The sequence below is a fragment of the Delphinus delphis genome, chromosome 6, assembly GCF_949987515.2.
Source record: "Delphinus delphis chromosome 6, mDelDel1.2, whole genome shotgun sequence".
Taxonomy (NCBI): domain Eukaryota; kingdom Metazoa; phylum Chordata; class Mammalia; order Artiodactyla; family Delphinidae; genus Delphinus; species Delphinus delphis.
The window spans coordinates 36,721,632-36,855,982 of NC_082688.1; the positions used below are offsets into that span (position 1 = coordinate 36,721,632).

The 134,351-nt window shown below is 51.0% G+C and overlaps 12 protein-coding genes across 26 annotated transcripts in view; 7 read left to right on the forward strand and 5 right to left on the reverse strand.

Moving 5' to 3' along the window:
- Nucleotides 1-14,864: 14,864 nt before the first annotated feature.
- Nucleotides 14,865-20,895, reverse strand: RGP1 (RGP1 homolog, RAB6A GEF complex partner 1). Of its 3 annotated transcripts, none has more exons than XM_060014543.1 (9): nt 20,601-20,895; nt 19,905-20,039; nt 19,391-19,527; nt 19,018-19,101; nt 18,767-18,916; nt 18,346-18,492; nt 18,007-18,134; nt 17,610-17,799; nt 14,865-17,103 (listed from the first exon to the last, which is right to left on the reverse strand). In XM_060014543.1, the coding sequence occupies exons 2-9, from the start codon at nt 20,018-20,020 to the stop codon at nt 16,880-16,882; spliced, it is 1,176 nt and encodes a 391-aa protein (XP_059870526.1). In that variant the 5' UTR covers nt 20,021-20,039; nt 20,601-20,895; the 3' UTR covers nt 14,865-16,879. The 3 variants fall into 3 exon arrangements, with proteins under 3 accessions (XP_059870526.1, XP_059870525.1, XP_059870524.1); XM_060014542.1 differs by lacking the exon at nt 20,601-20,895 and adding an exon at nt 20,387-20,499; XM_060014541.1 differs by lacking the exon at nt 20,601-20,895 and adding an exon at nt 20,285-20,389.
- MSMP (microseminoprotein, prostate associated) lies at nt 15,678-16,655 on the forward strand. The gene is made up of 3 exons (XM_060014548.2): nt 15,678-15,807; nt 15,993-16,101; nt 16,475-16,655. Exons 1-3 carry the CDS (start codon nt 15,678-15,680, stop codon nt 16,653-16,655), a joined length of 420 nt encoding a protein of 139 aa, XP_059870531.1.
- Nucleotides 20,875-31,404, forward strand: GBA2 (glucosylceramidase beta 2). 2 transcript variants are annotated; one of them, XM_060014540.1, is made up of 17 exons: nt 20,875-21,447; nt 24,540-24,631; nt 24,928-25,043; nt 26,891-27,109; nt 27,416-27,655; nt 27,881-27,983; nt 28,142-28,295; nt 28,386-28,511; nt 28,711-28,883; nt 29,121-29,225; nt 29,435-29,542; nt 29,643-29,794; nt 29,917-30,023; nt 30,170-30,312; nt 30,392-30,507; nt 30,607-30,798; nt 31,094-31,404. In XM_060014540.1, the coding sequence occupies exons 1-17, from the start codon at nt 21,113-21,115 to the stop codon at nt 31,379-31,381; spliced, it is 2,769 nt and encodes a 922-aa protein (XP_059870523.1). In that variant the 5' UTR covers nt 20,875-21,112; the 3' UTR covers nt 31,382-31,404. The 2 variants fall into 2 exon arrangements, with proteins under 2 accessions (XP_059870523.1, XP_059870521.1); XM_060014538.1 differs by lacking the exon at nt 27,416-27,655 and having other exon boundaries at nt 20,982-21,447.
- A 135-nt stretch (nt 31,405-31,539) lies between these two features.
- Nucleotides 31,540-35,892, reverse strand: CREB3 (cAMP responsive element binding protein 3). Of its 4 annotated transcripts, none has more exons than XM_060014546.1 (10): nt 35,568-35,892; nt 35,223-35,360; nt 34,970-35,117; nt 34,826-34,893; nt 34,619-34,717; nt 33,303-33,409; nt 33,124-33,192; nt 32,393-32,477; nt 32,211-32,295; nt 31,540-32,132 (listed from the first exon to the last, which is right to left on the reverse strand). In XM_060014546.1, exons 2-10 carry the CDS (start codon nt 35,358-35,360, stop codon nt 31,816-31,818), a joined length of 1,116 nt encoding a protein of 371 aa, XP_059870529.1. In that variant the 5' UTR covers nt 35,568-35,892; the 3' UTR covers nt 31,540-31,815. The 4 variants fall into 4 exon arrangements, with proteins under 4 accessions (XP_059870529.1, XP_059870527.1, XP_059870528.1 ...); XM_060014544.1 differs by having other exon boundaries at nt 35,572-35,890; XM_060014545.1 differs by lacking the exon at nt 35,568-35,892 and adding an exon at nt 35,456-35,549.
- Nucleotides 35,893-35,919: 27 nt separating this feature from the next.
- On the forward strand, nt 35,920-67,775 carry TLN1 (talin 1). Of its 3 annotated transcripts, none has more exons than XM_060014536.1 (58): nt 35,920-36,017; nt 42,044-42,211; nt 42,455-42,552; nt 42,817-42,946; nt 43,048-43,200; nt 43,465-43,607; nt 43,717-43,844; nt 44,570-44,630; nt 45,280-45,384; nt 45,712-45,867; nt 46,631-46,732; nt 46,902-46,978; nt 47,188-47,368; nt 47,543-47,656; nt 47,758-47,866; nt 48,042-48,250; nt 48,415-48,513; nt 48,918-48,968; nt 49,521-49,688; nt 49,877-50,171; nt 50,733-50,899; nt 51,741-51,869; nt 52,032-52,148; nt 52,251-52,364; nt 52,570-52,704; nt 52,869-52,997; nt 53,173-53,275; nt 53,413-53,621; nt 53,966-54,085; nt 54,291-54,488; nt 54,680-54,819; nt 54,997-55,090; nt 55,193-55,282; nt 55,397-55,519; nt 56,808-56,951; nt 57,440-57,601; nt 57,858-57,998; nt 58,092-58,273; nt 58,474-58,606; nt 58,824-58,925; nt 59,011-59,181; nt 59,267-59,416; nt 59,524-59,625; nt 59,705-59,824; nt 60,588-60,734; nt 60,905-61,071; nt 61,180-61,363; nt 61,454-61,579; nt 61,684-61,800; nt 64,713-64,898; nt 65,027-65,134; nt 65,660-65,765; nt 65,965-66,089; nt 66,191-66,316; nt 66,450-66,512; nt 66,623-66,805; nt 66,954-67,082; nt 67,212-67,775. In XM_060014536.1, exons 2-58 carry the CDS (start codon nt 42,082-42,084, stop codon nt 67,335-67,337), a joined length of 7,677 nt encoding a protein of 2,558 aa, XP_059870519.1. In that variant the 5' UTR covers nt 35,920-36,017; nt 42,044-42,081; the 3' UTR covers nt 67,338-67,775. The 3 variants fall into 3 exon arrangements, with proteins under 3 accessions (XP_059870519.1, XP_059870518.1, XP_059870520.1); XM_060014535.2 differs by having other exon boundaries at nt 35,929-36,059; XM_060014537.2 differs by lacking the exon at nt 48,918-48,968 and having other exon boundaries at nt 35,929-36,059.
- Nucleotides 67,776-73,155: 5,380 nt separating this feature from the next.
- TPM2 (tropomyosin 2) lies at nt 73,156-80,887 on the forward strand. 4 transcript variants are annotated; one of them, XM_060014552.1, is made up of 9 exons: nt 73,156-73,488; nt 73,926-74,051; nt 77,137-77,270; nt 77,369-77,486; nt 77,584-77,654; nt 78,114-78,189; nt 78,370-78,432; nt 78,591-78,660; nt 79,629-80,732. In XM_060014552.1, exons 1-9 carry the CDS (start codon nt 73,375-73,377, stop codon nt 79,709-79,711), a joined length of 855 nt encoding a protein of 284 aa, XP_059870535.1. In that variant the 5' UTR covers nt 73,156-73,374; the 3' UTR covers nt 79,712-80,732. The 4 variants fall into 4 exon arrangements, with proteins under 4 accessions (XP_059870535.1, XP_059870534.1, XP_059870533.1 ...); XM_060014551.1 differs by lacking the exon at nt 79,629-80,732 and adding an exon at nt 80,744-80,887 and having other exon boundaries at nt 73,163-73,488; XM_060014550.1 differs by lacking the exon at nt 78,114-78,189 and adding an exon at nt 77,794-77,869 and having other exon boundaries at nt 73,172-73,488; nt 79,629-80,731.
- Nucleotides 80,888-81,820: 933 nt separating this feature from the next.
- On the reverse strand, nt 81,821-87,761 carry CA9 (carbonic anhydrase 9). 3 transcript variants are annotated; one of them, XM_060013401.1, is made up of 11 exons: nt 87,097-87,482; nt 86,222-86,251; nt 85,798-85,968; nt 85,522-85,664; nt 85,348-85,440; nt 84,216-84,282; nt 83,215-83,372; nt 82,863-83,007; nt 82,706-82,732; nt 82,184-82,259; nt 81,838-82,046 (listed from the first exon to the last, which is right to left on the reverse strand). In XM_060013401.1, the coding sequence occupies exons 1-11, from the start codon at nt 87,461-87,463 to the stop codon at nt 81,980-81,982; spliced, it is 1,344 nt and encodes a 447-aa protein (XP_059869384.1). In that variant the 5' UTR covers nt 87,464-87,482; the 3' UTR covers nt 81,838-81,979. The 3 variants fall into 3 exon arrangements, with proteins under 3 accessions (XP_059869382.1, XP_059869384.1, XP_059869383.1); XM_060013400.1 differs by having other exon boundaries at nt 82,178-82,259; XM_060013399.1 differs by having other exon boundaries at nt 81,821-82,259; nt 87,097-87,761.
- An 8,490-nt stretch (nt 87,762-96,251) lies between these two features.
- On the forward strand, nt 96,252-99,695 carry ARHGEF39 (Rho guanine nucleotide exchange factor 39). Its single transcript, XM_060014556.1, has 9 exons — nt 96,252-96,411; nt 96,623-96,717; nt 96,984-97,104; nt 97,366-97,484; nt 98,084-98,154; nt 98,406-98,534; nt 98,697-98,926; nt 99,180-99,268; nt 99,452-99,695. The coding sequence occupies exons 1-9, from the start codon at nt 96,274-96,276 to the stop codon at nt 99,465-99,467; spliced, it is 1,008 nt and encodes a 335-aa protein (XP_059870539.1). The 5' UTR covers nt 96,252-96,273; the 3' UTR covers nt 99,468-99,695.
- A 177-nt stretch (nt 99,696-99,872) lies between these two features.
- CCDC107 (coiled-coil domain containing 107) lies at nt 99,873-103,521 on the reverse strand. 2 transcript variants are annotated; one of them, XM_060014555.1, is made up of 6 exons: nt 102,756-103,521; nt 102,507-102,667; nt 100,725-100,785; nt 100,546-100,636; nt 100,337-100,449; nt 99,873-100,253 (listed from the first exon to the last, which is right to left on the reverse strand). In XM_060014555.1, exons 1-6 carry the CDS (start codon nt 102,859-102,861, stop codon nt 100,006-100,008), a joined length of 780 nt encoding a protein of 259 aa, XP_059870538.1. In that variant the 5' UTR covers nt 102,862-103,521; the 3' UTR covers nt 99,873-100,005. The 2 variants fall into 2 exon arrangements, with proteins under 2 accessions (XP_059870538.1, XP_059870537.1); XM_060014554.1 differs by having other exon boundaries at nt 100,725-100,788.
- A 3,983-nt stretch (nt 103,522-107,504) lies between these two features.
- On the forward strand, nt 107,505-109,063 carry SIT1 (signaling threshold regulating transmembrane adaptor 1). Its single transcript, XM_060013402.2, has 5 exons — nt 107,505-107,629; nt 107,757-107,892; nt 107,979-108,037; nt 108,125-108,186; nt 108,278-109,063. Exons 1-5 carry the CDS (start codon nt 107,557-107,559, stop codon nt 108,509-108,511), a joined length of 564 nt encoding a protein of 187 aa, XP_059869385.1. The 5' UTR covers nt 107,505-107,556; the 3' UTR covers nt 108,512-109,063.
- A 15,473-nt stretch (nt 109,064-124,536) lies between these two features.
- Nucleotides 124,537-131,532, forward strand: CD72 (CD72 molecule). The gene is made up of 9 exons (XM_060014559.1): nt 124,537-124,645; nt 124,755-124,862; nt 125,456-125,527; nt 126,138-126,227; nt 126,565-126,900; nt 129,425-129,576; nt 130,234-130,349; nt 131,051-131,200; nt 131,462-131,532. Exons 1-8 carry the CDS (start codon nt 124,564-124,566, stop codon nt 131,193-131,195), a joined length of 1,101 nt encoding a protein of 366 aa, XP_059870542.1. The 5' UTR covers nt 124,537-124,563; the 3' UTR covers nt 131,196-131,200; nt 131,462-131,532.
- Nucleotides 131,533-131,735: 203 nt separating this feature from the next.
- TESK1 (testis associated actin remodelling kinase 1) overlaps nt 131,736-134,351 on the reverse strand; it is a 5,642-nt gene continuing 3,026 nt past the window's right edge. Inside the window, exons 5-10 of the mRNA XM_060014557.1 lie at nt 134,321-134,351; nt 134,064-134,154; nt 133,733-133,816; nt 133,492-133,581; nt 133,244-133,358; nt 131,736-132,908 (exon numbers count right to left, since the gene is read on the reverse strand). The exon at nt 134,321-134,351 is cut by the window's right edge and continues 52 nt beyond it. Of these exons, the coding sequence (XP_059870540.1) occupies nt 132,022-132,908; nt 133,244-133,358; nt 133,492-133,581; nt 133,733-133,816; nt 134,064-134,154; nt 134,321-134,351 (1,298 nt within the window). The 3' untranslated portion in view covers nt 131,736-132,021. The remainder of the gene's footprint in view (nt 132,909-133,243; nt 133,359-133,491; nt 133,582-133,732; nt 133,817-134,063; nt 134,155-134,320) is intronic.

Here is a 134,351-nt window from a genome sequence, read left to right on the forward strand (position 1 = left end):
TCCAGGTGTGCTCCTCTGGTCCTCTGTAGCCCACCCACCCCATCAAACATTATAGGTAACTTCAGCACCATCAGGAGTCCAGCCAAACGCTCTGACACATCTCTAGAGCAAACTGTAGTGGCACACCTTCTGTGACACCACACTGCCGGTTCCTTCCAACCAGTTCTCTCTGTCTCTGACCGACTCTTCCTTCTCTACCTGTCCCTTGGGTTGACTGGTGTTCCTTGAGGCTCTAGATTTTCTCCACCCAACTCTCTTGTCTACAATTATATCTATACGCATAACTCCAATGACCATTTCTATAGGCCAAGAATGAATCACCAGTCCATTTCTGTCAGCTCTAAACTAATATATCCAATTGCCTACTGGATCTCTTCACTTGATGGCCTTGCAAGCACTTCGAACTCCTGTGTCCAAAACCTGACACGTGATTTTCCCCCTAAATATCTTCCCACCCCATTGTTCTCTTACTCAGTAAATGACCCACCATCCACCCGCATGCTCAAGCCAAAAACCTGAGTCATCCTTGAACTCTCCATCTCCCTTACTCTCCACCTCCATGTCTTGCTGGATATACCTCCAAAATATGCCCTCAAGGCCATCCACTTCTCCATTGCCTCTACCCTATGGAGTCCAAACCACCATCATCTTTCACCTGGACCAAAGCAACAGCCCCTTAAGTGGTCTCCCAGCATCTAGTGTTGATCCTCTCCAGTCTTCTGTCTATAGAACAGCCATAATGCAGTGCTGGCAACGTCATTCCTCTGCATAGAAACACTTGAATGGCCTCCATAGTAGGATGAACTACCTTATTATGGATTTCATGGTGCTCAATGATTTGGTCGCTGCCTATCTCTTCAGCCTCATCTCACATCACATCCCTCCCCTCCCCCTCTAGGCTCCAGATACACTGAACTTCTTTCATTCCTTTCATATCTGTCACCTTTGCACATACTGTTCCCTCTGCCTGAAACATTCTTCCCACCTTTCACCTGATCACCTCAAAATCATTCTAAACGTCACAGCGTAAACATCACTACTTCCTTTGTAGACGAGGTCCCCCCAAAATGTGTATTCCAATAATGTTCTGTACTTTCTTAGTAATATTTTTCAAACTTAATATTGCTCAAACTTCATTATAGTTATTTGTGTTTATTTCCTTACCGCTACAAAATACTGTATCCTCAGTGCCTAGCACAGTGTGTGGCATAACAGACTCAACGAATATTAGAATAAATGAGAAAATGAGTAAATGACAAAATCCAAGAAATTTGGATGACTCCCCAAAACATGGTCTCCTCAGGATGAGTGAGGTCAGATAAAAGGTAGATGCCAATGGAAACAGCAGATCACAGGAATGTCCTCACAGGTTTGACCGGGCCAGGTGTAGTGGATGTGTTCCAGTCACATGGTTCTTCCTTGGCCATGGGTCCAGCCAGTGCTGGGACATTGGTGCTGCTGAGGCAGGTACACATGGGTAAGCAGTCCCCCTGAATCTGAGTGCTCTGAGCATCCATCCTAACCTACCTCAGATGGGCCCAATTAGCCCCTCTTGGAAACATGTGCACAGGCCTGCATCATTCCTCATTCACTCCTGCCTTACCTCGTCAAAGGTGGTAGATGAGCTGACTGACACCTTCTACTCACATAAAGGTTTTGTACATCTTCACAGTTGCTGACACCACATGCTTCAGAAGTCCCTGAACCAGTCTAATGTAGTCAGGTCTGCTCATTTCAACAGTCTTTAAGGTACTGCTCAGACTCTCTTGAATAAAACTTGCTCAGTCTCTCACATAGCCACCTTTCCCCTGCTTCTCTAGCTGGAGATGGATCTGGATGTACGAGGGGAAGGGGACTTTGTAGCAGCAGGAGAAAGTTGAACTCCTTGAGCTGGTGGTCCTCTGGCTTCCTAGATCTCCAGAGCAATGTTCCTTTGCCCCTGTTTGCTGCTTATTCTGCTGGCTGGTAAAACTCTAGGGTCTCTCCCAGCCTAGAAACAGCCTGAATGGCCCCCTCCAGCAAACTAAATTGCACTGTCTTCCCCGGCACCATCTTTCTTCTTCTTATTATTTATTTTTTTGGCTGTGTCAGGTCTTAGTTGCCGCACATGGGATCTTTCATTGCAGCGCGCAGGCTTCTCTACTTGCGCTCGGGCTCCAGAGCGCGCGGGCTCAGAAGTTGCAGCACGTGAGCTCTCTAGTTGTGGCACGCGAGCTCCAGAGTGCATGGGCTCAGTAGTTGTGGCGCACGGGCTTAGTTGCCCCACGGCATGTGGGAATCTTAGTTCCCCGACCAGGTATCGAACCCACGTACTCTGCATTGAAAGGCAGGTTCTTAACCACCAGAACACCAGGGAAGTCCCCTGGCACTATCTTTCTGAGGCTGGTTGTGATGCCTATCACACCCCTCAGATGCTTGTATTTTCAGCACAGATGCAACAGAAACCCTTCACAGTCTCTGTACCAAGGGCTTCCCGGTTGCACATGGGAGATGCCCCACATCTTAACCTCCAGGGTCAGACATTTTCACTGATACCTCTTTCAAAATATCTCTCCATTTAATGTCTACATTTTTTTTTCCTATTATCTAGTTCTAGTCTTACTGGGCTGTGTCCAGGCTCAGTAAGAATGAGTGCCACGATGGACTAATGACATTTGCTATGGCTAGATGCTAGGGGAGTTATACCATGAATGGTGTATGTGCTGGTCCTTAATCTCTTTTTCCTCAAATCCATTAATCCAAATTAATCCACCCTCCTTATTTAATCCACCCTCTTTATTATCAACCAAAATCCTACTTAACTTTCAGGACTAGTTCAAGCTTTATTTCTTCTTTAAAGGTCAAGTGGGCCACAGTGATCGCATTCTACTCTGAATTAACACCACTTATTATCTGGTTATCTAATATTAGTACTAGTTTATAAATGTTAATAGTAAATGGCACTTATACTTGAGGTGGCTTGAACAATGGTGGTATATTTAACACAAATAAATTATGACTGGTTTTAAAGAACATACGAATGGTTAGTTATAGAAGATATCTGGCATTCTGGCTATCAGGAAAGAGATCGAAGAGTTCTCTGAAGATACCATCAGTGAACTCTTTTTGGCAAAAAGACATCAAAAACAGGATTAGAGACAAAAACAAAATGCTTAGCTTAAACCAAGGAAGAGAGCATTAAGTCCAGTCACTATACCTCAGCAGTAACAGGAGCATGAGACCATTTACTACCATTTTCCATCCTGTACTGCTACACCACTTCCCTTACTGCATTATAGCGGGCTGTATGCAGTCCAAGATTCCCTTTTCTCTACAGAATAGTGACCCTTTGTGGAAGGAGGTTCCTGCTCTATCATACAATAAGATTAAGTAGATTGCAAGGATCTGAAATACTTCCTTCAATTGAGGAATCACAGATAGAGGCAATGACATCTTCTTGACTTTACCATGCATACAATGGATGCTCACTAAAACCCAACCTCTCCCATCAACATGTAAACTCCACAGAGCAAGGACAGTGTCTAGTGTGTTCATTGCTGTATCTCCAGTGCCTGACTCACAGTAGCTGATGATACATATTTTACTAATGAATAGTTAATGCATAGTATTAGATGAAGACAACAATATACAGAAGAAAAGTTTAATATTTTGTTCTACAATATATCTGCTTTTGAGAGAGGTAATCATCTTTATTTTAGATTCCCCCTTTCCTACTGCATCTGTTGTGCAGTGAGGACAAAGTTAAGGAAGTGACCAAAATGGATCATAAACATAAATAGACCTAAACGTGAAAGTCAAAACTATAAAACATCTGGATATAGAGGAAAACACAAGAGAAAATCTTTGTGACTTTGATTTCTTATGCAGGGCACAAAAAGGACTAACTAGACAAGAAAAAAATAAGAAATTACACTTCACCAAAATTTAATACTTCTGCTCTTCCAAAGACACCGTAGAGAAAAAAAAAGGCAAGCCACTGAATGTGAGGATATATTTTCAATTCATATACTCACAAAGGACTTGTATCCAGAATATTTTAAAACCTTTATAATAACAAGAATATATAAAGAACTCTTACAATGCAATAACAAGAAGCCAAACGTTCTAATTCTTTAAATGTGCAAAAGATTTAAAAAGACTTCACCAGATATAAGATACAGGTGGCAACTATGCACATGAAAAGATGTTCAGTATCATTAGTCTTTGAGAAAATGCAAACTAAAACCACAATGAGATATCACTACACAGCTACTAGAATGATTTTTTTTTTAAACTGATGATACCAAGTACTGATGGAGATGCAGAACACTGGAATTTTCATACAATGCTGGTAAATATAAAATTGAACAGCCACTTTGCAAAAGTTTGGCAGTTTTTTCTTTATCAAGTTAAAAACATTCAATTAACACAGGACCTAAGATTTCACTCCAAGGTATTTATCCAAGAAACATGTGTACATATCCTCAAAGACTTGTATGTGAACATTCACAGCTCGAAGTGGAAAATAACTTAAATGCCCATCACCAGGTGAATGGATAAACTAATTGTGGTATATCCAACAATGAAATACTACTCAGAAATAAAGGGATGAACTACTGGTATACACAAAACCATGGATGGATAGAAAAAACATAATGCTGAATTAAAGAAGCCATACACAGGATACATACCGTATGATTCCATTTACACGAAGCTCTACAGTAGGCAAAACATCTACGGTGAAATCTGATCAGTGGATGTCTGAGGTGGGCTGGGGAGAGACTGACTGCAATGGGCAACAGGAGAATTTGGGGAGGGTGAGAGAAATGTTCTACATATTGACTGCAGAGATGATTACATGGGTGTAAAAATCTGTCAAAACTCAGTGATTACACATTTAAAATGTGTGCATTGGACTTCCCTGGTGGCGCAGTGGTTGAGAATCCGCCTGCCAATGCAGGAGACACAGGTTCGAGCCCTGGTCCAGGAAGATCCCACATGCCTCAGAGCAACTAAGCCCGTGCGCCCCAACTACTGAGCCTGTACTCTAGAGCCCGTGAGCTACAACTATTGAGCCTATGTGTCACAACTACTGAAGCCCATGCACCTAGAGCCCGTGCTTCACAACAAAAGAAGCCACTGCAATGAGAAGCCCGCGCACCACAACAAAGAGTAGCCCCTGCTCGCCACAACTAGAGAAAGCCCACGTGCAGCAACGGAGACCCAACGCAGCCAAAAATAAAATAAAATTTTTAAAAAATTTTAAAAAATAAATAAAATGTGTGCATCATCTTGTCATTTCAATAAAGTTGAAAAAATAATTATTCTGCAACAGTTAAGGAGCTATTTAAGTCTTTTTTTGTTATTAATGGTAGCTGGCCAATAAGTCTTTACAGAGGTTAATCAGTCCATTGTGGTATAAGATTATCCCTGGTCCATCAGCCTTCTGAAACATACCAGAGGAATGGATTCTCTAACCAGCAGAAATAGAGTTAGGTCAGGGAATTTGCTTTCCAGTTCACAGAAGTTAGAGTGTACATTTGCACACCCTCTTGTGATTAACTCAAGTTAATTTTCAAAAAGTCAGGCCTAAGCTATGTTAAGAGGTGAAGAAAGGTATTTTTTATCAGAAGGTTAATGCTTCAAAAGTGAAGAATCCCCCCTGTGAGAAAACAAAATACTTTTGGCACATACTCTGATTGGGGTCTGGACCTTCCAAATACGGCAGACAGTCATCTGGTGTGTGTGCTGGCAGGGACACATACACGGGAGAGGGACAGAAATGCCACCCTGGCCACAGTCTACATGACACAGGGGAAGAATGGCTCCTCCATCAGAGGAGCAGGTTGTTAGAACAGCCAGAGGGATAAGGTTTTTATTTGTAACTGGACTCACAAATGTTTATTATGATCATTTTTTTAACTGTCAGTCACTGAAAAGGCTTTCTGTGCAAGCACAGGAAAGGGAGAAAGCAAAGAAAACCTGCTAACTGCCCTCTCTACCTGCCCTACCTTACCCTTCTCCTCTGCCCCATCCCCTTAACTCACTGCCCCTCATTCTCTAGTAAAGGTTAAAACCACACCAGAGGGACTTCCCTAGCGGTCCAGAAGTTAAGACTTCCACAGCGGGGGGGCATGGGTTCGATCACTGGTCGGGGAACTAAGATCCCACATGCTGTGCGGCGTGGCCAAAAAATCTTCAATACATAATTGAGAAGTAAACGCTTCCATCTTAAAAAAAAAACTAACAAAAAAACAAACCACACCAGAGGGCTTGGTTGAGCCAAAAGAAAAGGCAGGCCTAGGATCCAGATGCAGATAGGTCGGGGAGGGGTGATGAAGTCAGTGGACATTTGTCATTTCCAGCCCCCAGCATCCTAAGACTACTCTGATGTCCTTTCAGGCTACTGACTCTCCAGCTCTGTGTACAGCCTTGTTGGGAGAGTAAAATCAAATGTTTGCCCTCCCTCGACAGAAACCAAGGAGCTTCCCTAGGGGGTCCTTCCCCCAGATCCTTTCTCTCTATATCCTGATAGGGCCACAGATGGGCCATGACTTAAGCTTGACCAATCAAATAATCTCATGCGACTTTTATTTCTTTCAAAGAGTGACGCAAGAGGCAAAGAAATGGCTTGCAGTGGAGCCAGGCAAGACAACTAAGCAGTTCTTTCTCTTGTCAGTTCCAAGCCTGGTTCCTTAGGTTTCCCTTCCACTCTGTGAGGCTTTCCTCAGTGGAGAAATACATATTTTAAGTTCCCACCTTCCTCCCTTACTTCCCAACTTTTCTTAATCCCCCTCATCAGAGTTAATGTCTGTCACCAGTTTGGTGTGTTTTTTTCCAGTTTCTATATATCTCATTTTTGTTTTTAAAAAATGCATGTGTCATATAAATTGGATTATATTATACATATTGTTATACAACTTGCTTTTTATTAGCTGTGATCTTCTATTTCTTTTGTATCTTATCGTCATCCCTGATTAAAAATGTACATAAAAATTCTACCAAAGTTGGAGTCTAGCGGTAGGGTGGGACTTGGTTAATCCCACTATTACACAGCCCATAAGAGAATGCGCTCAAGTTCAGCTGGCTGAACAAGAATCCTAAGGAATGCTAGCTATGTGCCAGGATGTAAAGTTCTCACAGGCGACGTAAAGGTTCTTGAGCAGGGAAATCTCATGATGAAGACAATGTTTCATGAAGAGTAACTTGGCAACAGTGAAGATAATATAGACAAGAAGTAGAGATTGGACAGCAGGGAGACTAGTTCAGTGGCTAACAGAGAAGAGTAGATCTGAAGAAATAAAATTCTGGATTACTGCGGTGGTCAGAAAAATGGAGAGAAACTTTTCCTGAATTATAAGGTAGACTAGTAGAGTGGAAGAAACAAATGATTGGAATTAGAAGAGTTAGATTTGAATTGCAGCTCTGAAATTTATTAGCTGTGTGACATTTGGTAAGACACGTCCCTGCTCCATATCTTTTCCCCTGTCAATAAGATGAAGAAACTGGAATATCAGGGCCTTTAAGCGTTGGGGTTTTTTTCCAGCAGAACCCCCGCTCCCTGCACAGGTAAAGGGCTCAGAGCCCCAGCTCTCCTTCATTACACCTCTCAGCCACCTCTGAGGCATTCCTGAGGAATCAACAGAGGACTAGTGCACAGCATTAGAGAAGTCTCTAAACACTCTACTACCAAATCTAATATTCAGTGACTCAGGTGGGTAAACTTGGCAGAAGTGTCTAGAAAAATCGTACTGACCACAATAGGTGGCACAGAATCATATTAGAAAGGGTGAATTGACTTCTGATAAATCTGCCTGTTTCTCTTTACAGGTCAAATCCAATTAAATGTCCAAAATCTCATCCAATGCTTCTGCAAATGGTAATCTGACCTCTATATAAACAATACAGTCACAAATAATTCATTGCCTAACAATTCAGCTCATTCCAATTTGAGGTCCTCTAACTATTCAACTGTTCTTCCTTATTAAGTCAAAATTTGTCCGCCATCACTGCCATCTGAAATAAAGGTCCTTATTCCACCTTGTGAAGGTAAACCAAGTAAATCTAACCCCTCTTCCACAAGACAGTCCTGCAACTGTTTGAGAAGAGCTCTCAGGTCTACCTTATCCCCCCTTATTCTCTCTTGCTCTGGCCTACCAGGAATGTTCCACAGAAGTGGCCTGCTCCAGTTTTGGATCAATTCAACATTCTCTGAGCATCTAAGTACAAGTAGATCTGCACTTATTCACAGCTTTAAAGACTTAATCAAATCAGATGGTCTTCCTTGAAACAAATGACTAGCTTTATAATAAAGTGTAAATAGAACCTAAATTCATTATCTGGTAACCATTATTTTCTTACTAAACATTAACTGGTGCCAGTGTATCAGAAGTAGATTGCTAAATCTTTTAACCCAAAGCAAATTGTGAAAACATCTACTCAGGGATCCAAAAAGATCCAAGACTCAAGGTGCAAAGTAGCAAGTATAAATAACATAAATAAAGCTTATACTCTCATCAGCTCTCAGGGGAATGTAATTCTCACTGGTACAAAAGTTAATTATCACCAAGGTGACTTGGAATATCAGTGTTAGTAAGAAAGCTTCATTCACCATTCCTCATCCCACCCACTCCACATTCCACCACCAGGTCTGCAAAATCAGGGGTCTGTGGCTTAGGCCTGGGTATCCTCCAGTCTGGGTAATTTGGGGATGGGGATTAGGAGGTGTGACTGAGTCCCTAAGGAGAAAGCGAGCTGGCACAGCCAGTCTGTGATGCCTGTGGGAGTGCTGAGCCTCTACGGTTTCCTGTGCCCTGGTTGTCCTAGTAACCTGAGGCCTCCCTATTTGTGTTGGCATCGTGGGGTCAAGAGCGGAAGCAAAGCTGAAGCACCAGGAAGACTTGCAGGGAAAAAATGCGGGTAATGCAGCAGTTATGCCACAGGAAGGTCAAGCCTAGGGCATAAGAATTACCTCTCCCTAAGGGGAGCTGGAGGACGAGGAGCACACCCAAGAACCCTTCTCCAAGGAGCAGGGGTCAGAGGTGTGCTCAAAGAGCATGGACGAGGAAGGCTCAAGGAAGAGGGGAAAAGACGTTTCTGAGAAGGAAGGGAAGAGAAGGGAGAGGGACTTTAGGGACTCTCAGGGAGAGAGATTAAATGAGGGATTTTTTTTAAGTGTTGCTTTTGAGATATGGGAGATGAGATATAGCCTTCATCTTCTACCCCTTCTAAGAAACTTCCAACAAAAACTGACATTACTCAACAGGGCTTTGGGGGCTGGATTTGTGTTTTCTTCTAGTTGTGACAACATGTAAGACTGGCCTCCAGACAGATCAAGAGCCCAGTTACATATGTTTTTACCAGGTCTGAGGTGACCATAAGATTTCTGGAGCAGCCAAAAGACAGCCATGTGACAGTGTACTAACTCCTAGAGTTTACAGCTATGCTAACACAAGACTCACTCACCTCCTCCAACTATTTAAATTTAAATTAACTAAAATTTAAAATTCCATTCCTCAGTCACACTAGCCACATTTCAAGCGCTCAATAGTCACATGTGGCTAGTGGCTACTGTTTAGACAGGACAGGTAGAGAACACTTCCATCATCATAGTAGGTTCTATTAAACAGTGTTGGAGTAAAGAAAAAAGCTTAGATAAATAGCTAACAAAATACAAACCCTTTCAAATCTTTAAAGAGCTGCCACATTGAAAAACAAGTAGACTTTTCCCATATGTTTCAAGGAGCAGAACTACGGGGAAAAAAATGAGATGCTATAGCAAGGCAGATTTAGCTGAACAACCTCTAGTACCTAAAGCTAGATGACAATAGAATGGGCCACCTTCACCACAGGTGGCAGTAACCCATTGCATTCAGTAGAGACAGTTAAGCAAAGACCTCCTTGGTCATATTTCAGAGATAATAAAGAACTAGATGCCTTCTCAGTATCTAGTTTTGAGTCTGCAATTTTAAGAAAAGAGCAATTTACAAATGAGATAAAAGTGAGAGTCATAAACGGCATTTTAAAAGTCACTACTACCACAAGTAGACTGTGGGGCAGGCAGGCAAAATTAAAGCATATAAGTAGATAAGTAACTTAGTCAAAATTAATGATGGTTAGCCGGGGGTTAATTATTAGTGGTGGGGCTATCATTTATGTACCGATTTATAAGCAGAAAAAAATTAAAAAGAAAAAATTGGTAAGAATGGTTCTAATGGTGCAGAGACAAGGCCGGAAAACTTCAATACAGGTTATCAAGAGAAACTTGACTATAGTTGAAACCAGTACCACAACCCAAGAATCTTTTATATTCTCTAGCCAGCGAGAATATGAGCTGTTTGGGTACAGCAACTGTCTGTTCTTGGGATTCTGCCCCCTTCATCCCATCCTCCTGCCATTCACCACAGCCTTACAAGTCATCTCTCTCAACTCCTGAAACTCAGCCACCTTCAAACAGTCTCTTGATCTCCACAGGCAAGACTCTCTCCTCTCCTTCTCGTCTGAATACAGAATGCCAAAGGATACTGTCTCTTAACCTTCTATCCTAGCTATGAATTTACTCATCCTCATTTTCCACCCCAAAATGTATTTGGCTTGATTATAATGTAATATACTGAATATACATATTCATAGTCATTTACTGACTTATGGTTCTATTATCTGTGTACTTTGGTGTGTATACATATGTGAGAGCATTCATGCACACACATGTGATAACATCCATTATTGGTAAGCATTTAGGAATCTGGCACCAGGATTATGAAATGCACCATTACAGTGCCTAGCACGACACCAAGCTTAAGTGGTCACTCAATGGACTTTACAATAGCCACGTCATGACTCTGGATGCAAAATGTTGGAAGACGAGACTGAAGTAGATGTGAATTTGACGACTTTTTTTTCTTGTAGGAAACAGAATGGAAGCATAAGCATCTTGTGCTGTATATAGAGGAAGAATGTTTAATCACAAGGAGAAGGTTGAAGCCTTGCTGAAAGAAAGCATAATAGAGTGTACAAAGAGTCCAGAATAAGAAAAAAGTGATAGAAGAGGAAGGAAGACAGAAGTGGATCATGCAGAATAAATAAAGCCTAGTCTTTTAAAAATCCGAGGTCTTACCAAAGAGAAAGGAAGAAAAAGAGATTTCAACATAAGAGAGTTTAAGATGGAAAAGAGCCAGAAAGGGCTGTAGGCTTAAAAGAAACAAAATCAATGAAGAAGCAGTGGTGTATGTTGGCAAAGAGAAGTGTAGAGTTGAGGGGAGGGAGAGAATTTATGGTAGAGGAAATTGGTGTGAAGTTTTCCTCTAAAGATGCCCAGCAGAGCAAAGAAGGAATGAAGGCAAAGGCCACTAGGAATAAGGTAGGGCTGGGGCTGAAACAGCACAGGAGAAAACAACAGGGCCCAGAGTGGGAAACTATATTCTTTCTAAAAAATTAACTGACCCAGATTTTCTTGCTTGGGGCCAAAGGTAACTGAAATTTAAGGATCTTGAAAATAAATTATAACAATCCTAATCTTTGCAATTGCCTTTGGCCCAAGATAACATCAATTTAAAAGATCACGATAGAATTAGTGTCAGTTTCTGACACTGTAGAGTTGATTTTAGAAGATAAATAAGACTAATAAATTGCTCTGTTTATAGAAATACTATCCTGAATAACAACTTTAGCTGTATCTCTCTATCAGCCACAGGGTAAATATAGAAACTTTATAGTTACATACATGCCCACAGACGATAATAAGTAACCTAACATATATGGTAAAGCTGGGTTACTTATCTTTCTATACTATAGCCCAATGAAATGTTTTACTGGATTTAGGATACATAGTGCAAGTTAAAGGGCTGCACAGACAAAGGTTAACGTTAAAAGTAAAGACCGTAAGATGAGGGAGAGGAAAACTAGAACTGCTATGCTACTGACATAGAACTGAAGCATTAACAACACAAGAACTCCCACGCATCAGTGAGGGGAAAATGGCACAAAAGCAAGACAAAGGAAAAGACTCGATGCCATGTAACTAATCTTGGTAGCCTCACTTTTGGGTTTTAAATCAAATACTGAATCAGATTCTTCAACGTTTCTCTTTTTAAAAATTCAACGAAATTACTTAACTCGTTTGATAAATGTAGTCATGCAATTTTAAATGACTATAAAAATTAGAGGATCAATGCCTAATCCTTTGGCAAAGACTGAAGGCGGCAGTAGTGCTAGACACAGATAACCTTGCGTTTAAGCTCCTCACTACTGCTTAGAGACCATCGATTCTGCCTGCGAGGCCAATCCGAATTCCTCATCTCGGCATTCAAAGCCTTTAGTGACCTCGCCACAACTGTACCCAAAGAGCCCTAACTCCCACTACTCCCTAACCTACCTCTCACTCTCGGCGCGCACGGCCTCTGGACAGACCTGATCTCTGGGGGGGAGGGGGGGTGGCCATTTCCCCTTTCCCGCCTGGGTGGAAGTCTCCTTCCATCTCAGGCTCTGGCTGGCCCAGGCCTATCCAGCACTCCAGCCAACCGCGCTGTCGCTCCGCAGCCACGCACTTCTCCCGGCCCTTTCCGGGTCTCTCCTCCCCGACTCTCTCGGTGTTGCCCCGGGGCCCCTCTCCCTCAGCTCCAGTGTTCCCCCGGGGACTCGCCCGTCTCCCCGGTCAGTCACAAGCTCTGCGGGTCGATGGTTGTCTGTTAGGTGCTTCGAGCCTGGGCGAAACCCAGACCCGGACCCCTCGGGGCCCTCCCCCCAACTCTTTCGGGCGCTTCTACGATCCTCCCCCGGCTCCCCACGCCAGCCTAGCTGCCCCTCGGGGCTCCGGCCCCCAGACCTCCCCGCCGCCGCTGCCAGTCCTTCCTATCCTATCCGGCGGGGGTCGGCGGTGACTCACCGAAGGGCCAGCGGCTGGGGGGTCGGAATGCGCTCACTTCCTCCCCGCGCGCACCTGCCCGGAGCTGTTGGAGCGCCGCCCAGCCGAGCCTCCGGCGGATGTTTTTCTGTCCCCGCGTGGTCAGCGCTCGCCAGCCGCCCCCTCCCGGCCCGAGAGCCAGCCGTCGCGCCCCCCCCCCCGGCACCAACTGGCATCGCGGAGTTGAGCCCTGACCACAGAACCCCCAGCCGCCAACACACGCGGCAACCACAAGCGTGGCCTCTGGCCCCGAGAAGCTAGGCAGATGCACACGCGAGCGCGCACACCCGCAGGCGTGCAAGAAACGGGTTCAACCAACACCTCCCCGCCGCCCTCTCCCCCACCCAACTTCTGGGAAAGGGCTCCTGGCTCCGCCCCAGCCTTTCTTTCCAGAAGACCCCTACTCCTGCCCCTATATGCCTACCTCATCTTCATTACAGGCGGTTAACTCTCACCTCTCCTGTCCCATGACTTCACACACACCAATCCCCATTGGGCCCCCCCCTGCCTACAGCATGACCACCACCACCACCTTCAAGCTCCCTAGCTCCCCCCTAGTGTCCGCCCCCTACTGGTTTGGCTCCAGGATACAGGAGCAGAAGGTAGTCTATGGTCCAAACATCAAGGGTGTCAGCTGGTGCCCCACAAAAGCACCAGCAGAGCTACTGACCACTGACAAGACTTCTGGGCCCTTCTATTAGTCAGGCCTTCTAATCCACCTGCTCCAGCCCTGAGCAGTCCAAGGCCATGCCTCCCACATGCCAGCCTATATCCGGGCACCTTGCTCCTCTGTGAGTTTTCTTTTCTTCTCTTGGTGCTCCTCTGAAATGGAAAGGATATCAGACCTGACTAGGGGGAAGGTGCGGTGCAGTCCGCACCTCCAGCCACTTAAGCTGTCTTCTTGGAAGAAAACAGGGAGTTTGGGGCGGACTGGCGAAGTTGTTTCTGAATGGTGAGGAGGTGAGAGGAAGGGTAACCCTCTGGAAAAGTCAGCCAGAAGTAGTTGGATCTGAACCACTGGGTGGCAGGGAGTGGGAGTCTTGGGGTAAATGGAACTAGAGACTTACAAGGAAAAATAGAATAAATGCCAAAGTGATTGGCCCTGTGGGTAGGAGAATAGCTGGAACAGGGGTCTTTGAAGTGTGAAAAAGGGAAAGAAATCCAGCTTGATTGGGGCAATTAGTACCAATGAGATGGCCAGCATTAGACTGGTCAGAAAGGAGAACTTGAGAGTTCATTTGAGTGAGGATGGGAAGAAGTAGATCAGAATCCTTACCAGAAAAAGCAGGAGTCCTAAAGTTAGCTAGAAGGATGGAAAAAGGATACCTCTTCCCAGGGTAGAAGTTAGGGTACTGACCTAGGAAAAGTAGGCTCATTAGCAACACTGTTTCTCAAAGCAGACATTCAGAATTTCAAGCATACACCGACCAAAAGCAAAATGTTGCTGGAGGCAGGTTTTGAAGGCGGTAGGGATGACAAGAAGCTTAAGTGTGAAAGGGGCAGAATTCTGTGCCAGGAGATAGCAGCCCCAGCAGAAGCTCTCAGCTGTGCACACAGAGCTGCTCACCATCATTCAAAGAAAGGGACGTCTAGCACCAGCCACAGCAGTCACTCTTTTCGGAGGGCTACGTGCCAGGGACAGTACCAGGAGCATTACACGCATTATCTCATTTCATCCTCTTGACAACTCTGTGAGTTAAGGAAACAGGTTTAGAGAGGTGAACTAACCTGCCCAATGTCACACAGCTCTTAAGTAGAATCAGGATCTATATCCAGAGTCTGACTCTATAACCTATACTCTTAATCACCCATCTTTAGGTTCTCCAGAACCTGCAGGAAACCCAAAAAAGGATGTCAGAGGATAAGTTCCTAAATTCTCATTCCATAATGTACAGGAGATAAGGGCGGTATCTCTGTGAAATTGGAGCGATCCATACCATTAGGGCATTTAGAGATGTTCTTCTTTGAAAGAACCATCCCCAGACATGAGGAGAACCTTTATTTGCAGTATGTTTAGGGGTGATGAACAATGGATAATCTCTGGGATGCCTGTAAAAAAGAGACACCTGCCCCCCAGCCCTAATCTCTGAGGGGCAGCCATATCTCTAGGATACTGCAAGGAGACCCTGCCCTAGGGTCTGAGAGAAACATTCTCCACTCCAGGTGCCTGTTCGCTCTCCTGGAGCCTCTGGCTGTCGCACCCTACTGCATCTCCTCGGTTTGGCTGGGGCACAGGATTAGCCATCCCCAGGAAATGCCTCCCTCCGGTCCAGGCAGGGATCCCAGCGTACACACCCCTGAAGTGTGTGTGTGTGCGCGCGCGTGTGTGTGTGTGTGTGTGTGTGTGTGTGTTACAGGGCGGGGGGAGATGGTGGAATGCTTCCTCTCCAGGCCAGGGAGGAGTTCTGGGGACCACCTGGGGGCCCCCACCCGTCCCACCTCCTTGCTGGGGAAGTGCCCAGTCCAGTGCCCCTTCCATGGCCACCTCCCTCCCCCTAGCTGTGTGGGGCATGAATCAGCTCTCACAGCTTGTTAAAGCTAGACCTCTTGTTTTCATGCCCTCACCTCAGGAAACAGAGTTACAGCTTTTCCAGCTCTACTCAGCAGGGGGCCAGGGTCCTCACTTTATAAACATCCCCAAGCCTGTGAGAGGGCACGGAGATGGTGCGAGACAGGAGCCCAGGGGAGAAAGACAGAAACTAAGACTCGAGGAGAGAAACAAAGAAAAGCCAAGGAGACAAGACCAGAGTAGCCTGAACAGAAGCCAGGAACGGTCCGAAAGGGCCGTACTGCGGGAATGGCCTTATGGATGCTCTGGGCTGGACAGGCTAAGGGGACCCTGGGCGGCTGGGGGATCATCTGCTTGGTGATATCTCTGCTCCTCCAGCACCCAGGAGTCCACAGCAAGTGCTACTTCCAAGCTCAAGGTAAAGCTGGGTGAGGCGTTAGGGAAGGACAGGAGCAGAGGGCACTGGGAGGAAGGGGGCTCAGGGGTGATCCTGTGTCAGAAGACCCAGACCCCCCGAGCTGGGAAACAGGAGAGGGTAAACGCGGGGGCGGCAGCACTTACTCCCTGCGCTCCAGCACACTAACATTTCCTGCTCTTCCCTAGCGCCCTGCCACCATGAAGGGAAATATTTCACCCTGGGCGAGTCTTGGCTCCGCAAGGACTGTTTCCACTGCACCTGCCTGCATCCCGTCGGTGTGGGCTGCTGTGACACGTGAGTGACCACTGAGGGCCAGAGAGAATGGCTCTGATGTGAGTGACTGAGAGATGGCCAGGTCATGACTAGATTGCTGTGGTGTGAGAATGAACAAAGTAGCAGTATGAAGCTGGCCGAACCTGAAGGTACCAACAAAAATGTGAGAGAGAAAGCTTCAGGCTACAAAGTAAGGGGAGTTGGGGTGGATCTGGAGGGAAAATATTCCTGCTATGAAACGAAAAATATCCATATATGGCAGGCAAGAGCTCGGTTAGGGGGGACAGGGGCACTGGGGGAAGATATGGGAGGAATGCTGGGAGGGGGGATGCGAGGCAGGGATAAAGGTGGACCTTCACTGTCCTGACTCCTTCCCCGTCCTTTGGTTCCCCAGGTCCCAACATCCTATCGACTTCCCCGCTGGGTGTGAGGTACGTCAGGAGGCAGGAACGTGCCAGTTCTCCCTGGTGCAAAAATCTGATCCCCGGCTGCCCTGCAAAGAGGGAGGGCCCAACCCAGAGTGGGGCTCAGCTAACACCCCTATTCCTGCGGCTCCTGCTCCCCACTCCAGCTAAACTCAACCGACCGCCCTTTTGCTGACTGCCCACTGCTGCTGCCACTTCCAGGGAAACCACTAGAAGCTGCCGATTTATTCTGAATAAATAAATTAATGCTACAGCTGAAAGCCTGCCTCTCATTATCTGTGCCACTGGACCCCAGGTGGAAAAAATGGGCCCTACTAGAGTCCAGGTGCTGAGTTCTCAGGATCCTGAAGAAAGTAGTGCCACGTGGGCCAGTTTCAGATGGTTATGGTGCTGGTGCTGGGGCCTGGGGCCGCATATGAGGCCAGGGTAGGGCTTGTAGGCAGCACCTTGATGGGGAGGTCCCAGCTGAAGGTGTCCACGGGCACTTGCTCAGGCCCTGTCCAGGTGACAGGCTCGGGCTGTTCCATGGGAGGTAGGAGCACCAAACCTGGTTCTCGGGATGTTACAAATTCAAAATGCAAACGCCACTTCAGGGATACTGTGGGAAAAAAGATAAAGGTAGAAGCATTAGAAGCCAGGAGTAAAACCCAATGACAGGATGTGGTTAGCAAATGAGAAAAAAAAAACAAACTTGTATTCAGGAAGAGCGGGGAGGTGTGGGTCAGGGAGCTAGGATCGAGAGTTTGGCTGAAGAAATCTAGTGTGTAAACTGGAACCGTGACAGTAAGGATGATGGCATCAACTACCTAATAACCCAAGTGTGAGACAGTCAAGACTTCGTAGCTTGAAGTAAATGCAATGGCGAGTCAGAGATCAGTGCATCACAGGGTCCCAGTGGGTAGGGGGAGTGAAGATGTGCAAAGCTGTTAAGAATTTAGGGGTCAGTGCACCCAGGAAACAGGCTGAAGGTCTGAGAAAGTGTTAAGGGTCACAGACTGGATATGGGTATGTCTGGGAGCGTGTTAGGAATCAGAATTCATTATACGCTACCTAAACGCAGCATCTTACCGTGCCCCCCACCCCCGGTAATAGTCAGCGTCTCACCAACGGCTGTGCAGAAGCCTGGTGTGGAGCTGAGAGGGATGGGGAGGGAGAAGCTCGTTCTGGTTGTATGTAGGCAGGACTCCTGGTGCCGGGCATGAGTGACATGAGACACAGAGGGGGCACCCCCTGCCCCGCGGCGCCGCTGGTACTCAGGCTGCACACGCTCCTCCGTCTGTAAGCTCACTGAAAACTGGGAGCAAGAAGAGAAGTGCGTGCTGGCAGGCGCTGGGATGCGCTGACTCCGGGTGGGAGGGCAGCCCAACCTCACGCTGTTTTACCAGAGGGATCCTGGGTGACCTCACTGCCCATTTCTACCTGCCACCCCTCTTTATGCAGACCCTCTCTTTCCACCCAGACCTTCAAACCCAGTTCCCCCAAAGTCCCTCTCCTTTCTCACCTGCAAACAAGCTACAGTTCCTTCCCCTAAGTTTAAGGTCCCCACCACGTCCTCGCCAAGTCTGTATACAGATTTGAAGATGCCAAATGTCCCAACTTTTCCTCGGCCATCACTGATGTTGTACAGATCTGGGGAGAATGGAACACAGTAAGCCTGGGGTCCGCACTGGGGAATGTCTAGGGCTGGAAGCCAGAGGCCAAAAGGTGGGGCTTTTCCTTTAGAATCTGGGGTGAGGTATCACTGGATCCTCAGGAGAATGTGGCAGCTAGGAGACTCAATCTCTGAGACAGGAATACTATGAGGGGAGGATGGGGTGGGACAATGTGAAGGGCTTCTCACGGAGGCTGCGGCAGGATGTGGCAGCCATGAGGCGCTCCCCAGCCAGCTCAGCGAGCCATGAGTCCTTCTTGCCACATTCATCCTCTTCCAAGAATGGACTGGATGGGGCAACTGCCTCCTCCTGGGGAAAGCGGACATCTTGAAGGCCTGGAGAGAAAATGAGTGGAGAGGTGGTGGGAGAGAACAGAGAGAAGAGTAGTGGGTAGGGTTTTAGACTCCAACCTGAGAGGGCTGTAGGTAAGGGGCGCCACGGCTGAGATACACATCTCACCTATGCTCCAGAACCTTCTCTCCCCAACCCCCTCACACCTTCACTAAGACCAGGAAGCTTCCCTCCAGCCCCTCTCACAAACCCTCTAAGGATCATTTCTGCTTTGGTGAGGCTCTTCTCCAGCCCTTCCCTCCAGGAACCCTTACTTACCAGTCAGCACAAGAACCCTCAGAGGGACCCTGAGTAAAGTGATGGGTGAGTTGACACGCTGGCAGCCAATGGTCAGTTTGTAGACATACTTGACTGACTGACCCCGAAAGGAGGGTGGTCCCTCTATAGGCAGCACTTCACTGTAGGAGTCTGGTTGGGAGGTAGTAGTCAGGGCAGCCAGAAGCAGCCAGAGAGGTCCTCCCTCCAGGAGCCTTAGAAGGCAATCGAGGGGTCAGGGGGCAGTCACTCACATGACTTCGACTCTCCAGGGTCTAGCCGCAGGTCACAGAATAGGATTTTTGGTGGAGTGGAAAGGATACACTGACCCCTCTCACCTAGAAAAGATAAGACTGCAACTTAATAATCCCATTGTCTAGTACTGGAGAAGGCTAGCACAGCAAGTGGGGGCAGTAAGCACTGCCAACAAAGGGCAACCCAAACCAAGCCACTCCTCTTTTCTCGTTGTGAAATAGGAACAGTTTTACGCCGCCAAAGCAATAACTACACTCTTCCACATCTCCAGTGCAACAGAGACTATAATGACCCACCAGAACAATCTGACAATTTCACCCTTGGGTAACAATGATTCCATCCCCCTCCAAAGGCAAATGCCCCATCTCTAACCTCGGTGTGGTAGAAAGACAGTCTGGCTCTCAGGCTGGACATCTGGCTGACTGGAGTCAGGGGGAGGCAGTGCTACTCGACTCTCACTGGCATGGAACTGGCAGTGGATTTGGGCACTGGCCCATGCCAGAGCCTCACTATGGGAGGAGGAAAAGAGGACATCAGAGGGCAGTTCCTGACCTCACAAATGCTCCCCCAAACTCCCTACCACACTGAGAAGACCAACACAGTGAGGCGGCTGTCCTCTGGATCAGAGAATCCAGAACCCCAAAGAGAAACCATTAAACAAAGAGAAGTATACTGGGTAAAAGGGGGAGTGGGGGAGGAGAGAGGAGAGGAGAGTGGTGGGCTATGTCACCCACATCTTAAATGTTAAATAGCCTTTCCTACAATGAGAGCACAATGAGCAAGAAGGTGGTGCTGTAGTCACAGAACAACCTGAGCTCTGGCTCAGCACTATAGATACCAGGCTTCCTCCCAGAAGGACCAGCTTCTTCAGTACCGGCACCCCCACCTGGATGCAGAAGTGGCCGTGGGGGGCAGGGGGTTGGTGACGGTCACCACACACTCCAGCGTCTCCCCTGCCAGAAACACAGGACCTCTGCTGAGCTCTGCTACCACTTCAATCATGGCAGCTCCGGAATCGGATCTAGAAGGAAACAAGGGGTATCAGAGGTCAGTACCACGGCCCGGAGGGGTGTCTCAGGTGAGCCTGGGGGTGAGGACCCGGGGAATGGACGTTCAGCACCAGGGTGTCAGAGGGAAGCGCCCAGATTTGGGATGCGGGAAGGCGGAAGGGAGGTATGGCGGCAGCTGACTCGGCACTGCGGAGAGAGAGGGAGTCGCTCTGGATCCCAGCCCCCAGCCCCGCTCAGCGCCGAATATTCCCCCTACGCCGCCGGGACCCCCAGGCCGCCTCCGCCCCCTTCCCTCGAGGTTCCACGTCCCATCCCAGGGCCACGGCCGCCCGGCAGCTCGCGCCCCTAGCCCGGACACCTCGCACGGTCGAAACTGGGGGCTCGGTGCACCGAGGCCCTCGGTCGCCCGCCCCACCGGGCCGGGACCTAGTGCGTGGCTGCGGCCGCGGCAGAGGCGGGACTTCCCTCGGCCCCCGCCCCCCCACCTCTTCCCCCTCGGAGCCCCTTCCGGCCGGAAGCGCCCGGCCGGCAGGGCCGGAAGGGGCTCGAGTGGTCCCGCTACCCTGGGTCACCTTCCCACGGGCTGGCACCCGGGTGCGATCGCCGTCCCGGATACCGGCCGGCGGGACCCGGCGCCCACCCCTCGGGGGGGTCTGGTGCCACGGCCCAGTGACTGAGCCGGTGCTGCCGCGAGCTCCCAGGCCGGCCCCGGGGGCGGTGCCTGGCGGGCTGGTCCCGAGGGCTCCTCCCCTCTCCGCGGGCCCAGTCGCCCTTTGGCAGGGCCAGCTAATCACCGCGGCCCAATGACGTCGAGGCCCTATCCTTCCCGCCCAGGACCCAGAGAGAGGACCGAGGGGGAGACCGTGGCGGCTTTATTGCTGTCGCCGCCACCGCAGCAGCGGCAACAGCTCCCCGGCTCCACGGAGACACCAGCTCACCTCAGCTTTCCCCAGAGGCCGGCCCTCCGAGAGAACACCTAACAACAATCCGCGCCCACATCTGGGCTTGGCTGGCCAGATACTTTGTACCAGAAAGCTCGGGAACCGAGACCACCGAGGTCGTGGGGACCCAGAATCCAGGGAATATGAGAACCGGAGTCCCAGCTTCGGAAGAGACCAGCTGTGCCAAAGGGGATCCACAGGCTTATTGCCCTGAAAATACTGGAGGCACTGAGGCTGTGCAGGTTACAGACTGCCAGAACCCTGAAGACAGTCAACCCCAGAATGAGCAGGGCTACAGCAATCCGCAGGACTTTGGGCCGCTGATGGCTTCCTATGAGGGTAAAGCCAAGGGCTACCAGGTGCCTCCCTTTGGCTGGCGCATCTGCCTGGCTCACGAGTTTGCAGAGAAGAGGAAACCCTTTAATGCCAACAATGTCTCGCTAAGCAACCTAATGAAGCATTTGGGCATGGGCTTGAGGTGAGTAGATCCCATTGCCTAGACTACCTTATTATACCTCACTTTGTTCCAGCAGCGGCAGGAAAGGGTGAGAAATAGGTGGATACCTTGTCCTAGTCAGGTGGCCCCCATTCCCAACGTAATTCTTAAGCCCATGGTTTTGGAGGGTGAGACCAGGTCACATCTCTTTGCAACCCCCTTCCTTCCAGTAACTTGTCTTTTTAGCAAGAAGGAGCAGGAGCATTTGGGCCTTATAGTCATTTAGGCTCCCTCTCACATACATGCTCTTTTCCAGAGATTGCTCTTTGGGATTAGCTGTACTTTGTGACAAGGTAGGAAGGGATACTCTGGCAGCTGTGGTACTGATACAATGTTGTTTTCTGGGGAGGGGGTGGGATTCTCAGCCCCAGATTCTCCTGAGCAGCTGGAGTATTCATTGAACCTTTTTTAGGCACAGCATTTAATAGTCCCAACACCCATCAGCTTCTTTCCTCAAGCTTTGGCTCCAGGGAAAGGGTGAGAGCCTTCCTGCTCTCAACTATAAGGAGAGAGCGATAAGAGGTGCTATTCACTCTATTCCGGAATAGATGGCCCGTTATATAAAAAGCAAAGACCTTTGACCAGAGAGGCACTGCCTTAGGTGTCCCCAGAGCTTAGTAATAATCTTCCAGAGCATTTCCTGGTCTCCCCCTACACAAGGGTGGCAGACACTCCAAGAGCTTATCCTGGGCTGTAGAACTCCTCCAGATTCCTCTAGATCCCCACTGAGTTCAAAGACTAGTGATGGGGCCAAGACCTATTAACAGGAGCAGGTGGATGTGAGAACAGAAAGCATCACCCAGAGGTCATCCTGAGTCAGTCCACACAGTAAACACAGAGCTGGGGAGGGAGGCTTAAAGTTCAGGAAACCCAGGCCTGGCAACCTCTTAAATAGGGGCTCCTTCTCTTCCACAGTCAGTGCTCTGGGGCTGGGGTGGGGAGCCCGTGTACCTAGCCCAAGCCCTAGGCAGTGGGAAGGGCCTGTGGCTGCCTGGGTATCTGACTTCTTTGCCAGCTCCCCTGGGTGGCCTGTACCAGACAAAAATAATCCCTCCAGGCTGCTTCTGAAATTGACCCGGCCTAGTTTTGACCCCAAAAGGCTTTGGGTCAAAATAGGATCTAGGGCTGGGGTACTGAGAGCAGCACATTGGGGTGCATGTGGTGGGGACGTGGAGGTCAAGAACCCATCTGTAGGCATCCTACCCCCCAGTCCCTAAGTATGAGCCGAATCACAGAGGCCTGAAGCTGTGTTCAGCCCCCTGGACTTGGCTCTGCATCCCAGGACAGGGTGGGGATCACTGACACAGGGGTTTTGGAATGAGATGAGGTCCTGCAATGAGGAGAAAGCAGGGGTGAGACAAGCAAGAATTCTGAATGATTATTCTTAAGTGGGGGCTGAAATTATGGAAAAGGCCAAATAGGTCAGGAATGGCCAGCAGCTAAGTGGAGTGAGAGAAAGGTGGGCTCTGAGAGGGAGCTGAACTGGGGGTAGGTACTGTGATTAGGAGCTCCAGCAAGACAGAGTTCTCTTGGCCTTGGAGCGGTAAGAACTCAATTTTGGTTGCTCTCCCTTTCAGCCAGAATCCATTCATTCAGTAAATATGTATTGAGTGCTTGTTCTGCGCCTGATACTCCTTTGTTCTGCCTATCTTCATATCTTGCATTTCTCCCTCACTGCCCTAATCCGCGCTGTGCCCTCCCTCCCTTCACCAATCCTTTGTGGCCTCCAGTTTCAAAGTCCAGTTTCCTCTAAGCTGGCAAAGAAGATCTGCCTTCCAATCATCCCATCCTTCATCTTCCCTCCCTCTCCTCTCACCCCCAGAATGTACCCTCCCTGTTCTTTAGTCAGATTTTCCCTCCCCTTGCTCCTGTCCCTGTTCATTTCTCTTATGCTCCATTGTCTGTACATACGTTCTTTGTAAATTCAGCAAATAGTTACTGACTGCAGACCATGTGCCCTGCCCTGTGCTTGAAGCTGTGGGTAATAATCAACTAGTCTTTGTCACTGTCCCTTTCCCCAAGAAACTTAAAAGTATGTCAGACTCACATGAGGAACACTAAAATAACAGGACAGTGTCTTACTGGGAGTTGAGACAGTGTATGCACAGATATTCCACTTTGTGGCTTTCCTATCTACTGTGCCATTTGCCCTTCCAACCATTCCTTGAGGTAGGAAGGGCAATAGGTATCCCCATTTTGTAGATGAGGAAACTAAGCCTCAGCGGGGTTACCCAATTACATGGTTACAAGTGGTGTGCTTGAACAATGTGTATAAACTAGCTGGTGAGGGGGAAGAGTGGAATTGGAAGAGAGTTTGGCAGGGCAGGGGTTGCTTAATGAGGACCCACTCTGAATGGGAATTTGTAGGAAGGAAGATTAGAAAATAGACTTGAGAGAGATGTCAAAGCCTTGAATCCCAAACAGAATCTTTTGCCTATTGGATACAGAGCTGTGATAAGACCAGGAAAATGTTGGGGTTTTTAGAACGCTTTACTGGGATATTATGAGAGAGCAAAATTAGAAAGCTTATAGTTTAAATGCTGAACTTAAAAGAAAAAGAAAAAAAAAAAGAAAAAGACTTAAAAGGAAATGCCCCCAAATGTAAACACTGGTTGTATATAGGTGGGATTTTTTTCACCTTCCACCTAGTGCATTCTCCAAATTTTCACCTTTCATAATCAGGAAGAAAAATCATCATTTTAAAAAGAAGAAAGTTATCGCAGCAGCCTATGCCTGTATGTGGGGTGGGAGTGATTATAAATCAGGAAACCATAACTGGAAAGTTCCTGGAGTAAATTAAAGCAGTGGTGGTGGAGTTAGTGGTGTGAAAAGATCAGAAAGTTCCTTCTAAGGAGAGTAGAGAGGAGAAACAAAGACAGTCACATACTGTGACCTGGGGTGACTGGGAAGATGAGAGGACCTTGAATTGTAGAGATGTTGAGAGTAGGAGAGGTTTGGAAGTGAAGGCGATGGGTCCTCGGGACATTTAATGGGAAGTCACAGCTGGGTGTCCAAAGAGAGGCCGGTGACTGCCGCCCGCCGCCCCTCCACTCACACTGCCCCTTGCTCCTTAGGTACTTGCAGTGGTGGTACCGGAAGACCCAGGTGGAGAAGAAGACACCTTTCATCGACCTCATCAACTCTGTGCCCCTGAGACAGATCTATGGTGAGCCTCACTCCAGCTCTCCCCAGTCACAGAGGGCCCAGCGTCCAGGCCTACTGCAGAGCTAGGCAAAGAGGCTTTCAGCTTATTTAAGTTGCTCTGACCCATCCCCTAGGGTTTTTTCCCCAGCTTTATTGAGATATAACTGACATATAACATTGTGTAAGTTTAAAATGTACAATGTGTCGATTTGATATCCCCATGGTGTTTAGAGGAATCCATCTTTGTAGTCTAGAAAGTGAGAAATGGGCTCGTTTTCCTCTCCCATGCCCCACTAACCATCCTGATTCTTTCTCTAGGTTGTCCCTTGGGTGGCATTGGGGGAGGCACTATCACCCGAGGCTGGAGAGGCCAGTTCTGTCGTTGGCAGCTTAATCCTGGAATGTACCAGCACCAAACAGTCATTGCTGATCAAGTAAGAGCCAGGAGGTGGAGGAGAGGTCCAGGCAGTACTTCCCAGGCCAGGAAGGGTCTCTTTGCTAGTGTAGGATGTGGCAATTAGAGATGTACATGATTCAGTCCAGTAAGTACTTTCAGGGTGCTTTCTGTGTGCCCAGCCCTGTGCTAGGATGTACTATAGGAACGAGACACTCAGAGCACACATTTCCTGAAAGAAAAAAGGTACCCCTGTGCCCTTCATTTTTCTAGTAAATGCCTCCTACCTACTTTGCTGTCCCAGTTCCACTAGCTGAGCCAGTACCCAGCCACAGAGAGTCAGAGAATTCCAGGATCACTTAACCTGGTTGAAAGATCAGAAGGGAAAACAAACCAACAGTCTACAAATGCACAGGAGGACAGGATGCAGAGCGCCCACTGCTCGCCCTGATTTGCCAGGCTTCAGCCAGAGGCCAGCTTCTCTGCTGGTGGTCACTCCTCTGGAGGTCTCTCTGGCTGGGGGCCTGGGAAGCCCCTCTCCCAGGCATAGATCTCCAGACTTCTTCCCTTTTCTGAAGCTTCACTTCTTTTCGCTGTGTTCCTTCATCAAGGAGTGATGAAGGCCTTTGATTGCCAGAGGCATGTGGTCCACCTTTCATCATATCTCTCTAGTGCCCTCCCATGTTGAGTTGTCCACCAAGTTCCTATTTCCTGTCTGAGGGAGGCCTCCAGCTTTCAGCTTATCTTCAAAGGAGAAATGACTAGCAGACCTTGAGTCCTGTTAATGATAATGCCCTTCCTAGTTCAGGTTTACCAGCCTTGCCCAATGGCCCAGGCTTCCTCTGTGGCTCATCCCTGAGGTATCCCGGGGGAATGTCTTCCAGCCTTGTGACTCTTTTGTATAATATTTAATATTTAAAGACAGTCCTACAAGGGAAGTACCATTATTAGGCCCATTTTACACATGAGGAAACTAAGATTCAAAGAGATTTAGTAACGTGCCCAAGGTCACATGGTTAGTAAATGGAAGCACAGGGATTCAGAACCAGTTTTCTCTGCGGTTAAAAGCCTGTGGTCTTAACCATTACCTACTATTCCAACAACATAAAAAAATTATTTGATATATACATTAAATATAACAGGCATATATACATTAAAGATATCAGGCATACTTTGAACCAAGGAAGAGATATTAATCCCTCATAGCCCTCCTTCCAGAGGAGTCAGGGAGTCAGAATGTGAGCACATTATAACATGCTAGACTAGAGGGGTAGGGGGACACACAGCAGAATGACTCACTGCTTGAGGAGAGGAGATGGCATTTGACCTAGGCCTTGAAGGATGAGGGGTTTTACCAAATGGAGCATGAACATGAGCAAAAGCGTGGAGGAGGAAATGTAGTGCTCTCAGGGAACAGTATTTGATATGAGCAGAATATAAGGGCTCGAACAGGTAATGAGTCTGATGGGCGGGGAGAGGCCACATCAAGAAGGACCCTGAAAGCCAGGTAGATGAGTTTAGACTTTAGCCTGAGGGCCACGGGGAGTCACTGAAACATTATAAACACAGACTAACATATCTTGATTTCTCTGTAAGAAAGGTCAGTCTGAAATCCAAATTTCAGAAGAGGCAGAAGAGTAAAAGCAGAGATGGTGAGGGCCTGGCTTAGGGCACTAAGACCACATTAGTGAAGGGAGATAGATGGGGGAGGCACGACTCGGTGGTCACTCCGAGCCTGGGGGGGAAGGCCTGGGGGATGAGTGAGGCTGTGGTGCGTTGGTCGCCACTGCGGGCTCTGGCAGGGCAGGAGCTACTCTGAGGAGAGGGAGACTTGTTTGAGGTACCTGTGGGTTACCCCGTTCCAGCCCATGTACCTTCTTGGTTTAGTTCACAGTGTGTTTGCGCCGGAAAGGGCAGACTGTGTACCAGCAAGTCCTGTCTGTGGAGCGCCCGAGTGTCCTGCAGAGCTGGAACTGGGGCCTGTGTGGGTACTTTGCATTCTACCACGCCCTGTATCCCCGAGCCTGGACTGTCTATCAGCTTCCTGGCCAAAATGTCACCCTCACCTGCCGCCAGATCACACCCATCTTGCCCCATGACTACCAGGTGAGGCTCCCCTTCTGTGTTTCCTCCATTGCTCTCCCTTCCCCAGGATCTGTCTCTCCTGGAAGTTCCATGACCTATGCAAGAGGGGGTGGAGAGTGAACATCATGCTGGTTTCCCAGGACCACCGCCCAATTGGTCTTCTGTCTCCTGGCAGACAGCCTGCCAGGCAATATGGGGAGATGCAAGTGGAAGATAGAGTATATTGCCGGGTATTTGAGTCAGATCATCGGTGCCAAGGACTGATCCTGGGGAGTGGGGCCAGAAGGGATACGCTGGGACCATCTGAGTCTGATCTTCTGCTCCCAGGACAGCAGCCTGCCTGTAGGAGTCTTTGTGTGGGATGTGGAAAATGAAGGGGATGAAGCCCTGGACGTGTCCATCATGTTCTCCATGCGGAATGGACTGGGGGGTGAAGACGATGCCCCGGGGGGGTTGTGGAATGAGCCCTTCTGTCTGGAGCGTGATGGGGAGACTGTACAGGGGCTGCTTCTGCATCATCCAACCCCTCCAAATCCCTACACGATGGCTGTGGCTGCACGACTCACGGTATGGAGGAGGCTGCCCCATACCATAGCCTCTGAACCCCTACTCTCAGCCTGGCCCTAGCCCAGCCCCCATGCCACCATGGTCTCTTCACTTCCTCACCTCCTGAGTCCCACCCTCACCACCCTAGCCTCTGGAACTTGGAGGCGGGAATATATTCAGGGGAGTTAGTCAGGAGCCAGCGTACCTGTGGAGTTTCTCCTCACAGAGTCTTTGGCCCCTTAACAGGCAGATACCATGGTAACCCACCTCACAGCCTTTGACCCTGACAGCACTGGGCAGCAGGTGTGGCAGGATCTACTTCAGGATGGACAGCTGGACTCCCTCGCTGGTAATGGGGGGTCTGACAGGGAGGTGGTGGGAAGAGAGGTTGTCCCTGTCTTGGGAGCAGGGGTGGGAGGCCTGGTAATAAGCAGGCTTTAGTCCCATGTTAGGGACCCCTGCGGCTGAAGGGGGTGCCTGTGCTGATTCATCTTGCGCTTCTCTCAGGCCAAAGCCTCCCCTCGCAGAAAGGAGTAGGCATCGCTGGGGCAGTGTGTGTTATGGGCAAGCTGCCACCTCGAGGCCAGTGCCGCTTGGAGTTCTCACTGGCTTGGGACATGCCCAGAATCATGTTTGGAGCAAAGGGCCAGGTCTACTACAGGTGATGGGAATGAGAGCGCACAGGGTCCGTGGTGCTGGGGCTCTGAGCTGGAGCCCACATTCTCATCCCTCCCCTTTCTCTCCACCCCAGGCGGTACACAAGGTTCTTTGGCCCAGATGGTGATGCAGCACCCACCCTTAGCCACTATGCACTGTGCAGATATGCAGACTGGGAAGAGAGGATCTCGGCTTGGCAGAGCCCGGTATTGGATGACAGGTGCCAACGGGGCCCATCTCTTGCCTTTCTCCCAGGCACTCACACCTCAACTGGGACTCCTTGATTCAGTCTCCACCCACCAAAGTCAGCAGAGTTGGGCTGGGATTCACTTGGGACCCCTACTCTGCTGAACCCCAGAATCCGTCCTTTCCTGGGAGGTCCACACTCACTGGACTGTTCCCTCCTCCTGACTCCCCAGATCCTTGCCTGCCTGGTACAAATCTGCGCTGTTCAATGAACTATACTTCCTGGCTGATGGGGGCACAGTATGGCTGGAAGTTCCTGAGGACTGCCTACGAGAGGAGCCGGTGGGGAGCATGTGTCAGCTCCGCCCCCTCCTACGAGAGTATGGTCGATTCGGCTACCTTGAAGGTATGGGCCGCTGGTGTACGCAGTATGGCAGGCCATATCCATGAGGCCAGTTGGTGCCCTGCCCCCAGGCGGGATGATGGGTTTTGCCTATCCCAGGGTACTGGTTGGGATGAGGGGTAAGTGTCAGGTATGGAGTGTGACAGTGCCCCACCCCCAATGCTAGAGGAGCAGCTAGGCAGGGCAGTATGAAGGATCAGCAGGAATCCTGGCAACAGTGTGTCTCCTTCATTTCTCCAGGCCAGGAATATCGCATGTACAACACATATGATGTCCACTTTTACGCTTCCTTTGCCCTCGTCATGCTCTGGCCCAAACTCGAGCTCAGCCTGCAGTATGACATGGGTGAGGGTCCCTTTTGTGCCTCTTCTGCCCTCTTAGCTCCCCACGCCCCTGAACCTTTGTGGTCCCTCACACTGCCTCTTCCACCCAAACATAATGTGGATCCTGCGTATTGGTTCCCCTCTGGAGTCATACACACACAGTTCTGTGCCCTACCCCAAGCCTACCCATTCCCTGCCCCGCGCCCCCCGCTTGTGTATCTGCTCCCCCAGCTCTGGCCACTCTCAGGGAGGATCTGGCACAGCAACAGTACCTGATGAGTGGGATAATAGCACCTGTGAAAAGGAGGAACGTCGTGCCTCATGATGTTGGGGATCCAGGTAAAAGTCCCTCCACCACAAGTGAGCTTCTCTTCCTCGATTTTTGCACCCTCTACCCTACCCTGCAGTGCAGATGAAACAGGTTTTCTCCCCTCCCCAGATGATGAGCCATGGCTCCGGGTCAATGCATATGTGGTCCATGATACTGCGGACTGGAAGGACCTGAACCTGAAGTTTGTGCTGCAGGTTTATCGGGACTATTACCTGACGGGTGACCACTGCTTCCTGAGGGACATGTGGCCTGTGTGTCTGGTAAGGGATGCATGTGCAGTGGTCATGCCAGGGGCATGCTGCCTGGTGTTTGGGGAGATCCCGGCTGGCTACTGTTGTCTTTTCTTAGCATCTAGGTCTTCAGTATCTTGGTCCCTCTCTAGGCCGTGATGGAGTCTGAAATGAAGTTTGACAAGGACCAAGATGGACTCATTGAGAATGGAGGCTATGCAGACCAAACCTATGATGGATGGGTCACCACAGGCCCCAGGTTGGGGGGTAGGGATTTCCAGGGGCCTGAGGTGGGGAACTGAGCATCAAGGGATTGTGGGCTTAAGGACGAGTGACTGCCTATTATTTCTACATGGGAGTGGCTAGAGCTGCCAGGCTAATCCCTGAACCTGTGTCTCTGATCAGTGCTTACTGTGGAGGCCTGTGGCTGGCAGCTGTGGCTGTGATGGTCAAGATGGCTGCTCTGTGTGGGGCACAGGAGGTCCAGGATAAATTTTCTTCCATCCTTAGCCGGGGCCAAGAAGCCTATGAGAGACTGCTGTGGAATGGTGAGTTGGGGGATCCTAAAGAATCTTAAGGCAGCTCTGGGGAGGCAAGGAGCCCTACTTTGTCCTTCCCCTTCTCCAGGCCGCTATTACAACTATGACTGCAGCTCTCAGCCTCAGTCCTATAGCATCATGTCTGACCAGTGTGCTGGCCAGTGGTTCCTGAGGGCCAGTGGCCTAGGAGAAGGAGACAGTGAGGTGAGAGACTAGGAGGAGGAACCGGAGAGAAAGGTAAGGGTTTTTCCTGGAGGTGGGAACCAAGTTTAAGAGACTGTGTTTCTTCCCTTGCCCCATTAGGTATTTCCTACCCCACATGTGGTCCGTGCTCTCCAAACTATCTTTGAATTCAATGTCCAGGGCTTTGCAGGAGGGGCCATGGGGGCTGTGAATGGAATGCAGCCCCATGGTGTTCCTGATAGATCCAGTGTCCAGTCTGATGAAGTCTGGGTGGGTGTGGTCTACGGGCTGGCAGCCACCATGATCCAAGAGGTAATTCACTCCCTTCCCCAACTCTCTGCAATCTGTACCTTGGCCTAGCAAACTTCCTCAGCCATCAAACTTATGTACAGCCTGATTCAATGTCATCTTATCCATCCAGAGAGCCTCCCCCTTTTCCCTGGCATGCATTCTATCTCCTGCCTTCAGGCTTCTGCCTGTGAGTCAAGCTTATCTCCCCCACTGGCTGGGAACTCCCTGAGGGCACAGACCCTATTCTCTCCATCTGTCCAGCTGAAATAGCTACTCAGAGGTTGCCAAGTAATATGACTGCCATCTCTCCCGACAGGGCCTGACTTGGGAGGGCTTCCGGACAGCTGAAGGCTGCTACCGTACTGTGTGGGAACGCCTGGGCCTGGCCTTCCAGACGCCTGAGGCGTACTGCCAGCAGCAGGTGTTCCGCTCGCTGGCCTACATGCGGCCGCTGAGCATCTGGGCCATGCAGCTGGCCCTGCAGCAGCAGCAGCATAAAAAGGCCCCTGGGCCAATCGCCAAACAGGACACGGGACTGAGCACCAGGCCCAAACTTGGACCAAAGGAAGCCGTGGCAAACCCAAGCCCAGAGTGCGCCTCGTGAACTGTGGAAGGAGGCGCTAACAGCCCAGCCTTCAGCCTGGCCCTTCCTCCTCCTCCACACCCACCCCCACTCTCCTGCAGCCCTGAGCCACCAGGACAATCATGCCCTCCCTTCTCCCCACCCAACCGCGCCAGTAAAGAGGGGTTGAGGGTGACCCATGCGTCAGAATCACTTATTTATTTCTTTCTTCACCCCATCCCCTCACTGCATGAAGTGTTCAAGGAGGTCAGTTGATTCCCCCAGGCCCATTCATGGGGTGACAGACATACATGGGTACAAATAAAAGACCCAGAAAGCCAGTAAGTGTGGTGTGTTTGAGTCCTCAGGCTTCCTGACAGGGCACCAGGACCTGAGGCGAGCCCCCTCCCGTCCCTTTTCCTCTGAACACAGACTGGGGGCTGCAGACCATGACTGAGGCCCCCACATCCTCACACCTAGCCTGAATATCTGCCCGGCAAGATAACAGACGTGGAGCTGTGGGTAGAGAGCCATCCTCCCTCACTTGTGAGATTTGCATGCAGGGGAGAGATGGGACCTGGGCAGGAGGACGCTGAGAAACTGTCAGGCAGTGTTAACTTCAGGGGAGGCTCTGTGCTAGGAGCTTGAGGCATGTGATAGAAGAGGCAGCAAGAATTGCTAGGAGCCTGGAGCTCATGGTCCAAGCTGTCTTTTGGTACCTCTGACTGCAGGGCAGGCAGCTCCAGCTGGGGAGGGTCCTCGCCGGGGAGGGCACGAAGCTGGCGGGACAACACTGAGGAGACAAATGCCCTTCAGGGCAGGCTGGGCTTCTCCCCTACCCCTTCCTTAATGGTATCCTCAAGGATCTCACCTCCACGCTCAGCTGGCAGACTCCCCCTTGTGTCCGACGAGTACATCACAGGTACGAAAAGGAGACAGAAAGAGAACAGCAGGACCTAGAGCGCAGGAGAAACGAGATGAAGAAGGGCTTTGCATTGCACCCCTATCCGTGCCACCTGAGAAGAGAATCTCTCCTTCCATCACCATCCTCACCAAGACACAGGTGCTGCCGCTGCTGGCTTTGTTTGCTGTCTGAATCATCATGGCCTGGAGTCTCCTCAACTGATCCAAAAGGGACCTAGAGGAAGAGAGGGGACAGACAGCAGGCCCTGGCCTGGCACCCTGACATACAACAAAACCCTCCTGTTAAGTTCATCCCCTCCACCTGTGCACTGGATCCTCTCTTACTTTTGGACCTATTTTTGCAAGTGATCTCTTCCTCTCTGTGAACAAAATGCCTGACCTCACTAAAACAAACACACACGTCTCTGCCCTGATTTAAACTCCTTCTGCAAACCCCTTCAGTGGTTCTACACTGCCTGATCGGCTCTGCACACAATCCTCACTAGGGATTATACGTTCTCTACCTTCCAGCCCAACTCACCCGTGTTAGGGTTCCAGCCAGACTGGACTATGCTGTGTTCTCTCTGCCTAGAATGCTCCCCACACCTCCACCCCAGAATCCTATCTACTATCAAATGCCATCCGCCACATGAGGTCTTTCTTATTCCCTCCTTTCTCCTTCTTGATACTTATCCACAGTTACTTGCAAATTTATTCCCTGCTACTATGAGCTTCTTAGAATCAGAGACCCACTAAAGGCCAAGCACCAGACCTTACACGTGGGAGCTGCCTAATTAGAAATCAAGTGTGGAGCAAGAGAAAGACTGAGACAGTATTAAATGGGAGGGATGAGAAAGGACTGATGTCGAAGAGTTGCTTACAGATTCTCCTCCTCCAGGAGCTGTACTTTGTTCTGTAGCTCCAGATTCTGGGCTGTGTATTTCAGAACCCTGGAGGAATAACAGGGATGTGGGGGCATGGCCTGTATCCACCCTTAAAAAACCTAACACTTCCAATTACCTCTGTTCTCTCCACCCCCGAGTTCCGCTCCCTTTTATACCTGCTCTCTAAACGCCCCACATACACCTTCTTCTTTCTGCGGCTCTCTTGAGCAGACTTTTTGTTTCGAATCTTCCTCCGCACTCGTTTCAGAACTTGTTCCTCCATCTGAGAGAAGACAGGAAAAGGGGTATCATCCGAGGAACATTAGACCAAAGAGTTTGAAGGCAACTGAGTTCGATCTTCCCAATGTGGAAATTCCTTCTACAGCTTCCCTGACCAACAGGCACTCTGCTTCTGTCTGAGTGCCTCTGAGGACCAGTTGTTAATGCCCTCACAAGCCAAGCCACTGTAACAATTTTATTAACTAAAAAAAAACTTCCTTATTGTGAGCCAACATCTGCCTCTATTATTTCTACCTATTAGACTTACCTAGCACCTGATCTCTGGGGCTGTAATAGAACAAAGGTCTTTAGCTATTTAAAAGCACTTGACATTTATTCAGAGTTTAAAAAAAACTCGGCAAAAAACAACTCATCATCTTATCTACTCTTCGCAGGATGGACTGCATCCTCTTAATATCTGTAAAAGATCGGGGCTCAAAACTGGACACTAAGATGCTTTCTGGCCAGTAAAAAGGAGAGCAAGATGGTTACTGCCCTTCTAGCAGCAACACTGTTAGTTTACTGGTATCCAACGATACAGCTTCCAAACTCCATTCACTTTGTTAGTAGCCATATCACACTGTTGACTCAACCTGTACTTTTCTTTTTTCACAGCTTGTGGAATCTTAGTTCCCTGACCAGGGATTGAACCCTGGCCCTCAGCAGTGAAAGCACAGAGTCCTAACCACTGGACTGCCAAGGAATTCCCTCAACTTGTACTTTTAAGAACTTAAAATTCTTTTAACCTTTCTGTTAATGAACATTGATTTCATCACAGTATCACAATGCTGTGCATGTGAAGCCACCACTCACTGCTTGAAAATCGGGATTTTACACTTATTCTTGTTATACTACTCAATCCAGCCTTGATGAACCTTAATACTTAATTCTACTATTCAGCTATAGGTAGATTAGTGCTAAACCAGTGAAATATAAGTGTCAGGGACCCATGCTTGCACAGTACTTTCCAAATCCCTTTACTAATATTACCCTGATAATTCTGAATTTTTACTTAAAAAGCACACCAAACTTTGTACAAGCCCTGCAAAACCACCATCTGCCCTTGCACCCAGCACACTAACTACATGCTCCAGCTTCCTAGTAACAACAAATGTGCTAATCTCTCACCTCAGTTCTTTTTCAAGTTACTGATATAAAATTAACAGAACTGGCCTACTTGGGACTCACAACCCTCCTCCAATGGGAGTCTTACCTTAGTAAGAGGAAGCGTCCCAGGCAGGGTAAGCCCCTCCTTCTCCAAGAGCCTCTTCTCCTCCTCAGTCAGTATTAGCCTAGCAATCTCCTGGGGTTCCTGAGAGGTGGGCAGCAGAGTTGCAAAGGGATGTCAGAAACGAATGGGGAATCCTGCCCCAACCCGTGCAATGCGGGGAATAATCCTCCTGTAATTCAAGTCAAGTACCTGCTCTGCCGGCTCCTCCACATGCAATGGAGTCATCTGAGCCCCCTCTTCTCCATATCTCTCAGTATCTGAAAAAGGGAAAGTATGAATAGCCAGGCCCGTGAGTCCTCTCCTCCCCCAAAACTTCACTTATTACAGACTTACCTAGATCTATGGAGACATGCTCCCGTGAGAGAGAATAGGTGTGATCATGGTGGACAAGACAGGGGTTAGAATTGCTGAAAACGGTCAACGATGCTGGGGGACTCGGCAGGCAGCTCAGGAAATCCTCTACGTCCCAATTGCTCAGAGCCTGCATAGGGTTCAGATTAACAGGCTTTAACCTATCACCTCCCACTGCCTCAGGGACACACCCCACAACCGGCCCCGGGCCTCCCCGACTCAGACCCCTACCCACCTCAAAAAGTGGCAGCTCCCAACCCAGCGGAGCCTCCAAGGCCTCATCGGGCGCCGCCACCAAACCTCCGCTTTCCTCTAGCAAAAAGCCCAGCAGGTCATGGTCACCCGGGTCCAACGCCAGCTCCATATGAGACATCTACGGAAAGGATGTGCAGAAACGCAGGAGTTCACCCCTCCACCCGGCCCCAATCCCCAACCCTACGCGCGACCCGGACCGTCAGTCGACCCCACCTATAGGCTCCTCAGCGGGGTTTTCCTCTTAGCTGCTAGCAGGGTCTCTGAAAACGGACCCGCCTCCCAGACTCGATTCCCCGCAACTTCCAACACAACACAAGTGACGCACCTACCCGAGAGGCATTCCGGGACTTGGAGTTCCCCCCGACGCGGAAGCGGCGTCGGTGCGCGCCACGTCCCGGGCGCTATGCAAATAGAGGGTACGTGCCTGCCGCCCCCTCACTCCCTGGGGGCGGGCATTCTGGGGAACCGACCCCGCCTTCTCCCCGGGCTAGAAGAAGGAAGGATTAGAGCCTAAAAGGGAACTCCGGCGCAGTTCGGGCGCCTTCTCTGGCTGCGCCGCACCCTCGCTTCCTGCCGGGGAGGGGCTGCCGGTAGTCGGCGGGCTCCCGAGCATCGAGAGCTGGAGCCAGAGCAGCTTCCTGCAGCCCCCGCGACCATAGAGCGCGGGCCCAGGGCGCCGCCCGCGGGTGGGGGACGTTCCCGGGACGGAAGTGGCCGAGAGAGTGTCGAAGAGAGGGCGAGGCCGGAGCCTGAGAGCCACCCGGAGAACGAGAGGGTTAGCGGACCAGCGGGCGGGGCACAGAGCCGGGCAGCGCAGGTAGGGAGGACCGGGCGAGCTGGGGCTTCAGGGTGGGGCTGCGAGGCCAGGTCCGGGAGGCGGGTGGGCGGGCGGGGCCGCTGACTCTTCTGCGTCTGTTTCGGGTCCTGTTGGAGAGATCAGCGTCCAGTGTATCTCCGTGCTCGGAGTTAAATAGGCCGTTTTTCAGGAGCCAGGCCCTTCCTGGGAGCAGATGAGTTTGGGGGAGGGCGAGGAGTGGATGGCAGTGTGGCGCAGGGCGGGGATCGGCTTTGAGGTTAGTTGATAGCGGGTGAGTAGGAACACATTGGGTGAGTTGCGGATTAGGTGGAGTTGGGTTTAGGAGTTAAGGTTAGCTTTTGGAGTTATAAAACCGGGGTTAAAATTTAGATTTATTAGTGTGAGTCAGGTGTGTTTTGTGTAGGTGAAGTTTGGATTAAGAGCATTATTTTGTTTTCTAGGATGGCCAACATAAGTCAAAGTTAGAGTTCAGGGTCAGGTTAGGGGTCACCAACAGGAACTAGGTTAGAAGTCCAGTTTTAGGGATTAGAGAAGGTTGGCATAGTCAGTATTAGGGATAAACGGAAGGGGTGAATCAGGAATCAAGTGACAAATGAGCTTTAGGTTTAGGGGTCAAGATTTAGGGTTAAGGTCGGGATTTGGTGCTAAAGGTAAAAATTAGATCAAAATTAGGGATCAGGGATTGGATTCAGGTGTGTGCTAAGAAAGAGATGAGTGTCAAAGCCAGTACTGGGAATCAGGAGACAAATTAGGGTCAGGGTTAATGTTAGGAATCTCGGGCAGTTCTCGGTGTTGTAGTTGAGGTCAGGGTGGTTGACCTCGGGCAGGTAAATTTAAGAGATTGGCGGTAAGTAGATGCCCTTGTTTTGCGGGGAGGGCTCTTATGCCTCTGTAGTCACAGGGGCTTCTTTGGCCCAGAGAAATGACAAACTAATTTCAGGCAAGGGTTCTGGGCTTCAGCTAGAATTGCAAGCATCTGGGATTCCAGCTTCATTCTACTGTCTAAGCCTAGGGCTCTTGCTGTGACCACCACAGTTGAGGGGCAGGGGTTCCTGGACCATGCTGTTTAAAAGATAGGAGGTGGGAAAGGGTTAGAGACTCAGGAGGTGTACAAGGCTTAGTAACAAGTGGGGGACTGCCTAGGGGAGACGGGATGGTGATTAAGGAGGAAGCAGACCAAGGAAACTGCTCCCATGGGAGAAGGGGATGGCTTAATCCTCTGAAAGTTCAGCCCTACTGCCTCCGTCTTCCCTCATTCCCTGGATATTAAACCTTCCCCTCCAACTCTCCTCCCTGGCCCTGCATTTCACACCCTTCAGGCCTACCCACTTACAGAATACTTCCCTTGCCTTTAATGCTCCCGTGTTGTTCACCTTACCATCCGTTCTCAGTGTCAATTCTGCCTCCCTTCCCACCCCTGAATCCGCACATCCTTCTCTCGTGCAAATCTGAGCTTTCCCATCATTTTAAAGCACTCTCCCACCATTTTCACCCACTCATTCAAGTGCATACCTCCAGGTCATCTGCTGAATACCCCACCACCAGTCCAACACTACTGCCAGGTCTTTACGGTCCCTGCTATGTGCCATTCCCTGATTCTAAGCCTCCTTAATTTCTTGGTCTAGTTATAGATCCCCTTCCCCCACTGCCCCAAGAGAAAAGAGGAAATGAGACCCAAAGAGGAAACTGGATCTTGCTGATCCCACGCCCAGCCAGGCCACTGACCACACCCCCATTTCACTCCCAGCCTGACCCTGCCACTGACCACACTATCCCCTACCCAGCCTGACCCGGCCACTGGCTGCATCCCATTCCCCTCAACTCCATCTTTACTTAGACACTGCCAACGTCCCTTCACTCTCCCCCCCATCCCACTAATGTAGCCTAATTTAGCCACTTACCACATCTCTTCTCAACCTCTTGCAGCCTGACTTGGCCTCTGACCTCACTCCATCATTCCCTGTCTTAGCCACCATCCACATATTCTTCCTCTTCCCCCAGCCTGATCCAGTGACTAACTATAGACTATTTTTCCTACTGTTATCTTCCCAGTCTTTCTTTACACTTTGTCTTCCCCATTTCCAGCCTGATAGAGTCACTAACCCCATCCCTTCTGCCCCTACCTGGCTGCTAACCACATCCCCTAACTGCAGCCTCATCTTCACATTCTCAGCTCCATCTGCTCCTTTCATTCCCCCTTTCCCAGTTCCTTGCCTAAACTCAAGCTCTCCCAGCCACTCTGAGTGCCTACTGATGACACGAAGCAATGGGACCCCAGCCTGACTTTGGGCCTTGGTTCCTGAGGACAGATTGTCATCAGCTCCTGTCAGTTCTACCTCTTAAAATTTGTAATGAGTGATGTCCTCCTCTCCACCATTCTAACTCTGGCTTCATTACCTCCCACTTGTGCTAATGCAGTGTCTTTACAACCAATCTCCAAGGTAGATGCCAGAGTTATTTTCGTAAAGTTTAGTTCTGATTATGCCCCTTCTCTGATCAAAGCCTCCCTTTGCCTCCTGTTGCCCTCCGGTAGGTGAAATTCCACATACTCCTGCCGAGTTCTCCCCTGCCTTTCCACCCTAACCTTGACTTCCCCATCACTGCTCACTTGCAGGTACGCTGTGCTTCAACCAGCCTGCCTCCTCACTTCCCTGAATGCCCCTCCGTGATTTTCTGCTTCTCCACCTTTGCTTATGCTATTCTCTCTGCCTGGAATGCCACCCCTGACTCATCTCCGGCTGGCTGGAATAGTGGAGAGAGCTTGGGCTTCGGAGTCAGAGACCTGGGTTTGGATCCTGGCTTCACAACTTATTCGTTTGTGTGACTTATTAGCTGTGTGACTTGTTCAAGTTAAACACTTGAACAAGTGCTTAACTTCTTTGAGCCTCAGTTTCCTAATCTGTAACAATGGAAATACCGACACCTACCTTGCAGGGTTGCTGTAAGGATTAAATGAAATTATGTACACAAAGAAATTGACATATAGTCAATAAAAGATAGATCATTGTTATTTTTTATTATCTTTATTTTTTTAAATCCTAACTTCAAATGACACTTTTCGTGAAGACATTTTAGTCCCCCTTCCCTGACCTAAAGGGATCTCTCCCGTGAGCACATACCACCTGGTTCTTACCACATCCTGCCTTCTGTAACTTTGTATGTAGCTCATCCACTCTGCTGACCAGGAGCCCATTGAGGGCAGAGGCTAGGGCTTACCCGCCACTGAGAGTTTGGCCCAAGGCCTTCCCATAACACGCCCTCGAAAATGCTCACTGGATGGATGGAAGGAGAATGTCTGTATAATGAGAGGAGAGGTGTTGGGGCCGAGTGCTGTGTGCTTGCCGATAGAGGTGTATTTGTACGTCCCAGCTGTGTGCGTGGGGTAGAGTCCATGGGAAGATGACGTGGTTGTGATGGATCTGTGTAGGGCTGTGTGTTTGAGATAATGTGTAGGTAGAGACTGTGTAAGTAGCTTTGTGGGAAAGAGCTCTCTGCATAGGCTGGGGTACATCTAGGGAGAATGAATATGCATGGATCTGGATGTAGGTGGGGAAGGGTCGTGCTGGGGGAAGTCAGGTCCAGCCCTTCAGCTGCCCAGTCCAGCCCTAAATGAGCCTCCAGCAGCCTGAGGCCGGATATGTCAGTCTCACCCACAACCCTCCCCTCCCTCTCAGTGGTTACAGACTCAGAGGCCAAATTTGGTAACAGACTGAGTGTTACTCCCCCAGCCCTCTTACATTCTGACTCTGTCTTCAGCTTTCTCTCTCCCTTTGTCCCTCTCTGTAACTCCCTGTCTTTCTGCAGCTCCCTTTGTGGGTACCTGCTCTGACTGTATTCTCTATGTACCCCAAATTCCTTACCCCCAGTACATTTACATTCCATTCCTTGCTGGGATTTGACCTCCTGTCCTCTATTCCCCCCCACACACAATTGCCCAACTCCTCTGGAATGTATCTCAGGAATGTCTTGAGGGAGGAGGAGTTCTCTGGGAGGGGGACACGGGGGGGGGGGCATTGTTGCTGTTCCATAAAACATGATAGAAAGGGGAGCAAAGTTCTCAGGCCGGAACAAGAATTGGATAGCTTCTCCCCATACTTCCAGGGGCCTGGTTCTGTGTTATCATCGCCCCCAACTCGCTCAGTTCCCTTTCTTCCCTCACCCTCTTGTAGCCATGTGGATGTCCACTGAGGACCAGCCTGAAAGTGAGGGTAGCCATGACTCAACTCCCTTATCGGGGTCTCACCAGAGGTTTCCGTGCTTGAGGAAGAAGGGGGTGTCCATATGTCCGGAGGAAATGGGGGGAGACATGCAATTTCAGCTTAGGGTCTAAGGTCTTTTCAGTGTGCCCTCAGCTTCGCAGACCTTCCAGCGACCCAACAGCCAGGTCTGTCCAGCTATGGGGAGAGGTGCTCCAGGAATGGGGAGGGGAGTAGAAACCTAGTAGTGGGGAGACTGGGAGAGTCCGCTCTTGGGAGTAACGATAGAGGACGAGCTGTGGCTGTTGCTTTTTTGAGACTCTGTACTATTTATAAGGCTAGAAATTGTCTATCATATCCCTGGTCCAGACCTTTCCCACATCTGCCTCCTGCCTCCTGTTTCTACCTAGATTTTCAATCCCTCCTAATCTCTTCACCCTCCAAAAACATACCCCTTGCCAAGTTCCCTGATCCTCAGCTGCTGTTTCCTAACACCCCCACCTCTGCTTCCAGCCTTCTGTCTAGTTTGCTTTCTCCCCTTTGGGGCTAGCAGTTTGTAGAGAGGGCAATGGGCAGCCTAGATTTGCTCACTCTCTTAGGTAAGAGGCACCAATCTCTGTGCGGAGCTGGGTCACATCATCAGCTGCTAGGCAGACGTGTGGTCTGGTACACTCTGCACTGCCTGCCGCCTCCACTGAGAGGTGGTGCCGGGAGGGCTCGGTGAGACTGGTGTCCCCGGCCGCAATGAAAATACTGTCAGGAGAGGCAGCTGAGATGGAGGGCAGAGTTTCAGAAGGACTAACTGAAGATGAGAGAGCATAGGAGGAGTTACCGTGAGAACTGAGTAGTAACTTGGTGACTTAGAAGGAGCAAGGACTGAGTTAGAAGGACTGGGCTCTTTCTCTGACCTGCTTTGAAACACACACACACAGACAGACACACACACACACACACAGACAGACACACACACACACACACACACACACACACACACACACACACACACACACACACACACACGGTCTGATTCCCCTTCAGCAAAATTAAAGAGTTGATTAGATCACTTCTGAGATCCCTTTGGGTTAGAAAATCATGATTCTAGCTTGACTGCTGGGAAACCAAACATGGGCCAAGCTCCTCTGGGAGGCCCCCAGCATGTCAGGTTAGAGGAAAGCTGAGACAAGTGGGCCTGGATGGATTGAACAGCAAGTGTTTGGCCTCCCTGCCGAACTAGCTAGAGACAGTGTTTGCAGGTCTCAAGAGCCCTTGGGGATTATCTAATATAACGTCTTCATTCTGCAGAGGAGGAGGCTAAAGCTGTGAGAGGGAAGATCATATGATGAGTCAGGGCAGAGCTCTGAAAATTCCAGACAGGAAGAAGCCAGCAGGGTATAGTAAGAGACAAAGAGGGAAGAAGACTGAACCAGGAAGGATGAAAACAGGGCAGAGGCGGGGCTGGGAAAGGAGGTGAGCAGGGACAAGGGTGAGAGACAAACACTTGGAAGAAAAAAGGGAGGCACAGATTCCAGTGCTGGGGGCGGGGCAGTGTCCTCGGGTAACACTGCGTTTCAGACCTGCTTTTGTACCTTGCAGATCAGCCTCTCCTTCAGATGTCTTAGACACCTTAGGCACCCATCTGATGCAACTCATCTTTCATTCTTTAAAATTATTAAATAAAACAAAACCAACTTCACCGCTATCTGCTTTGGTGACTCCCTTTCCTGGGCCTCCATCTGGGGGGCCTCCTCTCCTCCAACAAGGGTGTATTCTAATGCCCTGATGCCACAGGTCAGGTATAGCCAGGCTGGAGAGGAGAAGCCGCCACCATGGTTGCACTTTCGCTGAAGATCAGCATTGGGAATGTGGTAAAGACGATGCAGTTCGAGCCGTCTACCATGGTGTATGACGCCTGTCGCATCATCCGTGAGCGGATCCCAGAGGCCCTGTCTGGCCCTCGTGAGTCTGACGACCCAGATGGCTGGGGCGGGAGTCCTCGGTCCCTTCTCATTCCCAGGCTCTTGGCCTTGGGGGATGACTTTCTTGTCCCCCAAGGCTTTTCATCTCTCAGGTCTGTGCTCCTTGGTTCCCTCCCTCCCCTTTAGGCCCCAGATCACTGAGAAAATAATAAGGGGCAGTGGTGCAGCCATTCAGCCACATTGGGGTCCTTATAAGTCTGAGGTGATCCATCCTCTCTTTTAGCCAGCGACTTTGGGCTATTTCTGTCAGACGATGACCCCAAAAAGGGTATATGGCTGGAGGCCGGGAAAGCTTTGGATTACTACATGCTCCGAAATGGGGTGAGTATGACTTCATCAAGGACCACCAATATCCTCTTCCATCACTTCCCTCCTTCCACTTCCTATTTTCAGCACCCGCATCTGTTGTCTCTGACCTCCCCCATGCCTTCTTTCTATTACAGGCAGTCATAATACCCTGCTTTCGAGCGAGCCACCATAGTCTTCCTTTTAGTAATCTACTTTCCTTCCGCCTCTGGCTGCCTGAAAAGGAAGTAATACCTTTAGCTTAAAGTGGGCCCCTGCCTCCTATTCCTGCCCCAATAGGACACCATGGAGTACAGGAAGAAACAGAGGCCCTTGAAGATCCGTATGCTGGATGGCACTGTGAAGACTGTCATGGTGGACGACTCTAAGACCGTCACTGACATGCTCATGACCATCTGTGCCCGCATTGGTAAGGGGCTAGTGGGGCCGGAGGTGCAGGGGGAGGCCCCAGCTCTGCCGGAAGACCTGGCTGCAGTGCCTGGGATGCTGCCAACCCACCCCCTCCCCCAGGCATCACCAACCATGATGAATATTCACTGGTTCGAGAGCTCATGGAAGAGAAGAAGGAGGAGGTGACAGGGACCTTACGAAAGGACAAGACGCTGCTGCGAGATGAAAAGAAGATGGAGAAACTAAAGCAGAAATTGCACACAGATGACGAGCGTAAGCAGAAAGGGACAGAAGAGGGCATTCGAAACAAGCAGGGTGGCAGGGGCAGCCGTTTCTGTGTTATTTACTGAATACTTGCTTTTGCAAGGCACTGTTTAAACACTGGGGATGCATCTGTAGTAAAACAAAGTCCTACACTCACGGAACTTAACATATTAGTGAGAGAGGGTAGGAAATGAAGAAACAAACAAAAAGCCAGAGATTAGATGGCATAGGGGCTCTAGGGGCTAGACATTGAGGGGACCCTCTGTGTCCCAGTGAACTGGCTGGACCATGGCCGGACGCTGAGGGAACAGGGAGTGGAGGAGCACGAGACGCTTCTGCTCCGGAGGAAGTTCTTCTACTCAGACCAGAATGTGGACTCCCGGGACCCTGTCCAGCTGAACCTTCTCTATGTGCAGGTAGGGAAAGGACTTGCCTGGCATGGGGTGGTAGGGAGAGAGGCAGAAGCGCAGTGGGGGTATCTCTGTACCCCAGACAACATTCGCCTCCTTTCGCTGTGCTCTGCAGGCACGAGATGACATCCTGAATGGCTCCCACCCTGTCTCCTTCGACAAGGCCTGTGAGTTCGCTGGCTTCCAATGCCAGATCCAGTTTGGGCCCCACAATGAGCAGAAGCACAAGGCTGGTTTCCTCGAGTGAGTGACCCTCATCCCATACCCTGGCAGGGCCCAGGACTCCCTGCCACTGTGGCCCCAGCACAACGGGCCTGTCTCCATCCCAGTCCTTCTCCCCTGTTTCCTCTTCTCAGGTCCCAGGGTCTGACCCATGTGGGTACCTTTTCAGCGTCCATCGTCCATTTGTCTCCTCCCTGGCCTCATGTGGAATATAAATGTAGTCCAGAATCCCTGCCCCTGCCCCCTACCTCTGAAGTGAGCATGTAACTTTCCTGAGATGCTCTGAAGAATTGTACTGCAATAGCCAGAGGGAAAGTACATTTTCGTCACAGGGAACATCAGATTTCCAAAGTCTCACAGGTCTCATCCACTGGTGTTTCTCAGAATATCTACAGTTTGGTGTGGCTTTCTCAGCTTCCTACAAGCATGGTGATCCTTCTCGTGAGCTCCTTCTGCCCTTGGTCCCCTAAAATTGTGCTCTCGACCCTCTTTTCCTGAAGGAATGAGCCTCCGACTCAAGTTCCCTTAGTCTCTTTCCCTGTAAGGAGGGACACAGGCTGTATTCAAGAGTTAGTACGAAGTCATCTCGATTTCAGGGACAATCCAGACTCTAGTCCCTTGAGTCTTCTTTCTCCCCAAAGATAATACTCTCCTAGACATCTCCTTACAACCCTAGGCCCACAGTCCATGGCCCACATAGCCCTGATGCTGTCCACTACATGCTGACCCTCCCTTTTCTGGTGTAGCCTGAAGGACTTCCTGCCCAAGGAGTATGTGAAGCAGAAGGGAGAGCGTAAGATCTTCCAGGTGAATGGGGATGGGGAAAGTGTTTGGGATGACCCGGGAGCTTTGCTGCTTAATCCTACTGACTAAATGGACCCCCGCCCCCTCCTTATCACCCCTACCTTGCTTCCACCCTCCAAGCTGTTCTCCCACCCCTCCTGCACCGAGAAAGCAGAAGACCTGGGCTTCTGGTCTCCACCTGCACACTGCATCTGCTGTGGAACTCAGTTCAGTAATCTTGTTTTCTTTTCCTCTAACATGGGATAACTATCTTCCCTGAGTAGGATTGATAGGGGAATCAAACGAGGTAGTATGCCTAAATTACTGTGAAGAGTATATATCTTCGTACAGACGGAAGGTGTTATCCCCACTCTTTGAATCCTCAGCCCAAAAGGCCTTGTATTTGACCTTCTACTTCCTAACCATCCATTCACGTCTACAGAATGTCTGCAAGTTCCTTAACTGTATCCCTCGCTTCTTGAATAATTGCTTCTGCATATCCTTTATCAGCCCCATCCCCTCACCTTCTCATTTTTTATAGTCTGCATCCCCCTAACTTTTCCTCTGTTCCCATCATGCTCTCCCATCATAGTTCACATCCCAACTTAACTCCTCATCTGCGATATCATCCTCCCCACATTTTGCTAAATGTTTCCCCATTTCATACTCGAAGGCACACAAGAACTGTGGACAGATGAGTGAGATCGAGGCCAAGGTACGCTATGTGAAGCTAGCCCGTTCCCTCAAGACGTACGGCGTCTCCTTCTTCCTGGTCAAGGTGGGTTACAGATACTTCTCTCTGCCCGCCCTTACTTCCACTCTTACCCTTTCCTCTCTGAGCCTCTAACCCTGCCCCCAGTCACATTTCCCGTTGTTCCCCAAGAATCTCATTCTCTTCCGTGTGAAAACTTGCCCCTTTGTCAGTTCTCCACCATCACTTCCCTCCTTACCCTGCATTTTCCTTCCCTTTCCCTTTATCCTAACATAGCCTTGTCCCAGGTCCATCCATAGACACCCTGGTTCACCCCTGCCCACCTCGGCACCCCACTGTGGTCTGGATCTCATCCCCTGACCAATAACACCAATGACAACCTCTGCCCTACAGGAAAAGATGAAAGGAAAAAACAAGTTGGTGCCCAGGCTTCTGGGCATCACTAAGGAGTGTGTGATGCGAGTGGACGAGAAGACCAAAGAGGTGATCCAGGAGTGGAACCTCACCAACATCAAACGCTGGGCTGCCTCTCCCAAGAGCTTCACCCTGGTGAGCTGGGGTCTCGGGGGAGAAAGGGCTTTGGAGTTTTCAGAGAAGGGGCAGCCACAGAGGTCTCCCCCGCACCCCTGCTCAGGGGTAGGTGCACTGAATGCAACTCCAGAAAAGAGGAAAACTTTGGAACTATTGCAGGAACGTGGAGATTAGAATAGAGGGGAAACTCTCCTGGAGAATGAGGAAAGCTTAAATGAAACATTTTTTTTTAAATCAACGGAACAAAACTGTAACCAGCAAGCTGAGATCACAGGAAACTTGGGAAGAGGGAAGAAAAAGGTGACAGAAAGAAAAATAAGCCTCCCCTCTTTCAGCAACAGCTATTTACAGTAGTTTCCTCCTCTAGCTTTATGTTTTGGCATTATGAATTGAAAACTGATCCCACCTTGAGGAAGTGCCCCACTGAGAAGGGAAATTAGTAAAGGTGGTTTTTCCATTTTGGGTACTAGTACTAATCCTTAACTATGGTCATTTAATGATAAATGATAAATGTGTCCTCCCAATTCAGGGTGAGAGAAGAGGGATTTCCTAAATGCCACGCATTTGAAACTGTAGCATAAAGAGCACTCCTCGGAAATAAAATATTTCCCTCCAAGGAGAATAAAGAAATAGGAGATTAAAGAAAGGCTGTTGTCCTAGAGGCTCTTGGCACGGGGCGGGGAAGCGCCCCTCATCAGCTCAACCTTGGGCTCCCGCCCCACCCTTTCCCATCCTGGGTGGATTCAGGCTTTCCCACTGAGTCCCCACCTTGTCCCCCTAGGATTTCGGGGACTACCAAGATGGCTACTACTCGGTGCAGACAACCGAGGGGGAGCAGATCGCACAGCTCATTGCTGGCTACATCGATATCATCCTTAAGAAGGTGAGCACTGCCTGACCCCGACCTTCTCCTTCTCCTCCCTTACCTTGTCCCCAAGCCGGTCCTTTAGAAAGGGGAACCCAAGTTCCGGAAGATGGCTGACTGCGGAATGAAAAGGCTGCCTTTCCCACTTCCCTCTTCTTTAACTCTTGTTCTTTTTTTCTCCCTACAGAAAAAAAGCAAGGATCACTTTGGACTGGAAGGAGACGAGGAGTCTACTATGCTGGAGGACTCAGTGTCCCCCAAGAAGTACGAGGGGAACTGGGCAGGGAAGGCAAGGCAGGACCCCCAAGGACTGTGGGAGGTGGGGAGTCCTTAAGATGCCTCTAACCAGCCGCAGGCTGTGGTGAGACCTCACGCACCGCCCAGACCACAGGACGTGCGGAGGCTGTAGAGCGGGGTGGGAAGGGATGAGAGGAGGAGGTCCTCGGAGTGCTCCCCGTACGTCCCCTCTCTAGGTCAACAGTCCTTCAGCAGCAGTGTAACCGGGTGGGGAAGGTGGAGCATGGCTCCGTGGCCCTGCCAGCCATCATGCGCTCCGGAGCCTCTGGTCCTGAAAATTTCCAGGTGGGCAGCATGCCACCTGCCCAGCAGCAGATTACCAGTGGCCAGATGCACCGAGGACACATGCCTCCTTTGGTAAGAGTGCCCCCACTGCCGCCATGATTCCGGGCCTAGCCTCCCTTGGCTGGGCCTAGCCAGGAGTTCGGCAGTCTTTCCCGTGTCCTTATTTGTCTCCTTCTCGGCCTCAGGCTCTCTTTTGCCTTCTCTCTCCTCTAAATGTTCCCTGTTACTTCTCTCTTTGACTCATAGACGTCAGCCCAGCAGGCACTCACTGGAACCATCAACTCCAGCATGCAAGCTGTGCAGGCTGCCCAGGCCACTCTGGATGACTTTGACACTCTGCCCCCTCTGGGCCAGGATGCTGTGAGTATGGGACGGAGGTGCTGAAGCTGGGACTCCAAGGAGCAGGGTTGGGGTTAACTGCAGCAGAGCAGGTCCTGAGGTTTGTTCCTCTTACCTCTCAGGCCTCGAAGGCCTGGCGTAAGAACAAGATGGATGAATCAAAGCATGAAATCCACTCCCAGGTAGACGCCATCACAGCCGGTACTGCCTCCGTGGTGAACCTGACAGCAGGTAGGCCGGATGCCCAGCCCTCTGTGTGCGGTGGCGGAGGGGAGGGCGAGCATGTGCAAGCGTGAGTGTGACTGCACCTTGACTCACGGAAGGGACTTCGTGTGTACGTCTCTCTCAGGACGTGTGTGTGACTAACTGCCTGTGACTGGCCTCCTCTTCTTCCTTCTCCCCCCAGGGGACCCTGCCGAGACAGACTACACCGCAGTGGGCTGTGCAGTCACCACAATCTCCTCCAACCTGACGGAGATGTCCCGCGGCGTGAAGCTGCTGGCTGCCCTGCTGGAGGACGAAGGTGGCAGCGGCCGGCCCCTGCTGCAGGCAGCGAAGGGCCTGGCGGGGGCGGTGTCAGAACTGCTGCGCAGTGCCCAGCCGGCCAGTGCCGAGGTCAGGGGCCAGGGGTTGGCACTAGGGAGAGGGGAGGGTTTGAGCCCAAGGAGAAGGGGGCGGTCCATGTTGCGGGATGGAAGGGTGAGACCCATGGGCGTGTAGGACCCGTGGACATGTGGGCAGGGATTAGGCAGCTTCTGACCGGTGTTCACTCTCCACAGCCCCGTCAGAACCTGCTGCAAGCAGCTGGGAACGTGGGCCAGGCCAGTGGGGAGCTGTTGCAGCAAATTGGGGAAAGTGATACTGACCCCCACTTCCAGGTTGGTGACTTACCCAACCCCCAGACCCCAGCTTCTAGGAGGTAACCTCTGATCCTGAATCCAGCTGCTGTCCTGCTACTGTAAATTGACCCCTCAGAGCCAACCTGAACCTCTGTTTCCAGGGATGACACTGGGAACCCCCAGTCCCTTTTTTGGGGATAAGAATTCAGAACCCCTGAATCCAAACTTAACCTGTTAGTTCACCCTTGGCCCTTATTGGTGATACGTTTTTGGCTGCCTGTCATCTTTCCCGTATGTAGCCCTCACCCCAACTTGAGGGCGTCTTGAACCCCCGCTTCCAGTCCTGTGGACCACACACCCAGAGGACGCTGTTCCTCTCGCTCCCCCTTCCCGCCCCATGCCCGTCTCCTCAGCTGACTTGTCATCCTGGATTTCCCATGCAGATCTGTGCGCCCAGAGGGGCTGGGGTGCCATCTCCCCCCGATCCCCCCACGGTAACGGCCTCTGGCCTGGGCCTTCCCAGCTTTGTCCTCTCTGAGCCGCATACACTCGCTCTGCCCCCTCCCCTGGCCTCCTGGGGGAGCAGAACATGACGGGAGCTGGGGAGGCACGGCCCAGGCAGGACTTGAGAAAATGGGGTCCGAAGGGTAGTACAGGGACTTGTTCCCAAGACTCCAGGGTGACTGCTTCCAACCAAGATTGAGAAGAAATGGAGAAAAGACGCTGGGGGTGGGAGGGACCCCTCCCTCCATCCCATTGTAACAGCGCTGCCCACCCTCCCTCCCCATTGCCGTCCGAGTGTATCCGCCTCATGCGTTTCTCCCTTTGGTGTAGACACTGTTTCTCTCGGTGTGGGTTTGTTCCTTGGTGGGGGTTCTGTCCCACTTGGTGCTCGAGGCAGGGGCTTGGGGTAGGTTCTGGTTGCTTCTGCGCACACTGTTCTGTGATTGGAGTCGGTGGGACTAATGAAACAGCTTATGCCTCTGAGAAGGGTCCGTGGATCCCAAGCTGGATCTCAGGCCATGCTGACTGCTGTTTTCTCACAGGAGGTGCTCATGCAGCTAGCCAAGGCCGTGGCAAGTGCTGCAGCTGCCTTGGTCCTCAAGGCCAAGAGTGTGGCCCAGCGAACAGAGGACTCAGGGCTTCAGACCCAGGTTATTGCTGCAGCAACACAGTGTGCCCTGTCCACCTCCCAGCTGGTGGCCTGTACCAAGGTGAGCCCCAAAGGTTGCTGCAGCCTGTGCCTAGGAGTGATGCTACCACACACACAAGAGCCTCTCATTTTATCTTTGGCCCCCAAGGCCTCACTACCCAACCTAATAACTATTGTGAACACCACAGACACCCCTACCTCACGACTCCTTTCCCTCGCCTACATCTCTGACACTCACTTTGCCCACAGGTGGTGGCTCCTACTATCAGCTCCCCTGTCTGCCAAGAGCAGCTGGTGGAGGCCGGACGACTAGTGGCCAAAGCCGTGGAGGGCTGTGTGTCCGCCTCCCAGGCTGCCACAGAGGATGGGCAGCTATTGCGGGGAGTAGGAGCAGCGGCTACAGCTGTCACCCAGGCCCTGAATGAGCTGCTGCAGCACGTGAGGGCCCACGCCACAGGGGCTGGGCCTGCTGGCCGCTATGACCAGGCCACTGACACCATCCTCACTGTCACCGAGAACATCTTCAGCTCCATGGGTGATGCTGGTAAGGACAGCCCCCCTGGGAAGACAGAGAATCCCAGTGAGGTTCCCCGAGTCCACTGGAAATTCCCTTGCAGACCCATCACCCCCCCACCAAGCACTCAGCACAGTGGGCTGGGTGTTTAATCTCTGAAATCTCCAGTTCCCCATCTGTAAAGCAGGAATGTGATATCCACTCTGCCTTCCTTGGTGTATTTAAAGAACATACCAAAGTGTACACAAAAATAGATGGAAAATGATATTATTAAGAGATAGCCATCCCCATTCTACTCCCTAACCCCCAAAATCCTTCACAAAGAGTCTCATCCTCTCAAGACTACTTACGGAGAATACCCCTTGGAGACTGCCCCCGGCCCCTCCTCCCATCAGAACGCACCAGGAAATCTGTTCCTTTCCAAGATCCTAAACCCAGGAAACAGTAACTCCAGGGAAATCACTTCAAGAACTTCTGTGTCTCCTTACTGTCCCTAAAAGCCCTACCCACCTTGCCTGCACCACTTTCCTCCACCCCCAACACCCTCTCAGTGTCTCTGGCTCCCCTCGCTGACTGTGCCTACGCTCTCAGGTGAGATGGTGCGACAGGCCCGCATCCTAGCCCAAGCCACCTCTGACTTGGTCAATGCCATCAAGGCTGATGCCGAGGGGGAGAGTGATCTGGAGAATTCCCGCAAGCTCTTAAGCGCCGCTAAGATCCTGGCCGATGCCACAGCCAAGATGGTGGAGGCTGCCAAGGTAGAGAGCCTTCTGTGCACACCCCCAGACTGGGCCCTGTAGGGAGGTAGAAGGGTCCAGATAGTCACCCTCACTTATGGGAGGTGAAAAGCAGAAGATACAAGAGAACAAATACAGGAGCACTGAGGAAATAAATGCACCCCTAGGCGGTGAGTGGATGGCGCCAGGCTTCCAGCCAGTGTGACTCCCAGAGTCCTTGCTGACTGATAGGAAACTGTACCCTTTTTCTTCCTCTAAGACCAAGGCCTGCGGTTCCAACTTTGCCCTACTTTGCTGCCACCACCTGTCTGCTTCCTGGTCTCCTGTGAATGCACGCGGGCATTCAGTCCCAGGGGATCCGCTGCTAGCAGCACAGAGAAAGACAAGGCGGTGGGACACAGGGACACAAGGGTGCAGCGGACTGTCAGGAAGAAGCCAGTAGATTCCCAGGCTCCCTGGGCTCTGGGGCTCTTCAGGCTGCAGGAGTAACCAGGGCCCCTGCTTTGGTATCCCTGAGATCCCTGCTCTAAACCGCATCCTTGTCCCAGAGAGCCCTGCTCACCCCCATTTGCTAGTGGTGTTTTGTGGGGAGGGGGGAAGAAATACGGCTGCTTCCCCAGAGAGGGGAAGCAGAAACAGTTCTACCCAAGAAAGGGATTTCAGCATCCCAGACGGAAGCCAGAGCCCTGTAGGCTCCCCTTTTGCCTGCCTGAGGTAGCTCGTCTCAACTATGATTACCTTTCAGTGGGGGTAGTTAGAAATAACTTCCGGAAAATACCTCTGAGTTTGGAGGGGTCAGGGAAGAGCTTATTTAGGGTCCACAGGGACGCAGGGTGGTAACTGTCCCCTCACCACCTCTCAGGGAGCAGCCGCCCACCCTGACAGTGAGGAGCAGCAGCAGCGACTGCGGGAGGCAGCTGAGGGTCTCCGCATGGCGACCAACGCAGCTGCACAGAATGCCATCAAGAAGAAGCTGGTGCAGCGCCTGGAGGTGAGGCCGGGAACCAAGCCAGTGTAGGTGCTCTAGGAGGAATGAAACTGGGAGGGATGTGCGGGGACGCTGATGTTTCCTTGGGGGATAGCACGGGCAGGGTAAGCCAGGGACAGGGTATAGGAATGTCTGGGCCTCGTCCTCACTATTCTGTCCTTAAAGCACGCAGCCAAGCAGGCTGCAGCCTCAGCTACACAGACCATCGCTGCGGCCCAACATGCAGCCTCCACCCCCAAGGCCTCTGCCGGCCCCCAGCCACAGCTGATGCAGAGCTGCAAGGTGAGACGCCAGGAAGCGCGTGGGGGCGGGAGGAGGCATGGAAGATGGGGGACTTTCCCCCAGCCTGCGGAGAGGTGGCCCTGATGACATTTTCACCTACAGGCTGTGGCAGAGCAGATTCCACTGCTGGTGCAGGGCGTCCGAGGGAGCCAAGCCCAGCCTGACAGTCCCAGTGCGCAGCTAGCCCTCATTGCTGCCAGCCAGAGCTTCCTGCAGGCAAGGCATCTTCCGCTCACCACTCAGACCAGACCCCTCCCACTCTTCTATGAGACCTTTAGATTTAATCAGTTTAAATCTCTGCCAATAGCCTCTCTCCCAGTACTGAGCCCCAGTGCTCACCACATCCTGACCGTCATCAGTCCCTGTACCCAAGCCCAGAGGGCGTATGGTACACTTCATCTGCCTACCTGTTCCCCAACAGCCAGGTGGGAAGATGGTGGCAGCCGCGAAGGCCTCAGTGCCAACAGTTCAGGACCAGGCATCGGCCATGCAGCTGAGTCAGTGTGCTAAAAACCTTGGCACCGCGCTGGCTGAACTCCGCACCGCTGCCCAGAAGGTATAGGAGCTGGCTACCTTTTTGGAAGATGAGGGGGGAGTCCTAGGATGATGGAGAATCTGTTCAGAATATCCTAAAATGGGTAATTGTGTAACCTGAGGCGTGAATGAGACACAGTGTACCTCCTACACCTCAACCTCCCCCCGCCCCCCATATCTTTGTAGGCTCAGGAAGCATGTGGGCCTTTGGAGATGGATTCTGCTCTGAGTGTGGTTCAGAATCTAGAGAGAGATCTGCAGGAAGTGAAGGCAGCGGCTCGAGATGGCAAGCTTAAGCCCTTACCTGGGGAGACGGTAGGTATTCGAAAGACCTCATTCTTTCTCAAACCCTGAGGTCTTCCTTCTCACCCGTGCCCCAGAGCTGCCCAGAACCTTCACTCAAACTGCCAGCTGTCCCTGAATAGCTGCTCAGGTTCCCTCTTCCCAGTTCCTCCTGCACCTGATCCCGAGTCTCCTCCTTCATCCCTAGATGGAGAAGTGTGCCCAGGACCTGGGCAACAGCACCAAAGCAGTGAGCTCCGCCATCGCCCAGCTGCTGGGGGAGGTTGCCCAGGGCAATGAGAATTACGCAGGTACGTGGACAGGGCTGGGAATGGGGCATGTAGTGAGGAGGATGGGGGAATGGGAGCTGTACGGAGGAAGCCACCGGCATCAGGGCCTGGCAGTGACGGTGCCTTTTCCCCTCCTTCCTCTCTCCTTGTTTCCCCAGGTATCGCAGCTCGGGATGTGGCAGGTGGGCTGCGGTCACTGGCCCAAGCCGCCAGGGGCGTAGCTGCCCTGACATCAGATCCTGCGGTGCAAGCCATTGTGCTTGACACAGCCAGTGATGTACTGGATAAGGCCAGCAGCCTCATCGAGGAGGCGAAGAAGGCAGCTGGCCATCCAGGGGACCCTGAGAGCCAGCAGCGGCTTGCGCAGGTCAGGTATTGGGACAGGGCCGCTCCCTGCCTCTCCCCCAGATCCCATCAGAAGGCCCACCCTGACGGGGGAAGAGTCTCATCGACACCGCAGCTCCTCTCTGGATTCCGCCCTTCCTTCTCAGTCTTAGTAGAAGTGTCTTAGCTAGACTGAGGCAGGGGCCTAGCTGAAAGCCACATTTGGGGAAGTTTGGTCACCATCGCTTGATACCCTAACGTGATACCCTGGCCTATTCAGCTAAAACACCCCTTTTCTGCTTTCACTTTCAGAGTCTCCCATGGGTGGAGGAGGGGATCTCCCAGTTGTTTCCATTTTGGCAACCCCTGTCTCCTTTCCCACCTCAGGTGGCCAAAGCAGTGACCCAGGCCCTGAACCGCTGTGTCAGCTGCCTGCCTGGTCAGCGAGATGTGGACAATGCCCTGAGAGCAGTGGGAGATGCCAGCAAGCGACTCCTGAGTGACTCGGTAGGAGGACAGGGGTGTGGGGGGAACACAGGGAGGATGAAGGACTCCAAGCTTCTACCTCTGGACCTCTCCTTGACCCTGACTCCCCAGATGTATCCCCTTTCATTGCCCCCAGGCTCTGTGCCCACCTCTCAGCGCTCCTCTACCAGACTCTCCCTCACGTCATTTCCCATTCTTGCACCTGACTTTGTCTCTGACCCTGCAGCTTCCCCCCAGCACCGGGACTTTTCAAGAAGCTCAGAGCCGCCTGAATGAAGCCGCTGCTGGGCTAAATCAGGCAGCCACAGAACTGGTGCAGGCCTCTCGGGGAACCCCTCAGGACCTGGCTCGAGCCTCAGGTCGATTCGGACAGGACTTCAGCACCTTCCTGGAAGCTGGTGTGGAGATGGCAGGCCAGGCTCCGGTACGAAGAGGCACTGGGTCCTGTTCGAGGGTTAGATCAGAGGCATCTCTGCGACCACAGAGTCCTCACCTGCTCCTGGCTCACTCCCCTCCCCAGTCTCTAGCAGTACTTGAGTGTCTGGGACAGAAGATTCCTTTTAGAGACAGATAAGAAAGGACTGGACAATGTGTTGACCTTGTTTCCTTCAACAGAGCCAGGAGGACCGCGCCCAGGTTGTGTCCAACTTGAAGGGCATCTCCATGTCTTCAAGCAAACTTCTCCTGGCCGCCAAAGCCCTGTCCACAGACCCTGCAGCCCCCAACCTCAAGAGTCAGCTGGCTGCAGCTGCCCGGTACGTGGGAGCTGGGAAGCCCAGCCCTAGAATGTTGAAGAGACTGGGGAGGGGACATCTCATGAGAAGTCCCTGGCTTAGGAGTTGTTCCAGGCAAAAGAGAAATGGCTAGACTTCCTACACGTACAGGATGCAGAAATGATGACCTTTGCGCTCATTCACTTGACTTCCTCCCAGGGCAGTGACTGACAGCATCAACCAGCTCATCACCATGTGCACCCAGCAGGCGCCCGGGCAGAAAGAGTGTGACAATGCCCTGCGGGAGTTGGAGGTGGGCCCTGTCAGGCTAAATGGGGTTGAGGTTGAGGAAAGGGTTCTTGGTTGGAGGGTGAGGGGGGTGTCTTGGATCTCACTTCACCCTCCCCCTCTACAGACGGTCCGGGAACTCCTAGAGAACCCAGTCCAGCCCATCAATGACATGTCCTACTTTGGCTGCCTGGACAGTGTCATGGAAAACTCAAAGGTAAGTGCACCCAGGAACCCAGGAGGGCAGAGGACAGGAAGATGGAACTAACCGGGGGCTGCTCTGTCCCTCTGAGGACAGGCTCTGACTCTCTTGACACACTGTGTTCCTCAGGTACTGGGTGAGGCCATGACTGGCATCTCCCAAAATGCCAAGAACGGAAACCTGCCAGAGTTTGGGGAGGCCATTGCCACAGCCTCCAAGGCCCTCTGCGGCTTCACCGAGGCAGCTGCACAGGTTATGCTCCTGAGATGGTCCCTGGAATGCCCCTGCTTCCCCTCCCCCACCTCCTCGCAGCCTGACACATGCAGAAAACTCAAAAAGTTATGCTTGCAAAGCCAACTGTATGGAAACCGGGGGTCTTTCCCCCTCCTAAAGTAGAGATATTTGTCAGCAATCATAGAACACCAGCAGTTCTGATCACTGTCACCCCTGAGCCCTGGTGCTTTGAGGTATGGTTACACTGTCCAATCATTGGGCTGTTTCCAGACCCAGTTTTCTTGGTATATGCTGATTAGCATATGCAAATTATTTTCACATAATTATTACTTGGGGGGGCGGGGCAGGGGGGTGTGCTGCAAGGCATGTGGGATCTTAGTTCCCTGACCAGGGATCGAACCTGGGCTCCCTGCAGTGGAAGTCTTAACCACTGGACCACCTGGGAAGTCCCCACATAATTGTTACTTTATTAGAATAGTACCAGGGACTAAATTTCCAGTTACTTGCGTCACCACTTAACTTTGCCTTTTTCTACATTATGAAGTGTAAAACGACCTATTAGCTCAGAGTATTCCGCTTTCGTATATGAATCCTTAAAACAAACTGGCTTGAGAGCTCATCATCTCAGACTGTGTCCCTGAAGGCCTATCATCCTGCTCCTTCAGTCGCCCTACCTCCCCGTGTCCTGTTCTGTTGGGTGGCCTGCGGTATATGGTTTAACTTATATCTGGAATAGCATGAAGAGGAAAAAGCAAAGCTACCATGTGTTGGGTGAAGTAAGAATCAAACCTTATGATGGTCTTCCAAGCAAAAACAGATTTTGGCAACCATTATACCCATCCCTTCCCCCTTTCCAAATCTCTGAAGCTTGGAGGTATCGTAAGTGTTAATTAGCCTAACACCCTCTATAGTTTTACAACTATCTCTAAAAGGGGTTTTGTGTGTGTGTGTATGGGGCTTTCAAACTTTTTTTTACTGCCACTTACAGTAAGCAGTACTTTTCACCTTAAGACTCAGCATATAAACACATACATATAGAATTTTAATAAAAACCTTATTTTGTGTCTTTCCTTTTTTTTTTTTTTTTTTACTTTTTTAATCTTCTGAAATGTTTGAACAAATTTAACAAAACAGGAGAGGTTTTTTTCCCTCTTATAGTGTAACTATAGCTAGCTAATATACCTCCACTCACATAGAACCCTGGCCACTAAACTTAGCCCTGCTCCCCTTTGTCCCCACTATCGCTATTCGAGTCCCACCTAAGGAATATTCCTTATTCCTCACCCCACCTCTTCTCTCTCCCCAGGCTGCATATCTGGTTGGCGTCTCTGACCCCAATAGCCAAGCTGGACAGCAAGGGCTGGTGGAGCCCACGCAGTTTGCCCGAGCAAACCAGGCAATTCAGATGGCCTGTCAGAGTTTGGGAGAGCCTGGCTGCACCCAGGCCCAGGTAACTCAAAGGGACAGGCACCATGGACAAGCCTGGGAAAGGCTGCTGAGCCAGGACAGACCAGCCCTGTGAGGGGGAGAGGGAGATGCAGGACATGTGGGGAAGGAGAGGTTGGGGCCCCAGCTCTGACCCCCCTACCCACAGCATCTCTGGGTCATTGTCTTCTCCTGCCGTGCTTCTCATTGTTCCTTCACTTACTGCCAAGTTCACCACCTCTTTATGGATGTTTGAGCTCACTCTCCTACAGAGCCTGTTATTATTTCTCCATCAGTGTGTCGGCTTTTCATCTTTCTTTCCCCCGCACCCTGCTCATGCTCATCTTTGGGTATCTCTCTCTCCCAGATCTTGACTTTTCAGGTGACTTTGTCTTTCCTAATTAGACTTCCAAGGGTATTGCTATACATCCCCCAAGCGAAAGGGGCTGCTCCCTGGAGTGGACACTTCCCTCCTGCCCTCACTGTGGCTCTTCCACGTTTCTGTCTCCTCAGGTGCTCTCTGCAGCCACCATTGTGGCCAAACACACGTCTGCACTGTGTAACAGTTGCCGCCTGGCTTCCGCCCGGACTGCCAATCCTACAGCCAAGCGCCAGTTCGTACAATCGGCCAAGGAGGTGGCCAACAGCACGGCCAATCTTGTCAAGACCATCAAGGTTCCCGGTGTTTGAATTCTCAGCCTCTCCCTGACCTATCCAGTTTTCTCTCCCCTGACCCCCTGTCATTCCCTGACCCCCTGTCATTCCCTGAGGCTTTCTACCAGATCCCACCTGCCTGAGCCCAAGGCCTTTCCTATCCAGGCTGGTCATCACCAGCCTCTCCCCACACCCTTTAAGCTCAGGAGGGAGACCTGGGCTGCACCGCCTTTGTCTCCAGTCCGTCCTGAGGGCCTCCCCATCACTCCCTTTTCAGGCGCTGGACGGGGCCTTCACAGAGGAGAACCGTGCGCAGTGCCGAGCAGCAACAGCCCCGCTGCTGGAGGCTGTGGAAAATCTGAGTGCCTTTGCGTCTAACCCTGAGTTCTCCAGCGTTCCCGCCCAGATCAGCCCCGAGGTGAGGCCGGGTGAAGGCAGAATGGATGGGCCGTCTGCCGCTTCATCTTCCCAGGAGTCTTGAGATTCACCTCCCTGCTTCCCCTCTCCCCAGGGCCGGGCTGCCATGGAGCCCATTGTGATCTCTGCCAAGACAATGTTGGAGAGTGCGGGGGGCCTAATCCAGACAGCCCGGGCCCTGGCAGTCAATCCCCGGGACCCCCCACGCTGGTCGGTGCTGGCTGGCCACTCCCGTACTGTCTCAGACTCCATCAAGAAGCTCATTACAAGCATGAGGTACAGGGGGTGGGCTGGAGAACCGGTGTGACTGGGGGATATACGTTGTGACAGAATGGAGGGGTGGGCACTTAGGTGCAATGAGATGGGATGGTGTTGGAGAACACCTGTTGTCCAAGATTCGGGGGATACAGGGAAAGGCAGGCTAGCCTTATGTTAAAGAGACGTTCTTGGTGTTGGAGCCTGTGATGTGTCTGCAGGGACAAGGCTCCAGGGCAGCTGGAGTGTGAGGCGGCCATTGCAGCTCTGAACAGCTGTCTGCGGGACCTAGACCAGGCTTCCCTTGCCGCAATCAGCCAGCAGCTTGCTCCCCGTGAGGGAATCTCTCAAGAGGTAAGGGGGAAGGGGGTTCTGTGAAAGGTGTCTGGGAGGAGCGATGGCAGGCTTGAGGAAGGTGGGGGATCTGGGAATGGGCTTCATAGAAACATCGAGGGTATGGAACATGCCAAGGGGGTTAGTTAGTTGGATGTGGAAGGAAGAGTGGGGACCTGTGCAACTAGAGGGTCCCTTTGCAGGTCACAGTCAGAGCTAAAGTTCGCTTCCTCCCCAGGCCTTGCATACCCAGATGCTCACTGCAGTGCAGGAGATCTCCCATCTTATTGAGCCACTGGCCAGTGCTGCCCGGGCGGAAGCCTCCCAGCTGGGACACAAGGTACCTGGGGAGACATGTGGGGAGACCGGGATAGGGTAAGCCAGGGTACCTGGCCCGGCTGACCCATTCCAAACCCTTGCCTCAGGTGTCCCAGATGGCCCAGTACTTTGAGCCACTCACCTTGGCTGCGGTGGGTGCTGCCTCCAAGACCCTGAGTCATCCTCAGCAGATGGCACTCCTGGACCAGACCAAAACCTTGGCCGAGTCTGCCCTGCAGTTGCTGTACACGGCCAAGGAGGCTGGCGGTAACCCCAAGGTACTGAGGGCCGGGTTGAGAGGCTGCTGCTACAGTAAGAGAAGCAGGAACAGCTGGGCCCCAGCTCACTCAGTCTGCCCCACAGCAAGCAGCTCACACCCAGGAAGCCCTGGAGGAGGCTGTACAGATGATGACAGAGGCCGTGGAGGACCTGACAGCCACCCTCAACGAGGCAGCCAGTGCTGCCGGGGTTGTCGGCGGCATGGTGGACTCCATCACCCAGGCCATCAACCAGGTTGGAGTCTTGGGGTGCCCATGGACAGAGCCTACTGTGGACCAGGGTCCCTGAGCCCAGTGGCAGAGACCAACAATCTTTCTTCTTCCCCCATTCTCTCCCCTTAGCTAGATGAAGGACCAATGGGTGAACCAGAAGGTTCCTTCGTAGATTACCAGACGACTATGGTGCGGACAGCCAAGGCCATTGCTGTCACCGTTCAGGAGATGGTGAGTTTGGGAGAGAAGAAGAGGACTGCTCTTGGAAAGTCGAGTTTGGACATAACTTCACTTCTTCCACTGTCTCCAGGTAACCAAGTCAAACACCAGCCCTGAGGAGCTGGGCCCTCTCGCTAACCAGCTGACCAGTGACTATGGCCGTTTGGCCTCACAGGCCAAGCCTGCAGCTGTGGCTGCTGAAAATGAAGAGGTAACTCGGAGGCAGTTGTGACCTTCCCCAGCGCCTCACAGGAAACCCCAGAGGCATGCCCCTTGTTCCATCATGTCAGGCTCTGGGGCTGTCCCACCCTCGCCCCCTCTGATCTTTCATAGAAAGGGGAACTCCTCCTCAGGGCCACTCCATGAAAGAGTGATCAGGGCTCCGCATAGGGACAGCATCAAAGCCTTCGGTCACAGGCATAAAGGAGACAGCCCAGGATCTAGGGCTTTCCTGGTCTGCTGCTGTTTCTCTGCTGACCCTCTTCTGGGCCTGTGGCTGCTTTTCTGCTGTGCTGCAAGCCTGTATTCCCTTCCTGGTTCTTCTGTTGTAAAGCCCTGAAGCGCTTCCTTCCCTAAGCTCCTGGCTTTCCAAGAAAGCAAGTAAAAATGGATCTTAGCGTGACACACCTAATCCCCAGCCCCAAACCCCTCCACAACCGCACTGCACACAGGCCAACTTGTAAGCCGTGGCCTCTGACTCAGATACCCCAGCATGAAGTGCTTCTCCCCTCCTCCTCACCGTGCTTAACAAGGTCCTCACAGCTGGTGCCCACAGGCCAGTATTTTCCATGTGTGGGAGGTGGCCTCCTGACTAAAGGCTGTGAAACAGGACAAGTCTGTGCTGGGCGCTTTTTCTCACTACCTCCTCAGTCTGCAGTGCATGGTTTTTTAGGTCCTTAGTGACTCCTCCGAGCGCACTGGACGTACCCGAGCGCCTCTCGTAAAATCCATCTCCCTCTTTCACCTGCTCACAGATAGGTGCCCACATCAAGCACCGGGTTCAGGAACTGGGACACGGCTGTGCTGCTCTGGCCACCAAGGCAGGCGCCCTGCAGTGCAGCCCCAGTGACGCCTACACCAAGAAGGAGCTCATAGAGTGCGCCCGGCGAGTCTCTGAGAAGGTGACCGAGCTCATCCCCACGGACTGAGGGCCAGGCTCCCCAACCCTGCAGCCTTTCCCATCCTCCTCCAGCCTTCCCAGCCCTCTCCTCCGTCCCTTCTCTCAGACACCGGTGACCTTTCCCTTTCACGGGACACCGGCCACAGTCGCCACATGACTCTCCTCCCCCAGGTCTCCCACGTGCTGGCTGCGCTCCAGGCCGGGAATCGTGGCACCCAGGCCTGCATCACGGCAGCCAGTGCTGTGTCCGGCATCATTGCCGACCTCGACACCACCATCATGTTCGCTACCGCTGGCACACTCAATCGAGAGGGCGCTGAAACTTTCGCTGACCACCGGTGAGGAGGGCACTGGGCCTCATGGAGGCAGGGCGGGGTTTGGGCCACAGAGGCTGGAGGGGCCGGGGGAGGCCTGAGAAGAGCTGACTGGGCCGGACCCTCCCCCAGAGAGGGCATTCTGAAGACTGCAAAGGTGCTGGTGGAGGACACCAAGGTCCTGGTGCAGAACGCAGCTGGGAGCCAGGAGAAGTTGGCACAGGCTGCCCAGTCCTCTGTGGCCACCATCACCCGCCTCGCCGACGTGGTCAAGCTGGGTGCAGCCAGCCTGGGAGCCGAGGACCCAGAGACCCAGGTATCCAACTCACACCCCTAATTCTGGCCAGAACCACTTCCTGTTCCCCCTTTTCTTCCCACAGACCAGAGCCTCTGCTCCCCCACACAGGTGGTGCTGATCAATGCAGTGAAAGATGTGGCCAAGGCCCTGGGAGACCTCATCAGTGCAACAAAGGCTGCAGCTGGCAAAGTTGGGGATGACCCTGCCGTGTGGCAGCTCAAGAACTCTGCCAAGGTGGGAGGAAATGAGAGCTGCTTCTGGGGAGGGAGCGGATCATTGTGCTTCCTCCTGTTCCTTAAAATGATCCCTCCTTCCCTCCCTCCTCTGATGCTCCCCAGGTGATGGTGACCAATGTGACATCACTGCTTAAGACTGTGAAAGCTGTGGAGGATGAGGCCACCAAAGGCACACGGGCCTTGGAGGCAACCACTGAGCACATACGGCAGGAACTGGCGGTGAGTGCAAGTCTGGGGCATCGGGGACTTGGGTCGGAGAGCAGGGTCGTGATAGATGGTGAACTTGCGCCACACACACACACACACACACACACACACACACACTCTCTCTCTCTCTCTCTCTCTCTCTCTCTCTCTCTCTCTCTCTCTCTCTCTCTCTCTCTCTCCTGCTCGTTGCCAGACTTCTTACACGAGCTGCACTCTTGTCTTCCCCTTCCTCACCTATTTCCTCCCTAGTGTTTGACACCTCCCTTTCATCCCCCCACTTTCTCTGGTCACCAATGGCCTCTTAGTTGCCACATGCAGTGGCCGCTTCTTGGCCTTCATCTTCTTCAGACATTTCCAAAGCAGTTGACTCCCTTAGCAAGCCTCTCTTTGAAAGCCTTTCTTCCTTTGGCCTTCTTGACACTGGCTTTTCTCTTGCCTCCCACGTCTCTTCTGTAGTCGTCATTGAATCACCTTCAACCTAGTAGACGTAGAGGCCTTCCCAGAACTGCACATATCGCCTTCTTACTCTATCCTCTTCTTTGGCAAGTTTAACCACTCTCTTTATTGTTCTCTAACAAGTTGAATTCCAATTCTGAGTTTAGTTATTTCCAACTGCCTGTTTGACGTCAGCACCGAGATGCAGTGCCTCCCAACCAGCTGTTCTTCCTGACGTGCTGCTTCCCACTAACGATGGTAACAGCCTCCCGGTCCTGAAGGTTCCCTCAGTCATCTTTGACTTCACTGCCTTACTCACCATATTCAGGCCATCGCCAGGTCCTGCCAGCCACTCTCCTCTGTTCTCTTTTCCTTTCATCCCTCCTCTCCGGGCCCACTGGCAGCACTCTCCCTCACTTTGACTGCTGTGCCAGTTTTCTACCTGGTGTCCCTGCCTTCAGTCTCTGTCACTTTCATCTTTCCTACTCATCTTTCTAAGTTTTTTTTTTTTTTATCTATCTATTTGGCTGCGTTGGGTCTTAGTTGAGGCATGCGGGATCTTTCGCTGTGGGCTCCAGAGCGCATGGGCTCTGTAAGTTGTGGCGCGTGGGCTTAGTTGCCCCACAGCATGTGGGATCTTAGTTCCCTGACCAGGGATCGAACCCACGTCCCCTGCATTGGAAGGCGGATTCTTAACCACTGGACCACCATGGAAGTCCCTCATCTTTCTAACTTCTAAATTCGTCTTTCTCATCTTCTGTTTTCGCCTCTCCTTAGAGATGTCTAAATTGAAATTCCTAACTTTCTGCTTCCCAAACCTGATCATTTCTTCATCTTCCCATATCAGTAAGTGGCACCTCTTAGTAACTCAGTTCCTAAAGATAGAAACCCAGCTCTAACATCTTTCTCTCGTTTCCTACATCTGAGCCCATCAGCAGTTCTTTTAGTGCTCCCTCCACATAGATCTCATTTGCCCTTTGCCCCATCTCTGCTACCACCCCCTTGTCCAAACCGTCATCGGTCCTTAGCTGTGTTTATGTGATAGTGTCTGTCTAATCTCCCTGCTTCCCCACTCCACTCACCCCCTCCAGTCCATCCTCTCTACACGGTAGCCAGAATAATTTTTTTTTTTAGGCCGTGCCTTGCAGCTCGTGGAATCTTAGTTCCCCGACCAGGGATTGAACCTAGGGCCATGGCAGTGAAAGCGCCAAGTCCTAACCACTGGACCGCCAGGGAATTCCCAGAATTATCTTTTAAAAATATACATCAGGCTATGTCACTTCAGTGCTTACAACCCTTTAGTGACTGCCCTGGCATCTGTGGTAAAATCCACTCTCCTTACCATCGCCTCCCAGGCCCCAGGGCCCCTGCTCTCCTCCCCTTCCAGGCCCCAGGCCCACTGCATTCTCAGCTCTGCCCACTGCAGGCCCTTGCTCTTGCTCTCTTCCAGCTTTTTGAACATCTGGTTCCTTCTACTCCTTTAGGCTTCAGCTTAAACATCCCCTCCTCCTGAGGCCTTCCCTGACCACCTTTATGAAAAAGGACTTCCTTTTTCTTTCTCATCACAGCACCCTCTTTTTTTCCTTCACAGTCTAGTTTCTTTGCTCGTTTACCTATGTATAATCTGTATCCAAAACCAGATTGTAAGCTCCACGAGAACAAGGGCCTTGTCTACCTTATCCCCCATTGCATTCCTAGCACCTCACACAGAATCTGCCACGTAGCTGATCTTTAGTAATTTGTTGGATGAACACATACATCAAAATATTTTTATGACTTTTACATATTATATGAAATTCTAACTTCCTTATTTTGATATTCAAGACCCCAACAATCTTTTCTCCTTCATCCGTGTATTCTGGAACATTCCTTGATACTCTCCCACTTGATGTCCTGGTTATTCATGCTCTACCACTTACCTAAAATGCCCTCCCAGAGCTTCCCTGGTGGCGCAGTGGTTGAGAGTCCGCCTGCCAATGCAGGGGACACGGGTTTGTGCCCCAGTCCGGGAAGATCCCACATGCCGCGGAGCGGCTGGGCCTGTGAGCCATGGCCGCTGAGCCTGTGTGTCCGGAGCCTGTGCTCCGCAACGGGAGAGGCCACAACAGTGAGAGGCCCGCGTACCGCAAAAAAAAAAAAAAAGCCCTCCTGTTATCTATATTTCTTAAGACCTGGCTCCTTGCCCACCTTCACCACTCACCCTGTCAAGGCTTCTCTTTACTTTACGAATGAAAACCCAGCTCAGAGGTACTTCTTTAATTTCAAACAGATAAATTCTCCCTGATCACTTCAGTCAGAAATGACGACCAGCTGCCTTCTATTATCTTAGCTGTGAACGTGTGAAAGTCTCCAAGCACTTGACCTATGATAAATATTCAGTGAATGCTTGTTGAGTGAACACATGGATGAATAAACCAATCACATGACTGCTGTGCTATCTTACAGCCTCACTTACTGTGGAATTTTTCTTCTTGTTCTACCCCCAACAGGTCTTCTGTTCCCCAGAGCCACCTGCCAAGACCTCTACCCCGGAAGATTTCATCCGCATGACCAAGGGTATCACCATGGCAACAGCCAAGGCTGTGGCTGCTGGGAACTCCTGTCGCCAGGAGGATGTCATTGCCACAGCCAATCTAAGTCGCCGTGCAATCGCAGATATGCTTCGGGCTTGCAAGGTAGACATCCTTGTGGTGAGGCAGTGAGGCAGCTTTAGGGCAGAACATGGTAGGGAGAAACTGTAGGGACTTGGGGGACTGGGAGCTCCCAAAGGATCCTAAAGCTAACCTATTACCCGGTGGTATAGGAAGCAGCCTACCACCCAGAAGTGGCCCCTGATGTGCGGCTTCGAGCCCTGCACTATGGCCAGGAATGTGCCAATGGCTACCTGGAACTGCTGGACCACGTGCTGCTGGTAAGGCGGGAGTTGTCTGCTCCTCACACCAGCCTCCCTAAACACACAGTGCTCTTCCCACAGGCCTCAGACCCCGCTCTCTAATTTTTTGTTCAAATCTCCCCCCCAACGCCACCATCTGTTCCCCAAATCTGTTCTTATTTCCAAGTCTCCTTTCCACTGGGGCCCCATCAGTCTTAGCATCTTTGGTTCTCCCACTCATCTCTTCCTCTTTTTGTTTTCTCCTCTCTTCCCACCTGACCTTCTCCTTCTCTACCTCGTCATCTCTTCTTTCTTCTCATTTCATCATTCTCCTTGTTCCTTGTCAGCCGGTGAGTGACACACAGCCCAGCCCCACTGTCTTCACCATGTGTGCCGTGTGATGCCTGGAGTCCACCTGCATAGGCTGTGTGGTGTTTGAGGCTGTGGTGTGGAGCGGTCTAGGAATGGGGGCGGGGTGGGGAGGGTTTTGATCTGCCCTTTTTCAAAGGTCAAGGTAGACGCTAAGATCTGATGTTCCCTGCTCCCTGCCCCCGTCTTCCCCAGACCCTGCAGAAGCCCAGCCCAGAACTGAAGCAGCAGTTGACGGGGCACTCAAAGCGTGTGGCTGGTTCAGTCACTGAGCTCATCCAGGCTGCTGAGGCCATGAAGGGTGAGGGGCGACCAGGGGCAGGGAGGGAAGGGAGACTCTTGTCCCGGGGAGACCTCTACTTCCGGTAGTCTGCTCGGAGCTGGCCTCTTCCCATAGTCCTCACAGATGCCAAGGCCCCGGTGCTAGTAACCGTGCTGCCCAGTGCCCCTGACCTCCCTGCTCTGCCTTAGCCTCTTCCTTTCCCACTTTGTCCCACTAGGAACAGAATGGGTGGACCCAGAGGACCCCACAGTCATTGCTGAGAACGAGCTCCTGGGAGCTGCGGCTGCCATTGAGGCTGCAGCCAAAAAGCTGGAGCAGCTGAAGCCCCGGGCCAAACCCAAGGTCAGTCCTGCTCCCTCCCTCTCCCCTACCCTCAGAACATCTGCACCTTCAGCCCCTCTTACTTTCCATCTCTCTCTGCAACCTTCGTCTGTTCTTTGCAGGAGGCGGACGAGTCCTTGAACTTCGAGGAACAGATACTAGAAGCTGCCAAGTCCATCGCAGCAGCCACCAGTGCCCTGGTGAAGGCTGCGTCAGCCGCCCAGAGGGAACTGGTGGCCCAAGGGAAGGTAAGGACTCCGACAGCCAGCAGAAAGGGGACGGCAGCAGCTCTGCCGTCCACACCTGCCTGCACTGTAGCTGGGAGGCCCTTAGGACCTGCGGAGAGCACAGGTCTAAGCAGGCTCCCGCCTTCCTCCACAGGTGGGCGCCATTCCAGCCAATGCACTGGATGATGGGCAGTGGTCCCAGGGCCTCATTTCTGCCGTGAGTGTATAACTCCCCCTACATCCCTCTGAGCTTCAGAAACTTGAGAAGGCTGGAGAGGGCATGGACCAGAGCAAGAGGCATATTGTAATCTAATCTCCCTGTTTCAGGCCCGGATGGTGGCTGCAGCCACCAACAATCTGTGTGAGGCAGCCAATGCAGCTGTCCAAGGCCACGCCAGCCAGGAGAAGCTCATCTCATCAGCCAAGCAGGTCGCCGCCTCCACAGCCCAGCTCCTCGTGGCCTGCAAGGTCAAGGCAGACCAGGACTCTGAGGCAATGAAACGGCTTCAGGTGAGGAACCCTGACCCATCCCATTGTACCTTGAGCTGTGCTGCTTTAAACTCACCCCCGAGGCATGCTTTCTGTGAGGGAGTTGAGGGACTCTCTCAGCTGGGACCCTACCTGAGTTCTCAACTCATGCTGCCTTCTCTCTACCCAGGCTGCCGGCAACGCAGTGAAACGAGCCTCGGATAACCTGGTGAAGGCGGCACAGAAGGCTGCAGCCTTTGAAGAGCAGGAGAACGAGACAGTGGTGGTGAAGGAGAAGATGGTTGGGGGCATTGCCCAGGTAAGCTCTGTGCCAGACACTCTGAGGGACACTGTCAGCAGGGCGGTCCCAGTGCCCGTGCCGGTCTCAACAACCCTAAACCCTAAGGCACATACGCACTGACCTGAGTCCCTGATCTCCATCCCTCAGATCATTGCCGCCCAGGAAGAGATGCTTCGGAAGGAACGAGAGCTGGAAGAGGCGCGGAAGAAGCTGGCACAGATCCGGCAACAGCAGTACAAGTTCCTGCCTTCAGAGCTTCGAGATGAGCACTAGGGCAGCTGCTTCTGTTCGACGCAGACCCAGCCCAGAGACTGTGCCTGCCACCACCAAAGCCTTCTGGGCTGTCGGGCCCAGCCTGCCGCCCCAGCACTGCCCGAAGGGCCTGCCAGACCCCGGGCCTGGCCCTGCCCAGTCCCACTGCACATCCCCTGTCCCCTCCCGGATCCAAGTGCCTTCATGCCCTAGGGCCCCCTAAGTGCCTGCCCCTCCCCAGAGTATTAACGCTCCAAGAGTATTATTAACGCTGCTGTACCTCAGTCTGAACCTGCCAGGGCCCCAGCCCGCTGCACCCCGCCAGCAGCTTCCAGCCAGTCCCCACAGCCTCTGCTCTTCTCCTCCTTTTTGATACTGGCGAGCCCCACCCCCCAGCTAGCGGTGGGGGCCGTGAGGGTACAAGCCCCCGACAGGTCATGCTCCAATAAAGGTGATTCTGCCTGCAGCCTCTGCCTGGCTTCATGAGGAGGTTCCCCCAGGGCAGGGCAGAGAGAGTGGGATTCAGTTCTGTACCCACTTGATCTGGCTCAGAAATGGAGCGGGGGCAGACCGGCAGTCTGCCCCGAGGCCCCTTCCTCCTACTTGCACCCAGATCCCTGAAGTCATCCTCGTCGGGAAGCTGTCCCCGAGGAGTCGCACTCCTGTTGTCCCCAGCTCACTGGCCAGCGCCTACGCCTCACCAAGTGTCATTCTTCTGTTGCTGGGACAGCAGCTGCCGCTGCTCTTTGTGGCTGCAAGGGACACTCTGTGCTTCATCACTGCTCAGAGTACGTGAACAAATCCAGTCCCTCGCCAAATCCGAATTTTCAAAAAGCAGCTTTGCTGAAAACAGTAAGCCTATGGATACAAGTGTCTGGGCCTAAGAGAATTGTGGCCACAGATTTGGTTGAGGCAGTTAGCAAGCAAAAATCCAACCTGAGGCTGCCTCAGGTAGGCTCAACTGTTGACTGGGTTGGGCACTTCCAGGCCCTCCCAGGCCTTGCTGCTGCACCGGCCTAGAATAGCGCTAGAACAAAAGTAACTGAAAAAGCCGGACCCAAGTGTGAGGCCGCATAATCAGAGACCACAGCTCCCCTAGTGGCCAGGCGGGTGCTCGCAGCCCTGTTCCAGCTGCCCTGCTAACCTGTAGGTTGAGTGGGGGGAAGCGGTCAGGGAGGTGGGTGCTGTGTGCTTCCACTTCCTTCTACACCCGCCCACGCTGCCCACACTGCCCACACTGCATGGACCACCTGGCAGTCCTCTCAGATCTGCCGCTACTTTCATGCATGATTCTTTAACCAGCCCTGGGGCCCAGTTATTTCCTTGCTTCTCCCTCCAAGTAGAACACAATTACCGCCCATCTGCTGCTACTCTTGTCACCTCCTGTTACCTCCTTGAAGCCATGACATCCTCTACTCCTATACCATTAGAGTAAGTTTAAAGTAGACAGAATGAGTTTGTCCTCTCCAGGGCTGCCCATTAGGGGAGGTGCCAACTTCCTACCATCACTCCTGTCGCCTGTGAGTAATTCATTCAATATTTACTAAGCCATGCCCATGCTAAGCACTGGAAAACAGAGACGTATTATCACCTCTCTGACGCAGACTGGCAACTGCAATACGTACTGCTGTGGCCCCCTAACCCCGGATACAATGTCCTAGCATCGTTGAGGACCTTAGAGATCAAACCCCTTTTAAAACTTCCCCAACAAGTGGTAGTCCAGACTATTTGAACTCCTCCAGCTATGAGCCCAGGACAGCTGCTGACTCCTGCTACCACTTCCCTGCCATATCCTCAGGAATTGTGACCAATCACGTACCTCTCACTAGTGATGCCTCAGGGAGCCTTCTGGGGAGAGACTTGAATACCCATTAGATCAGCAGTTCTTAAACTGTGGTTGGCCCTCCGGCCCCTAGAGGTTCCCAAGACCCTTTCAGGGGTCCATAAGGTCAAGATTATTTTCATAATAATACTAAGACATTATTTTCCTTTTTCACAGTGTCAACATTTGCACTGACGGTGCAAGAACATTGGTGGATAAACTGCCTTAGTACAAATCAAGGCAGTAGCCCAAACTGTACTACAAATAGTCATTGTAGTCTGCACCACCATGCACTAGCAATTTAAGAAATAAGTGCTGGCTTCTTACTTAAGAATGTCCTTGATGAGGCAGTAAAAAAATATTAATTTTATTAACTCTTAGTCCTTTAGCAACAAGTCTTTCCAATATTCTGTGTGATGAACTGGGAAGTATGCATAGAGCACTTCTGCTGCACACCGAAGTATGGTGGTGTCTAAAGGAAAGCACCTAGACAATTCTTTGAGTTGTGAGCTGGACTAGCTGCTTTTTTCATGGAGCGCCACATTTACCTGCAGGAATGACTGACAGACAAACCATGGTTATCAGACTTGGGTATCTGGCAGGTCTTTTCTCGAAAAACAATACAAAAAACCAGAGTGTGTCACTTCAGGGAAAAACCTGACGGTACTTGTTGCCAATGATCCAATTCAAGCTTTCAAGTGAAAACTAGAATTTTAGAAAACTTGTTTCTGCCATGAGCTTTACAGCTTCCCCACACTTAAACTTTTCTGTTGAAACCATCATGATTTTTTTAATAATATATAATGAAATGTATTGACATTTGAAACATCTGCATAGCTCAGTGAATCATTTTCCAAATGACCAGTGCTTGATGTTACACAATTATCCCTGGGTAAAAGATCCAACCAAAGTGCAATACAGACTAATTGGTTACAATGAAACGTTGTACAAAAAGGTTATTGATATAGTTTCATTGCAACTAACCCTTAAGAGCATACCATCTGTCAAGTGTTGATGTAGCATCAAAGAAGAATATCCAGGATCACACAAAAAGGCTACAAATACCAATGACCCTCGAACAACATGGGTTTGAACGGCACTAGTCCACTTATATGTGGACTAGTTTATTACAGTACTACGTGATCTGCGGTTGGTTGAATCCAGGGTTGCAGAATCATGAAGACGAAGGAACCGAGCATACAGAGGGTTAAGTTATGGGTTTACAACTTCAGAGACCCCTGTCTTGTTCAAGGGTCAGCTATATACTATTCTCTTTTCTAACTACGTATCTGTGTGAAACTAGATTCTCTTCCTATACGGTACTTTAAACAACCAATACATAGCAACCGATAGAAAGCTCAAGTAGATTTTGAGAATCCAGTTGTCCTCTATTAAGTCAGATATTAAAGAGATTTGCAAAAATGTAAAATAACTGCCATGCTCTCACTGATTTGGGGAGGTGAATATAGTTATTTTTCATTAAAAGTATCTTAACGTGGTAATGTGTAATGGGTTTGTTTCTGTTACTTTTAATGAATTAATCAATATTGAAATTTTTTCTTAGTTTCCATTTTAATATGGTAAGTATTGACAGATTGATAGATATGATAGATATGACTCCAACAAAAGCTTTTTGGATCTTCAAACGCCACTCTCAATTTTTAAGAGTGTATGGGGGTTCTAAGATGAAGACGTTTGAGAATTGGCCCACTAGACCATGAGTTCCCCTAGATCCACATAGTATCTTTGTGAATTCTGAACCTGGTGCACAAAAAATTGACCCGGCAAATGTTTACCAAGTGCCAACTCTATGCCTGATGCTATGCTACACTGGGGATTCAGAATTGAAAAAGACAGTCCCTGTTCTGGAGATCAGTGAAGGAGGCAAACAGGTACAAGGACAGTTATAACAGGGACTATGAGAATGTCAGTTAGGAGCCTTCACCAAAAACATGCACCTATTAGGTGGAAAGGGTGGTTGGGACAAGTGGCTAGGGAAGGCTTCCCAGAAAAGCTGCCACTTGGTCTTTACAGCCACCAGGAATCAGCCAAGGGAAGAGCATTTTAGCGAGAGAACAGAAAGGTGGAAGCTTCAAGAGAAGTATGGTGATTTCCAGTTCCTGCACTTAGCTCAGTATGAATGCTGCACAGAAGTACAAGTCTGTGTACTGGGGGTGAGGTTGGAAATGAAAGGAGGTAGAGCTAGAGAAGTGGGCAGGAGCCAAAACAAAGGGCCTTATATACCATATTAAGAGATGTGGATTTTTCCCATCAAAAGAGGGAGGGCGAAGGGAGGGGTTTGGGAGGATTTTAGGGTCCTATTTGCACCAACTTTAAAAAAAGACTTTTGTGTAACAATGTGGAGGAGAGCTGGGGAACCAGGAGTAAGACCACAACAGACCCAGGCAGGAGGTAATATAAGGAGCTGCCCAAGGCAACCCCAGAGACTTCAGAGGAGGAACCTCATTTGTAGGAAGTAGAACCTACAGGATTAAGTGGATGTGGGAAGTGAGGGACGGGAGCTCTTGATTACCAGCCAGGGGTCTGGCACTGGCTACAGGGTGGATGGAAGCGACTCTCACGAGTTTGCGGAAACAAGGAGACGGAGTGAACACCGCGAGATCAGTTTTGTTCCGTGTGTAGCAGCAGTCGCCTAAGCAGATCTAAATACATTTCAGAGCCCCCTCCCTCCCCGCCCCCATCTCACCCGGGGCCCGGGACCCATGGTTCCCACAGTTCCCGACCCGCCAGCAAAAGCCAGGCCTCCCGCCCCTCTGCCCCTGGGGAGCAAGGCTTCCTCCGCCTGGTCTCCCCTTTCCCCCCTTCCAAGGCAGCTCTCCACTTCCTCTCCCCCCACCCCACCCCGAGAAAAACGAAAACAGCCTGGCGCCCGTGCCTCTGATTTCCCGACCCTAGGCCCCAGCTCCCGGAGCTCTTTCTGGTGGCCTCGGTCCTAGAGGACACCGCACCCCCAGCTCCTGACGCCCAGCAGCTCAGTAACTCTTACCCTCGCCCCTGCCTTCCTCGCCCCAGCCCGGCTCCGCCTCCCCACGGGAAATATCCCAAAAAAGGGCAGAAAAGAAATTTCAGCGTAAAGCTGGCTCACAAGGGAAGAGAGGAGAGTCCGCCGGGAGAAGGGGAGGAGAAGGGAGGGCGCACGGGGAGGTTAGGCGAGAGCGGGGGTGGGTGGGGGTGAGTGGAGGGGCGGTGGGGCCGGTGGAGCCCGGAGCGGGGCAAGGAAGGGACGCAGAGGGACGCGTCCCGGGAGGGGATGGAGACGGGGGAGGGGAGCGCGCCGCGTCCTGCCCGGCAGAAGCCGCGTGGAAAATATGCGGGGCACGTGGGGGTGGGGCAGGCGGGGCACGGAGCTGGGTTCTGAGTCCCGGCGACCATGGAGGAGGGGCCCTGGCTCCAGAGGCAGGGGCTGGAAGGGGCTGGAAGGGGGAAGAGAGGTCAGGCCCGCCCTCGGGGGCAGCCAGCCGGGCCTCGCCCCGCACTGCGACTGGGTCTCTGGGCTCCCCTCCTGACTCAGTTTCCCCAAGTCCCTGGAGAGACTCTCCGCTATCACTGCCACGTCGGTAACGCAAACCCAGAGTCTGGGACTCAGGGTAAACTGAGGCACTCGAAAGGCGGAGGAGCCCCGCCTTCCAAGAGACATTTAATCCGAGGGGATTTACAGGAAACTTCTAAATTAAGTGCAGCGGCTGCTGCAGCTGATGGGGGGGACACTCCGGTCCTTGCGCCCGGGCAGCTGCCGTGAGCTCAAACCCCGAAATAGCCCCAGGGCCCCCAGCCGCAGCTGCCACTGGGCTGGGCTGTCACTCAGAAGAAGCGCGGAGCCCCCAGCCCCAGGGTCCCCTCCCCTCTGCAACGCTACGGTGTTTTCTTTCGACAGACTCTCCATCTACTTTCCCTTCAGACGGCCGTGGGAGGGGGTTGTTGGTGGGGAAAGGGAGGGGGGAGAGGCGGAGCCCCGAGGGGGTGGGCGCCCGGGGTGGCCGCGCCCCCCGACCCTGCAGCGCTTCTGCCCCTACAAGGTTTGGGCTGTGGTGGGGGACGGTCCTGGCCCCCGGCTCCGCCCGGTCCCTCCCCGCCTTTTAGGCGCCCGCGCGGCTGGGACATCCCAGTCCCGGTTGGTCCTCCTCGCCTGCCACCCGTGCAACCACTTCGCGCAGCCAGCCCAGTCAGCCCGGTCCACCCCACAGCCCGCCGGCCGGCCGGTCTCCCACCGCAACCATGGACGCCATCAAGAAGAAGATGCAGATGCTAAAGCTGGACAAGGAGAATGCCATCGACCGCGCTGAGCAGGCTGAGGCCGACAAGAAGCAAGCTGAGGACCGCTGCAAGCAGGTGGGGGCCCCAGGCCCGGTGCATCCCCTGCCGCCACCCCACAATGCGGGTGGGGTAGGCCCTGCCCGGTGCCCCCCAGCCTCTGACGGGCTGTCCAAGGCTCTCTACTGTCCAGTGTGAGGGCTGCTGGGCCTTCACGGTACCCCTCAGGGCCCTAGCCAGAGCCACGCTTCATCTCACCCGCCATAGCCTGGGGAGCCCCGGTCCCCCCCTTTCCACTCCTGCCCTTGCAGAGCCATGATGGCCCTTGCTCCTTGGGGTCGGAAGCTCTCTCTCCCCTCCCGCCAGGTCCCTACAACACCCCTGGCTGCACTGTCCCTCCTCTGCTATCCCTCTTCCTCCCTGACAGCCGCTACATATCTCTTAGTACCCCCTCGCACGCACCACTGCCTCCTGCCTGGGCCTGGGCCTGGCTGACTGAGGCTTTTCTCTCCCAGCTGGAGGAGGAGCAGCAGGCCCTCCAGAAGAAGCTGAAAGGGACGGAAGACGAGGTGGAAAAGTATTCCGAATCAGTGAAGGATGCCCAGGAGAAACTGGAGCAGGCTGAGAAGAAAGCCACCGATGTGAGTGTGGACCTGGGGGATGGTGGGAGAGTTAGTGCACTGGGAGGGGTCCCAGACATGGGGATGGAGGGGACCTTCAGCACCAGGACAGAAACCGTTTCCTCTCAGGAACCCAGGCTAGGGCAAAAGCTGGCACAAATAATCCAAGACAGTGGGTAAATCAAAACCACTTCCCACTTCCCCCAGAGGACACAGTGTTGTAATTTCGTTTGGTTCCAGCTCTTAGCGTGTACAGTGACCAAGCAATGAGTCACCGCGGGGGTGGGTGGTACAAGAATTTACCATCCATCTCAACTAATCCCCCAGCTGAACATGGAAAGGAGCCTGCAGCTACCTTTTCGGGGTGCGGGGCAGGGGAAGGGGAGAGGAGTTCAAAGAGGGGCCCTGACTTGAGCTACACCCCCGGGGGGGCCATTAGAAATTCCCTGGCCTTGACTTCTGGCTCCAGCGGCCCTGCTGTGCACTGGGACGCCAGCTCAGGTTCTGTCGGTCCCTCATTTACCCTCATTAAGCTCTTGGCCTTGAGACCATGCCAGGCCACGGGGCAGAGGGACAGAGCCACAAACACCACGGCAGCCACCTTGGCAAGTTCTGCTCACTCGGAGATTCCTCTGCCCACCCCCCACCCGCTAACCAGACTTCTCCATCTCCTGCCATTCCCACCCCTCCCCCCACGAGGTAGGAGAACGGCCATCAGACTTTGGACATGGTACTTTCTCTGCCTCATGCTCCCCGTTTGCCTTCCACCCAGGCTTAAGTTTAAGATGAGCCTGCGGTTGGGTGGATGGGGGGATTCGCATACGCACGGTCTGAACATCCGAGATCAGAGATGACATTACTGTTCGTATTGACCATTATCCTTGTTCCCCATCCCCCCCTAGCCCCAAGGTTGGTTTCTCTGACCTCCAGCCTTCGGTTTTGGTTCTTCACCAGCCCTGGCACTTGGGAGGGAACTGACCTGCAGCTGCTAGTGAAGACGACCCTGGGCATCTGACACTCTATAAATAACTGAGGCCCAGTGCAGCTGGAGTAAGGACTGGAAACCCAAGGAGCTAGGTGGGGGCTGGAGGGAGGAGGGGAAGACAGGGACAGAGCTGGGGAAGCAGGGCAGCAGCACCAGTAGAAGATAGGAAACGGTGCCCAAACTTATTGTGTGACCTTGAACACAGCACTTAACTTACACGGTGCCTCAGTTTCTCCTTTCTCTCTTGCTTCTCATTTGTGCAGAGGGGACAGCACTGCCTGTCCTGCAGTTAGAGGGCAGCATCCGTAACTGGGAAGAACTTGAGAAGCAGAAAATGGCAAAAGTCATTCCTGTGATGCGGGCCCCAGGACTTCCCAGATTCTCCAGAGTCATGTCACCCCACTACCATGAAGAATTTCCCTTTTGCAGAGTCTCATCTCGCTCTAGAATAGACCTCCAGTGTCCCCCAGAGTCATTCTTACCAACCCCAGTGCTGTCCCAGAATCCTTCCACATTGAGTCATATGGCCCTGTGCCCAGGATGGGCTCTTGTCACTCTAGGTGGCCTTCAGCACCTGGAGGATAAGCTGCAACTACTTTCTATATATGGTGTTGTTTCCCCTGTCCTACACTATCACTCAGGACCTGCTTTCTACTCCCTCTACCCCCAGTGCTGCCACCCATCTCTTCCCTGTCACTCTCTTCTTCCCCTACACTGGTCCTTTCTCCTTTCCAATCCTAAATCTCGCGGTTTCTGTGTTTTGTCCTTGAGGGAGAGACAAGGGATAACCTAACGTTTATGGGGTGTGGACTCTGCAGGCACATATTCAAGTGCTTTCTGCATATTATTTTACTATTTCCCAAGATTGCTTATCATCAGAATCCCTTGGAAGCTTTAAAAAAAAAAAAAAAAAAAGGGCTTCCCTGGCGGCGCAGTGGTTGAGAGTCCGCCTGCCTGCCGATGCAGGGGGCACAGGTTCGTGCCCTGGTCCCGGAAGATCTCACATGCCGTGGAGCGGCTGGGCCCGTGAGCCATGGCCGCTGAGCCTGTGCGTTCGGAGCCTGTGCTCCGCAACGGGAGAGGCCACAGCAGTGAGAGGCCCACATGCCACAAAAAAAAAAAGATGGAAAGATTTCCAAGCCCCTGCCCTGGAGATCTCAGTTCAGTGGCTCCAGCATGGAGCTAGAGAACCTGGTATTTTTTATGCACCTCCCAGATGATCCTGTTATTAATCCAGTATTAGAAGCACTGCATTATCTCAGAACAGCCTACAAAGTAGGAACTGCTATTGTCAACTCCAATTTAAAAAGGAGGAAACTGAGGCTTAGAGAGACTAAATAAGTTACCCAAGGCCACACAAGTAGCTCAAAGACAACAGTGTCACTCAGAGCTGACGCTCTTAACACCAAGTTGCACTACTTCTCTCATTTTCCTTTATTGGGGCCCTTCTTGCTCTGTCCTCTCTTTCTCAAGGTATCGTCTGTTTCTGTGCACGTTCTCCAAAACCACCATGATTTTGCCTCTGTACTGCAGGATCAGTGGCTGATCTGCCACTCACACTGCCCTCGCACCGACCTCACTTGCCTCGGGCATTGGCAGGGAGTACCCTTGGTACAGCCTAGGGTGTCCTAAATAGGCCTGGCTTGCTTCCGGAGCCTCCCGCTAGGGGTCTGCCTGGCAGCGAGTGACATCACAGAGTTTGATTCTGTGATTGGCGGTTTTTAGCAGCACTGCAGTCTGGTTGGCCTGATTCTTCCCCACCCCTTGCCTGGGCCAGGCTCTGCTGAGGAGTCGTCAGGGCTGCCTCAGACCTGGTCCCAGCAGTTGGAGGGCTCTCAGGAGGGATGGAGGGATCTGTGTGCAGATAACCATTGGAGATTATGCACCGTGCTAGAAGAGGCCCTGTAGCAGGGGAGTGGAGCTTGTCCAGGAGGGCATGTTTTGGGCTGGAGCACAGAGTCTGCACAGAAGATGGTTGGTTTGGGGGAAAAAAAAATAGTTTGAAATTCTGGAGGTCAGGAAACCTAGGTTCGTTCTGACAAGAATCTTAACCATCCTCTGAAGCCTCTCTGATCCTCAAGGCAGACAAAGCCTCTCTGACCTCTGACCTTTGACTCACAGGCCGAGGCAGATGTGGCCTCCCTGAACCGCCGCATTCAGCTGGTAGAGGAGGAGTTGGACCGGGCGCAGGAGCGCCTGGCTACAGCCCTGCAAAAGCTGGAGGAGGCTGAGAAGGCAGCTGATGAGAGTGAGAGGTGGGCAGGGGGGTCCTCAGAGGGTGGGCCGGGGAGGGGGCTGGAAGCCTGTCTCTGCTGGTCCTAACCCGACCCCTACTCCTCTCCCTGACTCTCAGAGGAATGAAGGTCATCGAAAACCGAGCTATGAAGGATGAGGAAAAGATGGAGCTGCAGGAGATGCAGCTGAAGGAGGCCAAGCACATCGCTGAGGATTCAGACCGCAAATATGAGGAGGTGAGAGCCCTGCCCCACTTTCTTCTCACTCCCGAGTCCCAGACACCCCCAGTCATTCACCATGGATCTCCTCCTCCTCTCTTCCCCATCCCCACAGGTGGCCAGGAAGCTAGTGATCCTGGAAGGAGAGCTGGAGCGCTCAGAAGAGAGAGCTGAGGTGGCTGAGAGGTGAGGACACCACAGGGCGGCAAGTGAAACTCGGCTTGAGCCCATGGCTCTGGGGCACTCTGCACAGTGGGGAGGCAGTTTCCCAGGCGTGGGATCACAGGGACGGGTCCTGCCTCTGACCCCTACGTGCTGCCCCCAGCCGAGCCAGGCAGCTGGAGGAGGAACTGCGAACCATGGACCAGGCCCTCAAGTCCCTGACGGCCTCAGAGGAGGAGGTAGTCACCTCTCTGGACCTTTCTGGGCAATGGCACCTTCTCTAGGCTCACCTTCCTCTCCATCTCAGGCTGCTCTCCCTCACCTGCTGGGGGCCGGGAAGGGCCTGGGGCTCCTAAACTCTGCCTGCTGTCACTCTCACAACTTTGCTCTTCTCTTCTCTCCTCCACCCCTCCCCCACTGTGCCATCTCCGCTGTCTCCCCCACTGTGCCCTCACACCCCACCCTGCCACACACCCCCTGCAGTAAATGTGGGGACCTAGAGGAGGAGCTGAAAATTGTTACCAACAACTTGAAATCCCTGGAAGCCCAAGCGGACAAGGTAGAGGGGGGTAGAGGGGCAGTGAGGATGGGGTCCTTCAGGGGAGGGAGGCGATGGGCCCAGGCAGGGCAGGGCCGGATGTTTGATGGAGACAAAATCAGGAGTAGCCTGTGGGGCTCCGTGGAGAAATGAAGGACTTGTGGAGGCGATGAACTGATGGCATGTGTCTGTCCCTAAAAGTATTCCACCAAAGAAGATAAATATGAAGAGGAGATCAAACTGCTGGAGGAGAAGCTAAAGGAGGTGAGAGTCCTTCCAGTCCAAATCCCCCTCAAGCCCCCCAGTACCCGCCAGAGACCTCCTGTGGCAGGGAATCTGGGGACAGGGACGGAAGAGAAAGTTGATAGCGTCTGGGAGGGCCTAAGCTCCTGTCATTTTCCCCATCTTGCCTTTATGCCCAGGCTGAGACCCGAGCAGAGTTTGCCGAAAGGTCGGTGGCAAAGTTGGAGAAAACCATTGATGACCTGGAAGGTAAAAGGGATATTCCTCTGTACCCCTGAACCTTTTAAAATAGGTCCATATTCCCCATGACTTATCTTCCCAGCCCATGATACTTGCCAGTGGTAAATTAGGGTTGGACCACCTAGGACTCCACAGACTCTGGCGGTCTGTGCCTCCCATCCAGGTAGATGTAGCCCCGTCCACTCCAGTGCTTCTCGAGCTTGAGTGAGCATGGAAATCCCCTCAGAGTTTTTAAAACACAGATTCCTGGGTGCTGCTCTGAAGCGACTGCTGACTTTGGGCTGAATCTGTGTCTAACGAGCTCCCGGGTAGTGCAGATGCTGCTGGTCCTCACACCGCACTCTGCGTGGCACTGATCTAGACAATTCTGTGTCCAAGTGCAGCACCTTCTTCATTAAATAGAGAGCTATTTGGTTTACTATCTAGGTTTTCATGATAACATTAATGGAAGATACTTTTTGAAGCTAGATTTGGTGAAAACAAGCATCCAGGCATTTGCTAGTCTGTAGCTGCTTCTCACTGTTACCGACAACGTTGTGCCTAAAGCTGTCTTTCCTTTTCACTTCACTTTCATAACGCCCTCTTCTCTGCTTCCAGCCTTCTCAGGCAAGCCTCAGTTTTCTCTCCAACTTTAGGACTTTAGAACTTTGTGGCTTGAGCGCCCTCCCCTTGAAGCAAGCACTCCTGCTTATGCAAAGCACTGTGCCCCCAGGCCCCTGGGGGAGGCAGGAGCTCCTGGGGGGAAGCACCAGTTTGGGGTACAGAAAAGAGCAAAAGACATAGGGGTAAAGAGAGGGGAGGAGGGGGCCCTGACAGCTGTCCAGCCTGTTCTCTGGCCTGTCTCTCTCACTCCATCTTCGTCCACCTCTCTCTGATTCTTGTTCTCTCTTTCCATTACCCTCTCTCCTTCTGTTCCTCTTTCCCTCTATTCCCTCTCCCCATACTCCCACCTGGCCCCACTCCCCTGGACCCCCCAGACGAAGTCTATGCACAGAAGATGAAGTACAAGGCCATCAGCGAGGAGCTGGACAACGCACTCAACGACATCACCTCCCTCTGAGCCTCTCACCAGTGTAGCCCGCGGCCCCTTCTCTCTTCTCCTTTCCATTCTCTGTAATGGGGAGGGGGGCAAGCAGGAGGAGCAGAAATTGCCAACATTGCACAGCCAGGCTGGACGCAGCCTAGGAGAGCTCCCGTCACAGCTGCCGCCCACCCTGACATTTGCTTCATCCTTCTATATCCATCCACTCCTCCCTCTACCCGCCAGCCTCTCCCGCTCTCTGCTGCTTAATAAACTCAACTTGGTCTCCATGCTGTTTTCCTGCCCTCCAGAGAGCACTTCCATCACCCCCACAGAGCACTGGTTCACTGCTGAGACCCTGGCTCCTACGGGCACCCCCGATCTTGTGACCCACCCCTCCCCTACTGATCTCACCCACAAACCACTGTGGCCCACACCGGAACCCTATCTGCATGACTCTCACTGCTGCATGTGGGCACATATGACCACGTCAGTCAACCACGGGCCCTCTGGTGCCTCTGAGACACACGCCCTTCTACAGACCCAGGCATGTCACTGCCCTTGGAGCATTCAAGCTGTGATTCCAGGATCTAAAAGAATGACTGGAAGGGAAGTGGAATGGTGAGGTGCAGGGGAGGGGTGAGAAGGTTGTGAATGGTCTGGGATGAAGTTTGGAGAGACACTGGATGGCAGCACCATGGGGCTTTCCCTGCAGGTCTGTTTTCTGCCTCAAGTCTGTCTGTCTGTCTGTCTGTCTGACACTCCCTTTCCTGGCTCAGTCTTTGTCTTTCCTCCTGCTTCCAACTCTCTTCAACCTTTTAAAGAAGGAGGGTAAATTAGTTTATGACTCAGGCCTTCCCATCCCACCTCCACGGCCCCAGAGCCTTGAGTGAGGCATCCCTGTCTGACTTGTTCAGTCCATCCATTTGTCCCACCCACAGGGTCCTCAGATCCCTGAATGTTTGGGTCTTCCTGTGCCTCCAACCCACTCCGTGTCTATTTGTCACATCCCCTGTCCATGCCTCCCCATGTTTCTCCCCCACCAACCTCACGGGTTGCTTCCCCCCACAGAGACCTTGGCCAGTGCCAAGGAGGAGAACGTGGAGATCCACCAGACCCTCGACCAGACCCTGCTGGAGCTCAACAACCTGTGAGGGCTGGCCCTGCCCCCAGCCAGGCTGTAGTTGCCACTGAATAAAACTGATGTTACCAGTATCACGGGGCCCTTTCAGCCTTTCTTGGGTGTTGGGGATGGTGGTGGTGGTTTTCCAAAGTGGAGAAGGTAGAGAGGATGCCCCAGGGGAAGAGTGGAGTTGGAAGGACCCCTGAGTGAGCCAGAGGAGTGGGGCACTGGGCTCACTGAGGAGGGGTTGTGAACAGGCTGTGTGAAGCAGAGAAGCCTGGCAGGGCTGGGGGAACATCTGGCCCTTACTCCCCACAGAGCAAAGGAGCTGCTCTCAGCAGCACTGCCCCATTCCAGCAAGTGGCTGGGCCGGGCAGCACGACTGGAAGGCAAAACTGCAAAGCTACATAGGTTTTACTTGAGCAGGGTGAAAACCCAAAAGCCTCAGTGTGATTTTAAGCCTAAAGACCGAGCTTGTCCACACACACACACACACAGTCATTCCAACAATATCGGTCATTTCTCCCTGCTTCCTGATAACATCTACATGAGGCAGAATCATGTCCCCCCACCAAAGATGTCCATACCCTAATCCTGTGAAATGTTACCTTACATGGGAAGGGGACTTTAGTTAAGCTAAGGATTTTGAGATGGGGAGGTTATCCTAGGTTAACTGGGTAGGCCCAACATAATCGCAAGGGTCCTTATAAGAGGGTGGCAAGAAGGTTAAAAGCAGTTGTAGGAGATGTGACAATGGAAGCAAGAGATTGGAGTGATGCAAGGAAGGGGCCACAAGCCAAGGAATGCTTGGCTTCTAGAAGCTGAAAAAGGCAAGAAAATATCCTCTCCTCAGGAGTGTCCAGAAGGAACCAGCCCTGCCAACACCTTGACTTTAGCCCAGAAGATTCATTTTGAACATCTGACCTCTAGAACTCTTAAGAGGATAAATTTCCGTTACCACTGTCTGTGGTAATTTGTTACAGCAGCAATAGGAAATGAACACACCATCCTGTTGATTTGGGGAACAAGGATACGCCTTCCACAGACTTTATTAGAAATATTTATTTAAAAAATATATCTTTGGAGGCTTAAAAGGAAGTAGTGTAATGGGCAGGACAAAGTCTCCAGCTCCCCCTCAGATTCCTCTGGCCAGCTTCTCTGCACATTCTCCAAGTTGCAGGCCTCTAAGCAACAGTCTCCGTGACCTCTGCCGGGTGGTACCTGACACTTCCTTTGGTCCCACTTGGGTGTCTACACAACAGGGAACCCTAATCAGAAATCTCACCAAGGATGAGCTCATTTGCATGCAATTTGCATGAAGCTGTTCTGGACTCCACTTGGGCAGCAGGGGCTGGGCCTGAGGGAGAGGGTTAGTAAAATACCTTTGCTGCCTTCTCATTTGCACAAGGAAGGCGATGCTGGTAACCGCAAAGAGAAGGCCAAAAACCAGGGCCAGGATGTCTCCTGGAGGGAGGAGGAGAGAGACTGCCTCAGGGAGTGAAGAGGAGTCTGTAGGTTCCCTCAGAGCCTCTTCCACCTGAACGCCACCCCTGCCCCAAATTCTCCAGCTGCCCCCAGCATCTCCAAATCCAGCAGAGGCCAGCAAAGGGATGGGGGTGGATACACAAGAAGGGGTAAGATGAGCACTTTTTTCCTCTCTAAAAACAAAACGAAAGAGGTTGTTTGGGAAGGAGGATGCAAGGAGATTTCTGGAGCTTCATTCTGACCAACTCTTGCACTGGGGACAACAGGGGAACCCCCCTGCCTTGATCTGACGCTATCCTATTGGGGTTGGAGTGTGCTCTGCAGAAATGGAGAGGTAGCAGTGGTGGTCCTGACTAGTCCCTGAGGCTGGATGGTGCCAAGGGATGCCCCCAGCCTCAGGAACCAGAGGAGGGGCACAGACTCACCAGCAGCGAGACAGGAATTCAGGTGGACTGAGGAGAAAAAGGAGACATTAGAGCCAGGGGTGGTGATCACCAGTGACAGACAAATGAGGACACATGGGGAGGATGAGGGACCTGTGGCTGGGGGCAGGGGGCATGGCATCAGTAGACAAAGCTGCACCTGGCTCAACGGTCCCAGGGCTGCTGTCCACTCCAGCAGGGAAGGAGGCCTCAATTATTCGCCCATTCAAAGGCTGTGTAGCTCGGAAGTTCAGCTGTAGCCGAGAGTCATCAGGTCCCCACAGGGAGTCAGAGAGGGCATGGAGCTGGGGAGGTCAGCAGACAGTGGGGGTGGGCTCATGACACAGAAGCAAAAGGGTCACAGGCTTACAGCCAGCACCTCAGGGACCCACTGTCCACGTCTCCCTCATCTCCAACACGGCCACTTCATCTCTTTATGCCTCCTCTTTCTCACCTCCACCTACAACCCTTTCCCCCTCATCCCCTATGTCACCACCATACCCCAGCCCCACCTGCTTAGCACTCAGCTTTACTGTCTGGTTGAACACAGTCCAGATGACTCCCTGGGCACAGGGGGGTGTGGTGAGAGACCCCTCATATCGGAAGTAGCGGCTGAGGTCAGAGGGCAGCAGTGCAGATACATCCAGTCCTGGGACCCAAGTCTCAGAGTCTGTGGAGAGGACCTGTGCTGGAGTCCCACATAGATTGACCCCCCCCGGCCATACACACAACAAAGCTTTGGGGTACAGGAATACATTTTTATCTCCCAGAAGCCAAGCTGACTCAACTCCCAGAAACCACTTCTTCACTGAGTGTGTCCCTTCCCATAACTCAGCGCAAGACATGACTCAGGAGGTAGTAAAAGGCTTTGGGGCGCACAGAATGAGAGAATTGCTCCCCTGGCCCTCCCTCTGAGTCTTCACTCTTAGTTTGCACACTGTGATAACACGCTGGAATGCAGATTTAAGCCCAGAGTAAATCAAAAGAGAAAATGCGTTGAATAACTTGTAAATAAATACCTATAACTTTAAAAACACACAAAACTCAAAAAACACAGTTCTCTCTAGTTTAGCAAAACTTAAGGTCCAGTTGGGCAAGTGAAGTTTAAAATGACCTAGAGTGACTGAGAAGGAAAGAAAGATTTCCAACAAAAGTATTAACAAATTTAAAATATTTGATGCTTATGAAGGAGTAATAGACATCTCTCAGAAAAATTTTAGACTCAACCAGACTCAACCCCTGAAAGTTCCAAACACTATTTTTTTGGTCTTATTTGGTTTTTGTCTTAGTTTCTGTTTGGTTTTTAAACATAAAGCCTGTAGCCAGCAGTTTGCCTTTGTCTGTTTGCCTGTGTTCAGCTTCATAGTTATTATCAAGGTCACAGTAGGCCAGTTCACATTTCAACCCCTCTGTGTGGGAGGGAGCCCTTCTCCATCCTCAGACCTGAGGCTCCCCAAGGGCGGTTCTTTATGAGCAAGGGTATCAAGGGTAGTGGCCAAACCAACAAACTGACCTTCCTCAGCGATTTCTCCCAAATGTGACAGCAACTGCTCGTAGGCGCTGTTTTCTTCGGGGCCTTCCTAGGAGATGATAATGCAAGATAGATTCATACATGTATTTAGGGTTATGGCTGGAGGCCTGAAGGTGAGGTGGGTTCCCATAGTCCTCCCCCAGTTCCCAGCTCTGAGAACGCTGGGGGAACACAATATCTCATGTATTATTATTCAAGGTCAATATACTCCTACTTTGCAAACTGACGTAACTAGGCAGACTAGTTTTCAATGGCAAATTGGAGGAAGAGGAGGATGGTGGGTCACTTTACTAGGATACAAGGTTCTCAATGATGGGCTCTACTTACTTTTCCAATCTCACTCATCATTAACTCCACACCCATTCTATGTCCCCACCACAGGAAACCCCAATAAACTTTGTATTCATGTTAGCTCTGCATTCACCTTAATAATTCACGTGTTTGAGTTTTGGAGCCAGGACATGCTATTTCCAAGGTGCTTCTCTGAGCTTTGCGCTGTGAGGCTGGCGATCATGAGTCAGGGAGGGAGTGAGCCTAACAGGTGTTTCACCATCCACAGGTGTCTCACCATCCCTCCAACCTACTAGCCTCCTCTAATCATTGTGTATGTACTCCTGATCAGTACAGGTCCAAAGAGGTCACTAAATGCTTCTCTAGACAATATGGCATTTTGCAAAGGGGAAATTATGGGTTATAAGAGTATTAGACAAATGACTCTTCCTTATGTCCATTCTACTGCATCTGCCATTCCCCGAATGGGCCATATTCTGAGTCTTTACATGTACCGTTCGCTCTGCATGGAATATCTCCTTTTCTTTCCCACTAGTGAAGGCTTCAAGTTTCACCTCCTCTGTGAGGACTTCCCTGACTACCTTGTTGACTCTGCGTCCTGTGTATATGTCTATCCTGTCAGCCTCCCTCACTGGCTGTGGGGAGACAAGGATCCACAGTTTCGGAACCTTTTGTTGGAGCCCAGCTCACAGTGGGTGTTAATGAAAGAACTAATGAGTAAATGAAGATGATAGCCAGGTGCGGGGTGGGGTGGGTCTCTGGGGCAAGATACTCTGAGCCCGAGGGCTGGGGAAGCAGGGGTGGGGGTGTCCAGGGCTGGTACCTGCAGAAAGGCAGCCAGCACGGCCAAGCCCCCCGGGCGCCCCAAGGCCTCGTCAGCTTTGGCAAATGCAGTGCTGAGGTGAACCACATGGATCTGGAGAGGACACGGTAGGAGTGGGCGAGATCCCCTACCCCGCGCCCCACTTCGACCCTCCGCGGACAGCTGCGCGCTCACCTCGGCAGGGAAACGGTGACCGCCAACCGTGTGCTCCGAGCCCGGGCGACCCGCAGCCCCCCAGTGCAGATGCAACTGCAGGGCCCGGTACTCCTGCCCGGGACCTAGGGCCATCTCCAGCCCGGGAGGCAGACTCAGCTGCACTGCGTGGTGAGAGGCAGGTGAGCCGGGCCCGCCCCTCTCTCCGCAGAGCGCGAGCCTAACTCCCAGGGACAGTCCCTCATCCCCAGCTAGCCTCCGCCCCTTCCCCGAGGCTCCGCCCCGAGACCGCCTCACCGGTGTGGCCATTGTTGCGCAGGCGCAGTTCTGGTAGTGGCGGGAGCTCAAAGCCAAGGAGTTCCAGGGTTCGCAGGGCTGGGCAAAACGCGGTGAGTTCTGGACGGATATCTACCGGGGACTGAAAACGGCCAGCGCAGGCGGGGGACACCTGGGGCCATGGCGGAGCGCCTGGAGTGGGAGAGTATGTACAGGAAGTTTGATGACACGATCAGGAACTTTTAGGGAAGCTGAGTAGAAAAAGTGATGGGGTCGAGTCAGGAGGCATCCAGACAGGAGATAGAAATAAGGGATGTGGAGGGAGAGAGGCAGCGGGTGGTGTCAGGGACTGGCAGACGCGGATGCGGGGGAAGAGGGCGGGGGGTGCAGGCACTAGCAGAGCTGAGTGCCCACATTGGGTCTGTGCAGGGGGTGGGTGTCTCACCTCCATAACGCCAATGACTGTGGTCATCCCCTGCATAAATAAGAAGAATGAAGAAGCTGATCTTTGAGCCCAGTCCCTCGCCAGCGGCCAAAAGGAGGTGGGTCTCCTTCACTAGCAGAGGTTCACAAATTCAGATGTCTTACAGAAGCATAGCAGGTAACAGAAATGCCTGAAGCAGGCCAGGTGTAAAGCACTATAGATGGCAGCCAAGTAAAACGCCACAGCTTGACGGGCCACACAAAGATCCCGCTGGCCCCGGAGATACCAGTTTGCGACCACTGTCTCAGGGTCTCTAAAATGGGTGGAGGCCTCAGTTCCCAGGCCCAAATCAGTAGACCTTTTTCTCCCTTATTCATCCCTCCTCCCCACTCATCCTGTTCCCTTTCTGGTCTCCAGCTCGTTTTCCAAAGTTCCTGGCTTGAGAGTCAAGATACCAGGTTCTCCTACCTGCTGTTTCCTTAGTCCTAGGTCTCAGTTTCCTCATCTGTAGGCTGAAGATGAGGTGATTTCTACAAGCCCTTCCTGCTCTTCCTCTGGTACACCCCCGTCCTTCCTCTTCTCTCCCCTCATACTCTTACTTCTCTCCACCTTTGTTTTCTCTCCACATTCCTATCTTTCTCCTCTCCAGCCTCCCCCTTTCTTCTTTCCCGTCTCTTCCTGCTTACCTCTCTCCATCTGTGCCCCTTTTTGTCTCCCCATCTAGCTCTGAAAGGGGGTAAAGGGCTAGTGGCATGGGAGCCCCTGGGGTTGGGAAAAACTACCATCAGAGTACAGGCTCCTCTCCTTCCCTGAATAATCCCTACCTGGGTTGGGGTTTAATGAGGGGAAGCATCAACCTCCTGGAGCCTAGATTTGCAGAGCTGATGACCACTTACCTTTTTTGTCTCTGTGGGCATTATTCTGGGGGCCTTGAGTATCCCTGGGAGTCTCAACAGTAGGTAGATCCTCTATCTTCAGAGAATCCTCTTCTCCTGCTTCAGTCTTCATTCCAGGTGGATCCAACTTTCCAGGTGGGTCCTCCTCTCCAGGTATATCCTCTTCACTGGGCAGGTCCTCCTCACGCAGTGGATCGTCTTCCCCAGATGAATCTCCTCCTGTGGTGGGAGCCCCCTGCATCCAGAGCAGGCTCTGGGGATGGGCAGGCACCAGGAGGAGCAGTAATAACAGCAACTGCACAGCGGGGCCTGGGGCAGGGGCCGGGATCCACAGAGGGAGCCAGGGGCTGGGGCACAGGGGAGCCATGCGGCTGACTGTGGGGTGTCCTGGGACACGGTGTGTATGGTCTGTACGTGCATCAGAAACAGGAGCTGGATGGGGGAGGAGCAAGCCTGGAGGGGAGCAGACTGGCTCACAGAAGGCCCTTTTGTAGAGATGGAGCCAAAGCCCTGCAGGTCTGTCTGGCCCTGTGCCCCCTCCCTGATAGCAAAGTTGGGCATGGGGTGGAGTGAGCGGCAGGTATGTGCGCAGGTAGAAGGTTATCAGGGTCATGGGCTCAGCTTGGAACCCAAGGCACCACCTGGCACTATACAGGTTCTCCCTGGCACCGCCTGGCTGCTCGCCAGCCAACCTCAGCTAACCCTGGCCTGCTTCCCAGTCCCAGGCAGCTGGGGACCCCACGTCCTCTGGCTGAGAGGGGAAGCAGCCCATATATACATCCCTGGCCCAGCCAGGGAGCAGGTGAAGGGGTAGGGCAAGCTGTGGGGGGAGTCTGGGGGTGGGAGGGTGGATGGATGAGTAGGTGGGAGGCGAATTTGAGTATGAATGGAAAACTGTATATATTTATTAGAGAGTCTGATAGGTTTAAACTAAATGTATTATTCATCATATTACACCTTTGCTCAAAAACCTCCATTGGCTTTCCACACTCTACCAAAGTATCTTCTATCTGCCCATCTTCTCCCTCTAGTTGACTTCCAAGTCCCCTCAAAATACTACCAAAGAGACTTTTCCATCTTTTCTCCTACTACTCTCCCTCATACCCTAGCCAAATTAAACTATTCATTTTTTACCCAAACCTTTGACCACCTTTGTTCATTTAGTTCTCACTGCTGGGAATGCCTTTCACTCTTCTATTTATTTAGCATCTACCATATGTCAGGCATTGGGCTAATAGACTAGATGTATGGAAATGAATAAGACGCAGTCCCTATCCCGAGGAGCTTGCTGTCTTGTGAGTGAGGGCAAAAATCATCATAATATTTGGGGGAGAGAGATGAATTCTGCCTCAGAAAGTAATACAGAAGTAGGCAAAATTTGATCAGGGCTTAAAGAAGTAGCAGTTCAATTGGTTTAAAAAAGAATGGGGGAGGGGCTTCCCTGGTGGCACAGTGGTTGAGAGTCTGCCTGCCGATGCAGGGGACACGGGTTCGTGCCCCGATCCGGCTGGGCCCGTGAGCCATGGCCGCTGAGCCTGCGTGTCCGGAGCCTGTGCCACGACAGTGAGAGGCCCGCGTACCACCAAAAAAAAAAAAAAAAAAAAAAATGGGGAAAATGGCATTCTGGGCAAAAGGGAGGCACCAAATACTTTGAGCAGAAGAATGACAGAATCCAAATCTCATTCTAGGTTATGTTGAAGGGTAGTGTGGAGTACGAATTGGAGGGGGAAAGTGGGTGCAAGGAGATGAATAGTGAGAGGACCCCAACAATGGGCTGGGATTCCCAGTCTGCCTATTCACTTAACATTTGGTAAGCTTCCTCTAGTCCTCCAGGCACTGTTCTAGACCCTAGGGATGCAGCATTGAACTGGAGAACAGCCTCTGCTGTTCTACAGCTCACATTCTAATAAGGCCCCTATGGCTTCAACAAACCAGAAGAGAGTAAGGCCATCTCAGGAGATCCTTATCTGGGGCTAACATTCAGTAGGTACAGACACCAGTATGGTTGTATAGGTAATTAAATATATTGAAATATTTATAATCTGGTTTGTAACTAGTCCCTAACTCCAGGGTGCTCCTGCTACCCCACTCCTCCCTAGGGACTGTCCTGACCTTATGAACTCACTAAAGAAGTAATGCTTGACACAGCAGGGGCTCCAGGACCCCACTTGAATGCCCCAACCAGTTTCCACTCTGGTAGGTCAGTAGTTGTGCACGAATGCACCCACTAACATGTTAAACAGCTTTACTATCTCCTCTGTCTAAATCCCTTCTATTATTCAAAACTCAGTTCATACAACCACTATGGAGAACAGTATGGAGGTTCCTTAGAAAACTAAAAGTAGAACTACTATATGATCCAGCAATCCCACTCCTGGGCATATATCTGGAGAAAACCATAATTTGAAAAGACACATGCACCCCAATGTTCATTGCAGCACTATTTACAATAGCCAAGACATGGAAGCAACCTAAATGTCCATCGACAGAGGAATGGATAAAGAAGATGTGGTCCATATATACAGTGGAATGTTACTCAGCCATTAAAAAAGAATGAAATAATGCCATTTGCAGCAACATGGATAGACCTAGAGATTATCATAGTAAGTGAAGTAAGTCAGACAGAGAAAGACAAATATCATATGATATCACTTATATGTGGAATCTAAAAACACATGATACAAATGAACTTATTTACAAAACAGAAACAGACTCACAGACTAGAAAACAAATTTATGGTTACAAAGGGGAAGGTGGAGGGGAGGGGTAAATTAGGAGTTTGGGATTAACCTATACACACTACTATATATAAAATAGATAACCAACAAGGACCTACTATATAGCACAGGGAACTCTACTCAATATTCTGTAATACCCTATATGGGAAAAGAATCTGAAAAAGAATGGATATATGTATATGTATAACTGAGTCACTTTGCTGTACACCTGAAACTAACACAACACTGTAACTCAACTATACTCTAAGATAAAATAAAAATTAAATAATAAAAAAAAAGACTCAGCTCAAAGGCCATCTCTTCTAGGAGGTCTTGCTTGACCAACTTTACACCACAGGAAGAGATTTCTGGTGCCTCTGAACCACCACAGTTCTTTGCCCTCACTAACAACCTTGTCTAGCATCCAATTCATATTAAGGTGATTTATGACATTATATCTGCTCCAATAGCCTTGAGGTCCATAAGGGCAGGGTCCAGTATTTGATTGATTGAGTCTGTCTTTTGTTCAGTATTACTTTATTATTGATCATTTTTCTCTCTGCAGATCACCGAGACAGGGCTTGAGAAAAACCAAACTAAATGCCTTCCCTGCCCTCAGGGAGCCCATTGTCAATGGCCTGTGTGTGTCAAACCGCAATTATTCCAGGAGCAGGACATCACATTTCTACAGCACCCCAAACTGTCTGCCTTGTCAGAGTGACTGTCATACTGTATGCCAAAACTTGTATGGCTGAACAAGCAGTCTTCTTAGGAGGTAGTCAGCCTAACGATCTAGGTTGCCATTTCTGGAGCTAAATTAAGAGCCATCCATGGCAATCTGATCCAGTGTGAACTCCTGATGGTCAGCTCATTGTCTTGGTCAGCTGTGTTGTCAGAACCTTGGTTGGACCCAGACACATGGAAAGTACATGGTAATATCTAAACTGGATGGGCCTGGACAAGACAGAATGTGGTAACGACTAATCTAGTTGAGGTGGAGGAGGTCATGGGAAGCATGGAGGACAGAAACACCATGCTAACTGAAGTCTGGAGTCTGTATGTCTAGAACTTTCTCCAACACCAATCTTAGTTTTATTTCATTTTCCCTCTTTCCAAATGTTTTGAATGTTTCCACCTTTTTCCTTTTTAGATCTCCATCAGGGTCTCCTTGTACAATTCTCCTTGGCACTTCTATGTGTCCACATGTCTCCCCTCCATCTCTGCTGCTTTTTCTCAGTATTTCAGAGTCCAGATTGCATCTAGGTACAGCTCTCTCTGTGTTACAGCTCCCTAATTTCCCAAGTGCCATTCTCCATGGTGCTGTCTCTTTCTTGAGCTCTCTGTCTCTGTGTGTGACTATGTCTCTGGTCTGGGTGGGGAATGTGGACTCTGACCCAAGATCGTGCTTTTGCAACTGGGAGTCTGCCAAACCCTGAAACAGGTTTGAGCTCCCAGAGTCTTGTTTCCTGAGTCTCCTCAGGGACAGAGTGTACTCAGGACTGATTGACTAAGGACACCCCCTCCCCCCACCCCGGCCTGACACACGACCTCTCTGTGGTTGTTTAAGGCCAAGTTTTTGGTCATTAGGGTCTATGTCTTAAGACATCGAGGGCCATGTCTCTGCTTATCCCAGGGCTGCAGAGGAGGGAGCTATTTGCTGGTGAAGTAGGAGGAAAAAGAGCCCCCTATTCCCCAGACATGGATTGGAAGCAAAGACAAATCACAGCCCTTCTGGGGCCCTGGGGACTCACCTGTAGTTCTGGCCCAGCTCACCATCAGTATTATTTTCCTAGGACTGCTGTAACAAATTAACACAAACTGGGTGGCATAAAACAACACAGATTTATTCTTTCACAGTTCTGGAGGCTAGAAGTCTGAAATTAAGGTGTTGGCAGGGCCCTGTTCCTTCTGAAGGCTCTAAGGCCTCTTCTAGCTTCTGGTGGCTCCAGGCATTCCTTGGCTTGTGGCTGCAAAACTTCAGTCTCTGCTTCTGACTTCACATGGCCTTCTTCTCTTGTCCTTATGTCTTCTACTGGATGTCTCTTATAGGAACACTTACCATTGGATTTAGGGCCCACCAGGATAATCCAGGATGATCTTAAGATTCTTAATTTAACTACATCTGCAAAAACCCTTTTTCCAAATAAGGTCACATTCACAGGTTCTAGGGGTCAGGACATGGACACATCTTTATGGGGGCCACCATTTAGCCCACTACACCATCAGCCATTTTGGAACTGAAGTGGGTGCACGGGATGAGAAGGAATGAGCTTGTGCTGGGGACCTTCATGTCTTCTGCCCATATCCCTCTTCATGTCCTTTGTAGGCAGTTTCATTTACTCCCATAGCTTCTATACTTGAGGACAGCCAAGTATCCCCAGGTTGGACTACCCCATGTCAGATCTATAACCACCCGCCAAATGGATATCCCCACTTGGATGTCCCACAAGTATCTCAAATTCAACAGGCCTGTAGCCGAATTCATTTGTCCCCAAAACCTCTTCTTCCATACTCCACCAAGTGGTCTAAGCCAGGAGCCTGGTGCCATCTTTCATCTTTTCCTTCACGTCTGAAGGAAAGTCAAGTCATCAAGCACTATGGATTCTACCTTCTAAACTTTTCATCCTCATTTTTCATCCTAGTCCACACTTCCATCACCTCTTACCTGGGTAACTGCACCAGCCTCCTAATGGGTCTTGCTGAGTCCAGCTAGCCAGGGTGATCTCTCTAAAATGCACATATAATCTCACTCCCTATTTAAGACCTCTGAATGTTTCCCATTGCCCTTAGGATAAAGTCCATAGTACTACTTGACATGGCCTTCAGAGGGCTGCCATTGCCCTGTTCTCCTTGATGGGTTTGCAACCTAGGTGGGTCCAGTCAGAGTGAAGCTCTCTGTCTCAAGTATTTGATAACTGAGGGAATTCACTTTCACTTTGTCCAGACATGGATGAGGAAACACACAGCCTCTGGAACTGTGGGCAGCCACCTTGTAACCCCAATGGAAGCCAGCCTTAAGATGATAAAACCATGGAAGGCAGAGTAGAATGGTAGAAAGCAGTCCTTGGTGATTTGACTGAGCTGCTGGATTAAGCTAACCCAAGTCGTCCCCCCCCCCCCCCGCCTCCCCCCCCCCCCAGTATCTGGACTTTTCAGTTGCATGAGCTGATAAACTATCTTATCTTATCGTTTAGCCACTTTGATTTACGATTACTTGTGACACAGTCTTACTGATATAAATTCCCTCTATGGTTTGGCCTGTGTCTACCTCTCCAGTTTCCTTTCTCATCACACTTTCCTTTGCAATCTGTGCTCTAGTCTTATTAAACTTATAGCAGTTCCTTGAATGCATTGCATGCGTGTGCATGTGTGTTTTATCTCCGAGCCTTTGTCCATGCTATTTGTCTCTCTGTCCACCGCACCCACATTGCCGGCCCTGCCTAGCCAGGTTTTGTTTTGTTTATCCTCCTGGCATCCTTCAGTTCACATGTCACTTCCTCCAAGAAGCCTCCCTGACTCCTAGGCTAGGGCCAGTCCCTTCACTCCTGCATGCATAGAAGCCTATATTTCCTTTGTAACGTGTATCTCACTTTATGGTGACTCCTTACCATGTGTGTCATGCTGGATTAAAAGCATTCATAAGGGCAGGGGTCACATTTCTCTTGTCCCCCATTTCATCTCCATGCCTGGCATAAGACCTGGTGCGTGAGAGGCATTTAATTTTTGTAGAATGACTGGTAATTATTATTCAAAGCATCCCTAGGGCTTCTCCAGTGAGTTGAAAGCAGAGGTTGAGGGTAATTAAAGGACAGAGGAAATAAAATTTTTTTTGGCCGAGCTACGTGGATTGTGGGATCTTAGTTACCTGACCAGGGATTGAACCTGGGCCCCCAGCAGTGAAAGCACCGAGTCCTAACCACTGGACTGCCAGGGAATTCCACCCCCCCAATTATTTTTATTTTTAAAATTTATTTATTTATTTATTTGCGGTACGCGGGCCTCTCACTGTTGTGGCCTCTCCCGTTGCGGAGCACAGGCTCCGGATGCGCAGGCTCAGCGGCCATGGCTCACGGGCCTAGCCGCTCTGCGGCATGTCGGATCTTCCCGGACTGGGGCACGAACCCGTGTCCCCTGAATCAGCAGGCGGACTCTCAACCACTGCGCCACCAGGGAAGCCCTAAATTTATTTTTTTAAATTAATTAATTAATTTATGGCTGCGTTGGGTCTTTGCTGCTGCTGCGCGCAGGCTTTCTCTAATTGTATCGAGTGGGGGGCTACTCTTCACTGCAATATGAGGGCTTCTTATTGCGGTGACTTCTCTTATTGTGGAGCACGGGCTCTAGGCGCGCGGGCTTCAGTAGTTGTGGCTCAGGGGCTCTACAGCACAGGCTCAGTAGTTGTGGCGCATGGGCTTAGTTGCTCCACAGCATGTGGGCTCTTCCCAGACCAGGGCTCGAACCCGTGTCCCCTGCATTGGCAGGCGGATTCTTAACCGTCTTCCCTGGCCCCTCTTTCCTTTGGCTTTAGGGGAGAGCTGCGGGCAGAATATGGTGTGCCTGACTTGCTCTGTGGGACACTGGGTCCCCAGGGAATCAGTTGTCTCCAAGTGTCCTCACTGTGTCTTGCTCAGCTTTGCCCTCTTCTTCCTCAAAAGTTGAGTGATTTCCCAACCTGAGCTCACAGCAGGCTCTATTCCCCTGTCCTCTTCCATCCACCTAAAGCACGTTCGCACACTGGCAGGATACCCAAACACACCCATCACTGACTGCGCCCTGGGAGTGTGCTCTGTTCCCATTACCTGGGCTCATGGTGATACCAATTGTCATGAGATTATCTGCCCCCTTCCACCCTTGAGCTCTTAGTGTGGACTGTCCCACATTCACCTGAGACAGTGTAGCCAGTCCTCCACCTATGTGGCATCACCAGTTCCCCTGTGACCTGTCCAAGGTACAGTCTGACCCAAACTCTCTCTTGCCTCCATCGAGCCCTTCAAGTTTTTCCCTGATCTAAGGCCAGCATTTCTCCTTCCTCAGCATACTTAGAATGTCAGAGAGCTAGAGGCGGCCTCAGAATCCTGACAATACCCTGGTTCTTGGCTTCGGGCCCAGATTCTTAGGAGTCCTCAGTGGTAGGAATAGGGTCTAAAGTTTCTAACATTTTGCTTTTTAATAGCATTTTTTTCTAATTACAAAGTAATGCACGCATGCTCAAGCAGAAAACTTGGAAAAAGCAGAAAAGTATAAGGGAATTTTAAAAGTCACCCTATTTATCCCATTCACCCCCTCAGTGGGCCAGTGCCTGGAACAGATTTGGTGCGTAATAAATATTTGTTGAATGAATTATCTTTGATCCCATCACCCAGAGATAAAAGCCACAATCACCTTTCGATTGTTTATCCTTCCAGTCATAGATATGTTATACTACCTAAATAAGATCATATTGTACACAGTTTTATGGCCTGCTTTTTTTCTCTCGTCAATACACTATGTGTTTTCCCATATTGATAGCTTTTTTACATCATTAATGCTTTCATATTATTCTTCAAATGGCTCTACCATAATTTTCCCAGCCAATTCTCTACCATTGGGCATTTAAGTGATTTCCAGTTTTCTGTTGTTACAACATCTTGCCACCCATCCTAGTACATATGTTTTTGTCCACATATCTATTTTTTAGGATGCATTCCTAGAAGTGGAATTGCTGGGTTAGAAGAGTAGGCACATTTTAAGATATCTCATGCATACTGACAAAATGGCACTGCTAATTTACCCTCCAAGGCTATTGCCAGTTTTCAAAAAGACCTAAGTAAGTAAAGAAAATCTGGTACATTTTATCTCTGGACTAGGTAACACAGACTCATCAACTCTAAGCTTTTGGCCAGAATTACAGCAATTCCGACCCACCATGTTAGTTATTGACACTTGCTGACCGGAAGCTAACTGGCTATCAGGTTTTGGATCAGTATGGAAAGAGAAAGCAAGTTAGTGACTTAAAGCCTATCAACTTTTCCGGGGGCCAAAATATTCAAAACCTGGTGACCCGTGAGGATTCCTAGTAATAAAAGCATTGGGGACAACTGGACCCCGGTGTCTGGCATGGGCCCAGGACAGAATCTTAATTCTACAGGTGGGGCACTGCGACCCTGCCCGTGTCTAAACGCCCAACTCTCCTGACTCAAAGTCCACGCTGCTGCCCCAACTTAGTGCTACTCAAAGGAGGGCCACCCACTTGCCCCAACCTGCCCTGCCCCGAAAGGTGCCGCACACCGGCAGCGCCGCCCTGGCGGTGACCTGATGCGGTTCAGCTGGCAGCTGCGCATGCTCCGTCCTGCGCGCAGTCTCTAGGCGCCAGAGGGCGCGCTCCCCTCCAAGGCCCCGCCCCCACGGCCCCGCCCTCTGAGCCGTTGGGATTTGAATCTCCGGCGGGCTGCGGCTGGAATTACCGACCCTCCAGTCCGGCATGGAAAGCCCGGGCCCCAGCGTACGGTGCCCGGTGCAAGAGCAGCGTGCCCGTTGGGAGCGGAAACGCGCCTGCACTGCCCGGGAGCTGCTGGAGACCGAGCGGCGCTACCACGAACAGCTGGGGCTGGTGGCAACGGTGCGGGGCCCGCACACCCTCCCGTAGGGGCGGGGACCCCTGGGTGTGAGAGGGCCCCTACGAGGTCGGTGACCCTGACTGGGGTACCGTGGGTCCTGACCTGGACGCCTGCACGTAGGGACCTCAGGCCGACTTACACAGTTTCTAGCGGCGCCTTGGCACTGGCTTCATGTTTCTGCGGACTGCATGCCGGTATTCTCTCCTTCCGCAGTACTTCGTGGGGATTCTGAGAGCCAAGGGCACCCTGCGACCACCAGAGCGCCAGGCCCTGTTTGGGCCCTGGGAGCTCATTTACGGCGCCAGCCAGTGAGTAGAAGGGGCGTGGGAAGAGAAAGGAGGGAGAGCTCTGGCCTCTGGCAGTGCACGGAGCTCAGAGTCGGAGCGACCCCGGTTCACATTCGGAGTCTGCCAGTTACCTCACTTGTGGTCTTGGCCCAGTGCCTTAATCTGCCCCAATTCTCCACCCGTAAAATGGGGTAATAGCACTACCTCCGGGGCAGGGGTAGGAGAATTAAAAGAGGTGGTGCTTGAGTAGTTCTTGGGCTGCTCTTTTATTGTCCTGACCTACGCAGAGAGCTGCTTCCCTACCTCGAAGGAGGGCGCTGGGGACAGGGGCTGGAGGGCTTCTGCCCCCACCTGGAGCTCTACACCCAATTTGCTGCCAACGCTGAGAGGTCCCGGACCACCCTGCAGGTAACCTGAAGATGACCTCAAGTCCTCCTTCCCCTCTTCCTCCATACATTGCCTCTTCATCTGCAGACCCAAACTTCATTTATACTGCTCCTGCATTTATAGAGCCCTGTGGGTGTCCAGCTCTGTACTAAGTTCCCTGTAGGGAGACGGGGTTCTCTCAGGAGCACACAGCTTCCTGAGGGCTGGGGATGTGTACACCGAAGAATACAATAGTAGGAGAGGCTTCTCTCCTTGCTGCCAACTCTTTCCCCGTCACTCTAGGAGCAATTAAAGAAGAACAAACGTTTCCGGAGGTTTGTGCGACTTCAGGAAGGTCGCCCTGAGTTTGGGGGCATTCAGCTCCAGGACCTGCTCCCTCTGCCTCTGCAGAGGCTCCAGCAGTGAGTGAACTCACCCTGACACAGCCAACTTCTCTTGGAATACTGAGTCTGTATGATTGCTGCTCTCAGCTTTGTGGGATTCCATGGGATTTGTCCCACTGTGTCTCTCCTGGGACAAATTGCTCCCAAAAACTTTTTGCAAGAGTAAATGTGAACCCACTGGAGTACCTGGGCTGTGCAGCCTCAGGCCCTTAGCTGGGATTGTGGAACTTACACTGAAGTGAGGGGCCTGTAATAAGGTTAGTAACAGGGTTTCTGGAGATGAAAGGCTCGCCTAGCTTAGAATTTGTCCCTGCGGATGAGTTAAGAACTTAGTTGTCTGTAGCATCCTCCTTAAGTTGATTAACTTTCACCTTGGGATCTGGCCTCCTGAACCTTGGTCAGTCTGCCCCTCTGACTCTTCAATGTGGAATGGAAGAGGGCCATGTGGTGTGAACCCAGGTTCTGAGTCTCAGATGAAAGAGGGGGATAAAATAGCCACAAGCAGGTCTTTCCTGGCTTTGCAACTGAAGTTTGTACAGGGGGTGATCTGTGTGTCAGGCAGAGGAAATTTTGCCCAGCTCTACTTCCCCTCGTAACTTCCAACTGTCTAATTCCAGGTATGAGAATCTTGCCATTGCTTTGGCTGAAAACACAGGTCCCAACAGCCCTGACCATGAACAGCTCACAAGTATGTTCTTGCTCCTCCACAGCAGTCCTTGGAGACTGCTTCTCTTGTATCCATTTCTGGTTCTGACCTCCAACAATGTCTGATATGCCCCTATCTTCCAATGACTTGTATACAATGTTCCTATTGCCCTACATACTCTTTAAGAAGTTAGACTCTGACCCTGGTCCTCTCTGGAATAGCCTGTCTTTCACCACCACCATTCACCCAAAGTCAAAGTTGTGTTGGGAGTGGGGCATGGAATATTATTCCAGGGGCTGCCCGGCGGATAAGTGACACTGCCCAGAGAGTCCACACCATCAGTCAGAAACAGAAGAATGACCAGCACCTCCAGCGTGTCCAGGCTCTGCTCAGTGGACGGCAGGCAAAGGGACTTATCTCAGGTAGTCTGTGTGCTTCCCCTCAATCCTCAAACTACCCTTTTCCTACCCCCCATCCTCTCTTTTGCCAGCACATACCCCCCATTTCGTCAGCCTCCCTTTCCTTCTATTCCGTGCATCACGGTCCTGAAGCTGCACCAGAATAACAGCTCTCCCATCCCCCAGGTCGCTGGTTCCTACGCCAGGGTTGGCTGCTGGTGGTGCCTCCCCGAGGGGAGCCTCGGCCCCGAATGTTCTTCCTCTTCTCTGATGCACTCCTCATGGCCAAGCCTCGACCTCCATTGCATCTACTGCAGAGTGGCACCTTTGCTTGCCAGGCCCTCTACCCCATGGCTGAGTGTCAACTCCACAGGGTCTTTGGCCACTCAGGAGGCCCCTGTGGTGGACTGCTCAGCGTAAGTAACAGGCGAGAGCCCTAGGTGAGGTAGGAGAGGCCCAAAATATACCTCAAGTGCCTGTGCACCATTCATCTCCTAGGCCTGGGCCCCCCTCACAGGAACTGAGCCACCTACATTGAGAGCATAGTAGGGCTTGGGGTTCATACCTGGTTCTCACTTCAGCCCTAAGTTACCTCAATGGAAACAGCAGGGCCTTTAGCTTAAGGCTGGACATTTCTGAGCCATGTGCTAAGAGGTGGTCTCTCCCTAGCTGTCCTTTCCCCACGAGAAGCTACTGCTTATGTCCACAGACCAGGAGGAGCTGTCGCACTGGTACCGCAGTCTGACTTTGGCCAGCAGGTAAGTTATTTTCCTTCAGAAGAGTGCTGTGGTGAGGCCCACGAGCTGGAGGCAGCAGTTTGGGGCCTCTCTCACGTCTGGAACTCACTCGCACCCCTCACCCCACTCCTCCATCCAACACCCTGGGTGGTTTTGTCAGAATAGAGTGCTCATGCCAGTGCCTGAACTATCTTCTCTCCACAGCAGCCAGAAGAACTAGAGGAATCTTACAAATTCGAGTCCAGGATACCTCAGAGTCGGGAGTACAAAGGAATCTTCTTCAGTACTAACAAAACACAGACTCTTCACAGTTTGAGAAGGGTCATTCTGTGTTTGCGTGAGACCAAGACACGCCATGTCATTTGAACAGCTCTTGAGAATCCGGACACCAAACCTGACCCAACTGAACCTCAGCTGAACCAGCTATTTTTATGTTGTATGTAGTTTCTATAATTTATTTTCCCACAGGATTTTAGTAAAGTTTTTTCTTTTTTGGAGAAGCTTTTTATCTCAGCTATGCAATATGAGAAAAGGGGTTTCTGTGCCCTGAAGGCTGGCATGACGGCGGCCTCAGGAATACAAAGAGAAGGACTGGAGCTCCCTCTGTCTTCTCAGCTCCTGCACTGGAAGACAGCCTCTTTATGTCCTAATAAGGGAAGCTTTTCAAGAAGGCCCAGTTGTTTTTAGGCACCTAGTATGGGTGTGTGTGTGTGTGTGTGTGACCAGCTGGAATGGAAAAAGCACACAGGATCATCCAGTCACAAGAACAGACTCTGTTTTACTAAACTGTCAGCTGTTGTCCCTCCTTCCCGGTGGGGGCTGTGACTGGGGCCCTTTGCTGCAGCCTTCCGGCATCTTCTCCTTAGCCCCTGCTCCATTTCCCTGGGAGTAGCTAGGTTCCTCGTCCCTGTGCTCCAGTTTAGGGGCTCCTCCCAGGCCTGACTGTCACCAGCCTCTTCCTCGTCCTCCTCTATAGATAAGTCCTCAGGAAAGGGTGTGCTGGCCTCTGTGAAGAGGAAGATCAGGCATGTTCCAGTCTGAGAGGCTTTGTCTCTACCTCCACCAGACTCTCACCTCCCAACCCTGTACCTGGTTCTGGAACCTCCACACCCTTGTTTGGTTTGCTCTCTCGTAGCAGCTGGTGGATGGCCTGTAGCTTCATGTGCAAAAGCTCCTGCTGGGCTCCAGCCAGGGTAGTCACACTGCAGATATGTCCACTCAGAGGCTGCCCAATCTCTGTGCCCACCTCTCCCACCTACCACAAGTTCCCCTGGCCACAGGGTCATTGCTCTGCTTACCGCTCAAAAAGGGGCTCCAGCTGGGCCATCAGACTGTTCAGGTGTTGTTCTGTCTGGGCCAGCTGTTGTGTCAGCTGGGCCAGCTGTTGCTCTGGGGTAAGGGAGAAAAGGAGAGCAATGGTTACCAACCTTCTGCTGTCCCTTAATCCCCCCCAAGTACAGACTTCTGCAAAACCCACCTGACTGCAGTGAATCCTTCTTGCCTGCCTCCTCTTGGAGAAAAGTAGCCTCATCTTTCCCCTGCTGTGGAAAAAGGCAAGGGCAATGAGGTTCTCAATAACCTCAGTCTTGGGGCTTCCCTGGTGGTGCAGTGATTAGGAATCCGCCTGCCAATGCAGGGGACACGGGTTCGAGCCCTGGTCCGGGAAGGTCCCACATGCCACGGAGCAACTGGGCCTGTGCGCCACAGCTACTGAGCCTGCGCGCTAGAGCCCGTGAGCCACAACTACTGAGCCCACGTGCCACAACTACTGAAACTTGCACACCTAGAGCCTGTGCTCTTCAACAAGAGAAGCCACTGCAGTGAGAAGCCTGCACACCTCAGCAAAGAGCAGCCCCCGCTTGCTGCAACCAGAGAAAGCCCACGTACAGTAACGAAGACCCAATGCAGCCAAAATAAAATAAATAAATTTACAAAAAAATAAGTAAATAAATTACCGCAGTCTCCAAAGCCAGAAGGAGGAGGAGGACAATTTCAGGTAGACAAAACTAGTGGGTTTTTACCTCAGAGAATCATAATCACAACTAGTCCAGCTCCTCAGCCAGGACAGGAAGCAACATGTCAGTATGCCCCACACGTGGTTGTTTAGTCTACTGAAACACTTCCAGGAAGGAGCAGCTGTCATCAGTTTGATAAAGTTCTGGTTGTTAGTTTATACACAAAGCCAGAAACTGTCCTGTGTGCATCTTCTTTTCATGGTACTGATCAGAGCCTTCCAAAATCATATCTTTTCAACGTGATAGCCCCTCAGGAATTTGAAGAAATTGGTCATACCCCGTCTTCTCTGGTTTAATAGTGCCAATCTTTTGCAGTCAGTGCTCATTTGACACGGTTTTCTCTAGTTGCTTTACTCTGGTTTAAGAGCATGTACTGCTCTTAAAACAGTGCCCTCAAGAGAGTAACATTCTCCAGGAGTGTTCTGATCAGAAAATAAAGCACAATACCTCCTTCCTAGCATTGATTTGGGAAGTGGGTTATCACATCACACAACTGAACTTTGTCAAATAATAAACTGCTGCCAAATTATGTTTCTTTCATACTATACTTGGGTCCAAGAATAGAATTTATTATCTATCCTTGTAAAATTTCATCATTATATTCAGTCTCTCATTCTAGCCTGTCAAGTCTATTTTGGATCACGATTAGCCATCCCTTCTAGTTTCATATCATCTCCAAATTGGCTCAGCCCTCTATATTCCAATGCAAGTAAGTGATAGGGCCAGGGCTAAAGGGAGAGCCCTGGGAGGTACTACTTTCCATTTCAACAGTTTCAATCCACCACAATATACTGTCAGTTCACATTGCAGGGCCTCCTTCCCAAGGAGAACTTGAGACTGCTTGTTACCTCGAACTCTAAAAGCACTTTGGCTACAGTAATCAACTGCTCGTGCCAAGGTTGGAATCTCACCGGGAACTGCACTTACTGTAGTATGGACATTTGCTGGGTTCCAATCCCAGCTCCACCAGTTACTAGCTCTGGGTGGTCTTGAGCAAGTGACTAAACCTCTTCACTGGATTGTTGGGAGGATTAAATGTGATGATCATTATTTATTTACAATTTACCAAGGGCCCTTCACATCCACTACCACGCTGGATGCTCAAAATAACCCCATAATCTTAGAAAGCCAGGGAACTCTTGTCATTTTACAGACTGAAGGGAAAATGTGTCTTCTTCTTGGTACCATAGCGTCCCCCTGGGAGATTCAGGCTCGGGGTATCCCCACCCCTGGTCGTCCCGCACCTGTAAACACTTGTACAGCACAAAAGCCACGGCGGCTGCGGTGTACAGCGCTCCCAAGGGCAGTGCCCCGGCCCAGGCCCGCTCGCGCTGGTTCTTGGGCGGTGGCGGCGGCGGCCGCCGCCGGGTTTCCGTGGCCCCAGGGCCGACCTGGGCGGCGTCCCCTGAAGAGGAGGGCAGAAGCGGTCAGTACAGCTGGGGTTTGGGGCCTGTGGGCAGTCCCAGCCTCCCTCCAGCTGCCCTCACTGGTACCTGGGTGTGCCCGGTGGTCGGGGCTGGTGCGGTCTCCGAGCACCTCGGGCAGCGCTGACACAAGTAGCAGCCCCAGCGAACCCGCGAGCGACACCACGCTCGCCATTGCAGGCAGACACCGCGAGAACCGAGGCGGCGCCGGCGTAGGTCGGACGCACCCGAGCGCTCCCGAGCCCGTTCAGCTCCGGGCTTCCCAGGAAGGTCACGCCCACCCAGTGTGTGGGCGGGGCCAGGCCTATTTGCATAGCACTGTGGGTCCAGCTTAGTTCATTTAAGAAATTAGTTCATTTCTTACCTCTATATAGGTATTCTGTTAGCCAGGATGTCTCCAGAAGCGTACAGTCTTAGAAGATTATAACTGGAAGTGGTTTTTATTTGCCACGCCACCAATTTCGTCACCCTAACCGAAAAATAAATTTCCCCTTGGAGCTATAAAAGGTTAGACCGCGAAACTCACAACGTAGCTTGTGCTGAAGGCCTGTTTCCTAGGCTACAAACTGGGGACTAGTTCCTTCTTTGCGCCTAGGGGAAAGTCCCCGGACCTCTGGCAGAGAGTGCCGCGTGCGCATGTACGTTAGACCTTCCCTGCTTCTCACGGTTAAGGCCGCCAAGAAGCGATCCCGCAACTGGTGGGAGAGCCGAGCGGCGTGTTGGTGGGGGTGTCATCCGTCTACTTCTATAGTTACGCAGGCAGTGCGCCATCGTGCGCACCAACCACACGGGGCTCATTCTCAGCGCGGCTACTTTTGTACCTTGCTAGAAAGTAGCAAGTTACACCCCTGAGCTACTTCTTATTCCTCCCCTTAACTACTTGTTCCTCCTGTGGCCTAATACATCACTGTATCATTTTTATGCAATTCCCATTTCGTGCGACGGCTTCCTCTTCCCCACCCTTTCCATCTGGCAAGTGCCTGTAATAGCCACCATTTATCGTGTAGCATGGTAACACGATAAATTTTTTTTTTTTTTTTTTTTTTTTGCTGTACTTGGGCCTCTCACTGTTGTGGCCTCTCCCGTTGCGGAGCACAAGCTCCGGACGCGCAGGCTCAGCGGCTATGGCTCACGGGCCCAGCCGCTCCGCGGCATGTGGGATCTTCCCGGACCGGGGCACGAACCCGTGTCCCCTGCATCGGCAGGCGGACTCTCAACCACTGCACCACCAGTGAAGCCTCACGATAAGGTTTGATCTCTGCCTGGGCTAGAATCCTGCCTCTCCTATTTGACTAGCCGACCACCCAGAGGCAGCCTGGGCTGCAGAGCAGAGTAGTCCAATCCTCGACTCTAAGCCAGTTGACATAATCAATGTAAATAAGTGGTTCAGGCCAGGTGTAATAGGATAAATGGGCCCCAGCTGATTGTTGCCTTTAGGGAATTTGGGCCCACTATTGCCAGCTCTTCTGATTTTTTTCCAATAGATCAACAAATCGGGATTTCAAAATTTGGAAATCTCCAGTTTTTAAATGTTGACGAGGAATCAGTGGCAGACTTAGCATATTTGACACCTGAGAGATTTTTAAAAAGTCTCCTCTTCTATATAACAAAATTATTTTCAGTAATAATCAGGAAATGAAACAACAGTGTCCAGAAAAGAAACTAATAAGGGCCAGAAATTCAAACAGTGAATTATTTCTTTTGTTGAACTCTGTAGATACAATCTTGACGATATAAAAAAAATAGTTAAAATTAAATATACATTACAGAACAAGAAAGGGTAATGGGTTAATATTTCTTAGTTACATTATTGTATTTTTTGAGAAAGGGGCAAAAAACTTATACTTACATTTAACCTGAGTAATGGATAACTCTAATTTCTTTTTTAAAGTTAACTTCTGCAAATTCGTCAGAAGTAATTTTTGCATATTCCTATTTAATAGAGAATACAGCTAGATTTGTCAATCTCCACGCACAGTTGATTAAAGAATGCCTTTTACTAATTTTCATATCAAAAAAGTTTCTTTCACATGAAGCAACAGACATACAAATAGGAAAAGAAAGTCTTAAACATAAAGATGTTTGGCAAAGATTCATTAAAATTCCATTTGTCAGTAAATTCCAGAAATTTTCAATACAAACAAAAACTAAGTGGTCACCTAGAATGACAGAATTAAAGTACCTCAACGTCATTTTATTTGACTTTTTAATCACTGTGCTACCATTGTTCATTGTAAATCTACTGGTTAAATGCAGGACTGTGTAATATCATAGGAGACAGAAATTGTGCCCAAACCAAAGAATAACTCCAAATGGTTAAGAACTAATTCTGGCTATAAACACATGTAAAATGAACCTGTTTGTGTCAGGAGCCAGTTGTATAACTGGGCGTTCTACAGATTAACTTCCATGTAGATTATAATAGTTTTTTCTTTTTTTTTTTTTTTTTCTGGCCGCACCACACCGCAGGCAGGACCTTAATTCCCCTGACCAGGGATGGAACCCTCATCCCCTGCAGTGGAAGCATGGAGTCTTAACCACTGGACTGCCAGGGAAGTCGTAGATTAGAAAACTTCTAAAGGATAAGTAATATAAATGTGCTAATTTGAAGCTTATATAGTAGTATTAAAACTCATCAGTAACTACAACAATTTAGAATGTAGATCTACAAAATATTTTTGAGAAAGGAATATTTTATCACTGACATTTTTTAGAATTGCTGAAACTTGGTGATAATAAAAAAGGACACTGATTTTTAGTCAGTTTTGTTTTTAAATTCTCTACAGACAATACCCTCTTATTGCCTGGAGGGGCAGGATCTCTCCTGCCATCCCCATCCTTGGCACATTACTGCAATGATTTTAAATTTTTAAAAAACATTGTATGGGCCAGACAAAACAGATCTCTGACCTCTGGTCTAAGGTTTATATTTGGAACTTAAATCCCTCTTCCCACATCAACAGCCTCCCATGTGGTTGGGCTGTTTCTGGGCAGGGCAGGTACTCTGCTGCTCCCTGAAGCAAACAAGTGGAAACACAGGGCTGTTTCCCAGGACAGATCTGGGGCAGAGGTTGCTCTAATTCAGCTAACTTTTTTTTTTTTTAAGCCATCTTTAAATTTATTTTCCAAATATGAATCTCAATTAATGTTCATACACTGTCATTTAGCTTCAGGCTTTTTTAACCTAGAAAAAAATTCTCTTTTAAAAAATACATCTATTGAGGTATAACTGACAAACAATAAAGTACAAACAAAGGTGCACAATTTCATGATTGCTGACATATGTATAATGCATGAAAGCACAAGCATCACCAAGGCAATGAAAACATCCATCAGCCCCCACTCATCTTCAATCTAGAACACTGCTCCTGTCCCTCCCCATCTCTGTTTTTCATGATATTGACTTTTAGGAAAGCTTAAGGTCACTTGTCTGGTGGTGTCCCCCATTCTAGATTTGCCTAATTGTTTCTTCATAATTTGATTCCCACTGAACATTTTTGTCCAGGACATCACATGGGCAATGTAGAGTTCCTCCCACTGCATCCCATTAGGGACACAGAACATCACTTTGGGCACCTGGTTCAAGAGGTGTCTGTGAATGTCATGATGAAGGTCCCTTTCCCTGTCATCATCACAAGTGGTCTGTCTCTGGTACCCTGTTCCTTAACAAAGGCTTTGACCACCCGTGAGGATTCTTGCTGGCTCAGTGATGGCATTGTGGGTAGCAGATGGTGGTTCTCTAATTCTGCACAACTACACTTCACAGTTGGCATCTTCTCTAAAGAAGACCTTTCCTTCCCTGACTCCCGCTCCTGTGTTTTTAAAGGCACCCTTGGGTTCATGAATTCTTTTCCTCCATCCAATGTGTGTAACCCAATATCTTCCTTTTTGAGGTCCAAAGTGTGCTGCAATGTGCCAGTAGAGCCCTTCACCCTGCCTCTGCATCCTTCTGGGTCCTAATTAGTTTTCAAGTACATCACTGCTGTCAGATATGAGCTTTCATTCTACTTCTTTCCTGAGAGTGGACCCAGAGCCAAGCATTTCTCCATGACACCCTGACTGACTTTATTGGTGAAGGACATTGAAAAATCAAGATCTGGGGAAGTAAACCCTTTTCCATGTTTGATGTAAAACATTTGAGGGTGTACATGTTAAGAACTATGAAGGATCTGAATCAGCTAACTTTTGAGCTTGACAGCTCCTAGGGACAGTTTGGATGAAGTGGACCAGGGGGAGGGAATCAAGCTTCCTCTAGCCCCCAAACTATTATACCAATAATAATAACAACGACAAAGGTCATCTTAACACACGCCCCTCGGGTCAGCCTTAGGGTGTAGTGGGACTGTAAGTACCAGGGGGCCCCCTCATCACATTTCACTTCAAAACATGCTCACTGAGGAATACGTTCTCTGTTCTCTGTCATGGGACTCAGAGTTGGAGAGAAAAGGCATACACCCTGTGGCAGAAAGGAATCTCTGTCCTAAGGCCTGGCTTCCTTGTCTTGTCGCTCCCGCCTCATGCCACTTCTGCCCGCCTTGGGGTCTTCATGAGCTCACCTGCCCAGTGGCTCAGTAAACTCAGGCCTGCCTCTTCTCTGGCCGAAGTTGCTACAGGGTACAGGGGAGAGATGGGGGTGGGGGTGGAAGCCCAGGAACTGCTGGGTAGTGCAGGTGCAGGCACAGGGTGGTGTCTTTGTTCTTTCACTCATCCCTCCCCGCCCCCTTCCTCCCCGGAAACCAGTAACTTTGCCACCACCCGTATTGGAGGTGCTGAGCCGTGGGGGGCCAGGCCCAGGGAGGGGTGGGAGTAAAGGGGGCTGCCGCAGCTGTGTTGGGCCATAAATCAGGCTGACCCCTTGGCTCAGGGCAGGATGCCTGCAACTTTGGCTTCTGTACCAGCAGGTCTGAGCAGAAGTGACAACTACACGGATCTGCTAGCGCCTGGTGAGCTGGGCGGGACAGGGGCAGGGGGAGGGGTCACGTGGCTCCATGTCCCACCAGCTGGGACCTGGAGGGTTAGGCTGGGCAGTAACACACACACACACGCACCCCCATCCTCTCACAAATACAGGAATCCCCTCCTTGACCAAGGCCTGGGGACTATGGGCCCTCTTAGGGGCTGTGACGCTGTTGCTTCTCATCTCACTGGCTGTGCACTTATTCCAATGGACTAGTGGCTGGAGCAGGAACCATCCGGGACAGGGACGGTGAGTGGGGGGCAATAGAGATGGGTTGATCGAGCGTTCCCCCTTACCAACAAGCACCCTCTCATCCCCTAAACTCTGTGTTGCAGGCCTGGAGAGTCTGCGGAAGAGGTCCCTCTGTACGGGAACCTGCATTATCTACAGACAGGTAGGAAGCTTTCAGAGGGTAGGGGCACAGTGGCCAGGGTGCAGGGGGAGGAACAAGAAGTGACCAGATTCCTGTTCCCTGTCCTAGGACGACTGTCTCAAGAACCGGGGCCAGACCAACAGAATCCAACACCTGGAGGCCCTGCCAGGGTGAGTCAGTTGTGGCTGAAGAAGAGGGGAGGGAAGGTAGTGGGGGATTTTTCAAGGGTCCAGTGAACTTCTAACAGCCTTGCAACTCCAGGCTGCAGAGGAGGTGATGCGCTATACCAGCCTGCAGCTGCGGCCTCCTCAGGGCCGGATCCCCAGCCCTGGAAGCCCCATCAAGTACTCGGAGGTGGTGCTGGACCCTGAGCCAAAGCCCCAGGCCTCGAGCCCCGAGCCGGAGCTCTACGCCTCAGTGTGTGCCCAGACCCGCAGAGCCCGGGCTTCCTTTCCAGACCAGGCCTACGCCAACAGCCAGCCTGCACCCAGCTGAGACAGAGGGCCTGGCACAGTGGGGCATACAACTCCCCCGCCTCCTCTGTTGCCAGGGTTACTGCTACCCTGTCTGGGGCATGACTGTTTCCCAACCACCCCCTAAAGACAGGCAGCCATTGCTTAGTCACAGGAGTTATGCTCCCCGAACTTCCTATCTGAGCTGTGAGGGAGACATCTCAGAGGAATGGCAGGCCCCCCGTTTCTTGAGGGTGGAGGAAGCAAAGGCAGTGGCCCCGTCTCCACCGTTTTTTTCCCTCTATCTATTCCTCTCAACCCCCAAACTCCCAGGTCCTCACTCCTTCCGGAGCTTAACCCGATCCTCCCCACTCTGGCTGCCTCTTAGTCTACCCCTGACACCACAGTGTCTCCTCAGACACAAGAAGTGGGGGCGGGGGGGGGGGTAAGAGTCTGAGAGGACACAGATGGGCATCCTCCTCAGGAGCCCACAAGCTGGAGGGGTCCTGGAGCTCAGTGACCTGAGAAACCCAAGCCTGGTCTCTGACTTGAGAACCCTGGCAGAATACCAGTCTCCATCCTGCCATCTCTGTTATGTGCCCAAGTTTTTAAATAAAACTTCTGAAAAAGTGTTTAGATTTCACCTAGAAAGCCACACACCTGCAACAGGCCCCACATGGTGGGGCGGTGACCTCTGCTCTCTGCACAGAGCACTTCTGGGAGCGTCTACCTGGGAAAGAGGGGCCAAGAAGGGCCGCAGCATCAGTGATGCAGGGGTGGGTGCTACGGGTGGAGGCCGGAGCCCAGCTGCTGCGGGAACGTCCCCAGGATTTGCACACAGAGCCTCCCCACTCCCATCACCTGCGGTCTGCAAGTTTCCCACCCTCTGACCTACTTTCCCCAGGGCCATCATACACAGCCTGAGGGCTGGGCCATTTTCCCCTACAGCCTCTGTAGATCTCTTGACAGACCCTACTGAGGTTTGAGCAGAAAAAAAGGGGAAGCTGAGGCTTTTACTTCCAAACTTCTCTCCTTCCTACTTAGAGTCCCAGAGAAAATCACAGAGAAGGGAACCTTGAGCCTGAGACCAGCATGGTGGTCCCAATGAGAAGGGCGACACGCCTCTCCACGCACACACAATAACCCAAATGCCCCAGGGTTCCTGGACCTCTGAGGACCCCCAACCTGGGCCTCCCCAAAAGAGGCCCCGGTCGCGGTTAACAGCTGGGGCTGTGTGGGAGGGAAGATGACTTTGGGGGTGGGCACCGGATGAGGGGAACCGCGGGCAGCGGGATGTGGGGTTCTGAGGGCTGCGGCGCTACAGACGGCTCAACGTGTCCGCGGCCTGGGAGACGTGACGCCCTGACCTTGGAAGAAGCAAGGGGTCCCGCCAACCTCCTGGGACGAGCCGGGAGCCGCAGCCGAGGTCTTAAACGCCGCCAAGTTAGGAAGCCGACCTCCGCTCCCCGATCTCCCTCTCCCCGCGGGCTTCCGCGGCGCCCGAACCAAGCCCCGAGCGCCCCCGCCTGGTGCGACGCGGCCTCGTCACCACCTCTGCGCAGGCGTAATGCTGCCCTGCCCACAGCATGCTGGGAGATGTAGTCCAGACCGTGCGGGGCTGACCCCGAAAGTCTCCCGGGGCTTCTCGAAGCACTGGCCGTGTAGCTCTCAGAGCTGCCGCCTCCCCCGTTCGCGGAACCTAGCGGACTCACTCTGTCTGAAGCTGGGTGCTATTTGAACTTTGTTCTCCTTCCAGTTCTCGAGGCCTGGACCCTCTGCCTTCCCCCTCCTACAACCCTTGAGTTTTTCTTACCGTCTTATCTCGCCTATCACCGAGGCTCGTGCCCTAGCCTAGGCCCTCAGGACTGAACGCCAGGACTGTGGCAACTTACTAATTGGTCCCTGAGTCTAGGAAATAAGTCGGGGCAGCCAGATCCGCCTCAGACACCCTTGCCACATCTCGCTAGCTGATCAACTCGTCTCACGAAATACCTGGTAGTTCTCGCCCCTTCCACAGCTCCAGGTGCTTTCCCTAGCAGCCTACCTTCCCTCACTGGTGTCTGTTTCCAGCCAGAAGGAGAGCCCTGTCCTCGGCAAATTCCCAGGGGCGAATCCTTAGGGGAAGCCACCAGGGCCCGCGGGGGTGGGGGTGTGGCCCCGCGTTCCCCCTCTTCCTGAGATTCCGGCTGGGAGAACAGGGTTACGCTCAAGGCTCAAGATGCAAAGAGTCAGGGTCTTTGGGTCGTCAAAGGCTCAATGATAGGAAGTTCTTAAGGAATTACTTATAGGTGGGGAAGGGCCTCGAAGGCCCTTCAGTCAAGGCCCCTCCAACGTTGACCTTGCTCTGCACTGTCAAGATAACTCTAAACTTACAAGCTGGTTTTGTCTACAAAGGAGGGAAACAAAGCTGGGACACGGAGAGAGACCAAGTCTTAATGACTTCATTTGAAACCTTGAATCCAGCCATGCCCAGAGCTAGACCCGCCTACTGAACTTTTTGGTTATGTAAGCTAATACAGTCCCTTTTTTGCTTAAGTCAGACTAAGTTAGATTTTCTAACTCTTCCAACCACGAGTTCTGACTAATTCTGTGGGGAAAGACCAGCTGACCAAGGCCAGCTGAAGATGCTAAACCTCATTGCTCAACTCCTCCACCAGCCACCCTCCTCTGATTTAATACTTGAATGTGCTATCATGCCATTTGACCCTAAGAAATTTCTGCATACTATGTGAGTTAACCTAGCCTCTTGCCAAGCTTTTACATTTCTATAGAATTGTATAGCTGGAAGGAGGCTGACAGATCTGACCCAAACTTTTACCCACTGCAGGAACCACACTGTGAGCTTCTTCTTAAACACTCCCAGAGATTCGGAGCTCACTACCTTACCAAATGCTGCTTTCCTATCTTTTTTATTGAGACTTTTTTTTTTTTGGCGGGGGGGAGTAATATCTGCTTGCATGTTACTTTTCACCAATTCTGCCTCCTAAGCTACAGGCATAAAATCAGTCTTCTTCCTCCTGTACATGGCAGCCCTGGAAGAATTGGAAGCCAGCCTTGCTGGATGGCCTAAGCCTTTTTTCCCCCCTTCTTCCCTGGAAGAGCTTTCTAAGGTTCCTTTTACAGTTCTTTTATAGACCATATTTGCAGCCTACTCATCCTTCCCATTGTTTCACTTGACTAGAATCTCTCTTAAAGTGTGGTGCTAAGAAGGGAATATAATACTGGCAGCAACAGTGGGGAGCCATCTCTTTATTGGGCACTAAATCTACAGGGACTTTGTTGATAAGGAATACACTCATTTAGCCTAGCTTAAGTAAAGGGGTGTTTATTGTAAGGAAACCTGGGGTAATTAAGAGACTGGATGGAATGGGAATCCCAGAACAGTGGCTATGATCTGACTGGGCCTGTGCAGACTGTTATTGGATCTCAGATCTTGGCATCACTGGGGACCTTGGGACAGGAGGATGTGGGTCTTCACACTCCTGCTCCTCCAGTCCTGTGACTCAGATTCTCCGTCTCTGCCTCTTTTATTTATTTCCCAATTTCTTCCCACTTTGCTAATTTGCATCAGCATCCCTTAATGTATATTCTCTACTTCATGCTTCTGTTTCCTCACAACAGCTTTGTATGTCCTCCTCTGTCTCATAACCTCAGTTAAATGTTTATAGGAATAGTGTGAGCACATGATAAAAAAAATCAAATACATCTGAAGGGTATACAACAGTGGTTCTCAACCAGAAGTGACTGTACCCTCCAAGGTTTATTTGGCAATATCCGGAGACATTTTTGGCTGTCACAATTGGAGAGGGAGTGCTATTGGTCTATAGTGGGTAGAGGCCAGGGATGCCACTAAACACACAGATCAGCCAATCTCAACAAAGAATTTCTGGCCGCAAAAGTTAAAAATGCCAAAGTTGAGAAATCCTAGAAGAGGGGGAAAAAGCAAAGTAAAAGGTTATAGTTCCCAGAGGCACCTACTATTAATGGCTTCTGTTTTTAAGTCTTTTCGTGAATATCACTATATCTGTCAATAATACCTAGACTACCCAGAGCGAGGGGATTCTGGGCATGTGGCCACCCTACAGAAGCTTCCACACCCCCCAACAGCTCCCAGCTATAGGTGATGAACTTTTTTTAAAAAAGTTAATTAATTTATTTTTGGCTGCGTTGGGTCTTCATTGCTGCACGCGGGCTTTCTCTAGTTGAGGCAGTGGGGACTACTCTTCGTCGCGGTGCGTGGACTTTTCGTTGCAGTGACTTCTCTTGTTGGGGAGCACGGGCTCTAGAGCACAGGCTCAGTAGTTGTGGCGCTCGGGCATAGTTGCCCCGCGGCATGTGGGATCTTCCCTGACCAGGGCTCAGAACCCATGTCCCCTGCATTGGCAGGCGGATTCTTAACCACTGCACCACCAGGGAAATCCCTAGGTGATGAGCTTTACGTGGGCTCTGCTGAACTCCTGGCTGAGAGAATTCCCTGCAGACAAGTTTCTGGAGAACAGTCTCAGAGCTAAGAGCAAAGACCTTCAGGAAGGCAGCAAGTCCCAGAAACAGCCTGCTTCCCAGGAACAATGAATGGCTTTACTGAGTTTCCCTGACTCTCCAAAAAACTCATGGTGGATTGACTTTCTCAGCCCTTGAGGCTGGGAGAATGCAAACAAACCAGAGGGCAGAGAGACCAGCTGGAGGAAACAGATGAACCTCTGACTGAAAAAATGAGAGCCTGGAGGAGGTATGTGTGAAGCTCAAACACAAAGGATTTCCCTGAACATGAAAATGTGATATCAGAATTAAAAATGTCCATAGATAAATCAAAGGAGAGGATAGTCACTGATAAAACTCAAAAACAGATCTAGAAAATCAAATAGATGAAATATCTCAAAGCATGGAACAAAAATATGCAGATGCAAATCATGTGGTGAAAGATGGAAATTGGAACAGACCCAGGAGACTTAACTGCAAATTCTGAGTTCCTGGAGAAAAAGGAACAGGAGAGGAGTGGTCATAGTTAAATAATAGATGAAATTTCCCTAAGCTGAAGAAAGACTCAAGTTACAGACTGGATTGGTAGGAAAAGACACACACTTATGAAGGCAGTCGAAAGGCACAAACTTCCAGTTATAAGATAAATACTAGGGATGTCATGTACAGCATGATAACTGTAACTAACACTGCTGCACGTTATATATGAAAGTTGCGAAGAGAGTAATCCTGAGTTCCTAGTACAGGAAAAACATGTTTTTCTATTTCTTTAATTTTATATCCGTATGAGATGATGAATGTTCACTAAACTTATTGTAATAATCATTCATGATGTATGTTAATCAAATCTTGATGCTGTACACCTTAAACTTATGAGTGCTGTATGTCAATTATATCTCAATAAAACTAGAAGAAAAAAACTACACACTTAGCCACATACAGGTTAAAATTCCTAAGCTCTAAGGATATGAGAACTCTTACACATATGCAGGGAAAATGAAAGTTCTTTCTTCTTATCTGCTACCGTGGAAGTTAAAAGACAGCAGAACTGAATTTGAGTTAATGAGAGAAAAGGCCTGCGACCCAGAACCAGCCAAGAAAGAAAGAAAGATATTTGAAGATTTGCAATAATCACTCAGTAGCTCATCTGAGAAATACTTTTAAGAGAAGACTCTAATGAAACAACAAATGAATCAGAACAGACTTCAAGATAGGGGAAGATGAAGAGAAGAGGAAAGAAAGCAGTGGGGAGCAACGAACCATGATCTATGTATTTATATCTATATCTCTATGTATTTATAACGTGTAATAAAAATGCTAAATAAGGACGCTTGGAACAGATGGAACACACTGTGAGGGAAATTCTAATAATGACTAAATTATCTCAATAAAACTCTGGAATCAGGTAGTGGAGATAAGGGGAAGGTAAGTGTTCTAGCACTTAAGTGGCGAGGGGTTGGGAGGATGAAAGAGAGAGGGAGGGGTAGTGAAAATCATCTAAAGACCATATCTTATTCGGGTGTAGAGGAAGTAGAAGATAAATCGAGTAGGATGGAAATAGCTGTTCTGGGTTCACACACTAGGAGAGTCATGTGTGCCTATATAGAGAGCAGGGCAAAGGATAGTAACTATTAGTAGAATGATGAACTCCAAATAACAAGGGGGGAAATGGGACGAACGGCCATTCATTCAATCCAGCAAAGGTAAAGAAAAGAAGAATTCACAACAATGTTAAATTTAAAAACAAGAAAGATGGAAATAAATCAAATACATCACTCATTACAGTAAACACAATCCAGCAAAGGTAAAGAAAAGAAGAGTTCACAACAATGTTAAGAAATTTAAAAACAAGTAAGATGGAAATAACAAATCAAATACATCACTCATTACAGTAAACATGAGTGGACTGAATTCTTCCATTAAAAGTCTGTCAGACTTGGTTATAAATCAAATTCTGGTCCATATTATTTAAAAGAAACACACTTAAAGTGATGAAGAAACTTTCAAAATAAAGATGTGGGAAAGGGATACTAGGCAGATAAACAGAAAACCGCGGTAATGCTGATATCCAACAAAGGGAATTTAAGTTTCAGGCTGAAACTGGTGTGAGGACTGCTTAGAAAGCGGTAGGAGAGAACTTTTGGGGTGCTGGGAATCTTCTGTATCTTGACTGTGGTGGTGGTTACATGACCAAATACATTTAGCAAAACTCATAGGATTGTAATTTAAAATTGATAAAATTTAATGTATGTAAAAAACTTTAATATATATATAAATTGCAATACAGTAAAGCTGGTTTTAAAAAGTGACAAAATTACTGTGCTCGCAAAATTTAAATGCTGAATGAAAAAATAGTGTAATACCAGAAACCATCTCAATTACCCTGTATCATATAATATATTATATCCCTGAAATACCATAAAGATAGCAAGCTTTTAAAAAGAGAGGTAAAATAAAGGGAATAGTTATTTCAAAAAATTAGAAAAATAGCAAGGAAAGAAACCAAAAGTAATCAGGAAATAACAAAAGCTGACATGAATGAATGGAAACAAACAAAAATACTAAGAAGCACAAATTTTTTAAAAGTTCTTTAAAAGTGCTAATAAAATAGAAAAACTTCTTGCAAGCCCAAGCGAGGAGAAAAAAAGAGAGAGTAAAAATAGAAAACATTAGTTATGAGAAAGAAAACATTATTACAGTTAGAAGAGAGAATTAAAGAATTATTAAAAAGTGCAACTTAAAATTACTCAGCAAACAATTTGAAAATTTAGAGGAAATGGATACATTTCAGGAAAAATATAAATTACCAAAATTGACCCAAAGAAAGAGGAAAGGTTGAATGGTTCAACTGATCTTAGAAAAAACTAGAATAGAAAGGTAATTAGGGATCTACTTTTGGAAAAGACTGCGTTCAGTTGGTGCCACAGCTGAGCTTTATCTAACATTCAATGAGGGTAATTTCCATGCCATTTAAACTTGTCATAGAAAAAGAAGAAAAGCTCCTATATTTAATACATAGAGCCAGCATAATAACTTAATACTGTTCCTAATAAAAACTCTAAGTAAAAAAGAATACTGCTTAAATATATCAGACTTTTTACTAAATAGCAAGTACTGTTCTTAATAGTGAAACACTAAAATCACTTTATTAAAATAAAAATGTAGACAGAAATGTAGCCTGTTATTATCCTCATTGTTTAACGTATCTTGAAAGTTTTATCAAATGCAGTAAGACAAAGGAATGAATTGTTATGATTATCTGAGAAATTATAAAGCTTTTTTTTTTTGCTGATATGATTATATTATCAAAAAATTCCAGACTAGTAAAAAAAAAAACTAGTAAAAAGGCAATACAATTTGGAAAGTTGACTGGATACAAGATAAATATAATGAAAACAAATTGCTTTTTTCCTATTCTAGCAATAAGCATCTTTTCAAATTGAAAATGGGGAAATATTCAATTCAGTTATAAAATTATAAAATTCTTGGATAATAACAATTATAGTCACCATAATGCCATGCACTCTTCTAAGCAATCCTCACAACACCCTCTTGAGATCAATTACTATTATCATTCTTATTTTACAGAAAAGAACACTGAGGAACAGAGAGATTAATTGATTTACCCCAGATCACTGGCTGGTAACATGTTAAGTGTTCAGATTTGAATCCTGGCAGCTGGCACTGAGACTACCCTTGTAACCACTATGATACAGTATGTAAATTTTTTAAAAATTGAGATATAATTGACATATAACATCATATTAGTTTCAGGTGTACAATATGACTCGATATTTGTATATATTGAGAAATGATTACCACAGTACCTCTAGTTAACATCCATCACTGCATATAGTTACATTTTTTTTTGCTTGTGATGAGAACCTTTAAGATCTACTCTGTTAATAAGAACCTCTGTATAACACAGGGACCTCTACTCAATACTATGTAATGACCTATATGGGAATAGAACCTAAAAAAAAGTGTATATATGTATATGCATAACTGATACACTTTGCTGTACAGCAGAAACTATTGTAAATCAACTGTACTCCAATAAAAATTAATTTAAAAAAACTACTCTCTTAGTAACTTGTTTTTTAATAAATTTATTTATTTATTTTTGGCTGCATTGGGTCTTCGTTGCTCGGGCTTTCGCTAGTTGCGGTGAGAGGGGGCTACTCTTCGTTGCAGTGCACGGGCTTCTCATTGTGGTGGCTTTTCTTGTTGCGGAGCATGGGCTCTAGGCGCGTGGGCTTCAGTAGTTGTGGCATGAGGGCTCAGTAGTTGTGGCGCACGGGCTTAGTTGCTCCGTGGCATGTGGGATCTTACCCGACCAGGGCTTGAACCCCTGTCCTTTGCATTGGCAGGCGGATTATTAAGCACTGTGCCATCAGGGAAGTCTGTAACTTTTAAATATACAATACAATATTATTAACTATAGTCACCATGCTGTACATTACATTCCCAGGACATTTTTTTTTTATGACTGGAATTTTTATAGTATGTAAATTTAGTCAAGAATTCACTTCATATGTACTCATATGAAGAAAGTTATACAATATAATTAAAAGATACAAAGCAAAAGTAGGACAAACAAGAGAGCTTCCCAGGTGGCGCAGTGGTTGAGAGTCCGCCTGCCGATGCAGGGGACACGGGTTCGTGCCCCAGTCCTGAAAGATGGCACATGCCGCGGAGCGGCTTGGGCCCGTGAGCCATGGCCGCTGAGCCTGTGCGTCCGGAGCCTGTGCTCCGCAACGGGAGAGGCCACAACAGTGAGAGGCCCGCGTACCGCAAAAAAAAAAAAAAAAAAAAAAAGACTTCATATGTACTCATATTAAGAAAGTTATATAATATAATTAAAAGATACAAAGCAAAAGTGGGACAAACAGAAAATGCAACCATCTCTTTGGCGGTGAAAGTGCTGAATCCTAACCACTAGATCACCGGGGAACTCCCTCAACCCTCCCTCTTCCCTTCCCTTGGAAGGGAAGATAAAATATCAGAAAAAAATGTCAATGCTTCCAAAATTAAAGTATACCATTAAGATAGTTCCAATTTGTATCTCAAAGAAGAGTCAAGGACAAATATTTTAAAAGAAAAAGAGAAATTTGCCTTACCAAACATCAGAACATGCTCTAAGACCACTTAAATCAATAAGTAAAAGGGAATCAATAGGTAAACAGGAATCCCAAACTAGGTGTTTGTGTATAAGGGAACATGGCAATTCAATTCATTGGAGAAAGGATGATATAATAAGAAATGGTCCTGGAACAGGAGGCCGTCCTTACTGAGAGAGGAAGCTGGGCTGGGACTGTGTACCAGCTGGGCTTTTGTTCCAGAGCAGTGGCACCTGGTCAGGGAGGGCACAGCTTCTCTTGCAGGACACTCACAGCATCACAGCTGGAGGTAGTGAGAGACTGACTGGGCTTCCAGGCTGTCTTCATGGGTCTGGCTTATCCCTGCCCTCCCACTTTCCATTCGCCTTGCCTCCCCAGCTGCCTGCCCTGCAGACTCCAAACTCCAGCATCAGAAGCAAAGATAATGACCTTTCACAGACCGTTTAACTAGTTCTTATAAGTGCATTAATTGGGTAAGGGCAATTTCCTGTAACAAATCTCTGAATTGAAAAAAAATTATGTGCATGTACGTATATGTGTACACATACCCTAATGGTCTACTTCTCTGCGCCATTTTTTATTGAGATATAATAACATTGTGTAAGTGTAAGGTGTACAATGTGTTGATGTGATACATTTATATGCTGCATTATGCTTACCACCATGGTTAGCTAACACCGCTATCATGTCACATAATTGTCATTTCTTTTATGTGGTGAGAACAGTTTGAGCCTTGACTGGCATACTAGATGAAGGACATGTAAGTATTCATTGTATTATTCTTCCAAGTTTCCTCTAGGCTTCGAATTTTCAAAATAAAATTCTGGGGGGAGAAAAAGAATACAAATGATCTAACATCAAAAGAAGAGCAAATCCAACTGGTTAACAAACATGAAAGTATGTTCAAATTCACTAGGAGTCAGGGACATGCAATTTAAAGTAATAAGGAGGTACCACTTTACGTCCATGCTGGAAAACTGGGGCTCAAAGCCATTGGGAAACGCTGAGAGCCAGTGTAGACCATGTGCCCTCAGTTAGCCCCCCAGGGTGAGGTTGCTAGGGGGTACACCAGTTCCCACCAGTCATCGGTTGAGCTGCTCTGGTGCGAGGTACTGATTTCCAGCACTTTCTCACTGCCTGCCAAAGAAAAGCTGCAAAGATGCTGGCAGTTGGAAGCCAGGCTGAAGCACACCAAGTGGAAAGACCAGGGGGTCAGGGATGGCTGAGGCTCTGTGTGCTTCTGCCTGCATCACTCAGATCCACTCATGCCCCTCCTTAGGTCATGCTGTCACTGCTTCTCCAAGGTCACAATTTCTTAAAAGTGGAGGAGGAAAGAGAGGAAGAAAACCTTACACTAGGAGGGTTAGTGGGATAAGCTACACTACTGTAGCTGGTGCTAAGGCTGCAGCGGAGATTCTTCCTTCTCTCCATCCATTCTAGACTCCCCCTCGCTCTCAAGCAGCACTTGATGCTGGTCTAGATGGCTTGTCTGGTGGGTAACCCAGACCTTCATTTCCAAGGGGTCGGAGCTCCGACAACTGTGTCCTTTTCAGGCTGGGGTGGTCACCGTTGCCCATATGTGGATAACGTATCACTGGGCACGAAGCACCAAGGGGTGCCCACGACTCTCCTGCGTGCAGGCCCGCTCCCCCTGCTCGCGATAGGTAGCAGCAACCCCATCTCCCCGTGATCTCCCCCCATGGCTCGCGATAGGTAGCAGCAACCCCATCCCCCCGTGATCTCCCCCCATGGCTCACGGGCCCATCCGCTCCGCGGCATGTGGGATCCTCCCGGACGGGGGCACGAACCCGTGTCCCCTGCATCGGCAGGCGGACTCTCAACCACTGCGCCACCAGGGAAGCCCTATTTGCTTTTCTTTAGAGCTCTGTGCCATCAGCATATATGAATGTGCTTTCTGTGTCACCATTCAAGACAGGGCCAAGCAGAGGCCTAGGGCACTCACTGGAGACCTATTGGCACTCTGCCTTCAGTGATCAAAGAGCTGCACGAATCCCCTTAATAGTGCTGTCAGATGGCCCACAGTCCTCCCTCCTGACTCTGAAGCTATTTCAACAGACTTTTAGCGATGCTTTTGCTAAAATTAACACCTACTATGTCTCCAGCCATGAACCCCTTGAGTGATGTCAGATATCATCTAGAAAATCCCATATTTTACAGATAGGAAATTGTGACTTGCCCAAAGTCACGCACTGTGGCAGGGCTGGCTTCTTTATCTATGCCATGTTCTTTCCATTACATCATGCTTCCTCCACAGTTCAGGAAACTTATCTCTTGCTGCCATCACAAATTACCACAAATTTAGCGGCTTACAAAATACAAGTTTCTTATCTTACAGTTCTGTTGGTAAGAGGTCTGACACAGATTTCACTGGATTAAAGTCAAGGTGTCAGCAGGGCTGGTTCCTTTCTGGGGGCTCTAGGTGAGGATGTGTTCCTTCGCCTCTTCCAGCTTCTAGAGGCTGCCTGAGTTCATCAGCTCGTGGTTCCCTCCCTCTAGCTCCAGAGCCAGCATCTGCAGGTGGAGTTCTTCTCATGTCATATCTCTCTGCCCCTCCTTCCATGGTTGAATCTCTTTCTTCCCATGGCCCTGAAAGCTTCATCCTTCCAAAGACTTGTGATTAGATTGGCCTCCCGGGATAAAACAGGATGATTTCCCCATCTAAAGGTCCTTAACTTAATCACGTTAACAATTTTATCAGGTAAAGTAACCTATACTGTCCACGGGTTCTGAGGATTAGATTGTGAACATTTGGGGGAGGCCATTTTTCTGCCTGTCACATGCTATCTGTAGATTAGGACCTCCTGGAGTCAGTCAGTGGGTTAAGGTAATGAAGATGGACAGAACCTGACTTTCAGAGTCTCAGGAGACTTCCTTGACTTCCTGATGTTGGCTGGACTTCACGAAAGTTTATACAGATGAGCCCCTTTTTAAAAAAAAAAAAAATTTACTTCACTGCACCAGGTATTACTTGCAGCATGAGGGATCTAGTTCCATGACCAAGGATTGAACCTGGGTCTCCTGCATCAGGAGTGTGGAGTCTTAGCCACTGAACCACCAGGGAAGTCCCTAGATGAGCCCCTTTCCACACAGCACATTCTTTTCCGAGGCCCTCATAGCTGGGCTCCCTCCTCTTGTTTACTGTAGAACCACTCCCTGAAATAAGCATGGAGGGGTCAGGAGAGGGCAAGAAATGGGCTTTGGTGTTTGTCCTCTAGGATCTCAGATGAAATTATGATCCTGGAAAAGCTGAAATGTACAGCACTGGCCCCTCAGCTCTGAGAAGCCCCCAGGCATTCCTGACATTTGGGTAGGTGAGGTGCAGCTCAGAGTTACAGCTGTCCTTTCTGATGTCCAGCCTCGAAAGGAAATGTACATGTCAATATCGCAAAGACCCCATGTGGGACACATGGGGAAGGAGACGTACTCTGCTCTCATATCTTCTTCACAAAAGAAGGCCACACGATGGTTTAGGACTGAGGGAATGCGGAGTGTCATAAGGAGATGTGTATCCATCACCAAAAGAGCTAAAGAGGACAGAAACACAGACCGGCTGGCCTAAGACATCCAAGGCATTGTGGGCGTGCAGTTTAGCTCATCCAGTCCCATTTGGGCACCCTCCCTCCTAAAGCCTCCCCGAGGATCGAGTTAGGCAGCATGCCCATTGATTCCTTTTTTGAGCACACACTCATTTGAAGATTGGTTTTGGCATTTTACCTGGCATCCAGGCCCTGTTGCACACGGGTTCTGAAAACTGGGACATTATCTCCAGTTTACAGAATTCCTGCAAGTGTTCCTGCAATTGATTTACACACACGCTGTCCCTACGCCCCATGCCCTGTGCACCACAGGTACCAGTACCCTGACCACGCCCCCTCACTCCTGCCACCAGCTGCTCTATGCACTCCCACTCACTCTCACAGGCCCCTGAGGCCCCCAGGGAGTCACCAGCACACGCCACTCTCACTGTCTGGGAGAGGGGGCTGGGGTGTTGGAAACTTTAATCAAGCAGGGACGGTTAACAGCTGCAGGGACACCCTAGGAAAGACTGAGCCTTCAAAAGGATGTACTTATGGACTCTGTCCCCATGACCTTTTAAGACTTATGAAAATGACCTGTCATTTCCCGCCATGGAAAAAAACCACAGCCATCACATGCACCCTTCAGGCCCCAGAATCCTCCATGCTTAACCCTCCAGGCAGGCTTGGGCAGAGATGCTCGCTTCTCACAGATGCCCCAACAGACTGCAGAGACCTGGGGATGCGGGTGCATGCTTGCACACTCACACCCATGTGGATGTCTGCCTCTGCCCCCGACACGTTTCTCAGGTGACAAATGTGTTCTTCTGTGTCAGTGGGCACTTTTTCTGGGCAGGCTGGGTGACACTGTTGGGCAGAGCTCTCATCAGACCCATAGGCCTATCACCCCTCCACACACCACTAACCGTACACTACGAGCTGCTAGCATGGGGGGAGGACCTCTTTCTCCTTCCTTTTTCCCCCCTGCAGCTGCGGGTTGGGGGAAGGGTTCTGAGGGGGAGGATGTCACCGACTCAAGGTGGGTTTTTCCCACCTCCATACCTTGTCTTGCCCCAGCCTCTTCTCACCCGCAGTGAGCCCTTGGGGGATCACATTCTGATAAAAAGAACTTTAGGGAGCCCTCTGCACCTCTGCTCAGCACGCACACCCTCCCCCCGTTTCCTCTCCTCCATCAGCCAGGCCTCTCAGTCCCTGGTCTTCCTCCACAAATGCCCCCTTTTTCACTGGGGCTGGGAGTAAAGGGACAGTTAGTTTCTGCTGTATAACAAAGTGAATCAGCTATACCTATACATATGTCCCCATATCTCCTCCCTCTTGCGCCTCCCTCCCACCCTGCCTATCCCACCCCTCTAGGTGGTCACAAAGCACCGAGCTGATCTCTCTGTGCTATGCGGCTGCTTCCCACTAGCTATCCATTTTACATTTGGTAGTGTATATATGTCCATGCCACTCTCTCACTTCGTCCCAGCTTACCATTCCTCCTCCCCGTGTCCTCAAGTCCATTCTCTATGTCTGCGTCTTTATTCCTGTCCTGCCCCTAGGTTCTTCAGAACCATTTTTTTTTTTTTTAGATTCCATATATATGTGTTAGCATACGGTATTGGTTTTTCTCTTTCTGACTTACTTCACTCTGTATGACAGACTCTAGGTCCACCTGAGGGACTTGTTAAGGAAAGAATTTTACTAGGAAAGTACAAGAGAAGCCAAAACCGAACTAAGAAGAAAGCAAAACCTTGGCTGGTCCAGAGTCTGCCCGCTCAGAACCCAGCCCTGCTCTTTGCCTCCCCTCTGAGAAGCTGCAGTCCATCTTCATCCCCATGCAAGTCCTTTGCTCATCTGCTCCCTGACCCCCAACAAGGTGCATGAATAGTCAGTGCTGAAGGTTTTTCCAGAGGCACACAAACTGTGGTGTCCCTCACCCTCACCCTCAGCCCGGGCTTTCCCAGAGCTTCTGCCTCTTGGACTCAGCTTGCTGGGTTTGGCTCAGATACTGGAACACAGGGGTCACGTCAGTCTGCCAGAAGGCAGGATGGGACAAGGAAGAGGCTGACTGGCCACAGGTGTGATCATTAGGGCAACAAAGGTGGAGGAGGCCAGGGAAAGGCTGTGAAGCGAGAGTCTGGGGGTGTTTACACAGGACAGTCAGTTTGGTCCCAGATACTCTGCATCCTCCAAAGCGTTGCCTCATTCCCAGGAAAGGCTTTGGACTGAGAACTTCTCTGTGTGTGGGATTCTCAGCAGCTCTGTAGCACTACAGTAGAAGGGGAGCCGGGCCCACCCGGAAAGCCCCCAAACTGATGGAGAGAAAAGTCCCACCAAGTCAGGGGCCCCCCTTCTGGGAACTCATATCTACTGGGAACCTCAGGATGAGGAGGAGGTAGGGCTCCACACTAGGACCCCTCAATCTGATGGGGAGGATGAAGCCCCACCCTGGAGCAACGATTAGGGAGATCCTCTTTGGTCAGTTGAGCACAAAAGAGCTCTGACTGCACACAGAAAGCCCGTGGACTGGGCAGCCAGGAAAGAAGCTTGGAGCAAATCAGGGTAGTTGATGAGGGTGGGCATTCGGAGCCCAGCACTGTCAAGGTGGGTCTGGGATGCATGAAGGAGGAGCACAGGCAAGACACAGGGACAGGCCTGAGTATTGGTTCTGTGACACCCCCCAGCCCTGAACCCCATGCTCTGGACCTCAGGTTCCCCTCCCCTGCCCCTCTGGCTGGGGCTCAGGGATGCCGTCTGCTTCACTGAACCCATCTGTCTGAGACTGGGTCACATCTTCCTCTTTTGTGACTGGAAGTCACAGGGCAAAGCACTAAGCTGTGCAGTCACGCAGGGAACACAGAGCCTAAGAGTGTGAAGGGACAGAGGGGAGAGTGGCAAGAAAGCCTGGAGCCGGTGGAAGAGGAGGGAGGCGAGTGGGAGCAGAGGTGCTCAGGACCATGGCTGAGGCCATCACCTATGCAGACCTGCGATTTGTGAAGGCTCCCCTGAAGAAGAGCATCTCCAACCGCCTAGGACAAGGTAAGGATGGGTAAGGTGTCTCCTTGATTCTGCATCTCCATCCTCCTTGAAGACCCCACTCCCACCCCAGAGACCCCAATCCTGACGCCACCTTTTCTCTCCTCTGCAGACCCAGAGGCTGATGAAGACGGAGAACTCACCTATGAGAATGTTCAAGTGCCCCCAGGCCCAGGAGGACCCTCAAGCTTGGCTTCCGCTGGATTAGGGGACAAAGCAGGTCTGGAGAGCCCAGGGGATGTGTGTTTATGGGGGACTGTGTCTTGCGCTGGGGAGTCCACAGCATTCTTGGGAGGACAATACCCTTGGAGAAAGGCTGGGGATTCTCAGGAAGAGAATGAGCACCAATTATGGGAGCTAAGGAAGAATAAAGCTCCCAGCGGGTAAGGTGGAGATCCCGGTGGGGAGCTAGGGCTCCACGGAGGGATCAGGGCAGCCCTGTTGGGGAGCTGAGCGCGCGTGGGAAGTGGGGAGTCCCGGGAGAGAGAAGAGAGGGGAGGGGGGAGGGGGGAGAGCACTCCCGGGGAGAGGGTTTTGGCAGGCAGACGAGGGCCCCCAGAGTAAAAGATAAAGGGAGACCCAGGAGGGCGATAGAGGGTCCCCAGGGAAAGGATAAGGTAAGACCCAGGAGGGACACGAGAGTCCCAGGGGAGATACGGAACTCCGGAGAGCGCTAAGGGTGTCCCAGAGCAGTGGCAGAAGGCACCTTAGGACAGACTGGGGTCTCGGCGCGGTGGAGGGGGTGAGTAGGGTGGGGAGAAGGGGTATTTCCTGGCTTTCCCACCTTCAAACTTGAGTCGATCCCTTCCGCAGGGGTCCAGTCGGAGCAGCCAACTGCCGCCTGGAGCCCCGTGACGTCACCAGCTGCCGGGCGGATTCTTCCCTGTAAGTACCTAGTCCTCCCCGCCCCGCGCGCGCCACCCGCTGCCCAGCTCGTCTCGGGCCAGCGAGTGGGGGCGGGGCGCGGCCTCGGGCTGGGCAGCCCTCCCCCACCAGGCCCCCCGGGGTGGTCGCGGAGTCAGGTGCTGGCACCGGTCCCCGCGGGAGGTGGTGCTGGGCCCCGCGGTGTGCAGGTCTGGCCCACGGATTGAGCCCGGGGCGCAGCCCTCCGGTCAGCCCGGGCAGCCCCGTGACACCCTCCCCTGCCTCTTTCACCCTCATCCTTAGATCTTTCCGACGCATCGACCCAGATCGTCTGCCCCCTTCCCCCTTACTATGGTCCCCATTCACGTACCCACCTCTCGGGTCTCCGTCTGAGATTTAGTTCCCCGTCCTACCAGGTAGTGCCCCTCAGTCCTTACCGGTAACAATCCCCAGCCCTTATTCCGGAACACCTTACCTCCACCACCTGCGGAAACTCTGCCAGACAGAAACCACCACGCGTGCTCCAAGTCCTCTGCGGGATGCTCCTTCCCGTGAATCTCCTCCACCCACACCCCCTCAGTCTATCAACTTTCGTGGGGCTCACGGCCCCCCAACCCACTGTCTCCCTAAGGCCAAGCATCCTACGTGCAGTACCTCTTCCTGGGCCTGCTCCTCACCTGCCTGCTGTTAGGGGTGGCTGCCATCTGCCTGGGAGTGCACTGTGAGTATGGCTGCCCCCCATTTCCCATTGCCCCCAGACAACGTTCTCCCCCACTCTCCCCAACAGCTGCCCTGCCTAGCAGGGCCCGGAATCACTACCACCACATCTTCAGCTTTCGTCTGGCTTCCAGCCAGGTCTGTTTCAGAGTGCCGTGACTTCCTAAATTGTCCTCACCTAATCCAGTACCTCCTTAAGCTTCAGGCAGTCAGATCTTATATTCCATTCCAGCCTGTTATGCAGAAAGTTGCAAGAAGCAGCAAAAGGACTGATGCTGAAGCCTCAGGGCACCAGAGCATGGCTGAAGATGTCCTCCAAATCTCTCTTTATGGCCAAACAGATTTCCAGGTGTCTCAGCAGCTCCAGCAGATGAACAGGGTTCTGGAAGCCACTAACAGCACCCTGAGGCAGCAGCTGCGCCAAAAGATAACCCAGCTGGGGCAGAGGGAAGAGGATTTGCAGGGGTCCAGGACGGAGCTGGCCCAGAGTCAGGAAAGACTACAGGTGGAACAGAAGGTTGGCCAGGCTACCAAAGAGCAGTTGCAGGCCTGCCAGTCAGATGGGGAGAAGACAAAAGAGGCCTTGAGAAATAAGGAGATACAAAGGATGAACTTGGGGCAGAGGCTGAGCAGCGTGCAGGACACACTGAAGCCCTTCTTCACATGCCCCTCACCAGGTATCTGCTCTGGGAAAGGGGAGATGGTAGGACCTGCCATGAAGGATGGATTGAAGTGAGGGGTCTATCTATCTATTAGGAAGCCACTGAGTTGTTCAGGAAAGGGGTAATGAACCAGAGTGCTGGCTGACATGACCTGTGCAGCCTGGGCCAACAGGGCGAAGGATCTAGCTGCATACTGGTTTTAGGGAGGGCTCACCCAGCTCTAAGGCTGATCCTGTAGGGGAGAAGAGGGTGGTAGCCAGCAGTGCAAATGACACTGTCCAAAGCAGCAAACTCAGGGCTCACCTGGCTTGACATCAGTGTCAAGGATCTGGGAACCCCCTGAATTTGGATGTGAAATTGATTGTTCGCATGTTTTTCTAAAAAGAGGACCTGTAGCTTTAATTAATTCTCTCTACATCTGAGATTCCCCAAAAGATTAAGAATTACTGATGGATGAGGTACAGTCTGGGGCTGGGGCAAGGCAGCTGAAGCTCTCGCAATGAGGTGGGCAGGGATGTTGTAGGACAGGGAATTAGGGTGGAATGCTCATCCCTTTTGAAAGGAGGAGTCCAGCCCGTGTGTGGGGATGAGGGAGGGGGACACATAGAAGGTCTGCCAAAGTTGGCTGAGGTTGAGGCAGGGTCCCCAGCCCAACGGGACTGGAATGTCCATGGACTGGTTGTCTAGAGGTTAGGCTCTGTCTAGCTCAGGGGCATCTGGCTACTCCCCCAAGGCTTAAAACAGAGAGGTTATGTACAGACACCCCCAGCCCTCATTTCTTTAACCTTCTCATTCTCTACAAGCCTCAGTTCCATGACAGTGCTGCCCCCTCCTTCCCCACAGCTGAACCCTAGACCTCAGCATCCCAAGCTGCTCTTCCGCTGAAAGGATGGCTTCGGGTCTTCACTCTGACCACAGCTGGCCCTCTATAGGCTTTCCACACACTTCTTCTTCAACCTCACGGAGGCCTCCAACCTGCTGGCTCCCCTGTTTCCTCCCTTCCCATCAGCCATCACCTGTCTTCACTTCTCTCTCTACCCATCTTGGATTTGGGGGCCCATCACTTCAGCCAACCCACTCACTCCTCGGCTCCATTGTCCTGGATGAATGCACATGCCTGCACCCAGGGGTGACAAGCTGTGCAGTCATTCTGCTTGGTGCCACAAATCTCTAGTCTCAACTTCAGCTGGGGCCCCAGCACTGCCTGCCTTGGCAAATCTGCAGTGGTCGGCTGGCTCTCTGTACCCTACTACCCTCTCTCTCACTCTCAGCAGATGCCCTCCTCTGTCAGAGAGGAACACCCTCTATTTTTCATCAACAAATCTATATATCCATTTGCATTTTTCTCCATCTTCATGTCTTGCAAGGATAACTGCAACAGCTTGCTGAATGTTTTTCCTAAACGTCCCCCCTCCAAATCCACTTTTCATGTTGCAGCCAGAGTAATCCTTTAAAAACAAAAATCTGATCATGTCATCCCAGTTAAGATCATGTCATTTCACTTAATTAATTACATCAAAAGTTACGGAATACATACTATATGTCTAGCACTGTACCCAGGCACTTGGGATACAACCAGAGTACAAAATGCTTCAGTGTAAAACCCTACATTGACTTTCTCTTGCTCATAATATAAAAATAAAAAAATCCTCAACCTGGCCTCCAAGGCCCCTGCCTACCTTTCAGCATGCTGCTTGTCCCCTCGCCCTCGTCCATTTGGCCACACCGACTTCTTTTTATTCCTTTAAGTTGCTGTTAGACAGTAACCTAAGGCGGTAGCTGGGTGGGGATGAGAAAACGTAGACAGAAGAGAGGGAGCTGGAGGAGAAGGAATGACTTTTGAGTGATGGAGGTAGGACAGATGGGACGAAGCAACGGAGGGAGGTGGGTTGGGATCAGGAGCATAGACTGGGGTGCGGGATGTTAAAGAAAGAAGAGGTTTATTTCTGACAGATAGTCAGGAAAAGAGGAACAGAGAAGAGACAAATTTTTAGGTGGAGAGGAGGAAAATGGAGAGAGTTCACACGTCAAGTGTCTGAATTTCAGCAAAGCAGGCAGCAAGGTTGTCTACTTGTGGAAGAGTGGAGGGGAAGGTGGTGGCTAGCCGCTTGAGGAGTGTGGGAAAGTTTGAATATGCAGTGAGAAATGCTTTAGGGAGCCAATGAGATGAATGGGAGGCCTATTGAACACTTGTTTATCGGGGGCCCAGGTGAAGTTAGCCAAAATGGGGGAGTAAACGGCAATTGTTCAGAAATTGGGGATAGTACCACCAGTCCTTTTCAAATAAGCCTCCTATATTTTAAGGAGTAAAGTTGTTGAATGCTAAAGGATTTTACTAAGTATGCACAGATATGGCATTTCCAGGGAAGGCAAGAAAGAAAGATTGCAAAGATTAAGGACCAGAAGTCAGTGAAGGCACTGAGGTTCGACCCCAGGGAACATTGTCAGCAACCAGATTGCTGAGTATTCACTTCATCCCAAGTGTTGAGATCTCCCTCCTGGGTCTGGGCAGTGCTGCCACACTCTTTCTTCTTTTTAGATTCCTGCTGTCCCTTGGGATGGATACCGAATGAGAGGAGGTGCTTTTACATCTCAATTACTAAGAGAAATTGGGAGGACAGCCAAAGGCATTGTAAATCTCTGTCCTCTGAACTGGCCAAAATCAGCGACGACACGTCTTATTCATATGGAGTAAGAAAACCCCTATTCAAAGACGGTATGGGTATTGTTGGGTAAAGGGACACGTGTCATCAATCAGGGATGGCAGTGCACACAAGGCGTGCGTCCCTTTTCCATGCAGCTTCTCAGCACAGTGCTCCAGATGGCCCTATTAACTGATTAGGGTTGGCGTGAGAGTTGAAACTTAACGAGCCATCTTTACGTTAACCTGTTTCTCATCTCAGCTTTCTGGTCAGCTCTGGGCTGCTGAACGGGTTCTTTGACTCTCATGGCCTCTCAGGCAGACAGGTTCCATACCTGGTGGGCTGGATTGTAGGGATTGGTTCCTTGTGACCAGAACAGCCCACAGAATGACTCTTCTTCGAAGGCTGGCAGAAATTCTTACCCAGCATGTGTGTGTGCGTGTGCCTGCGCGCATGCACGCACGTGCACTGAAGGGTCAGCCTGCATCTGCAGGGTGGCACTTGAAGGATGCGGGGATGGTCACCGATGAGCCGATGTCATGCACCAAGGTCAGGCACAGTCCTCTTGCCAAAGCTCATAGCCTCTCTAGTGTTCATTTTCTTCCATCAGCCCAGGTGCCCTCCTCCCGACACCCCCTCCCTCCTCCTATTCCAATATTTCCCATCACTCCTCACACACCTCTGGTCTCTCCGAATCTCCCTTCAGGTTTATTATGCCAGAAGCTTACGTAAGGTGTTGGTACAAGGTGGTTCAGCTGAATCATACTGGATTGACTTCAGAAATCAGTTCTGGCAGTGGAGTGATGGTACAAGATACAATGGGTAAGTTTGTTAGGACTTTTGGGCAACAAAAATCCTCTATAATCCCTTCATAAAGACACAGTAATGAGATCTCCCTCCAGGTCCTACTCTCAAAACTTTTTCACAAATCAATGTTATAATTGCCCATTTGTCCACTTCTTCTATTTGATTAATAACAGGCAGGCTTGCTTTCTATTCTATCCCCAGTACCTAGCCGTCCCTGGCACGTGATTTAAAAAAAAAAAAAATTACCAGTTTGGGACCTATGTCATCTTTCTCTCAGGGGGCTAAGTTGAGGATTTAGCTAGGGCTTCACAGCTGGTAAAGAACCCCGGCCTTCTAACTTCTCAGTCCAGACAAGGCTACCCAAACTGAGGTTGTACTTTTTTAGTCAAGGCCACTTGGTATACCAGAGTTGCCCCAGGGAAGTGAGAAAGGAAGCAATGGGGTAACTTTGAGAATCAACCCCAGGGACCCTGAAACAGGGAGTTACCTAACTGGAGTTTCCATCTTTAGGACCTTGGGTGACATTTTCCCCTCCCTGGTCCTCTAGCCTCTTCGGGTTGGGGTCCAGACACCTGTACCTGAACCATCCTCCCACACACGGCTTTAGGTAGGCAGGGTGAGTTAGGACTTGGGTTAGGTTTGTGCAGGGCAAGAGAAGGGAGGATGGGATAGGAGGGGGCCAGAACTTATCCCAGTGCTACATCACCACCCTTTAGGTATTATAGTCAAGGCCAAAGATGTACCAAGGTAGATGGCGAGCGGCAGGCACGTCTGAAGGTAGAGGACTGTTCTTCTTCTCTTCCCTCCATCTGTGAGCTGGAAGCTTTCAGGTATCCAGATGCGGACCGCTCTTTGCACTGAGCTGGGTAAGTGTCGGGGATGGGACTGAGGCGTGGGAGTCCGGGGGCAGAGGGTCTCAGGGCAGGGGCCCAGAGGCCAGGGGGAAAACTTGTTCCTGTAAGTGACAGCCATGTCCACAGCCTCCAGGCTGTGCTTATGTAAGGGGGTGCTGGGCAGGGGAGGCTGGCTATGTGGCTGTCCAGGGAGTTGGGGAGGAGATGGGCTGAGCTGGATGAGGTTCTTAGGGACAGTCAACTGTGGAGCTCCCTGATGCTTTAATCCTCCAGATACTCACGCCAACAAGAGCCTAAGCTGTAGCCTGCAGGTCCTAAGATCCACCGCCCTCCAGCGTGTCCTCACTCTGCCTGGACAGTGCCTGGCCAAGGGCTGATCCATGCCCAACATTTCTAGGCAAGCCTGCTGCCAATAGAGATCCTGTCCCAGAAACTGGACTGTTCCCAGGGAAAGTGTGAAGCAGCTTCTAGAAGAGATTTTGGCCTCCCCCAAAACCTCCCATAGTGGAATGGGTGGGGAGGGCGCATGGGCTGAGCGGATAGGGGCAGCCCGGAGCCAGCCAGGCAGTTTTATTGAAATATTTTTAAATAATTTGCACGTGTTAGTCTCGTGTGTCGCCAACGCTTTGTCTGGTTCAGTGATCCCCACGGGAGAGCAAGCTCAGGGGATGCAAAGGAAATGTTCTGTTCCTCACGTCCATGCCGAGGTTCCCCTCTACAGGGAGAAGAGCTGCTCAGCCCATCCGGGGCTGGCACAGTCCAGCATGTGCTCTCTGTCCTCACAGGGCATCCTGAAGGCCAAGGGTGGAGGCCGGAGACCACAGGCCCCACTGCTAAGAGCGTGCCCCAGGCAGCTGCAGGCTGGTTGTGGGTGGCTTGGCATGGTGCCCCCGGTGGCAGAGGAGACTGCCCGCCTCGCAGTTCAGGTTGCGGTAGCGGGCCACAGCTGGTGTGGGGCGGGGGCACATGGACAGGAAGCCAAAGCTGAAGGGGCTGAGGCAGCAGCCAGGGCAGGGCAGCCCCTCCTCGGACTCCCGGGGGGCTGACGGGGGCGGCGAGGGTTCTGTCCGCTCCAGGGCTGCTGCACGGGGCAGGCTATGCTGGGCCCGGTTCCAGGGCTCCCCAGCCCAGCCTTGTGGGGAGTTCACCACCACGGCTGGGGGGTTGTTGTTAAGGGGGGCTCCTGATCTAGGGGACCAGGGCTGGGAGGCTGAGGAACAAGTGCTGATGAAGTTGTCTGTGGCCACGGCCAGGGGCAGCTGGGGAGCTGGCCCCGGGGCTTCTGGCTCAGGGCTACTGCCCTCACACTCCATCTTCTCTTCAGCCGAGGGGCCCACAGCAGGAGGGCCAGGACCTGGCAGTGCTGTTTCCATACGTCGGGGAAGTTCAGGGGATGATGGTAGTGAGCGGCAGCGGCGGGCAGGTGTCCCAGGCTGGACCAAGGTCTCTGGAGTGGTCACCAAGGGCAGCTGGGTGGAGGGCACTGGTGATGGTGGTACAAGGGGTAGGGGGGCAACTGGCTTGCTGGGTGTGTCCAGGAGCTTGATCTTGCCACCTCTGAGGTCTTCCCGTAGTGAAAAGGGGTTGACTCGAGTCAGATTGTCCCCCCAGTTGGGGGGCGATTCTGGCGATGGGGGCAGGAAGAGGTCTGACCGGCTTCGGGAGAGCCGAGGGTCTGGCCTGGGAAGTGTGGCAGAGGGGCCCCCTCTTGGAACAGACCCTGTAGACAGAGAAGTCTGTGGTCACTGTTCTCAGCATTGATCATAGTTCCCTGAGGGTCTCATTCACCAGGAGGCTGGTGGAACTAGAGCTGAGAAAAGGGAGTCCCACAGGGTGCTTTGGAAAGGGGGAGATGTCCCCTCCAGCCCCCTTTACCTTTTCTTTCCTTGTTCCCCTCCCTCAGGCTCTAGAATTAGAAAACTATCTTCTCTGAGATATCCTCTCACCCCACTCCCGCCCCCAGGCTCCTCAACTAATAAAAACACTTAGTCTCCCCGGGTGATTCTGAGTTCTAAGGAAGAGAGAGGCAAAAGGACCCCAGTTGTGCTCACTTACCCTGACTGTGTGCCAGGGGAGCCCTGAGGAGGGGGGCTGGCTCAGGCAGCTGCTCCAGGATCCATTCCAGGTGCTGGGTGATTTCAGTGAAGGGAGCACGAGTGCTAGGTTCCATCTGATGGGGAGAGACGGGCAGCTTCACTCAGTGCTCCAGAAGAGGGTCCCTGAGTTTCCTCCTGTCATCTGGGCCGGCTGCCCTTGTCAGATGGTGGGTGGGGGTGGGGGCAGGGAGGGAGTGAGGCTCTTACACTGCAGCAGTGGATGGCCAGGAGCAGGAAGGGCAGTGGGCAGTCATCCCCTACCAGGGTTCGGAAAGCAGGCACATCCAGGCCGAAGTCCTGTGGGGACAGAGAGGAGGGGCCTCCAGGTCAGCCTTCCTCAAGTTCTCCTGCTGTCCCCCAGTCAGGACCTCAACCTCCAGGGAACCCTCCCTGGTTATGATGTGCCTAGTCTGGAGTTCCTCCTTTTAAACCTGGATGCATCATTCACCTCAGTACGGGGTAGGTAGTCAGGGTCCGCAGGTACTCGTGCGATGAGCTCACAGAGGACAATCCCAAAGGCAAAAACGTCGGCCTAGGGGTAGGAGCGAGTGTCAGGGGGAGGCATTGACAGTTTCATGTAAGAATTTTGTCAGAATACATCAGAATTTGGGGGAGTCTTGACAGTTTTCATGTGTTGGAAGGGGTGTGAGGGGTAAAGGGGATCTTGGGGGTCTTCTGAATTATCTGGTAGGGTTGCTGAGGAACTTGGGATGGAGCCTTATAAGAGTATCTCAAGGGTCTCTGGAAGGCCTTGGGGATCTGAAGGGTTGATATCTTACCTTCTCATCATACAGCTCACCCCGCAACACCTCTGGAGCCATCCAGTATGGGGAGCCCACCACAGCCAACGGCTCCTTCCTTGCCCCTTCCCTGCAGGGGCAGGGGCAGAGTGGTCAGGAACATCCTACTCAGACACCCTCCCCAAACAAAAGGGGATGAGGTCAGCCCCCTCGCTACCCCAGGGGAAATGTCCCTGTGGGCTTCACTTAGATAAGGGGCATCTGGGAGATTTAGGGGGATGGGGCATTCACCTCACCTATACACAGGAATCTTTTCAGCCAGCCCAA

Excerpts from the sequence above, each read along its gene's own strand:
- MSMP (XM_060014548.2), top strand. The coding sequence starts at position 15,678 with ATGGCCTTATGGATGCTCTGGGCTGGACAGGCTAAGGGGACCCTGGGC. Across the intron at positions 15,808-15,992 it reads GTGCTACTTCCAAGCTCAAG|CGCCCTGCCACCATGAAGGG; the intron begins GTAAAGCTGGGT and ends GCTCTTCCCTAG. Across the intron at positions 16,102-16,474 it reads GGTGTGGGCTGCTGTGACAC|GTCCCAACATCCTATCGACT; the intron begins GTGAGTGACCAC and ends TTGGTTCCCCAG.
- RGP1 (XM_060014541.1), bottom strand. The coding sequence starts at position 20,340 with ATGGGACGTGGAACCTCGAGGGAAGGGGGCGGAGGCGGCCTGGGGGTC. Across the intron at positions 18,917-19,017 it reads CCCTGGAGAGTCGAAGTCAT|ACTCCTACAGTGAAGTGCTG; the intron begins GTGAGTGACTGC and ends CCTCCCAACCAG. Across the intron at positions 18,493-18,766 it reads GAGGGTTCTTGTGCTGACTG|GCCTTCAAGATGTCCGCTTT; the intron begins GTAAGTAAGGGT and ends TTTTCTCTCCAG.
- GBA2 (XM_060014540.1), top strand. The coding sequence starts at position 21,113 with ATGAGAACCGGAGTCCCAGCTTCGGAAGAGACCAGCTGTGCCAAAGGG. Across the intron at positions 27,984-28,141 it reads ACAGCTGGACTCCCTCGCTG|GCCAAAGCCTCCCCTCGCAG; the intron begins GTAATGGGGGGT and ends CGCTTCTCTCAG. Across the intron at positions 28,296-28,385 it reads AAGGGCCAGGTCTACTACAG|GCGGTACACAAGGTTCTTTG; the intron begins GTGATGGGAATG and ends TCTCCACCCCAG.
- CREB3 (XM_060014546.1), bottom strand. The coding sequence starts at position 35,360 with ATGTCTCATATGGAGCTGGCGTTGGACCCGGGTGACCATGACCTGCTG. Across the intron at positions 32,296-32,392 it reads GCGGCAGCACCTGTGTCTTG|GTCCTGCTGTTCTCTTTCTG; the intron begins GTGAGGATGGTG and ends CCTGCGCTCTAG. Across the intron at positions 32,133-32,210 it reads TCTGCCAGCTGAGCGTGGAG|TGTTGTCCCGCCAGCTTCGT; the intron begins GTGAGATCCTTG and ends TTGTCTCCTCAG.
- TLN1 (XM_060014536.1), top strand. The coding sequence starts at position 42,082 with ATGGTTGCACTTTCGCTGAAGATCAGCATTGGGAATGTGGTAAAGACG. Across the intron at positions 47,657-47,757 it reads CCCCTCTGGGCCAGGATGCT|GCCTCGAAGGCCTGGCGTAA; the intron begins GTGAGTATGGGA and ends CTTACCTCTCAG. Across the intron at positions 56,952-57,439 it reads CTGGCTGCACCCAGGCCCAG|GTGCTCTCTGCAGCCACCAT; the intron begins GTAACTCAAAGG and ends CTGTCTCCTCAG.
- TPM2 (XM_060014552.1), top strand. The coding sequence starts at position 73,375 with ATGGACGCCATCAAGAAGAAGATGCAGATGCTAAAGCTGGACAAGGAG. Across the intron at positions 77,271-77,368 it reads GCAGCTGATGAGAGTGAGAG|AGGAATGAAGGTCATCGAAA; the intron begins GTGGGCAGGGGG and ends CCTGACTCTCAG. Across the intron at positions 77,487-77,583 it reads CAGACCGCAAATATGAGGAG|GTGGCCAGGAAGCTAGTGAT; the intron begins GTGAGAGCCCTG and ends CCATCCCCACAG.
- CA9 (XM_060013399.1), bottom strand. The coding sequence starts at position 87,709 with ATGACCCTGATAACCTTCTACCTGCGCACATACCTGCCGCTCACTCCA. Across the intron at positions 86,252-87,096 it reads TGCCCACAGAGACAAAAAAG|GGGATGACCACAGTCATTGG; the intron begins GTAAGTGGTCAT and ends TTATTTATGCAG. Across the intron at positions 82,733-82,862 it reads CCCTGGGACCGTTGAGCCAG|TCCACCTGAATTCCTGTCTC; the intron begins GTGCAGCTTTGT and ends TTTTCTCCTCAG.
- ARHGEF39 (XM_060014556.1), top strand. The coding sequence starts at position 96,274 with ATGGAAAGCCCGGGCCCCAGCGTACGGTGCCCGGTGCAAGAGCAGCGT. Across the intron at positions 96,718-96,983 it reads CTCATTTACGGCGCCAGCCA|AGAGCTGCTTCCCTACCTCG; the intron begins GTGAGTAGAAGG and ends TGACCTACGCAG. Across the intron at positions 98,535-98,696 it reads GGCAAAGGGACTTATCTCAG|GTCGCTGGTTCCTACGCCAG; the intron begins GTAGTCTGTGTG and ends CCCATCCCCCAG.
- CCDC107 (XM_060014554.1), bottom strand. The coding sequence starts at position 102,861 with ATGGCGAGCGTGGTGTCGCTCGCGGGTTCGCTGGGGCTGCTACTTGTG. Across the intron at positions 100,450-100,545 it reads CTGGAGCCCCTTTTTGAGCG|TGTGACTACCCTGGCTGGAG; the intron begins GTAAGCAGAGCA and ends ACATATCTGCAG. Across the intron at positions 100,254-100,336 it reads TGTGGAGGTTCCAGAACCAG|AGGCCAGCACACCCTTTCCT; the intron begins GTACAGGGTTGG and ends TCCTCTTCACAG.
- SIT1 (XM_060013402.2), top strand. The coding sequence starts at position 107,557 with ATGCCTGCAACTTTGGCTTCTGTACCAGCAGGTCTGAGCAGAAGTGAC. Across the intron at positions 107,893-107,978 it reads AACCATCCGGGACAGGGACG|GCCTGGAGAGTCTGCGGAAG; the intron begins GTGAGTGGGGGG and ends TCTGTGTTGCAG. Across the intron at positions 108,187-108,277 it reads CACCTGGAGGCCCTGCCAGG|GCTGCAGAGGAGGTGATGCG; the intron begins GTGAGTCAGTTG and ends TTGCAACTCCAG.
- CD72 (XM_060014559.1), top strand. The coding sequence starts at position 124,564 with ATGGCTGAGGCCATCACCTATGCAGACCTGCGATTTGTGAAGGCTCCC. Across the intron at positions 124,646-124,754 it reads CTCCAACCGCCTAGGACAAG|ACCCAGAGGCTGATGAAGAC; the intron begins GTAAGGATGGGT and ends TCTCCTCTGCAG. Across the intron at positions 126,901-129,424 it reads CTTCACATGCCCCTCACCAG|ATTCCTGCTGTCCCTTGGGA; the intron begins GTATCTGCTCTG and ends TCTTCTTTTTAG.